At 42.8% G+C, this 144,179-nt stretch overlaps 1 protein-coding gene and 1 long non-coding RNA gene across 9 annotated transcripts; one reads left to right on the forward strand and one right to left on the reverse strand.

Moving 5' to 3' along the window:
- Positions 1 to 759: 759 nt before the first annotated feature.
- On the reverse strand, positions 760 to 18,450 carry LOC132346897 (uncharacterized). Its single transcript, XR_009496879.1, has 2 exons — positions 18,165 to 18,450; positions 760 to 1,031 (listed from the first exon to the last, which is right to left on the reverse strand). It is a non-coding gene; the product is annotated as an uncharacterized lncRNA (long non-coding RNA).
- A 173-nt stretch (positions 18,451 to 18,623) lies between these two features.
- Positions 18,624 to 90,093, forward strand: MKX (mohawk homeobox). Of its 8 annotated transcripts, none has more exons than NM_001192534.1 (7): positions 18,624 to 18,750; positions 21,259 to 21,525; positions 23,165 to 23,324; positions 33,042 to 33,195; positions 33,627 to 33,962; positions 87,419 to 87,452; positions 87,558 to 88,229. In NM_001192534.1, exons 2-7 carry the CDS (start codon positions 21,338 to 21,340, stop codon positions 87,742 to 87,744), a joined length of 1,059 nt encoding a protein of 352 aa, NP_001179463.1. In that variant the 5' UTR covers positions 18,624 to 18,750; positions 21,259 to 21,337; the 3' UTR covers positions 87,745 to 88,229. The 8 variants fall into 8 exon arrangements, with proteins under 8 accessions (NP_001179463.1, XP_005214406.1, XP_005214408.1 ...); XM_005214349.5 differs by lacking the exon at positions 18,624 to 18,750 and adding an exon at positions 18,966 to 19,106 and having other exon boundaries at positions 87,558 to 90,093; XM_005214350.5 differs by lacking the exon at positions 18,624 to 18,750 and adding an exon at positions 19,010 to 19,106 and having other exon boundaries at positions 87,563 to 87,657.
- Positions 90,094 to 144,179: the final 54,086 nt, after the last annotated feature.

The raw sequence follows: 144,179 nt of genomic DNA on the forward strand, positions 1-144,179 counted from the left end.
AAATGATATTTCCCTTCAAGTCTCAGTAAACCCATTTTACAAGAGTAAATTCATTTTAATCATGTGATGTTGACAAATTGAACATCAGGCACCACACCTGGTGGGGGACATTTTCTGGGATGAGTGACCCATCCCGTGTAATGAAAGTGATTTTTACTGTCTGGTTAATCTAATTTTTTCAAAATGTTCATAAAATTGTAGATTGAGCTGTACCTGAATAACACTAAATAGTAAGACAACTGATACTGAATTATTCAACTTAACAACTTCTTGGACCAAAAATGTTGCAGCAATGTAGGGGCACTGATTGAATCACTGAACATCCATGAATAGATAATAATTTTCCAAAAAAAAAAAAAAAGAGAGAGAAAGCAGCCTCCCACTTATATGTCATCATCTTGAAGTAGTTATTAGGTCATCTCTTTCCTTTGACAATGGGCTTCCGAGGTGGTGCAGTGGTAAAGAATCCACCTGCCAATACAAGAGACATAAGAGATGCAGGTTTGATCCCTGGTCAGGAAGATCCCCTGGAGGAGGGCATGGAAACCCACTCCAGTATTCATGCCTGGAGAATCCCATGGACAGAGGAGCCTGGTGGGCTACAGTCCATAGATTCACAAAAAGTCAGACATGACTGGCCAACTGAGCATGTGGTGAGTTCCTCTGATAATATGTATCTAATGGGAAAAAGTACATTTCTATCCTGCATTTCCAGTAAGACTGTATTTCATAGTAACTTCTCCCCACCAAAAAACTTCATGTGATGAGAGATAGCTTTATTTTACAGAAGTATATCCCATGGACGGAGGAGCCTGGTGGGCTGCAGTCCATGGGGTCGCTAAGAGTCAGACATGACTGAGCGACTTCACTTTCACTTTTCACTTTCATGCATTGGAGAAGGAAATGGCAACCCACTCCAGTGTTCTTGCCTGGAGAATCCCAGGGACGGGGAGCCTGGTGGGCTGCAGTCTATGGGGTCACACAGAGTCGGACACGACTGAAGCGACTTAGCAGCAGCAGCAGCATGCTATCTATTAAGAGAAAAAGAAGGATTGAATTAGATTTTTTTAAATAATTTTATTTATTTTGGGCTGTGCTAGGTCTTTGTTGCTGTGAGGGCTTGTCTCTAGTTGCACTGAGCTGGGGCTACTCTGTAGTTGTGGTGAGCGGGCTTTGGTAGTTGCAACTCAGTAGATGTGGTTCCTGGGCCCTAGAGCATGGGCTCAATGGTTATGGCACACAGGCTTAGTTGCTCCTCAACATGTGGGATCTTCCTGGACCAGGGATCAAACCGCTGTCTCCTTCATTGGCAGGCAGATTTTTTATCACTGAGCCACCAAGGAAACCCCTGAATTAGATTTTAATTGTTATCATTCCCTAATGAAATTATTGACCCAGGGCAAGAACCGTCAACTAGTGTTAAAAGCATGAAGTGCCATGGTTTGCAGGGAATCTGACTTTCACAGGGTGCCGAAGTAACACCACAGAGATTTCCTCCCAGCCACACAATAAATGTAAGCGTACATTTTTGGAGGGATCAGATTTTCATCACCTAATGCAGTGGTCACATTTAGCCCCATGAATGGGGAACCATCAGATGTCGTGTCTCCTGATGTGGCACACAACAAAGTGCAAACCATTGGCTGCAGAGTATTCTAGTCAGAGTGTTTAACATGCATCCAGCAGAGTTTTAGACCTGATTTTCACTGTAAGAAAATAGAGGGAATGGGGGAAGTTCACTGACTGCCCCTGAAGGCACCCAGACAAATGAAGGTGAATCATTCTTCTGGGATCCTTGGTCTGGGATCAAGTGTATAATGGAAAAAAAATTAGAGATGATTCTACATTAGAAGAAAACTAAGGGGTGTAACAACTTTATTCAACATGTGGGCCTGAAGTAGACTCAAATTTGGGCAATCTAGGTCTAAAGGGTATTTTGGGTAAAATAGAGGAAATTTACATGTGGATAGACTATTAGACAAACAGAAGTTTTGAATTATAAAGGTAAAGTTCATTAAGCTAGAGAATCAGGATATGAAACAACTTGCAAAGTATTATTTCATCTTAATACATACACACACATGGTACCTGAAAATGTAACCAAAATTATATTAAAGATAATCTCCAGTGGTAGGAATTCAGTGCTTTTATTTTCTTATTATTATCTTATTTTTTGTCTTTCTCAAGGACCATATACAGCTTTTGTAACAATAACACATATTTGTTTATTAAAAAAACAAAAGCACATGCTGAAGCTGGGCATGCCTTGATTCAATGAGCCTAAAGTTTCAGACCTTTCTGGTACCTGGCACTATTACTGCAATAAAATTAAATTCCTTTAAACAGAGAACTTTTAATCCCAGGAAAAAAGTATTGGTGAAGATTTGCTCTTCTCCTTCTTGTTTACTGCTAATAATATATCTTCTGATGGTAAAGGAATTCTATTTTAATGAAAAGAAGACAAACATAGAAGTACGGATGGGAGGAAATTTGTGCAGAGGAAATGGGAAGGGAAGTGGGGAGTGAAAAGAGGAACAGGTGACATCCATTTTCAGGTTCTGTGACGAACAAATGGAAAAAGGCCACCACTCCACCCAGCAGCCACAGACCATTCCTTCTGCAAGCCTTGTCTGTCTTCCCATCTGTGCACAGTCATTTAAAAAAATTTATTATTTTTATTTTGGCTGTGCTGGGTCCTCGTTGCTGTGCACAGGCTTTCTTTAGGTATAGTGCTCGAGGTTCTCACTGCTGTGGCTTCTCTTGTTGTGGGGCACTGGCTCTAGGGCACATGGGCTTCAGTAGTTGTGGCTTGTGGGCCAAGTTGTCCCATGGCACGTGGAATCTTCCCAGACCAGTGATCGAACCTGTGTCCCCTGCATTGGCAGGCAGATTCCTAACCACTGAACCACCTGGGAGTCCTGTGAACAGCCACTTGTCCCTATAAACAATCTCAACATAGTATATGAACTACACACCTACTTAACTGGTTCTCTCTAGACTGTCATTTTCCTGAGAGTAAGTGACGGATCTTTGAAACCTCTGAATCTCAAGAATCTAACACAACATCTGGAACAGAATGGTTGCTTATACATTGACACTTTTGGAGGAAGCGTTCCAAGAAAACATAAACTAATACTTACAACAGTCCAAGAAAATGCCCCAGCCACTAATATTACGTCTGTATATGTCACCAAAATTAAAAAAACACATTTTGAAGTTAATGATGTCCAAAACAGCCAGACAGAAAATTCTTGCCAAGAAGTCTGCATGCATGCATGCATGCTAAGTCACTTCAGTCAAGTCCACCGCTTTGAGACCCCATGAACTGTAGCCTGCCAGACTTCTCTGTCCTTGAGATTCTCCAGGCAGGAATACTGGACTAGGTTTCCGTGCCTGCAGACCTCAGGAAATCCATGCCCCACAAGATCAGCTGATAATCTCAGATATTTCAGTCTTTGCTCTCTAGATTTAAGACCGCAGAGGGCAGCTTCTGCAAGAGGGAACTTTGGGTTCTGAGTGTGGAGCATTCAGACCCCAGGTGTCCTCAAGTGCCTCCTCCATCTGACTGGGAAGGCAGAGTTGAGTCCTACTGAGTAGGTCCAGGCCCTGACAACACTGTGACTTCTTGTGTCCCCAGACATGCTGACTCCTGACTCCATTACTAACCAGCTGTAATACCCTACGCTAAGGGTCCTCACCCATAAAAAGGCTGGCACTTGGACTGTACTTCACTTCAGTTCAGTCGCTCAGTCGTATCCGACTCTTTAGGACCCCATGAATCGCAGCATGCCAGGCCTCCCTATCCATCACCAACTCCCAGAGTTCACTCAGACTCACGTCCATCGAGTCGGTGATGCCATCCAGCCATCTCATCCTCTGTCATCCCCTTCTCCTCCTGCCCTCAATCCCTCCCAGCATCAGAGTCTTTTCCAATGAGTCAACTCTTCGCATGAGGTGGCCAAAGTACTGGAGTTTCAGCTTTAGCATCAGTCCTTCCAAAGAACACCCAGGGCTGATCTCCTTTAGAATGGACTGGTTGGATCTCCTTGCAGTCCAAGGGACTCCCAAGAGTCTTCTCCAACACCACAGTTCAAAAGCATCAATTCTTCGGTGCTCAGCTTTCTTCACAGTCCAACTCTCACATCCATACATGACTACTGGAAAAACCATAGCCTTGACTAGACGGACCTTTGTTGGCAAAGTAATGTCTCTACTTTTGAATATGCTATCTAGGTTGGTCATAACTTTCCTTCCAAGGAGTAAGCATCTTTTAATTTCATGGCTGCAGTCACCATCTGCAGTGATTTCGGAGCCCAAAAAAATAAAGTCTGACACTGTTTCCACTGTTTCCCCATCTATTTCCCATGAAGTGATGGGACCAGATGCCATGATCTTCGTTTTCTGAATGTTGAGTTTTAAGCCAACTTTTTCACTCTCCTCTTTCACTTTCATCAAGGGGCTCTTTAGTTCTTCTTCACTTTCTGCCATAAGGGTGGTGTCATCTGCATATCTGAGGTTATTGATATTTCTCCCAGCAATCTGGATTCCAGCTTGTGCTTTATCCAGTCCAGAGCTTCTCATGATGTACTTTGCATATAAGTTAAATAAGCATGGTGACAATATACAGCCTTGATGTACTCTTTTTCCTATTTGAAACCAGTCTGTTATTCCATGTCCAGTTCTAACTGTTGGTTCCTAACCTGCATATAGATTTCTCAAGAGGCAGGTCAGGTGGTCTGGTATTCCCATCTCTTTCAAAATTTTCCACAGTTTAGTGTGATCCACACAGTCAAAGGCTTTGGAGTAGTCAATGAAGCAGAAATAGATGTTTTTCTAGAACTCTCTTGCTTTTTCGATGATCCAGTGGATGTTGGCAATTTGATCTCTGGTTTCTCTGCCTGTTCTAAAACCAGCTTGAATATCTGCAAGTTCATGGTTCATGTATAGCTGAAGCCTGGCTTGGAGAATTTTGAGCATTACTTGACTAGCATGTGAGATGAGTGCAATTGTGCGGTAATTTGAGCATTCTTTGGCATTGCCTTTCTTTGGGATTGGAATGAAAACTGACCTTTTCCAGTCCTGTGGCCACTGCTGAGTTTTCCAAATTTGCTGGCATATTGATTGCAGCTCTTTCACAGCGTCATCTTTCAGGATTTGAAAGAGTTCAACTGGAATTCCATCACCTCCACTAGCTTTGTTCGTAGAGATGCTTTTTAAGGCCCACTTGACTTCACATTCCAGGATGTCCGGCTCTAGATGAGTGATCACACCATCGTGATTATCTTGGTTGTGAAGATCTTTTTTGTACAGTTCTTCTGTGTATTCTTGCCACCTCTTCTTAATATCTTCTGCTTCTGTTAGGTCCCTATCATTTCTGTCCTTTATCGAGCCCATCTTTGCATGAAATGTTCCCTTGGTATCTCTAATTAGGTTGATGTATTAAATGAAGTGCTACACGTGGAAGCCCCAGAACAATGCCTGCACCCAAGGGCTCTGTTACAGTCAGCTCCCATACCTGTTGCTATTCTATCTCACAGCGAGGATTCCATCGTCCATCCGCTGGGGCCACGAGCCCTTCCACAGTGAACTGGGATGTCCACGACTGCCATTTATGACTGCTCTGTTCTCAGAAGATAGAAACAACAGCCTTGGGCATAAAATACAGGCCTCTCCTTATTTAGCCTTTGCCCATTCCTTGGCAGTGTCATGATTTTCACTGTTTCCTTAGTATCTCCTCAGTCAGTGCTCAGTGGTGTCTGATTCTTTGTAACCCCCTGGACTGTTGCCCACCAGGCTCCTCTGTCCATGGGATTCTCCAGGCAAGAATACCAGAGTGGGTTGCCATGCCCTCTTCCAGGGGATCTTCCCAACCCAGGGATCAAACCCAGGTCTCCTGCATTGCAGGCAGATTCTTTACCATCTGAGCCACCAGGGAAGCCCAGTACCTCTTCAACTTCAGTCTAAACCATAGTAATTTGTTCCCCTTCTCCAGTATGTGATTTCCATGAGAATCTACAGTTATTTAAAAATGAAAACCATAAAACACTCTTCATCTGCCCCCTTCAGGTAAAGATGACATTCACAACAATTGCAAAAGTAACTGCTTTCTAAAATGCATGTGATTAAAAATGTCCCCTTCGTGGTGTGATTTTATTCCTGGAAATGACTGTATTGCCAACAGAAACTCATCACATTTTAAAAACTTGGAAACAGAATTTTCAAATCTATTTTAAAACCTCTCAAAAAGTTTCAGCAAATTATTAAAGTCAATTTTTTGAAAATAAAAATGTAACACTTTACGACAAATTGACAAGAACTGACAGATCTCAAAGAACACTTATAAGCATGACTTCAGCCAAACCATTTATATAATTTGTGGATAGGACTGAAAACAGGTAGCAAATACAGTCAGAAATTCACCTCTTCTGCATGAACCTAGCTTGTCTTGAAGTATCTCTGTTAAAGATGGCATTAAAAACAAGTCTCTAATTAACCTGAACTTGAGTCCCAATCTTTAAATCATTATTAAATCTAGATTTTTAAAAATATATATAAAGCAATTCAAACTATATAGTTTTCACTAAAAATAGCCTATTTATCATATCAATAATTATTTATCCATTAACAGTGACATTTTGATGGGAACAAAAAGTATTTTTGTATCATCGAGAGATAAAACAAAACTATTTCAAAATATTGTTTATATCATTTTTGCCTTTTAGAAAATTTTGTATGTTTTACTATTTACATGATATATTAGCATAATGTCCATATATACAGTGTGTAAATAATTGACTATATATCAGATCCACTTGCTCAAAATATTTTAATGATAGGGTGTATAATTAAAAAGTGTAAGGTTCATTAATCTAGATGAATTTTTCTCAAAACCTGGTTTGAAAAGCATCTGTGTCAGTATCACTCTAGACCCTAAGCTCAGAAAACCTCACTTGGGCATGTATAGTTGAGATCTAGAAACTGCCTTTTTAACAAGCACCCCTACGAAAGGTGGTTCATGGGCTATATATATATATATTAGGTACTGAAGGAAATAAAAAAAGCCTCCTATGGAGACCACAAGTGCCTGTGTGTGGCAGCCATGTGCCATAGGCAATGACCATCATCAGCTGTCTCCTTGCTAGCCTTGTTGAAAGTTGAAGGAAAGACTTTGCAAAACTGACCTCTCCCCAGTGTATAAACTTCTGACCCCCAGTGAAGACATTACTTCCTAAAGGATGATTCTGGAATAATCCACCCTGTTGAAAATCTATGTGGCCCCCAGAAGGGCTTTAAAAATGACTCTGAACTTCCCTAGGGTACAGTAGATGAGAATCCGTCTGCCAATGCAGGGGGCACGGGTTCGATCCCTGGTCTGGGAAGATTCCACATGTTGCGGAAAGTAAGCCCGTGTGCCACAAATACTGAGCCTGAGTGTGGCAGCTACTGAAGCCTGTGTGCCTAGAGCCTGTGCCCTGCAACAAGAGAGCCCACAGCAGTGAGAGTGCATGCACTGCAATGAAGAGTAGCCCCGATCACTGCAACTACAGAAAGCCTGAGAGCAGCAATGGAGACCCAGAGCAACCCAAAATAAATAAATAAATAAATAGTTTTAAAAAATGACTGCTTTCTGCAGTTTTAGAAGTGGTGGCCTGTATTAACCATTGCAGGATCATCAGAGGACAAACTCATGGAAAGACTCCCACAAGTGTGATTTCATTTTGTTGCAGCTGAGGGTCCAAGTTTAAAACTTGAAAAAAAAAAAAAAAAAGTAAAATGTAAGTAAACAAATAACACAAATTTTAAAACATTTCCCCAAACGGTACCACTTTTAGACCGAGGCAAAGGGCCACTGCCCTGAGCCTTTCTTTGAAAGGCCCTGCATCACACGCAATGGCACCCCACTCCAGTACTCTTGCCTGGAGAGTCCCATGGACAGAGGAGCCTGGTGGGCTGCAGTCCATGGGGTCGCTAAGAGTCGGACATGACTGAGCGACTTCACTTTCACTTTTCACTTTCATGCAATGGAGAAGGCAATGGCACCCCACTCCAGTACTCTTGCCTGGAAAATCCCATGGACAGAGGAGCCTGGTGGGCTGCAGTCCATGGGGTCGCTAAGAGTCGGACATGACTGAGCGACTTCACTTTCACTTTTCACTTCATGCATTGGAGAAGGAAATGGCAACCCACTCCAGTGTTCTTGCCTGGAGAATCCCAGGGACGGGGAACCTGGTGGGCTGCAGTCTATGGGGTCGCACAGAGTCGGACACGACTGAAGCGACTTAGCAGCAGCAGCAGCAGCATCACACGCACGCGCGCGCGCCCGCGCGCGCACACACACACACACACGCAGAGGGAAATTAAAGAACATAACGATATCTCTGTCATTTGGGAGTCAGGACTCAACAAGGATACAGTGAAACTTTAAAATTCAACATCTGCTCTTGTGACTAACTCCATTCAGGACCCATGGAAATGGGTTTGCTGTGTGTCCTCAAAATAGAAGGTGTTTACATCGAAACGTTGTAAAGGTTTGGGCTATGCTGCTCAGAACACTGGAGGTGAACACTGCCTCAAGAGCAGGCAGAAAAGACAAATGAATCAACCTGGCAGACCCCACAAAGGCCTTCCCTCATGCAGTATCATTTCCCAGCAGGCCTGGCACTGTTTTCTTGCTTCTTCAATACACGGCTCTGCAGGTTTTGAACGTTTAGCAAATCCTTGCAATAGTTGCCCCTGGCAGCAGAACATTCTACTGTCAATTCATATCACTACCAGGTTGGTAACTCTATAAATCCACACAAGTAATTCATGAAATCGAATACCAATACTTTACCTTGAAAACCAGCTACATTAGCATAGCAAATACTTCTATTTGCTTAAAATAGTTCAAATTTGTTTTCCAAAAATTAAATAAAATAATTAAATAAATAAAATAAAATAAAATAAATTAAAAAAATTTTTAAATTAAATAAAATTTCATCTTTTTATAAAAGTCTTATATTCATTAGTTATAATTTTTCTTTTCTATTTGAATGTATAATTTGAGTATTTTAGCATAAAAAATAGCATATTATAAGTAATATGTATTAAATAAATTTAACTTAAATTTTCCCATATTTATATTAATACACATTCTTGATAAACATATATTCAAATTTTTGGACACTTTTAGTAGAATTACAGTGTATTTGCAACCCTTCAGGACACAAATTATAGAATATTGATTATAACGATACAGTGATTTTTACTGAAATGCAGACAAAAAAATCAATTCAATGAGATAGATAGTAAATTATGAATTATTTTTCTTTCATTTCATCACTCATCTAAACATTTCCAGCCCAACAACAAAACACCCAGACATATGCAATAACAATTACGCTTACTTGTCTTCGATATTTTCCCAACAAAAGCCATAACTTTACTTAGTTTTCCACTTTTTACCATGATGGTATATTTGTCAAAGTAGAAGGATGGAACATATTTTATTTAACTGTGTTTTAGCTGATTTTATAACTTTTAAATATTTAGACATACGGCCTGTGGGCGTTCATTTGTACTCTTGCCGTGGGCTCTGCAAATGTTAGAGGCAGGCCTGACAAAGGAAAACAAGACAAAACAAAACATAACAGAGACAAAACAGCAAGCTGAGGGTTAGGAAGTTGTAAGGACCATCTTAACCAAAGCCTCTTAATCAAAGCTGCTGGGCTTTAACCGCACTCAAGATATGCCACTTTCAACTGTGCTGTGCCCACTCCTATAACAGACAGTGTTCCAGCCTGCTGTGATTGTGCTAAAGCATGCTGTTTTTAATTGCTGAACCACTTCAATACCCAAATGGGAAGGATCCTCTCTGGATTTAGAGAACCCGCAGAAGATGCAGAAGTCACTGACTTTTGAGTGAGCTCACACAGGCAGACTGACGTGACCTACAGCCTTTTCATCGCCATGTCTGAGCCATGGGATGTCATATCCAGGTAACACTGAGAGTCCACATTCTCCCCACCCAGGAGAAAGGCCACGGACAGAAGGGAAAAAGAACACAGTGGCCTCAAATGCCATGCGGTTCAGTGAGGAGCCAGAAGATGTGCAACCACACAGTTAGCTGTGCCTACGATTATCCAGCAAGCGTTCACAGCTCTTTTTCTCTGTCCTGCCTATGGACCTTCAAAGAAGCAATTAGTCTGAGCTGGGCGACTCAGCAAACAAGCTCTGGTGTCTGCCTGATTCCACTCAAATCCTGACTCCACCAGTTACCAACTAGGGATGTAGGGCACTTCTACCCCTCTTCTACAAGATGGATACTAATGGGTACTTTCCCCAAAGGATGGCTGTGAGAATTATATGGGTTGGGTTCCTAGAAGAGTGTGGGAGCATGCGTTACTGTTGTTCAGTCGCAAAGAGTTGTGTCCGACTCTTTGCGACCCCAAGGACTGCAGCACACCAGGTTTCCCTGTCCTTCACTATCTCCTGGAGTTTGATCAAATTCATGTCCATTGAGTCGGTGATGCTATCCAACCATCTCATGTAGTAAGGGCAAAAAAAAATATTCTTAGTTATGCCCCCATTTAAAAGATCTGAAGGAGTAGTATTAGGACATATGTCTTTTCAAGAATTATAGTGTAGTAGATTTACAATATTATATTAGGTTCAGGTATACAACATGATGATTCAATATTTTTATAGATAATGCTCCATCTAAAGTTATTATGTTAGCTATATTCCATGTGCTGTACAATATATCCTTATATCTTATTTATTTTATACATAGTAATTTGTACTTCTTTTAATACTCTACCCTGTCTCACCCCTTTACCTGCCCTCTCCCCACTGGTAACCACTAGCTCATTCTCTGTTTAGTGTTATCTGTGAGTCTATTTCCAATTTGTTATTCATTCCTTTGTTTTATATTTTAGACACCACATATGACATCGGACAGTTTCTCTGTCTGACCTATTTCACTTATTATAATACCCTCCATGTCCATCCAAGTTATTAAAAATGAGGTCATATGTTTTGAGCAGACCACTACTGCAGGTCCAAGAAAAAAAATCTGGGCTATTTGTCTATTGTAAGGCTCCCCTTATCCTAGACTTTAGGTCACTTAAACAGAATAATTAATTGGCCTAACATCTTTTTTCCTTTTCCCTTTCTCCCAGCCCAAGCTCCCTTCTGAGCAGTATTGTGATAGCCTACAACATCAAAGGGGTTCCCTGCTGGCTCAGTGGTAAAGAATCCCCCAGTCCATGCAAGAGATGCCAGTTTGATCCCTAAATCGAGAACATCCCCTGGAGAAGGAAATGGCAACCCACTCTAGTATTCTCGCCTGGGGAAATCTCGTGGACAGAGGAGCCTGGCAGGTTACAGTGCTTGGGGTCCCAAGAGAGCCGGACATGACTTAGCAACTAACAACATCAAAGCCCACTTCACGAAGGTCAGTGAACACCAAAACAAAGAGACAGAGAATTACTCAGGGCCACAAACACAGTCCAAGGTGCAGCTGCCTTCCTGTGGCTCTGTGGCCCAGACATATGGGCCACAGTTATAATTTCTCCCCTGCAACCTCTCTCTCCCTCCCTTCAACACTTTTCCTAAAAGTGTAAAAGTGGAGGAAGGTTCAAAGAGGCCTGGACATGGGAAGGAAGAAAGATGGTGCACTAACCTCTGTATATTTATTTGTTCTTACTGTTTTGGTTATTGCTTCATACAGAAGCCCTAAAATTCTCTCCTGAAACCCAGAGGTTTGGGGCATAAACCTAGAAAAAGTCTGATGTAAGAGGTCAAGATGCTGTTTTTCAATCAGGCTCAAATTTCTGAAATAATGATCTCTTTTTGCATGTTTTTGGGAAGGACTGTCTGTAATATGGTTACAAAATTTTTAGCAGACACACCAAATGGCCCTTCTATCATCTTCAAGGTCCCTCATGTGTTTCCACAGATGATTTGCAGATTACTGGATTCAAGCAATCTTTATATCAGACACTCTAAAACTTTTTAGATGAGGTAGGTATGTCTCCCTGTGTTTTTTTTAACAGGTCTGAAAGCTAGGCAAGGATCATGTCTTTTAAAGTAAATTTAATGCATTTGTTGGCAGGATTTTGCATACAGGTGCCCCATAAATATTGACTGTTGATTACTAAAAAAGAAAACAATGAAAAAACAGTTCAAATTTTGTGGGACTTTTTTGGTAGGGGAGGGCTAAGCCAGAAATAGTCATTCTTATCAACTAATCACTATTTTACATGACTACAAAAAACAAACATCAAAAATCAAATATCAATACCTTAAAAGACGCTTAAAATTTAAAATGTACATGGCCTCAAAACTTTTGTGCAAGTAATTAGACTGATTCTCTAAACACACAGCCTGTTCATAGGAGAAGAGAAGAGAAAGCAATTTGTCACTCCATCTCCATTCCAGTTCTTGTTTGTGGCAGCTTCTAGCCACGCAAAAAGCACACCTCCAAGCTCACTCAAAGTAACTAAGATCATCTTTGCACAGGAGTGCATTACATAGGGTACTGGCTAAGTTCCTTTAGCCAGAACCCTCAAAACATAGCAATTTAAAGAAGAGGAAGTTTGTCTCCCAGTAGAGTCCAGAGCTCAGTAGCCTAGGTGGTAGTGGGGGGAGAAAGGGGCAAGGGGAACAAACATGGTGGTGGTTTAGTCAGTGCTAAGTTGGGTCTGATTCTTAGGACCCCATGGACTGTAGCCAGCCAGGCTTCTCTGTCTATGGGATTCTCCAGGCAAGAATACTGAAGTGGGTTGCCATTTCCTTTTCCAGAGGATCTTCAAACTCTGGTCTCTTGCATTGCAGGCAGATTCCTTACCAACTGAGCTACAAGGGAAGCCAGACCTGGGGTCAAATCTAGTTTGCTGTCTAAGGTAAGAGTAGTTTCCACATCTTTAAATGGCTGGGGGAAAAAAAAAAGAAAGGTAGCATATTTCGTGGCACATGACAACTTTATACAATTCAATCTTCAGTGTCCATTAAATAAACTTTTACAGGAACACTGATCCACAACTCATTCACAGTCTAGTATTATCTACTGCTACTTTTTGCACTACAAATGGCAAAATAGAACAGAGAGGTTATGACCTACAAAGCCTAAGAGCATTTATTATCTGGCCTTTTACAGACATAGTATGCTGAGCCCAGGCCAGGGAGCTCTAACTCAGGTGGTCCATCCAAGGCTCCAGGTTCTTTTCATCTTGCACTGGCTCCCCCATTTTAGAGGTTGTTTTCCGATTGGCAGATTCAGGCCACTCCTACATCCGTGCCCATTCAGGGCACTCCCACACCCGTGCCCCAGCCCTCCTTAACAAAGAGCAATTAAAAAGAAGGGCAAACAAAATTTCTTTTTCAACATGGTAAGCAGAAGTTGCACATATCAGTTTTGTTCACAAGGTTTCCTTTGGTGAACTTATTCAGATATTCTACACAGTTTGCTGTACAGCAGAAACTAACACACCACTGTAAATCAACCATGTAAATCATCCAATAAATTGTTTAAGAAAGATTCTACCCAGAGATGAAAACAAGGAAGCTGAAAGTGAAAGCAGGGAGGGTGGATAGAGGGGGTGGAGTGAACCAAAAACTTGATACAGCCATGGAATACATATTGTAAGTAAATCTTAAAGACCTATTGAGTGCCTTAAGTCCATTTTAGGTTCCAAATATGGAGAGTCATCCTTGCTTATGATGAAAAGTCTTCACGATATTTATTAAAATGGCCACTTTTTGATGTGAAGACAAATTGATTTTTAAGCTAGAACTTCTGCAAGAAATTCTCATATTTCAATGCACATGTTGAAGACAAAATGTTCTCCAGGTTCCCCTCAGGACCCATGCAGTAAAGACAGAAAATATTCTGGAAGCAAGAGAAAAGATTAAGCCTCAGTTAGGGCTCCAGAGTTACTTCCAGTCCTGTCTCAAGCTCTGTGACGTAGAAGAAGACATGAACTCACCCAGATCTAAGCTCTGCTCACTGCTTATTACAAGTATTTTCTGCACTTGTATGTAGGTAATTTTTTTAAATTGCAGTGATAAAATTTTTGCATTTTTGTCCAAGTGAACTTGCCTAGTTTGTGATCCTATCAAAGGTCCTCTTCTTGACTTGCTGTTTTGTGGGGGGGGAGGGGGGGGCTGTTAATTCACATTCTATAAGTATTTATGCAAGAAAAAAGATGAATTTTCTTTTTTCAAATCACTGATGGCAGGGACTAATCACTTTTACAAAAAACATAACATTGCTGGTGGTTGGTTATCACTTGGTATGTTTGAAGAGCTCCAATCAGCTGTATTCTATCCTGGAGAATATGGCTGCCTGAAATTACTCTCTTGTTTCTTAGCAGGACGAAGACAGAAAAAAAAAGCAGCTTCATCCTAGAACAGTACTGAATTAGCCTTTTAAATGAGAACCATAACCAGGCCGCACATATTACTATTCTAATACTTGACATGTTCTGAAATTAGAAACAGAATAATATTGGAAGTTTTGGGAGCCCAAGACGATTTAAAAATTTTGAAGATTAAATTTATTACAGTCTATTGGGTGTAACATCTCTCAAAACCTTGTTAGACCAATCTACATATGGAAAGGAATTCTCCACATATATGAGAATAGTTATTTCAAATTGATGGGGGGAAAGCTCTTTCATAAATTCCATAGGAATAATTGACCATTCAATTGGAGAAGAAAAAAAATCAAATTTGAGTCCTCCCTTACAGCACATGCAAATTCATCCCAAAAGGATTAAGGAGCTGAGTGAAAACCATTTTTTGAAGTATTAGAAGAAAATATAGACTTTTGCGTGCTTGCTAAGTTGCTACAGTTGTGTCTGACTCTTTGCAACCCTATGGACTGTAGCCCACCAGGCTCCTCTGTCCATGGGAGTCTCCAGGCAAGAATACTGGAGTGGGTTGCCATGCCCTCCTCCAGGGGATCTTCGAAACCCAGGGATTGAACCCATGTCTCTTATGTCTCTGGCATTGGTGGGCGGGTTCTTTACCATTAGCACCATCTGGGAAGCCATCTACTGCCCTGTGTTCATGTTTAAACCAAAGGCAAAAACCAAATTAGGTAAAAGGCAGTCTTCTTAATTCACATTGTCAATATATAAAGTATATATTTCATGGGGAAATGTTTTTTAAAGAACCTTTTTATAAATGAATAAGCATCTAACAAGGATATAAGCACATTTCTTCAACTAAGAAATACAAATGGCTTATAAATTAATGAAAAGTCTCTCAAACAATGAGACCTTTTTTGACTCATCATACAAGCAAACGTGATGAAAACCAAACATATGGCAGCATATGAGGAAATGGAAACATTGTAGGGGTATAAGTTGGGAGAAGATTGGGGGTATAAGTTGGGGGGAAATTTATGAGGACCTATCAAAAATTTTAAATCCTGTTTCCCCCAGTCGAGCAATTCTACTTTATTTATTTATTCCTTGAGAAACACATACATGCAGAAAGAGTCCCCTACAAGAATATTTAATGTTTATAATAGTGAAAACTGAAAAGAAAGAAAAGCTCCTAGGAGAATGCATAAGCAGATTATGGTGCATGTCATACCAGTTAAAAAGGTGGAGTTCCATTTATATGGACCCGGTATGAAAGTTCTTTATGAAATCATTGAGTGAGTTAGCAAGTTATAGTTTACTATTGTGTGTGTGTGTGTGTGTGTGTGTGTGTGTATGTACACATATGTAAAGTATGGTCTCATTTATTTCAAAAACTCATAAAACAAAACAATGATCTGCTTATATTTGTGTATGTCACTACATGGAAAAAAAGTTGAAAAGAATGGCCACCTCTTGGCGGTTGCCTCTCAGAAATGTGACTGGGTGGAGCTGGCTGAAGAACTCTCACGTGTACTCTTTTCTTTGATGTTTGAGAGTGCATTTATGGAGAAGGCCCTCTCTGAGGGAGTTTATTCTGTACCGTGTATGCAATTAGAGTTACATTATAAAGAAAGCAAAAATGAGATACGTCAGGGCCATCCGTTCTCCTAGTTTGCTCAGGATGTCTCTGCAGCTGGTTCTCTTGCTGCTTGCTCTGTTGTTTCACTTACGCACTCCAGTGTGTATCTTTACAAGTCAAACTGGCCAAGTGTGAGGAGGACTGGCTATTTGTTTATAAATTTACCACTTTATACTATTTGGCTGGGGAGCAACAGTCATTCCCTGGCTTTGTAATTCATTACATTGCTTATAAGTAATAACTGAAAGAGAGTTTAAAAGCAATATTAGTTTCAAAAACTTTGACCAATAATTGTTCTGAAATGTCAGGTTCCTTGGTAATATACCAAAAGGCTTATAATGAAGGCTTCTTATTTTTTTCTTTATGAGAAAGTTCAAATTACTTACATTTATAATTACACTCAAAGTTCAATAGGATGGATTAAGATTTCTGCCAAATGCTCTTAACATTTTTCTAGTTTTAGCAATAGCAATTGTTACTTGCACATTAAAAAAAAAACTTAGTAGCATAAGGCAAGTTTGTGGAAAACTTAAAATCTGTATTTTACACTTTAGTAAATTCAGGCTAAACCAACATCAGATTAATTAGAATTAAGATTAGGGTTCAAGTTTTGTGACTTGTGGCCTAAGTTTTCGGTTTTTCCCCCATATGTGGCCAGTATCCACAAACTACACACACTTTCTCAAATCTTCTGATAGTTCTTTCTAAAACTGAAAGTTTTACTTTTGAGGATTATAAAACAGTATTTCATATACTGGAGATTGGAATATAGCATAAGAAACTGAATAAAATTCATTTTAGAAAAAGGTAAAATTTAAGATGATAAATGCATCTGTACTGTGGATTAAAAGAAGGAATTTCTCTCTTGCATAGAAGATGACACTTGCAAAAATAAAATTCTGGTCTATTACACAGTATACACTCATTTGTATACTAGAGAGAGATTCTCCACACTATTTCACTTTAAAATGGACCCTCCACTGTTCTTTTTCATTTTTAAAATGGATTCCAATTATTAGGCTACAGTCTAAAGGAATTACCATGTATGTATTTTTCAATGACTTGAGACTGAGGTGTATGTTATTCCTATGACAAATTAAAAACATTTTGCAGAAAAACTTTTTGCTGTGTATATCAGATTTATAATGATCTTACGTGTAAAAATGCCTCAAAAAGTCAAAATCCTCCAAATACATTTTACATTTGAGTAAATACAGTTAAGACTAAACAATGAAATTCACTTGTCCTCTACTAGACTAAATACTACAAGAAACAGTTAGGTAAGCAGTAGAATACTGTGAAACTGCAAGCAACTGCATGCATGCCTGGTGCCTTATCCAGCACAGCTGACCAAAATATATATCAGAGGGGCGTGTTACAGCCGATTCAATTCCATTATATATGGCTGATGACCACCATCAGTCACAGAGTCCTTTGAAGAGAACCAGCCTCTTCTTCCTATGAATTATAAACTGGATCTGCTTTAGTTGTGAAACTTATTCGCTGCAAGTCAGTGGCTCAAATTTTATGGTGTATCCCTGACTTCAAGTCCCCACCGCGAGGTCTGTAGACCCACGACTGCACTGAACCCACCCTACAGAAGTCAAGTGCAGTGCCCAGGGCAAGATGTGAGAGTGCCACAACCGCAAACTGTGCGATAAATGAGAACCAAGGGCATCTCGAAACGGGAACAAATGATAGTATTTGTCTGCCGGATGCACACAAATTTAAACCATCGCCTCTCTCTGCTTTAGACGGTGCCTCTGCCGGGGCACAGTCGCGTATTTCGGGGGATAACATAATGGAAAATTCGGGGGTGACCAGTGCTGGAAACAATGGCTTTAGTGTACGTTTTAACCACTTCCAGCCACATTAAAAGGAAGAAGCTTGGGTGGGCCACCGCGCCAGGCTGGCCAGACACATTTAGGGGAGAAAAGAACAAATGATGTCGTAACTTTCAGGCCTGGGGGAAATCTACTTTCGCTCTTAAAAAAGAAAAAAAAAAAAAAAAAAAAAGATGAAAGGTGTCGCTGCCGCAGTGGGGCCCACGGCGAGAACGCGCGCCGCGCCGTGGGGACCATACAGGTTACCAGAAGCCCCGAACTTCAATAGTACCTAAACCACAGCTTTCGCTCCTCTCATATTTGAGGCGATGGTGGGAAGGCAAGTTTCACCTGTAAGAGAATCTGATAGGAGTCTCTCTCTCCTTGCATTGGGTCCAGGCTCGGGGTCCTTCCGAGTTCCATCGCCTTTGCTCCACGCAGGTCCTGGCCACGCACTCGCCGCCTCTTCCACACCTGGGTCGCCGTGGGTTGCGCACCTGGGCCCGCCTTTACCCCGCCTTGCCTCCCTCTTCTCCAGCGCTGGCCCTGGAAGGTGACTCGTACCTGGCTTGGAGGCAGCCAGGACCACAGAAGCCCAAGGACACGACGAGAAAAGGGCACAAACACCTTCTGCGATCCGCTCTCACGCGTTAGAGGCACAAACCGAGCTCTAGCTAACCTCACTCCAGCTCATCGCGAGGGGGGGGAAAAAAGAAGGGGGGCGCGTCGCAGGGCCCACTTCTGCCTAGCCACCCGTGGCGAAATTTCCGGCGCTCGGGCCAGCGAGGACACAGGATGCGCACCGCAGCCGCTCAGCTCCAGAGCCTGAGCCGGGAGCTACTGCATCTACTCCAATCGCTCCCCGAAAGGAGAAGGAAATCGCCCCTTTTGCTCCCTGCCTGCGATGCCGAGGGATCTGGGAGCCGGGCCCGACTGGGTAGGAATCGCGGGCCAGGGAATCCCCGGCGGCGCCGGCTGCGGCAGCTCCTCTGCGGCGAGGGTTAACAGAGGTCCCTGCGGTGGCTTCCTCTCGCTGGCCCGGGAACGTGTATACCGCGCCCGCAGGATGTTCGCCGGCTGGGCTGGGCAGTCAGGAAACATGAGAAGGCCTCGCTATTCCTGTTCCCGGGCTGCGCGCGCCGGTCCGGGTAAATAAAGCCGCGACGCTGGCGGTGGCGGCGGTGAGCGCGCCGGAGCCCGCGCGGAAAACATGCGGCGGGGATGGGAGTGCGCCTAGCCTCGACGCGGGAGAGCCAGCCGCTCTGCCGCCGGCCGCGGGCCCCACCGCGACAGGTACAGCCTCGGCCGCGCCATCACCGCGCTGAGCCGCGGGAAGGGAGGCTCCCTCCCCTCTTTAGCAGCCCCTTCTCTCTGCGCCCGGCTCTTGGAGCTCCCGGCCCTTCCCCCACCTCCCTCCGAGGTCCTTCGGGGACGCGCCGGGGAGGGGGGTGGCGGGGGGAGGGGTGGCGGCCGAGGCTGGCTGGAGGGTCTGCGAGGACTCGGAAAGCCCACCTGGCTGCGCCCCTTTGCTTAAAATTGTTCGCGGGGGTTGGGCGGGACGGATCCGAAGGGAGGGCTCTCCCCAAGCCACAGTGGAGTGAATCTGGGTAAGTAGGGGAGCTCGGGATCCGAAAGGCGGCGTTGGGGACCGTGCGGGGGCCCCCGGGGAGGGTTAGGAGCTGCAGTTCACACGACCCCGGACGTCGGGGACCCAGCTCTCGGCCCTTTGCCGCGCTGGGATCTGCAGTGGGCCTTCCGTACCGGCTTGGAGCAGCGGGGAGGGTCGGCAAGGCGAACCTCGCGGCGCAATGGCCAGGGAAAACACGCCGTCGCACACAGAACAGGGCTGAGGTGGGGACAAACTGCGGGCCGGGAACGAGTGTGCTTCCCAAACAGAGCAGCCTGGACGCAAATCACTAACGCACAGATTATAAAAGATAAACAAGGCGCGTCCGGATAGGGGAACAAGGGCTGCGAGCGCGGATGTCCGCTTTCCCCGCTGCTCGCTGAGGCTGTCTGAACCCCAGACGTACCTGTGTGCGCGGGAGGGCTCGGCGCTGCCGTACACCCAGCAGCCGGCAGAGGTCTGACTCCACCTCTCTACGAACACTGTCCGCAAGCTGAAGTTTAACCGTTGCGGTCACGACCCTAAACATTGCGCGTGGCCTCTGCTGCGGTGGCCCGAGGGCGGGGCGTGGGCGTTGGCGAGCGTGGGCACCCGGCGTGTGTGCCTGGGGGTGGCTGCCCTCGCCGGGGCGGGACGGGGTGAGGGGACGCGGATCGCGAAGCGGGGGCGGCTCGGAAGCCACGCGAGCTGTCCCCCCCCGCTCCTCCCCAGGCGCGAGACGAGGAGGTGCGGCGGCTAGGGGCGGCTGCGCGCCTTCGGGCAGCCACCCGGCTGCTCCCGGGCGGCGCGGACCGGCCCGCGAGGCTCACGCGCGGCGGGCAGAGGCTCCCGGCGGTCTCGGCCCGGGAGGTGAGCCACGGACTTTTCCCCGCAGGCTCTGTGGAGCGCGGACCGTGACGCCTTTCCCTCGCTCTTTTAACACCTTTTGCAACTTCTGCAATGGTTCCCCGAGACCCCAGAAAGGGGTGGGAGGGAAAGGACTCCGAGCTCGCGGCTCGCGCCCGCGCTGCGGAAGAGGACAGCGCTGACAACCAGCTCTCGAGGGCCGGGACTCGGGCCCCTTTGACCTGCGCGGACTCTGCGCATCCGGAGCGACTGGAGGGGTGGCAGGAGCCTCGGGGGAGGGCCGCTTAACTCCCTGAGGCCACTTAACTTTCTGTCTGTGGAATCTGCTAACTTTCCCTGCCGTCACCCCCACCCCAGGAGCTGTAGCTGGAAAAAAAAAAAAAAAAAAAGGACGCAGAGGTTTCAGCCAAACCACCCAGGATCTAGCAAACAAGCAAATCCCTGAAATCCTGTTATGCACTGGGACTCATTAACTGGGGCTGGCGGATGCGGTCGTTCGTGTTACCCCCAATTTTTCCTTTCTTCCAACCCTTCCTGACGAGCCCGAGTGGGAGCTCTGGGAGGCTTTAGACTCCGGTTGTGATTGAAGAATCACGCACGGCCCCGCGTTGTCCTCCCCCGCTTTCCGGAGTGTGCTTCATCCAGATTAAAACCAACTCTGGAAGGCTTGTTTAGGAATCACTTTCCTTTGTCAGGCGGGTAAACTGTTTCTAGCTGACATTCCTTGCGGGCTGGGAAGCCGGGGCAGAGAGGAGCGTGGGTACCAGTCCCGGGAGTGTTCGGGGGCGGTGACCCGGGTTACCGGGGAGCGGTGTAACCAGGTAGGGGAAGGCGGGAGTCCCCGGGTTCAGGTGCCGCGGCGTCGCTCCTCCCCTGGGCTCCGCAGCCCCGCGCCAAGGCCAGCTTAGGACTCGGGACGCTCCGGAGTATGAGCACTCTCCGCGAGTAATGTGATTCATCTTTATCTCCTAGAACCTGAGCCCTGCGGAGCTCCTGGCGGCCCGATCCCAAGGCGCTGCGGCCGCGCCGCGCGCCCCTGCCTGCCCGCGCCATGAACACGATCGTCTTCAACAAGCTCAGCGGCGCGGTGCTTTTTGAGGACCGCGGGGCTCCGGAGCGGGATCGGGGCGGCCGGCCCTACGGCGGCGTCCTGGACAGTCCCCACGCTCGCCCCGAGGTGGGCATTACGGACGGCCCGCCCCTCAAGGACAACCTGGGCCTGAGACACCGGAGGACCGGGTAAGCTCACTCTCCCGGGGCCTCTGCTGCCGGCTGCTGGGAGAGGTGGGGACAGAGAGACGCGGGCGCGCTGGGGGCAACCCGGGCCTGCGGGTCAGGGGCCCAGAGTTTCCTGGGAGGACAGGTCTCCGCCACCCTGTTTCGCTCATTCTCATTTTAAGATACTAGTTGTTCTAAGTATGGGGGTGGGGTGGGGGATCGATTCGTTAGAACAGCTCAAAAGAGGCTCTCTGGAAACGGAGGACACCTGAAAGCGCCCCTGAGTGCTCCGAAGCCTGGACCTCAGGGATGGGGGTGGGGTGGGGGTGACTGTCCCTCTCCGGACCACGATGCAGTTGCGCGGCTGAGGACGAGGCAGAAAGGCCTGCTTGGGATGCACGAGCACCGGGCAGGGTCAGGCAGTCGGGGCTCCCCGGGTCAGGCCGGCCCCGTGGGCTTCCCCATCTTGTGTCACGACAGGGCCTTGCATCGGCCAAGGTGTTGGGAAGGGCGGCTCTGCGCAGGACGCCCAGGATGCGCTCGCGGCTCGGCGGAGCCCGCCGCGAGCCCGGAGGGTGGGTGCCGCGGGCCTGGGTTTCGGTTTAGCCGGCTGAGGGCTGCGGGTTGAGTGGGAGGCGCGCAAGAGCTCGCAGGCCGCCAGCTGCTCCGGTGCAGAGGCCGTCTGCGGCCCCGCCACGTCCAGGCGACTCCGGGAGCGCCCCGCGGGGTGGGGCGGGGAGGGGGGCGGCGGGCGGCCGTGCTGGCCGGTCCATCTGAGAGATTGCATCAGCTGCTTGTTCTGCAGCGTTGCCTGTTAGTGAAGTAGAGATCGGGTTTCGTCAAAATGTTACTACCAGTCCTCACGGATGGAATTGGATTTCAAAGAGTTTAAAGAGGCAAAAGCCTTGGAGGCTGCGGCGCAGGCGCGCGTGCTCGCGGAGCGGCCAGGACGCGCGGGCGGCGGCGCGGCGACCCCTCCCGGAGCCGCCGAGGAGCGCAGCGCCCAGCACCCCGGCCCGCTCTCCCTCTTTGGAATAAAGCTCTTCCTGAGGTCTTTTTACTTTAGCAGGTGGGACAGACCTGTCCATAAGCTCTTCCTTATGTCGTGAAAAGTCCCCAACAGTGTTTTGGGTTACTTGTTTTTTCCGGTTCAGCATATTTCCTCCACAAACCCTTTCTTGGACAGTTTCTCCTTTACCCAAAGGAACCAAGGATACAGGGAAATTTTGCAGAGGAACCAGGGCAGGGGGCGGCCATCACCTTCTAGCTTTATTCCCACCGTCTAGTGGTGACCTTTGACCACAGACGACGGGAAGCCTCAGCGGCGGGCTTGAATCCCTGAAAGAACGTTCTTGGAGAGTGTACACGGCCCGCGAGGCCAGGGCCCCTGGCGGGGACAGCCCTGCTGCGCAGATCTGACCACCTAACTCTCCAGCCTCTGGCTTCAGGATCTCTCCCCCCCGCCCCCACTCCTTTCGGTATAAAGCTGGTGGCCTTGTCCTGTGACTCCCAGGCCATCCGCGCTCTGGCACCGCCAATGCCTCCTCCATGTCCGCGCTCGCGGGGCAGGAGTCCACGCAGGCTGAGACGCGTGCAGACGCGACCCCCGGGGTCACAGAGGAGGCCGCAGCTCACGGCCCCTCCTCTCCGGCTGTCCCAGGGCCCGACAGAACGGCGGGAAGGTGCGGCACAAGCGGCAGGCCCTGCAGGACATGGCGCGGCCCCTGAAGCAGTGGTTGTACAAGCACCGCGACAACCCGTATCCCACCAAGACCGAGAAGATTCTCCTGGCGCTCGGCTCGCAGATGACGCTCGTGCAGGTAATCCGGGCCACGAGCCCCTGCCCCTCTCTTGGTGAGGCCGGGGCGCAGGCCGCCTTTCTCCTCCCCGCTGCTGGGAAAGGACGGGCCGAAATCGGCCGGTCCGGACGCTCCTCCGGCCTGTGGATGACGCGAGGCGGGCACAGGGCAGAGTTCTGATGCGGGAAGAGCCTCTGAGTTTCCTCTCATCTTATCTCAGTTTGGTCCAGGAGGGATTGTGTGGTGTTCGTTAAGGAGGGCAGTGAAAAGTCAAGGGCAGACTTACAAGGTGTCCGGATTCTATACAAGTATAGATGGCTACGGATGGGACTACCCCCGCGGTGATTTTCAAACTTGTGTACGCATCAGACTCACCAGGAGGACTTGTTAAAACACGCATTGTTGCGCCCCACCCGGAGTTTGTAGTAGTCCTTGGGCGAGGACGATAATTTGCATTCTAACAAGTTCTTGGGGTGATGCTGAAGCTGCTGGCCCGACACCACACTTTGAAAACCAGACAGAAGGACACCCCACATCAGGGCCCCATGTTAAAGGTCAAGTACAGGATAACTTTTAAATTAACCATTCCTGACAGAGCTAGGAGGTGGATTGGAAAGGCAAGAAGTGGGTTTGGGATTTTCTTTTCTTTTTCTTCTTTTTTAATAAATGACACCCAGGGCATTAGCTAGAATCCACACAGTTTTGCCGCTGTTTATCTTTCTACTCAGGCTAAGAAGAGGCAGATTTCAAATGGTAGGGTTACTCGGTCAAATGTAAAGAAATGGTGTGAGTTTGTTGTCAGTCTAGTGAATTACACTGGACAAGTTTTTCCCCTCCATAATCGTATCACAAGCTTGGGTGATAGGTAGAGCACTTATCAGCATTTTGTAGATGATATAATCAAGGCAGGAAGAAGTTGTGTTCCTAGGGGTAGGGAAGGCCTGGAAATAATGTAATTCTATATCAGATGCTCTTTCTATCACACAAGTTTTCTTTCATAAATGTAGTAAAATAAACGTTTATGCACCAAACAAAGCATTTAACTGAGGAAAAAAGGAGGAGGAGGAGGTGCTAAATGAGCCAAGAAATCTCATGCATTATAGTAGTACTGCATCACTGCACGGTGAAATTTTGGTCATTCTGTGAAAGTTATAGTGAGAACCCCCAAATGAAAGGGAATATTTAACTATTAGATAACAAAGATTTCTTTCCAGAGTGTAAGATTGTCCTTTTAGGAATTACTAGAAAGTTTGACAAAGCATGAAAATTGACTTGTATTCAGCCTTATTAAAACTGTAATATGCGTTTTCTGCTTATTTTCAGAGTATGATTGTGGAGAAAAACATCTGTTTTGCTTTATATTAACAGTCAATAGTATTAATAGTGATTTGCTGCAGCACTGGAGGGGAAAATTAATTTAGTGTTCTTGGCTTAATATATGTTTAACATAAAACTATGACTTTTTATTTTAACATAAACTAGTGATGTTCAAAATTAGTTTTTAAATAAATTATTCCAATCAGAAAAACTTGACTTAAGAAAACAAATGCATGTGTTCAGATTTCAGTTTAAACTGGTATGCTATTTATTTTGAAAGTACACTACTTTATAGAGCCGTATGAATATTTCACTCTGATGTCAACAGTAAAGCATTAGATTATTGATTATATAGTTCTATATTTAATACTTGCCATTCTTTCAGACAGAAAGCAAAAAATGTTTATGACATATTTAGGACATTTTTAAACATGAACTGTATTTGTCATTAGCAGAGACATTTAAATTTTTATGTGCAATAATTTTTTGAGCTGCAATAGAAAGTTATTTTTTAATACAAAATCAAATTGTTTTCTACCTGAAATGGTCATTCAAATGCAGTTAACAATTCTTTTTGTGTTAAGATCTTGGTAAAACTATTGCATTTTTCTAATTTACATGAAGTTTTTATTCATGTATGAAAACTTTTGCCATTATTTTTTCTATTACACTATGGTCTTCAGAAAATAAAATGCCATTTTTAAATGGGGCAGAGGTACTTGTTTATAATTCTAATTGATACCCATTTAATGATTTCCAAGTTTTATAGTAAATGAAGTTAATTTCTAGAACATTAAAGTGATAAATGGAAAAATTCAAAATATATAGAATGACCAAGGGACCCTTATATAGCATTCAGTTTGGATCTATTTATTCTCAGTTAGGCACAGTGGAATGTCTATCAAAGAAAAAATATGTATTTATGAATATAAGGAGTTTGTATAAGTCAGACATGTATTAAACATCCAAAGCAAATTTTGACTCTGTGGAAACCAAATAAATTATGTCAATGCCTTTTACTTCTAGGGGAGAAATATCAAGCTGTGATCTGAAGCTTTTTGAGCCCTGGAAATTAGACTTCTGTTTCAGGAGTCAGGTTCTCCCATTGAATCAATTTCTCCTATTCACTTAGCCTTCTTGACAAGAGTGATCATGTTTTATCCATCTTCATCTTCCCATTTCACCCTAGTCCAGTACTTTCCATGTAGTAAACTCTTCATACATGTTTGAATAGGTTTTAATTTGGGAATACTACTGGAATCACCATGTGACTTGCCCAGACATATTTCTGAAAACTGGAGAATGTCTTGAAATCAGAGGAAGATATTCTGGTTTGAAATTTTATCTCATTGTAGGAAATACATGGAGAGCAGCAGAAAATGAATGAATTATCTTTAATGACACATGTTGGTTCTACAGAACAAGCATGCAACTGACCTTATTATTTTTGGTTTATCTAGAAATATGTCATATTTTATGTCTATAGATAAACATGGAATATTTCCTTTATTTCTGGCTTCAGACTGTATTTTTTGTTTATTATAATACTTCTTATCTCTGCTTCTCCTAATTTATATTAAGTTATCAGCATATTTATTCATTAACTACAAGAGTGTCATATTTTTGAAAATTTCTTTTATACTTAATATTTCCCTTTTGGTTGTGTGGTCAAACTCTCAAACTTTTCATAAAAAGTGCTTTTGCCTTATTTTGCTACTCTGAAGGGTATAAAACCTGGTTGGTCATCTTCATTAAGCCTAGAACCAAAAAGCTGAAACTTTAACAGAAGGAATGTTTTAGGATCACATAAGTTACTTTTTCCAATAAATAGAAGCTCTAAAGGACATTAAACAAGACTACATTTTGTTCATCCCTGGAAGATGAAGCAGAGAGAGGTATTTATGCAAACTTCATCTTTTTCTACCCACTAGACTTGGTAACTTGTCTTAATTAGTTATAACTGTTTGCATTATTAATCTGCCATCATCCTAATAAGATATAAGGATTTTTATAAAAAATTAACAGGAAGATGATTTGTGTACGTGTTTTGACTTTAACCAACCAAAACAATTCCATTGTGCTTATTTCCTATGACTGACCATTGTTCAAACATTGTAAAAATACACTCTCTACTCTCAAAATATAAACAACTTTATTGTGGAACAACAAGTATGTGATTGGGGTTTTGTGTTATTTTAGGATGTGGAGCTTACCCAGGCAATAACTGACTCTGAAGAAGTTTTTCAAAGAAGGGCAGATGGGGGCTGTACCTGGTTTCAATATTTCCTATTGGTTATGCAAGTATATTTAAAAAATATTTTTTTCTGGATTATAAGAGTGAAATGATGGGGTTTTTTCAGATAACAATACAGAATGCAATGCAAGTAGAGTTTGAGACTGTACTGAGTGATTGGACGTTAATGCTCCCTTCACTTAACTGAAGTGAAGTAAAGTGAAAGTCGCTCAGTCATGTCCGACTCTTTGCAACCCCATGGCCTGTACAGTCCATGGAATTCTCCAGGCCAGAATACTGGAGTGGGTAGCCTTTCCCTTCTCCAGGGGATCTTTCCAACCCAGCGAGAGAGAACCCAGGACTCCCACGTTGCAGGTGGATTCTTTACCAGTTGAGCCACAAGGGAAGCCCAACAATACTGGAGTGGGTAGCCCATCCCTTCTCCAGCGGATCTTCCTGACCCAGGAATTGAATCAGGGTCTCCTGCATTGCAGGGAGATTCTTTACCAACTGAGCTATCAGGGAAGCCATACACTTATAGTAGACGTTCCAAATTCCTGTCGTATAGCCATGTATCATTTGGTGAAATCTGCTATATTGCAAGATTTTGCCTCTGTGTTGACATAGCCTTTGCTTAATATTGAATGCGTCTGCTGAGATATGTGTGCAGTTATCAACTGCAAGGCTTATGGCTACTGTTAAATTTTCAACAAAATCTCAAATTGGTCCTGCATTCTTCTTTTTTTATTTTGGACATTCTGGGTCTTTGTTGCTGTGCATGGGCTTTCTCTAGTTGCGGTGAGCAGGAGCTATTTTCTATTTGTGGTGCACAGGCTTCTCTTCACAGTGGTTTCTCTTGTTTGAGAGCACAGGCTCTAGCGTACTCTGGCTTCAGTAGTTGCCATGCATGGTCTTAGTTGCCTTGAGGCAAGTGGGATCTTGCTGGACCAGGGATTGAACCCATGTCCCCTGTATTGGCAGGCAGATTTCTTAACCGCTGGACCACCAGGGAAGTCCTCTTCAAACAGGAAAAGGAGTACGTCAAGGCTGTATATTGTCACCCTGCTTATTTAACTTATATGCAAAGTACATCATGAGAAACGCTGGGCTGGAAGAAGCACAAGCTGGAATCAAGATTGCCAGGAGAAATATCAATAACCTCAGATATGCAGATGACACCATCCTTATGACAGAAAGTGAAGAGGAACTAAAAAGCCTCTTGATGAAAGTGAAAGAGGAGAGTGAAAAAGTTGGCTTAAAGCTCAACATTCAGAAAACTAAGGTCATGGCATCTGGTCCCATCACTTCATGGGAAATAGATGGGAAACAGTGGGAACAGTGTCAGACTTTTTTTTTCGGGGCTCCAAAATCACTGCAGATGGTAATTGCAGCCATGAAATTAAAAGACAATTACTCTTGGAAGGAAAGTTATGACCAACCTAGATAGCATATTCAAAAGCAGAGACATTACTTTGCCAACAAAGGTCCGTCTAGTCAAGGCTATGGTTTTTCCAGTGGTCATGTATGGATGTGAAGGTTGGACTGTGAAGAAGGCTGAGCACCGAAGAATTGCTGCTTTTGAACTGTGGTGTTGGAGAAGACTCTTGAGAGTCCCTTGGATTGCAAGGAGATCCAACCAGTCCATTCTAAAGGAGATCAGTCCTGGGTGTTCTTTGGAAGGACTGACGCTAAAGCTGAAACTCCAATATTTTGGCCGCCTCATGCGAAGAGTTGACTCATTGGAAAAGATTGATGCAGGGAGGGATTGGGGGCAGGAGGAGAAGGGGATGACAGAGCTGGATGGCATCACCGACTTGATGGACATGAGTTTGGGTGAACTCCAGGAGTTGGTGATGGACAGGGAGGCCTGGCATGCTTCAATTTATGGGGTTGCAAAGTCAGACACGACTGAGTGACTGAACTGAGAACTAACTACATGATGTAAAAATGAGGTGTTCAGTATTTTAGTAGAGTGACTGCTGCTACTGCTGCTGCTGCTAAGTCACTTCAGTCGTGTCCAACTCTATGCCCATAGACGGCAGCCCACCAGCCTCCTCCGTCCCTGGGATTCTCAAGGCAAGAACACTGGAGTGGGTTGCCATTTCCTTCTCCAATGCATGAAAGTGAAAAGTGAAAGGGAAGTCGCTCAGTTGTATCTGACTCTTAGCGACCCCATGGACTGTAGCCCACCAGGCTTGTCCGTCCATGGGATTTTCCAGGCCAGAGTACTGGAGTGGGGTGCCATCTGAGTATAAGTTAATTCTGTGCATTCAAAGGTAGACAGATACCAGAATATCCCAGTGGGTTTACCATAATGATTGCTCTACCAATATGAATGTAAACACTTCAGTTAGAGTAGAATAAAAATGATTTAGTTTTTCTTCCAGCTTCTAGATATTTGGTTCTGTAAGCTTTCCTTATAAAATACAGTGTTTTTTAAAGCTCTGAATTTGACATTAAAATGCTGTTGCAGCACCTGTCCTTGGTAAGGAGGCTTGTTGCATGTAAAATAGAATTTCAAGAGAATTTAAATGATAACCTGAAGGAATCCATAGAAAGTTAAAGGTGGCAAATTTGAACTGGTGTTTTTACCTTCAGTGAAACAGAGGGCCTTTGCATCAATTAATTGGGAAAAACCTTGCGAAATGATACTTATGTAGATTTGTTCACCACCTATCATCTGCTGTTTGCATAACTTAACACAGGAAGATATTAAACACCCCTGACTATATACAGCCATTAAGGCTGTACTATAAATTTCTGATAATAAAACATTGGCAGAGTAAATGTGTTAGTAGATTGGGTGCCAGTTAGACTTCTGAAATCAGTTTAGAAAGAACCTGTTAGACACCAGCAAACCTTTATGGAAAATCTCCTGGTGTATGATTAATATACTCTGGTAGGAACTATGAATATGTAAAACATAAAGAAAAATGTGACTCCTATATATGAAAAGCTGGTCAATCCCACCATGACATTTAAAGGTTCCTATTTTTATATGTTAGAATTGTAAGTGTGTTGATTTTTTAAAATAAGAAGTCCACTGCATTTTAATAAAAATATGAAGAGTTTCATAAGAATTGGATTTTACACTATGTGGTACAATGTGTTGGTTGTATTAAGAGTTAAGGTCAGTTAAGATTTAAGATTAGCCTCTGAATTATATGGTGTTTAGTAGAGAAAGTAACAAAAAATTTCTGGAGTTGGATTCTTTTAAGCATAAGTGACATGGCATAGGGGAAGTTGCAGGCTGTCCTATGTGTGAGAGGAGCAGAGAAGGACATTAAGCACCCATCCGTGATTGCTGAAGAAGTGGTGGTCAAGGGCAGAAGGTAGGTTGGTACCAATCGTAAAGGAGATGGATTAATACTTGTGTAGGAGAGTGTGGACAGTAAGTCGCAGATTTTAATTTTCAGAGCTGGCAAGGATGTCAGGAACCATGTAATTCTGAAAAGTTGAATGACTTATCTAAACTCACACAGCCTGTTTTTGGCAAAGTCAAAAGAGGAAACCCGGCTCTTTCTGTTACACCACAGTTGGAGGATGACAGGACATGAATGAGGATTTGAAGATGTTAAGTAATTAAATCCTAACAGTGCATCATCACTTGAATTTGATGGCGGTTGTTAAGATCCATTCACGTGGGCAGAAGGAAAGATAAGGAAGTTCAAAAAATAATGTTCTAAATGTTCCAGTTAGTACTGACGAGGACATGGACGAACATTTTGGCCATGACCTGGAGAACAGAGAGAGGTTTGAGAAAACATTGGCCAGGCATTTCATGCCTCCATTGTGCAGGTTCCCCCGTGTGTCACGTTCAGTCTCTTCACTTCCTTCTGTGTGTGTAGGGGACAAAGGTTATTCATTCCTAGCACTTAACACCGTGGCATACAGGACCTTCTCAGTGTGTATTTGTTGAACGAATAGCCCCAGAAGTTTTCTGTTTGTAGAGGTTGGAGGAGATGGAGAATTTGAAGTCGGGCTAAAACCATAGTAATAATAGCACAGTTTGGCAGGAAGAGTGGTCGGTGGAGTCTAAGGCTTCTGAAATGCCATGGTGAGGTATTACACCACTGCTCATAAATTTGAGGACAATCATCATTGCTTAAGATACAAAGACAGGTTAACATTGAACATATGTATATTATATATGAATTGAATATATATATTATGTATGATATGGTTTGTGTGTATACACACTGGGATAGACTACCCTATTTTACCCATGGGGGGAAAAAGAAAAATGAGTTAAATATATTTTTTTTAAGTAGGATTCACCACAGGTTCATTCAATAATTAAGGCTTGAGTAATGTGCAAAAAAAAAAAAAGAGTGTATTTATAGACTAAATGTTAAAAAAAAAGAAATTCCAGAGCAAGTATCACCACACAAACCATTAATATACTGTGGGATCATGTTATAGAAAAAATTGACAGAAAGACATAATCTTCTTCCCACATTTCATCCTTTTAAAGGCAAATATTGGCCTTTCAGGTTTTTAATATCTGTATATTTGGATAAGAACATGATATTTAAAAAGAAATGTCAAGTGTCATTTTAGCCTCTAGAAATTATGTCCAGCTCTTTGTAAAATTGTGTCCAGCTCTTTGCAACCCCATGGACTGTTGTCTGCCAGGCTCCTCTATCCAAGGGATTTTCCAGGCAAGAATACTGGAGTGGGTAACCATTCCCTTCTCAGGGGATCTTTCCGACCCCGGGATCGAACCCAGGTCTCCTGCATTGCAGGCAGATTCTTTACCATCTGAGCCACCAGGGAAGCCCTCCAGAAATCCAGCAGCACCTTAAACAAAAACAATGGGACTAACTGTGTTTTGCAGTATTCATTTCTTTGTCATCACCTATTTAGAAGCACTTAATTTTTAGCTTAAAGCTGGGTGTCATTTGGCTTTTTCTCTCTCTACTTGTCTGATTGCTCTATCTCTGCTTTGCCAGTTGCTACCTCCTTAATTGCTAGAGGTTTCCAGGGTTTGTTCCTTGACTCTCTTTTCATTCTACCTACTGTCACAACCTCAGCTCTCACTTCTGTGCATTTGACCCAGATCTGATCTTCCTTGCCCTTGAATCTCAGATGGCCTTTTTATTTTCTCACTGGCACATTTCACCTGTATGCTCTTCTGGTACCTCAAACTAAATGTTCCCAGACCAAACCCATCATTTCACCCTCAAACAATTCTTTCTTCCTCAGAATGGCACTGTCTTCTCTTCTTACATAAGTTTGATAACTCAAGGGCATCTCTAATTCTTCCCTCTTATTTACCTCCCATCATGTCTCTGTAATTTGATTTCTATTGTTCCAAGTCTGTACTGGAAACACACTTCCCCCCCATTATCCCTGACATATTCCTTCAAAGTCTAGCTTCATGAACTCTTGAGTCACATGAAAGTAACCCCTCCTTCTGTTTCATTGCTGTAACATTTTATTTTAATGCATCTTAAGCCCTTTATCACTTTCTTTCCTATATTAGAATTATTTTTTTGAATTATAGTTGATTTACAATGTATTAATTACTGCTGTACACCAAAGTGATTCCGTTACAGACATATATATGTGTTCTATTTATATATTATAGATATATATGTATTCCGTTATAGACATAAACATATATATTCCTTGATCCTGTTTTTATTTCATTGGTTCACTTGTGTCATTTTCTGGGTTCCACATATAAGTGATATCATATGGTATTTGTCTTTCTTTTTCTGACTTTCTTCACTTAGTTTGATTATCTCTGGGTCCATCCATGTGGTTGCAAATGGCATTTTTTCTTTTTTATGGCTGAGTAATATTCCATTGTGTATATGTACCATATCTTCCTTATCCATTTCTCTGTTGATGGACATTTAAGTTGCTTCCATGTCTTGGCAATGGTGAATAGATTTTAGAGTTATCTGTGTATTCTCCTACCTCTCTTACTAGCCTCAAAATTTTAGGGCAAAGTCCTTTAATATTTTTTTATTCCTAGGATATAGCTAGTGCTCAGTCTGTACAGTAAGGGCTTAGCACATTTGTTGAATGAATGAATGAACAGATATGAATTCCAGTACTGTTATGTCTGAGAATATGTAATAATCAGAGATTATGAGAGAGGCTTAGGTCCTTTCTGGGAAAGTAACTGTATGATGGATAATTTTTTATGTTGTGTTAACTGAGAAATAAAACCTTTTTAGGTGTCAAATTGGTTTGCTAATGCAAGACGTCGGCTTAAGAATACTGTTCGACAGCCAGATTTAAGCTGGGCCTTAAGAATAAAGTTATACAACAAGTATGTTCAAGGGAATGCTGAGCGGCTCAGTGTGAGCAGTGATGACTCCTGTTCTGAAGGTTTGTTAATATTTTTATCTTGCTTTCTTTACTCTGCCTCTGTAAGGAGTCATTCACCACAATTCCTATTTCTAAGGTTGATCCCACAAAACATAATGCTGTCATAATGGTTCTTTTTTATTGCACAGGATAACTTGACTTTTATAATACTATAAATGACCAACCAGATTACGGCTGTTTCCTCTTGTTCATAGATTTATCATGTGTCAGAATAATATTTTCTGTGAAGTTTATTAACATTAAAATACCAAAGGGAGAAATTACTTAGATTCCTGCTTTTCTTTGCCTAAAAATTAATCTTAAATATCAAAGATAACTTTACACACTTTAAATATTCTTCTTATATGTATATTTTAAATCATTAAATATAACAATTGGGTGTCTGGGGAAAAGTACATGTAAGAACTACCTAGTGGTATTTTCCTTCTTAGATGGAGAAAACCCTCCACGAAACCACATGAATGACGGAGGCTATAATAATCCAGTTCACCATCCCGTAATTAAAAGTGAGAGCTCAGTCATAAAGGCTGGAGTACGGCCAGAGTCACGAGCCAGTGAGGACTACGTATCGCCCCCCAAATACAAGAGCAGCTTGTTGAATCGTTACCTTAACGACTCTTTGAGACACGTCATGGTCACAAATGCGGCCATGATGGGAAAGACAAGGCAAAGAAACCATTCGGGATCTTTTAGTTCCAATGAGTTTGAGGAGGAGTTGGTATCTCCCTCGTCATCAGAAACGGAAGGCAACTTTGTCTACCGCACAGGTAAGTCTGTGCTTTTCGTGATAACCTTGTTTAAACAGAATGAAGGCTGCAGCAGAGGGCCTTCTTTCTACAGATGTCAAGACAGAATTTTTATAGCCTGCGCATCAGATTTGCACATGTGGCCCATAATTCGATTTGAAACCTTTCATTTTGTTCTTCATTAGCAGATACGCTTGTTAGCAGATGATGGTCTACAGGGAAGTTTTCATCCTCAATGAAGATCTTCAGTCTTAGCAATAAACCTACTTAGAGGAGATAAATGTTGGCTTTAAGAATAAATTATAATGGAGGAATGTCCCAGATCATAATTAGCCATGCAAATATTTTATATTCTATCTTTTCTCTTAAATTCTTTGATTGCTTATATTGATGGAAAATGAATATAAACTAGCATGGGTGGCGAGATGTTTGTGAAGGAAAAGTGGCTTAAATTGCTTTGGAAATCTTACTTTTATTTCTGAAAAGCACAAGTAGGGCTGATAAATAGCTTTGAAATCTTTACTTTTAGTTCAGAAAAAATGAATCAATTTCTACCTGTCCTCAGCTTTCAGATGGAGTGGCAAGCTTGGTAAAATTTTCTGTCTTGACTTCAATTCCCCCAAAGCTTTGCATGTAAAGAGTGTTTGAGCAAGTTTGCTTCAGGACAAAGGATTGTGTGTGTCCTACATCTGGTACGGGTAGAGTCCATGTCCTGAAAATGCCAGGCAGTGAGATTTAGAAATGTTACCCTGTGAATTAACTTCAGGAAGCATGGAGTTCAGCCGTATTATGTCACAGATAAGAAAGCCCAGACAAAGAACAGACTGCTAGTGACTCTTCTATAGATCAGCAGTGCAGCTGAGCCTGCACCAGAGGTCCGAGGAATGTAATTACTGCTAGACTGCTGTTACTGTTATTATTACACATGTTGTCACCAGTCACTAATTGAATATTTTTGATATACTAGGTTCTATGCTAAATACTATGCATGTACTACTACCCTTAGTCATTATAATATCAAGAACCTTGATATATAAACAATAGAGCTTTATAAAGACATTTAAAGTTGGTCTGCTGAATATATCCTTAAGGTTATTTAGTCATCTGATTTTCAAGTGTCTACAAATATGTACAAGATATACTATGAGGATTCAGAAGATGTCGCAATACATTTTTAATGACTTAATCTCATTTTCTGTTTGTATTTCCAATTCTGACGATTAAAACATCTCCAGACACTCAGAAATACATAGGCTTGTAAGTAATAATTGTGTCTAGAAAGAAGTAAAATATACAATAAAAGATAATTTAGCCAAAAACAAAAAAGTTCAAACTATCTGTTAATACCTAACTGATGTGGCCAGACCAGAACTTGTAATTCAGAATGTTTATTTTCAGAAAAAGGAAAAAAAAAAATCATGTCATTCAAGTACAGATAATTGAAAAAGGAATAAACAGAAAACAAAAAATGGTAAAATAAAGACTGAAAAACAGGTAAATAAATCAAGAGTTGGCTCTTCGAAGTCAGTAGTAAAAGAAATAAGCAAAAATTAACTCAAATTAAAGTTGGAAGTGAGAAAGAGGATATAGCAATCAACATATTTTTGATTAAAATAATATTTTTAAAAATTATTATAAAGTACTATACACAATCGCTTGACAGTATAGGTGTATGCAAATGTATGGATGAAGTGAATTGCTATTATCCACACAAATTGTTATTTCATAGTAAGAAAACTTTTAAATGACTGCTAATGCAGGAAAAATTATGGTTTTTAGTAAACTCAGTTCCCAAATGCTTGATAAAGCCATTGGATTTCTTTTTCAAACTTTAAAGAAATAATTAATTCCTATGCTTTGTATATGTTTCTGGAACATATAAAAACATGGGAAGTATCTCAATTTTTAAAAATGTAAATGTTTTCCTAACCTCAAACCAGATGAAGACAGCATAAAGTCAAAATTTTTATTTGTGGTACTGCTACTGACTATGAAACAATGTGGGAAATATTGATAATCATCTACTGTTAAGTGGAAAATTTTTAATTGAGGATGCCCTGAATATGACAAGTGTGTATGGACAAGACAAGAAAGATAAAAACAATAAAAATTACAGTTGAATGAGGTGGGGTAATTGAGATCTGTTCTTTAAAAATTTTTTTTCTTTTTCTCATAAATTTATGTTGCCCAGTAAAAATAAGGTCATGTGCCTGTGAAATTTCCCCAGCGTGTGTGGGTCTTCTGAAAATGCAAGCTCTTTTAAAAAGTGACAAAATTTAAAATCAGAGAGGGACTAACATCCTGTACAGGCGATGCTTTTCAAAGTGAAATAGCCTGGCCATTTATTTTTATTAAAGCATTCCAGATGCACTTGGTTCGGGTTATGGACTATTCATTTGCCAAATTCTATTTTTAAATAAAAACCTATCTTTTAGTTATGCAAGCAATGAGATCACAGCCTAGACACGTAAGCTTCTGGTTTCTCTTGCATGTGTATAAGCTTTAAAAGAACAGAATAAAATTGTAGAGTTTGTGGATGGAAAATGAAGCAAGAGCTGTTGGTCTAAGACTGGTCTACTAAATTTCATACCAAAACACCAAATGACCGTCTTCTGTGAAAACTGACAATGTTGCTGCAGTTGTCGCTGGGTTAGCAGTCTTGCATGAGTAGTAGAACAGGGAATTTCAATAAATACTTTCTGAGAAACTGCTTTGGTTTTCCCTGGCACACAGGCTTGTTCCGAATTTCTTCAGTTCTTTCTGATTATATCTTTTTTCCTCACCTTAACAGCAAATTTCTAAGACTGCTAAGAGATTGATCACCTTTAAATACAATTTATTGGTTTATCTGTGCTTAGAAATTGTATCCATTTCTTCCACCCATTTTTGTAAGACAGCTGCAATCTCATGATGCATTTCATTAAGTATAAGGAGGCAAAAAGCCAAGAGAAAGAAAGAGTTGGTTTTTGGAAGGGTAATCACTGAATTTCATTTCCCTTGTTAAATTCTAGGAGGGAGAAGTCTGGGAGATCATAAAGCAGTAATCCTAATTGAAGATATTACTAGACACCATCCAAGTAGATACAAACATTTAAGTTTTATGTAGATATTAAATATTTCTCTGTAATCTGCAATCTACCACATCATGTAGAAAGAAAAGATATTTTTTCAAGGGCATAGCAGGCTATCAATAAGTATTCTGACGGGTTCCCTGGTAGCTCTGCTGGTAAAGAACCCGCCTGCCAATGCAGAAGACAAAAGACATGCGGGTTAGATCCCTGGGTTGGAAACGTCCCCTGGAGAAAAAAGTGGCAACCCACTCCAGTATTCTTGCCTGGAAAATTCCATGGACAGAGGAACCTGGTGGGCAGTACAGTTCATGGGGCCGCAAAGAGTCAGACATGACTGAGCGCTCTCTCTCTCTCTCTCTCACACACACACACACATATACATGTATTCTGATAGCAGCAATCATAACATAGAATTGACCAGAATTATTAAGGTTATTCCTTCTAAATAGAATTAAGTAATATGCAAGAAAATCTAGTCAGTCGGTCTCATCTGTTCAATGAAATCATCTAAATTAAAATTACAGTCCTCTTCATCATGTTAGGTTAAGTGTTAGTCACTGCTGCTGCTGCGTCGCTTCAGTCGTGTCTGACTCTCTGCGACCCCAGAGACGGCAGCCCACCAGGCATCCCCTTCCCTGGGTTGCCATTTCCACCTCCAGTGCATGAAAGTGAAAAGTGAAAGTGAAGTCGCTCAGTCGTGTCCGACTCCTAGCGACCCCATGGACTGCAGTTTACCAGGCTCTTCCTCCATGGGATTTGCCAGGCAAGAGTACTAGAGTGGGTTGCCATTGCCTTCTCCGGTTAGCCACTCAGTCGTGTCCAATTCTTTGTAACCCCATGGACTGTAACCAGGCTCCTCTGTCCATGGAATTCTCCAGGCAAGGATACTGGAGCGGGTTGCCATTCCAATGGTAATTTTCAGATATTGGGTGGAGTAACTTCCCATTGCAAACTGTCCTCCAGGTCTCTAGTCCTTAGATGGGTCTGCTCTCAGAGACATCAGGATAAGGGCTGTAGCTTCATGCCCACCTCCATTCCTCTTGACTCAGTAGTTGAGTTTCTCAAAATGGAACCATCTATGAACATCTGTAGCATCTTCCAGAGGGCGTCCTCCATAGAGCCTTTCCTAACTTGGATTCGAGTTTAATTTACCCTCCAAACCAAGCCTGTTAAATCTCCTTCTTCAGTGAAGAAGAGAGGAGTCACTTCTAAGAAGTATGCTTGATGAGGGGAAGGACAGGCACTTCTTGAAATAAAATGTGTGAACCTACCTGCTCTGTTGCTGGCATGCAGACAGGTTCCTATCCTGCTATTCCTTTTCTCAGTTCACAAGTGATCAGCTTATAAATGGCTAGTACATGCTAATGATTACTCTCTGAGCCCCAGTACCTCCCCAGTATGTAATTCATAAATTTACTCTGCTCCCTAAAGCCTGAATGTTTCCACTTCATCTTACTAAACTGCCTGAAATCCCTCTTAATTATACACATCTGGTATAGCAAAAACATACTGGTGGAGAGAACTCTTTTCTGTATTAGTGTGAATTAACCAGATTAGCTTTCCCTCCACTTGATGAAGGTGAATATCCCTGAAGCAATGGAGATTTTGATGGAAAGAAGAAATAAATCATTTATTCCGTAAACCAGAGTCTTTGGGAGGAAATGTCCATTTGAATGGCCTGCAAAATGAGGGAACTAGGGATTTTGGTTACTGGGGAAAGACAAACGAAGCAGCAGAAAGTAAATCTGTGAGGACACAAGGCTAAATGCCATTTCCAAATTTTGTTCTTGGCTAACGATGACCCCAGTAGGTGGGGAGTGGGGGTGGTGGTGGAGATGTTATTTTTTCACTCTCTTCCTGCATACTCGTGTACTTTAGAAATTAAGCTGGTATTTTCCATAGTAAAACATAGGGATGCTCATGAGTTGACTAAACCATTGGATTAACCTGGGATTTAACTGTAATCTATATAGCATCGTTTCTTTGGAGAAATGGCAGTCTCCGTTCTCAACCACTGACTTCACAGTGCACTTCTGAGACACGTAGGAGGTATCCTTCAGGCATTCACGTCACTTATCAAAAACACTCCAGGCTCTCCAGAGTCCTGGGTTTTATGCTGGGCTGCTTGTCGAAAAAATCATAGCTTAAATGAAGCAGAGGGAAAGATTTAAAGAACTGCCTGCCAGATCTTTTTGAACACTGAATGACGACGCTTGATTTGTTTCATCAATTTCAGGTGTTTGGGGGGTAGCTTAAAAAAAGCCTCATGGGAGCTGAGAGAAGGCTTTACTCTTAAGGATGGTGTGGGTTTCTGTGTCCTTGCTATTTTCTCTGGAATTTTGTTGACCAGTAAATCGACTTTGGATACTTTCATCTTCTTTTATTTCCCTTTTTATGCTTGTCACTTCCTTGTTTTTAGTGAAAGATTAAGCTCAGCCCTGTTGGATGATTCCAGACATTCTTTTCCTGGCATGCAAATGACTGTTGATGTGCTCCAGCAGAGAATAATAAAACCCTCTGTCACCAGCCCAGTTAGTGACATTTAAAGGATACTTGAAAGGTTATCCAAATTTTTTTTTCTGTCTTGTGTCTTTTACTACAATAATACCTCACCTATCAGATACCATCTGGAAATGAGGTTTTCCACCGAAGTGAAATTTCCAGATAGAAATTTCAGGACTGATTTTTAAAAAGATAGAATTTTCTGTTCCTCTGGACATACAGGATGAGACACAGCCTGTGGGTTGTGTCTCAGCATCCCCACGTCTTCCCTAAACTCCTCCTCCTGTTGCTTTTTATATGCTTCCACACTAAACTTGCTCCTGACACCTTTGAACAGTGTCTTTCTGATAACCTTTTTATAAAGGGGTCTTTCCTAATTACTTATTCCAGAGCAGTAACCTTTGAAATGAGGCTTACAGAAATTCTGACCTTTGGTGAGGCTTGGGATAGAATTATAAAAATTTAAGCATGATATTATGAACACTGTAGATGTTTAAATATTTATCAGTGATGACAATGGCAAAACACATTCACTTGGATTATTTCTGAAGTAGCACATTAGCTTGACTTTTGAAAGTAAATTTTCTTCTTGCAAAATTTAAATGAAGCTGCTTAAAAGCCCTTAAATATTAAAGGGCTAAGAGATTCGTGGCAGACAAAAATAGAAAAAGAGAACAAGCTTTGGCATAAGCAGTTTGGCATAAGCTCCTTCAGGGGTTAGTTTTTCATTCACTTTTCTTTGTTTGTTATTTGGTATTGTCGACTAAAAAAATACATAGTCACAACCTGAATGTAGTGTTGTTTTATTTGCTGGGAATGTTTAGGACTCGAGCCCATTTCAGTAGCTCTGAGAAAACTGCTCCAAGGAGGCAGGAGGGACGACAGACTACATACACGTTTTCAACAAAGGGAACAGGCCATCTGAACATCAAAAATCAGGCATAAAGTTACGGAGCTTACTATGTATGCGAAGATGCAAGCCTCTGGGCTCACTGAATTCATTGCTTTCATATATGCACCTCATGTATCTGGATCAGTCCTGTTTCCTTCTTCACCATACTTCTTGCATTTCCCCAGCCCCTCAGCAATCACTGTGGTGCCTGGCAGCATCCGCTGGATCGCAGTTTTGGGAGGCCTCATTCACATTTGAAGGCCAGAAATTACTGATGTCTGTGACATTTCTCATTTATTGATATGGCAGGAGATATTTTCATTTCACAGTATCATGTGAGAGCCGGAAAAAGTCTATATGCAGATGTTAAGACTTAGCAACCCCATTCAACAGCCTGGTTTACAAACAAATTGAAAATGCATAGCAGCTTCATTGAGAAAATGTACACCTTTTTTAGGGCTGTGTTGGAGCTGTCTATTTTTTTGTCCTTTTATACGGTCGCAAAGAGTCGGACACGACTGAGCGACTGATCTGATCTGATCTGATATCGTTTTCTCCAAGTGGAGCCTTAGAATGATGGCAACATTGTTTTCAAATTTGTATGACTGTAGAGAGACGGCTTCCTGGAGTGCAGCTGTATGGTCTCTCTCCTTTTGTGCTGATACTCACCGATTTGTGTGTATTAAAAGCCCTCGAATGCCCTGAAATAGTATTTTATTCCTTTTTATTGTCCCCCTAGCACTTAATACAGTGTGTCTCACATATTTGCTCCGGAACTCTTTTCTTAAGTGAATGAGTTAGTGTTTTCATGATTTCATCTGTCTGCCTCTTAAATCACCAAAGACATTGTAACGTACGTATGTACATGTTGATCTGTGTCTGTGAACATGACAAGGGAAAGAAAATGGTCCCAAATATGTTTAAATGGATTTTAAAAATAGGCAAACGCAGAGAAAGTTAAAGCTCGTGGAAAAAACTAAACAGAATGAAGCTTAGAACTACGAGATGTTTAAGAGAGTTGAAACAAAAACTTAGAAAGTATAAAATGAAACCAATTTTCAAGTTAAAAGAGTGACTTTCAGGAAAATGTAAGGATGATAAGTGGAAAAGTTTAGCAGTTTAAAAAAATCCACTGAAGAATAAAAAAGTGTAGCAGACAGGCAAATAGAAAAGGAACTTTTATGGATTTGACTTCATTAAGTAATGGTATCTATTGTTTACTTATCTAGGTCGTCACATTGTGGGTGAGATTTAAGAAACACAGTGCAGATTTAGATCCAGTGATTTAAACTCTTCTGTCCCATTCACTGTCAGGGTTGACATGACTTCTTTGGCTTTTTAAGAATGACTGTTTTTAATCCTAAGGTGAAATTGGAGAAAGTCTATGTAGAAATTTTACATTTTCTCTGTCCTCCACATGTAAGACTATAGATCTCATACATTTTTACCTATTTTCCTGTTAAAAACAAGTTCATCAGCGTTACCTTTTGATTCTGTGGGGGTATCCCCTGTATTTTGGCAGGACTGTCTCCTGGCATTCCGTCTATGGTAATTGATTTTCTGACACTCTGTGCATTTCAGACTTGCAGTGGTCAGTCACACCTGGTGTCGTTTCATAGAAGTGCTGGTTCATGTCACTGCATTTAATACTGTGTCAGTGTTTCCATTAAGAGACTCTTTTCATTCCCTAGGGCTTCTAAATAAGTCATAAAAACTCAAGCCAAACTCAAAGCTGGCATAAAAGGACCTTTTTCCCCCTTCTTCTGTGTATAAGGAATATAAGTGCCTAACTCCTGCTAATTCTAAATTTAGTCAGGTTTGTAAACTCTTTACACACTGACAAGACCAAATAAGATCTGTTGACACCTCTCCAGCCTGGGACTGAGAAGGATGTCAAAAAGTTTTTACTGTCTGTGAAAATAACAAGACATTCTGTTTAATGAACATGGAAGTGGTTTCTTTTTTTTTTTTCTTTCTTTCTTTTTTGGTGAGTCACAGTTAGTTTTTCCCTTCTGCCTCCCGACTTTGTTTCTAAAATTAAACAGGTATTTTTCTATGTCAAAATTTGTCTTGTTGATGTAACAGAATTTTCACTCAGAATAAATACGTGTTTTCTTCTAGCCCAGAATTTGGGTACTTTTAAATTTTGTTCTTGTTTTCTATTAGACATTATATTATCTATAATTGTGGTTTTTGAGGAAGAAAAGTAATAATAATTTTGTTCACTTTGTTCAGTTTTTTTCACATTTGAATTGTTCATGGTTTTCAGTTTAAATGAAGGATGGCATGTTTAAATGGCAGCTGTGTAATGAACCTTTCTTTTCTTCGTTACCCAATTTGTCTTATTTTCATCTTACTAAAGAGGAAAATGGTCAAGGATTTTTATAAATTCAGCAGTGAACCTTAAAGGGTCTTCCAGTTCAATCCCTTAATTTGCAGATTAGGACATCGCTTTGGGTTCTACGCTGAGCACTGAGATGGCTGAGGTTTTGTATGCAGGTGGTCGCGTTGCTTGGAAATGTGATCCTGATGATTGGTACCGTACGTCTATGGCTTTTGGCTATTTCAATTAATTGAATTTTATTTTTAAAATCATGTCTTTAGTGTTGAACTTTTCAGAATTTAGGATAGATGGTTGTGCATTTTTAAAAAACTCATCTTTTTTAATAGCTTAGGTCTCTTATTGCTACCTTCCTTTCCCTGATTCTTTTTTTGTTTTTTTAATTTATTTATTTACTTTTGGCTGTATTGGGTCTTTGTTGCTGTGAGGGCTTTCTTGAGTTGTGGCAAGAGGGGGCTGTTCTTCGTCGAGGTGCACAGGCTTTTCTTTGCAGTGGGTTTTTTTCTGGAGCACAGGCTCTAGGCACACGGGCTTCAATCAGAAACTTGTCTGTTTTAATGGCTGCAGTGGAAAGGTCTTCACACGTGTTGGTAGATAGTAGACTGTAATAGACATCTGGTACCTAGGGTTTATGCTGTGTTGCTCCGAGAAGAGAAATGGTTTGTAGAAGATCTCTAGTGGTCCCTGCTGTGGGGCAGAAGTCTCTTGGTGGGTGGGTGGGTGGGTGTGTGTGGGTGGGTGTGGGTGTGTGTGTGTGTGTGTGTGTGTGTGTGTGTAGCAGTCATAGCAGTAGAATTAAACACAGTTCGGAAAACAAAGAGGCTTTTGAAAATGACCAGTGGTATCCTTCCTCTGTCATGGGTCTACCCTAAAGACCTCGCCTCGTTACCTGAAAGTGGTCTGAAACACATGGGAGAGATACCAACAATCCAGTTGGAGATGGTTTGGGAAGTTAGATTGGACTCAGCTTAGCAGTGACGTCACTCATTGGCTCCTCACAGTGTTGAGTCTTTTTTCCGTCAGGCCAGTAGGACGCTGAAGTGCAAAGATAACACTAAGGTGCTTTGGGGTCAGGTTCACCTGCAGCTTTCCCTCAGGTAAGACACTCCACTATGTGAGTGTGGGAAAAGCTGAATTGCAGTGTAGATATCACCAGGCCCCAGGTTTGGGCAGCACCTTGCTGTGTGGCCGGATGGCCCTGTCAGTTTGTGTGGCATCTTCCACAACCCCTGGGCTGCGATGGGGTTAGAGCAGCCTCTTGCCCACTGACTCAGTGCTTGGATAGAGGGACCACGATGGACATCTTTGACACAAAGACTGTGTTCCTTTTTGAGCACCATTGTATAAAGCAGTTCTGCCTTTGATTGAGCTTCTTTTAAATGAAGAGAATAACATTTTAAAACAGTGATGTTGAGAGGACTCATTTGGTGAGATAAAATTAAAATGGAAAAACAACGCAGATGAAAAGGAAACCTTTTTAAAGTGCTGAAAGTTGGAGACAACCATTCATAAAGTGGAATTTCCAAGAAACAGTTGCTCTCAAGCTCCCACACCATCGCCCCTGCATTTGAAATTGAGAACTGATGGTCCCTCTCTCGAGCCAGATGCAGGTTACGATGGACAGAGCTCTCAGTATGGCAGAGACACTGCAAGGAAGAAGACCCTGTTCTGCCAAGACTGTCATTATGACACTAAAATGTACCCTTTTGCTGAGGCCAAAATTCAGAGTCGCTGCTTCCAGTTTCTGCACTGATTTAGACAGCAGATGCGTAAAAGGCAGAGTGGTATTCAGGATCATTTGTCACATGGCTTTGGGGCAAGAGGGTGGCTGTCTGGCAAGAACAAGAATTCCTTAGATGTTACTGGGTCTTACATTTCTAAACGTAAACTCCCGACCAGAAGTCGCTTGGTGCCAAGTGCCTTTGCTGTGATGTCTTCGCCCAGCACAGAGCTAAATGGCTGCTTGAGAACCACCAGCCTTCCCTGGTTTGCAGCCGAGGCCGAATGTTATCATTGTTTTGCATCTTCCTTAATCGTCTTGGTTGCATTTCGTCTCACTGTATTTTTTCTTCCTTTTCTCCTCTCCGGGGCTGCTAAATGTCTCCAGCTGGATCAAGGAGTTTTTTCACAACTTTGTCAGTAGTGCAATTGGTTTTGTTGTGGTTTTTACTGTGTCTCCTGGGTTCCTTTACTTTAGACCTTTTCAGAAATTATGGCACCAATTCAGATTTACTCATGACCCATGGGACCTCCAATTTATCTAACCTGTGTACTTTTTTCTTCCAGGATTTTTTTTTTCCTTAAAATGTGCTTTAAAAAGTATAAACGTAAATCATCTGGAATAGTCATTCTCAACTATCTTGAAAGGTGTTTGAGTTCTATTTCATGGTTACTATGATTGAAGCAGTAAAACTTTTAGTTTATAGTTAGAATAACTTTTCTCTCATTAGGAAAATATAAAAAAAGCTCAACTTTATGATTTCATGACATATTACCAACCCCCAAATACCATTCCTAATCCCCACCCCCCTACACACACTTGGTGAAACGCTAATAGGAAACTCAGAGAAGAAGCAGAAAGGTAAATGATCTGTGTTTGACCTCACTCTCTCTGGTGCTTTAATTAAAACGATAGTATAAAGCTCCGGGTCGACGCCCAGTGGAAGCATGACCAGTTCAATGTATATTTTGCTGCTGCTAAGTCACTTCAGTCATGTCCGACTCTGTGCGACCCCAAAGACAGCAGCCCACCAGGCTCCCCTGTCCCTGGGATTCTCCAGACAAGAACACTGGAGTGGGTTGCCATTTCCTTCTCCAATGCATGAAAGTGAAAAGTGAAAGTGAAGTCGCTCAGTCATGTCTGACTCTTTGCGACCCCATGGACTGCAGCCTACCAGGCTCCTTCGTCCATGGGATTTTCTAGGCAAGAGTACTGGAGTGGGGTGCCATCGCCTTCTCCGAAATATCTGCTGCTTCATCTGTAGTTTGGAAAATGACTTTACTATGCCCCAAATTTCTCTCCAGCCTCCCTTCTTACCCGACCTGAAATCGGGTAGATTTAGCCAGAGAAAGTTATGGCATCGCCTTAGACATTAGGCTCTCCATATTCACCCAGAACTGCTAGCAATTGATAATGTGCTCCAAGGGCCTTGGTTCCTTTAGCTGTAAAATGAGGGCTTATGACAAGATAATCCATAAGTACCTTTTTGTTGTTGTTGTTTAGTCTCTCAGTCGTGTCCGCCTCTTTGCGGTCCCATGGACTGTAGCCTGCCAGGCTCCTCTGTCCATGGGATTTCCCAGGCAAGAATATTGGAGTGGGTTTCCATTTCCTTCTCCAGGGAATTACCTTATTACCCTTGATCATCTGAGATCCTGTGACATTTTTAGGGAGAGAAGGGAGCCCACAGTTTACTGAAAGTCATAGTTAAATACAGACCGTATTATCTCTGTTAGAAACAGAACCTAGGCTCTGAGCAACAAGGGGAACATCTCGCAGGAGTATTAGGGAGCCCAGCAGGGGTCAGCGCACCGGTGACAGGTAGACCATCTGCCCAGGTGCTGGGCCAGGAGGTAGGCGAGGGACCCTTGTTAAATCTGCAGGGGTTCTATCTGTGTCATTTTAGGAAGACTCCTAATTTTATAAAAGTTTGCTTCCGCAGTTACTTCTACTGCTTGTATTATTTTATTTGTACACTTATATGCTCATAATCAGGCTTCCCTGGGGGCTCAGTCGGTAAAGAATCTGCCTGTAGTGCAGGAGACCCAGGTTTGAAGATCCCTTGGAGAGGGGAATGGCAACCCACTCCAGTATTCTTGCCTGGATAATTTCTTGGACAGAGGAGCCTGGTGGGCTACAGTCTATGGGGTTGCAAAGAGTCAGGACTGAGCGACTAACACTTTCACTTTTATGTTTATAATCTACCTAAAGTGTTTTTATAAATGGTATGAGCTAAAGATCTGATTTTTTTCCCACATTAATAGCCAGTTGTCCTAGCAGGACACCCTGAGTGCATCCACTGCTCCTTACTGATTTGCGGTGCTTCCCTTATGTGTGTGTCTGTTTCTAGACTGTACTGCTGCTGCTGCTAGATCGCTTCAGTTGTGTCCAACTCTGTGCGACCCCAAAGACGGCAGCCCACCAGGCTCCCCTGTCCCTGGGATTCTCCAGGCAAGAACACTGGAGTGGGTTGCCATTTCCTTCTCCAATGCGTGAAAGCGAAAAGTGAAAGTGAAGTCGCTCGGTCGTGTCCGACTCTTAGCGACCCCATGGACTGCAGCCCACCAGGCTCCTCCGTCCATGGGATTTTCCGGGCAAGAGTACTGGAGTCTGGTTCCATCGCCTTCTCCGCTAGACTGTACTGAATACCGTCAAACCTAAAAGCTGCTCCTCTGTCAGTAGCACACTGCTTTCACGACTGTGGCTTTGCTGTACATGTTGACGTCTGGCAGGCTGTGTCTACTTTATGTTCACTTTTTTCAAAGTATTCTCGTCTAGACTATTGAATGTACTTTTCTAGTTGGACTTTGGAAGACGTTTGACAAGTTCTACTTAAAAAAATCCCATTGGAAATTAGGATAGCACAGAATTTAATATCTTTATTGTGTCAGGTCTTCCCACTCAGGCATATGGTTTATTTCTCTATTTATTATGAGCATCTTTCATGACGCTCAACACGTTTTTGTAGTTTTCCTTTACATAGGGTCTGCATATTTCTCATTAAGTTAATTATAGGATCTTTTGTTACTCTTATTGTTTCTATTGTGAATGACTTGTCCGTTACATTTTATAATAGTCATCACTAGATATCCTAAAAATCTGTTGGATTTTGTATATTTTTCTTATATCCAGTTGAATTGTCAAGACACACAAACATATATAACTTTCAGAGAGTAACAGTTTCAGGTTTTTATTTCCTCCCAGCTTTCCCTTTCTTCCATCTTCCAGGTATTGCATCACACTGACCAAGTTTTCTAAAACAGTGTTGAGTAATAGCAGTGATGACAGACACTAAAGGGAATTTTCCTTATATTTTACCTTCAAGTATAATTTTCACAGCAAGCTTCTGATATGATCACTTTGTCATGTTAAGGGATTCTCTTTCCATTCCTAGATTATTTGATAAGGAATCCCCTGCCCATGTAACTAAACAGGTTGCTCCTTTTATAAAATGCTTTTCCACATTTTTTAAGAGCATCATCTAGTTGTCCACCTTTAATCTATTTAAATTTCTTAGAGTTCAAATGGCCTTGAATTCTTAGGAAAAGTTCTGTTCCATCAAGATATGTTGTTCTTTTAAAGAGATTTCTGGATTTAGTTTATTAGCGTTTTACTTAGTAATTTTATATCAAAATTCTCAAGTGGGGTTTGTCTGTAATTTTATCTTTTTCTAACGCTCTCCTTGAACAGTTTTGAGGTTAGAGTCACACTGATATTGTGGAATGAGCTGGAAAGTATTTCATCTTTTTTCTACTCCAAAAAGTTAAAATGAAGCATGGATTAGCTCTTTCTGGTACCTTGAGGGTTTGAAGGAATTCACCTGTGAAATGATCTTGGCCTGGTATTCTTGGTCCTCTCCTTTTCCTCTCACATTTTTCATCTTTCTTCTTTATTTTATGAACAGTTTCCTCAGCTTTTTCCTCCCGGTCACTAACATAACCTTCACCTTTACCACTTCCAGTTTATTAATCAACCTATTGCAGTTCTCATTGTAGTATCTCATTTTTGTTTTCCAAGAACATCTTTTTTTCTTATTACTCCTTCTTCACAGCAGCCATGATCCCACGTTGATCAGAAGTTGCCAGGGTCTCTGCTCTGCCTGTCTCTATGGCCTTCATGCCAGGCACCCTCTTTACAGAGGTTTCCTGCTTTGTGTAAGGACTTCCCTGATGCCTCAGTAGGTAAAGAATCCACTTGCAATGCAGCAGACACAGGAAACGTGGGTTCGATCCCTAGGTCAGGAAGGTCCCCTGGAGAAGGAAATGGCAACCCACTCCAGTATTCTTGCCTGGGAAACTCCATGGACAGAGGAACCTGGCGGGCTACAGGCCATGGGGTCGTGAAAGAATTGACACGACTGAGTGACTAAACAACAATTACCTTGTGTAAAGAACATTTGCAGAAGCTGTGTCCTGGGCCGGATGAACCAGAGGCATATCCCCCCGCCCTGCACCCCCACCCCAGACTCGGGAAGGCAGCATGGCCTAGCTCTTCCCTTAGCTGTCCTTTGACTGGTAACCCTCAGGAGCCCTGACCCACTTACTCTGTGACTTGGAATATCTTCTATGCCCTGCTGGGAGCAGCAGCTCATGCTCCGCCACGGTCTTGCCCTCCACATGGTTTGAGTTGTGGTTCTGTTTGAATTTCCCCACCCACTAGATGCCACATGCATTTCATCTTCCATGAATTTCTCAACTCTTCTGATTTGGCGATGGTACCCTTTATTGTTTTTGAGGACTGCTAGGCATTCATTTGGTTTTAAATTTACAGTCTGTGATTTTAATGGGGTTTTGAGAGAGAAGTAAATCAAGCTTAGTCAGTATACCATCTTAAAGGGAACTCTAGCACAGACTTCCAGTAAATGATTTTATCATAAGAGATGTTTCCTTTGTTTCTGTTTTACTGGGAATTTGCATACATTCAGAATTAGGCATCAATTCTGAAAATCAAAGGAAATTGTGTGCAGAGTGGAATGTGGGAACTCCTGGAAAATTCCTGATGGATTTCATGTACAAAAACATGACATGTTATGATGGGAAAGACTTTCCATCAACTATTTTTTGAAATAAAGCACTAAATACAATGTGGTTTTTTAAAAAGGCCTCTAATTATAACACTATGATATAGTGGTACTTGACGGTCATGCACCTAATAAATACTGCACTTTTGAAATGTGATTAGAACCCAAATCAATACCATTTTACTCTGAAGTCTCTGAAGTGAAGCATGTGGCAGGACATGCTGAAACTAACTTTTCTTTTTGTCCTTCCAGTGGAAAACTTAAGTTCTTTGTTTGAGCGAGTACTGTTGGGAATTTTTAAGTAAAAACAGGAAGCTAAGAATTCCATTCATTTTTGCCAATCTTTCCTTCTAGCAAAGTATCAATGGAGCATTAAATTTGCTTTATATTATTTTTCCCCTCTCATACTTCAGTTACTTTAATGATTTTTAGCTAGTGGTACAAATGTATTTAATTAAAATTATTTATCAAAATAAAGTAATGACATGGGAAGTGAAGTGAAGTGAAGTTGCTCAGTTGTGTCCGACTCTTTGTGACCCTGTGGACTGTGGCCCACCAGGCTCCTCCATCCATGGGATTCTCCAGGCAAGAATACTGGAGTGGGTTGCCATTTCCTTCTCCAGGGGATCTTCCTGACCCAGGGATCGAACCCAGATGTCCCGCATTGCAGGCAGACGCTTTAACCTCTGAGCTACCAGGGAAGCCCCTAAAAATACATTAAAAAAGTACATATTGAAATTTAAATGTTCAAGTTATTTGAATAATGTCTAAATATCTTGTCTTTCCTCTAACATCTTTCTTTCCTTTCTTCTTTCTTTTTTCTCTTATTTCTTCTTCCATCTTTCCTTCCTTCCTCCTGCTATTCTCCCTGTCTCCCTGCTTCCGTCTCTTTTCTTCTCTCTGTTTTAACAGTGAAGTCCCTTGTCTTTGCTCAGGGCTCTGCTGTCCAGATTCTTTCCCGGTTTGTTCAACTGTGGCTCAGTTGATGGATATTTCACCATATTTCTGTCTCTGGGCAGCGGTAGACTGACCACAGAATACTTTTCTATGAGGTTTCTTTCTTCCCTTAAGGATATGCTTGATTGTCCAGCTGTCAGCATGTGGACACTGTGCTGATTAAACACTAATGAGTTCAAAATGGGCCGCTGTTGCCAATATCATTCTGAGAGCAGCACCATCTCTTGCTGGAATGTCTAACGTTCCCAGAGTCCCTTGCTCATGATCTGTTCGGTGTCTGTTTTCCTGGGGGAAGAGGAGTTCTTTCCCTGAACGATGTACTGATGCTTTGGCACATCCACAGAAGTACTAGAATCCTCCCAGTGAGGATGAGGTTAAGAGCACCACGTGGTTTCTCTTCAATGACCCTGCACACCCTCTGCTAGAGATGCTACATGAGCAGGTACAGATCCAAGCAGTTATTTTCAGAAAGTGTTAAGTGAGGCCCCTGAAACTAAGACAGACAGAGAAATGTCAGAAGACTAGCCTGAAATCACAGCACATCCATTGGCAGAAATGGCAGCTTCTGTGTCACGGTTAGGGATGGAGTGTGCTGTTTTTTAGTTAAATAACCATCACAGGTTCAAAAGTGATGACTGTGGTTGTAAATCATATGCTTATATTTTGGTAAGGCGATGGCACCCCCCCCTCCAGTACTCTTGCCTGGAAAATCCCGTGGACGGAGGGGCTTGGTGGGCTGCAGTCCATGGGGTCGCTAAGAGTCGGACACGACTGAGCGACTTCACTTTATTTTTTCACTTTCATGCATTGGAGAAGGAAATGGCAACTCACTCCAGTGTTCTTGCCTGGAGAATCCCAGGGACGGGGGAGCCTGGTGGGCTGCCATCTCTGGGGTCGCACAGAGTCCGACACGACTGACGCGACTTAGCAGCAGCAGCAGCAGCATTGCTGCTTAACAAGCTTAGCAACTTAAAACAAATATTATTATAAATTATTATATAATAAATATTATTATATATTATTTCAGTGGACAGTCTGATGCAGCATGGCTGAATGCTCTGCTCAGAGTCTCACTAGGCTGACATCAAGGTTTTGGTCATACTGGATTCTTACCTGGTGGCTCTGGGGAAGAACCTACTCAAGCTTATTTAGGCAGCTGGCAGAATTCATTTCCCTCTGGCTGTAGGACTGAGGTCCTGCCCCTCACATCTCAGCCTCTAGAAGCTGCACCATTCCTTCTCTCCGGTCCTTGTATTTTCAAACCAGCAACAGTATGCCCAATCCTCCAAAAGCTTGAATTGCTCTGCCTCTGCTCTGTGGCCCCAACCAGGAAAAAGCTCTGAGTTTAAGGGGCTCGTGTGATTACATTGAGCCCACCCTTCATTTAACATCAGCTGATGGGTAATCTTAGTTCCATCTGCAAAGTCACTTTTAATGAATAACATAGCACATTCACAGATGTGACACTAAAGGGGAAAGTTATGGGGGGCAGAATTCTGCTTATCCCAGCAGAGATCACATAGCAGGGGGATTTGAATGAGGTTTTGCCTCTTCAACCTCAAATGTTTGGACAACAAGCGTCATCGTTAGTGTGATCCGTTAATTATAAAGTATAAGAAAGATATTGCTGTAAATGCTTTGGGTATGGATAATCTGTAAACTGAGTAATCAAATCTTGTCTAAGTAAATTAGTTAAAATTTACATAATTATTTACATATAAGCACAAAGAAACACGCATATGTATTCTCTTTATACCTTCGGTTAGTCTTGCTTCCCTGAAGGGTACATACCTCTTATCTATAACATGCAGACAGGCATCAGACAATTGACAGGGTGTGTCTAAGGCTGATGGCTGGAGAGTTCCCTATGGTCTGCACTTACTGAGAATAGCTGCAGTTTACTGAGCACTCACTCTGTGCCTGCATTGTGCTCCACCTGCATGTGTTACTTTAGTCCCTGGAGTGATTCTATGATACATGTGTTACAATCCTTATTTTGAGGATGAGAGAACACAAAACTTGCTGTTGTTAAGTCATTCAGTTGTGTCTGACTCTGTGACCCCACGCCAGGCTTCCCTGTCCTTCACCATCGTAGCTTGCTCAAACTCATGTCCATTGAGTCGGTGATGATGTCCAACCATCTCATCCTCTGTCACTCCCTTCTCCTCTTGCCCTCAATCTCCCCAGCATCGGGGTCTTTTCCAGTGAGTCAGCTCTTAGAATCAGGTGGCCAAAGTATTGGAGCTTTAGCTTCAGCATCAGTCCTTCCAATGAATATTCAAGGTTGGTTCCCTTTAGGATGGACTGGTTGGATCTCCTTGCAGTCCAAGGGACTTTCAAGAATCTTTTCCAACATCACAGTTCAGAAAGCATCAGTTCTTTGGCACTCAGCCTTCTTTATGGTCCAACTCTCACATCCTTACATGACTACTGGAAGCACCATGCCTTAAGCTACAGAGTCCAAAAACAATCACAGAACAAAGTTGATGGGGTAGAGGGAGATGTTACCTTGAAAGGAGCAGAGCATCAGTTGAGAAAATAAGCAGACTGCAACCAGATTCCTTCCTGTAGCATCCTGAGTGGCCCAAAAGAGCCGAGGGCATGAAGTGGGAAGCCCTTGCCTGGAGCCTGGGGTCTAAGCATTTACTTACTGCTCCTGCTGGTGCACTTGACTTAGAGCTTCTATTTTAGGCCACTCTGTATCAATCCACAGAGTATAATAAACTTGTGCCTTGAATTTTTAGATAGATACATTCTAAAAATATTAGATTTAAATTAAATCAGATTTTAAGGCCAGCACAGATACTTGGTATTTTAAAACAATCCGGCAGTGAATCCTTTTGTTGTATGAACAATGTAACTCAACTTCTGTGTTTTATAAATTTAGGTTCTACTAGGGTTTTCTGAAATTTAAAGTTAGACAACACTATCAACTGCCTTTTATTAGTTCTGTCATTGTTTCAGCAGTAGTGCCTGTTAAAATATTGCATCCTGGTCATAAAATACAACTGAAATCACTGGAAAATATAATACTGAGTAGATGAACTGTGACTATCATAGATTAAAAACCACAAAAATGTTGTCTTTGTGTGTGAGTGTGTGCTCTCAGCTTCCTATATTAATAAAGATTGTTACCTTAGAACTAATTTCAATTGTTTTCTCCAAAACTGGGACTCCATAGCATTCCTTAAAAAAAAAACGAAAAACTTTCACTTTTAATCTATAATTAAAACCAAAGTTTTCTTTTAATTTTAAAAGTTTGTCCTTGAACTAAAATAACATGGAACATTTTAAAACATGGCTCCAAGTTACTGTAGATACATTTTATTTAAACCACAGAGACTGCAGTTAGATTTCTCAGTGCCAGACAGACTACAAATTATAACTGTAGCAGAAGTGACTATGAATTTCTGAATGTTGTAGTACCAGCAAGGCTGGTTGTTATTTTGGAGCCGTTCTTCCCTTTGGGCTCCGCTCATGAATGACTTAATCCCTATGTAAGATCGAATGTCATGCTTATTGCCATGCATAGAAAAAAACTGCAAAGCTTCCTTTGCGATTGCACAAATTCGGCATGCACCCACAGAGGAGCAAAGCAGTAGGGAGCAAGAGTCACAAACAGAACTTGTACAGCGAGGCTAGAACACGGTGAAACTCCAAAAGTCAGATGAATGATAAAAATATCCTTTAAAGTCGGATGCCTTTATTTATTATGGCAAGAAGAGGGGGATAATGTCCATGATTGAATTGTAAAAATATTTTCACTAAGGTCATTTTTGTACTTACTATTCTGGTATTTGGTTAGCAGATCTAATGCCACATTAGCTTTAATAATATATTGTGTTGCTCTGTGTACTGTAGAAAGTGCACAGACATCTGTCATTTTATTGGATCCTCGTTACAACTCTGTGAGGTAAAAGTGAGGATAATTATTTGGCTTTTCTCACCAGGTGGGAGGGAGGGGGCCTGCTGGGGCCCAGCTACCTAATGGCAGAGCCAGAAAGAGGACTTGAGTCTTTCACTTCTCCTTCAGACTCTTTCCACTCGATTTTACGGTGTTTTCCATCCTGGTTAAGTGTACTCAGATTAAAAAAAAAAATCATTTATAGAGTTGACCTCTCCAAAACAGTGACTCTTAACTTATTTGGAGCTGTTCCTCCTTTTGTACATGGACTGCTTTGAAAACTGGTTAAAAAGCTTTGGATCCTTCTCCAAAGAAAAGCACAAGCACGTCCCCAGCCTGCACTTCTCTGCAACCAGGAACAGCAACAGGGCTGACTCTGATTCTTTAGGTCCAAAAAGGACACAGTTCCTGCTGTGGAAGAGCAGACCCTTCTGAAGGTTTCTGACGATGCCTGAGGGTTCTATCTTCAAAGCGTGTCGGAAACGTTTACTTTCAACAGTGCGTTCAGTCTGTGGTCATGCTGCCCTCCCACACCTGTGGTCCCTGCTCTTTATCACGTTGATTCTGATGTGCAATGTGGTCCTGTCCTCAGATTCTAGAAGATTCCACCCCCACCGCCCAACTCCCCACCCCCAGAAGGCATGTGCGTGTCCTGGACTGTGTGGAAAATTTGGAGAGAGCTCAGCTGATAGAGGAGAGAAGGCAATGGCACCCCACTCCAGTACTCTTGCCTGGAAAATCCCATGGACGGAGGAGCCTAGTGGGCTGCAGTCCACGGGGTCGCTAAGAATCGGACAGGACTGAGCGACTTCACTTTCACTTTTCACTTTCATGCATTGGAGAAGGAAATGGCAACCCACTCCAGTGTTCTTGCCTGGAGAATCCCAGGGACGGGGGAGCCTGGTGGGCTGCCATCTCTGGGGTCGCACAGAGTCGGACACGACTGAAGTGACTTAGCAGCAGCAGCAGCTGATAGAGAATCTGCCTGCAATGCAGGAAACCCCAGTTCGATTGCTGGGTCAGAAAGATCCCCTGGAGAAGGAATAAGCTACCCACTTATTCTTGGGTTTCTCTAGTGGCTCAGATGGTAAAGAATCCACCTGCAATGAAGGAGACCTGGGTTCGACCCCTAGGTTGGGAAGATCCCCTGGAGGAGGGCGTGGCAACCCACTCCAGTACTGTTGCCTGGAGAATCTCCATGGACAGAGGAGCCTGGCAGGCTATAGTCCATGGGGTCGCAAGGAGTCGGACACGATTGAGTGACTGAGCATACCATAGCACAGGAGGGCCTTACATGAGGGTGGTTCACCCCACTTCCTACAGAGCACTGCTTTCCTTGTTTCTAGGCTCTCCTTAGCCACTGCAAGTGGAACTCACCCCTGCCTTCTCTGGCCCAGCAGGTCCCCAGCAGCACAGCATCTTCCAGACCCATGCCTCCCCCTTCCATCTTTTCCTGCTCACTGCCTAACTCTCAAGTGGCTCCAAAGTCTCCAGGTTCCTTTCACACAGTCTAGCTCTTTCTTGCTTGTGTAATCTAGTTCTTTCTTGCTTTAGCTACAAAACTTCCTCCCAGGCCTGCTGTGTGTACTCAGCCCCTCCCCAGGTGCTAAGCAAATCAGAGGAGCTTGTAGTTCATACCTGTCACCTTCCTGCTAAGACATTTGTGATATGAAATGGCAATTAATTTTCTTATTCTGTGGTGGTGGTTGTTCAGTCGCTAAGTTGTGTCGGACTCTTTGTGACCCCATGGACTGCAGCATGCCAGGCTTCCGTGTCCTCCAGTATCTCCCAGAGTTTGTTCAAGTTCATGTCCTTTGAGTCGGTGATGCTATCTAACCATCTCACTCTCTACCGCTGCCTTCTCCATTTACCTTCTTCTTTTATACCTGTTCATTATTTCAGGGGTCTCAGCGATTTCCTAAAACCCCACTAGGACTGGAATACCATTTGGATATAGCTCTGGGGTTTCTGGTCTGCTTGGGGTTGTGTGAGTTCAGGACTTAACTGGGGCTCCTCTTTGGGGTAGACTTAGTGATCAGATGCAGAGCACTCTCATGCCCAGTGCAGGGTCCTCTCCAGTCGGGAGAGTTGGTGTAGAGGCCATCCCTGGGCTTGGATCCCCTGCTTGTGGACTACTTCGTTCCACTCAGCTGGCCAGACTAGAAACTGAGGATTGGTATCGAAACTTCTGGGAAAAAAAGAAGACAAATCAATTAATCCAACAAAAGCCACTGTGATTCATGCTTGAGTTCTTTAAAGAGAAAATGATACTTGTATTATTAGGAGAAGTGAAAAACATGATATAGGAATAGAAAATGGCATAAATTGTGTAATAAGCTGCATAGCGATTTTAGAAAGGAGTCTTTTTAGATCATTCCTTTTTTTCATTCGATTTAAATCTGAAGCTGTGTTATTCCGAGAGATGAATTCTCTTTGGCAGTGACGAGGTCCCCTCCTTGGTCTGTGATGTCAGAGGATTTCCTGCCATCTTCCTCTGTGTCAGGGTGTCCTGGCCTGTACAGCTTTGTTCTTGCTGTGACTCTGCAGTCCCAAAAGGTTTTTGTCTGACTTTAAAGCAGTGATATGATTGAGCTGGAATTTATCATATTTCTGAAGGAAACTCCAGGATCATGATGTGACTTGGTGAACACAGTTAAGAAACTGACAGAGGTCTGGGGCTGGGGCGAGACCAGAGATGTTGTTATACCTACTGCTGTTCCTAAGTTGCATTGCAGAGGTAGAAATTCTAAAATTGGACACTGTGCCCTATCCACACCTCCTCCTTCCACCAGTGGGGCACCACTCTCTGATCGATTGGAAGAAGGCTGGGAGGAAGCAGGATTGGGATGTTAAACCAAAGAAGCGACTTCAGACACGTTTTGTCTTGTCTCACTGGCTTTCCATGATTCGACTGGCCTCTGCAAGTCCTTCCTGCCTTTGTAGAAAGAATCAGCGAGGGTCAAAAATCACTGGGTTCACCTCTTTATTTTAACCAATGACCACTTGGGACAATTTATTTATAAATTTCCTTCCTGGGAAGGAAGGGATATCATAATATTTGACTGTGTATCAAATAAATACATCACTAAAGACTTAGAGAATCTGATTTTGAGAAAGAACCATCCAGGACAACGATATTAAGTATAAATATGATTGCATGCCAGGTATAAGAAATAATGACGTCAGAGACAGAAAGATAAAGGAAACAATGAGTAACAGGAAAGAAAATCTGGTGGAGAAAGATCTGAGAAAACTTCATAGTGATGTGGAGAAAAGGACATTTGGAAAGGTGATTGGATTAAAAAGGAGAGAGCTGGGGGGAGAAGAGAAAGTCAGAACCTAACAGGGAGATGGGTCAAGTTCTGCCTGCTAAGAACCAGAGGATCCCTAAATACCAGGAGTTACTGGCAAGTTCGGGCTTCCCCGGTGGCTCAGCGGTAAAGAATCGGCCTGCCAATGCAGAAGACATGGGTTGGATCCCTGGGTTGGGAAGATCTCCTGGAGAAGGAAATGGCTACCCATTCCAGTATTCTTGCCTGGGAAATCCCCTGGATAGAGAAGCCTGATGGGCTATAGCCCATGGGGTCACAAAAGAGTCAGACATGACTTAGCGACTCAACAACAGCAACAACAGGCAAATTAGGCCTGAAAGGGCCCTTGAAGAGGTTTGTGGATCTCATCTAGAGGAGCACTGCTGAGTCTTTACACTGGTATTCTTTACTTACCAAGTACTGAGGGATTTAGTTTAAGTGTAAGTTTGTCCACTCTTCTCCCAGGGGCTTATGAGCAACGTGGGCCTTTAAGGGAAGGCATCTTTAAGGGAAAGATAGTGTGCTGAAGTGCGTTGAGTCAGCACCCTCAGCAAACAGCTCCTTCTTAGGCCAGTACCAAGACCAAGATAGACTGGAAAGAAGAAATCTGGTCTTTGTGGCCTAAGTAGTGAATCCTTTCCACTGAGCCAGAGATTTTTTTTCCAGTAGTCATGTATGGATGTAAGAGTTGGACTATAAAGAAAGCTGAGCACTAAAGAATTGATGCTTTTGAACTGTGGTGTTGGAGAAGACTCTTGAGAGTCCCTTGGACTGCAAGGAGATCCAACCAGTTAATTCTAAAGAAAATCAGTCCTGAATATTCACTGGAAGAACTGATGCTGAAGCTGAAGTTCCAATACTTTGGCCACCTGATGTGAAGAACTGACTCATTGGAAAAGACCTTGATGCTGGGAAAGATTGAAGGCAGGAAGAGAAGGGGACGACAGAGGATGAGATGGTTGGATGGCATCACCGACTCGATGGACATGAGTTTGAGCAAGCTCTGGGAGTTGGTGATGGACAGGGAAGCCTGGCATGCCTCAGTACATGGGGTCAAAAAGAGTTGGTCACGACAGAGCAACTGAACTGACTGACTAAGCCAGAGATTAAGAACAGGAAGCAGAATATCTGGTGACCAAGCCAGCCCTAACTTATCTTCACCTGTTTCATTGCAGGGCAGCTCTGGGAATCTCTGCTTTCACAGGAAGTCTATAGCAAACTGTGGACATTTCTGTACTTTTGAAGATTCCTCAGAATTCACTCTCTCACTATGAGATTTAGTGAATAGCTCACGTTTGCATTCTACAGAGTCTCTTAGAACTGTGCTGTTCGTATGCTAGCTACTGGCCACATAAAACTGTGCTGTCCATATGCTAGCTACTGGCCACGTGAGGTGACAGCCCTTGAAATGTGATCAGTCCAAAGTGATATGTGTTAGCATGGATAGGGGGAGGGAGAAAACATGGGAATTATCTCACTGATAATTTTTATATTGTTTCCATGTTGAAATGGTAATATTTTGGCTGTATTGAGTTGAAGAAAATATTTTATTAAAACTATGTTTTCTTTTTCCTTTTCCTTTTTTCAGCATGTCTACCAGACAATTTAAAACTGCTTCTGAGGTTTGCATGTGTGCTGTCACCTGATTGTGCTCTCATCTCATGTGATTCTCTTGGACAGCACTGCCTTAGTGGTGCAGGGGGGCGGGAGACGAGTGGGTGAAAGATGCAGAGATGATCTTAAGGAAGCTCTGCTGTCTTCAGGGTCCTTCATGCATGTGGCCTCGAACCACAGCCGCCTATCAGTCAGTTCACCTTTGTCTTACTATTGTCACCAGATCTCAGAAATCAGTGTGAAGAACAGAACTACTTGGCTGCCCTCCTTAGATTCTGACTTCCCTACAATATAGGGGCTGTCTCATTCACCTCCAGCTCCCAACATAATCTGTGTTGATTTTCTGTGTGCATTCAAGAAATACAGAAATACATAGCTGAACGGTACACAAAAATAATATAGGTTCTGTAGGTTCAGGTATATTAGCGAAGACCTTGTGATGGTCAGTGAACTAAATTGGGGAGAAAGCACGTGAAATTGGGAGCAAATCTTTTTCTACAACACGTGTTAAATATTCAATGGTGGGCATCCGTGTCCCGGTCTCTCCAGCCAACATGTCTTCGAAATGGTTGGTATATGTGCCATACCAGCTGTTAACTTCTTTAATAGTCTATGGTTGGAAGTATTTCTTAAGCTTTAAAAAAATTTCTTTAAATCAGTGAGGAGAGGTAAATAGTTTCCCTCTTCAGGGATAAAATGTAGGAAAACGTTATTTAAAAAATTTATAAATGCTGGCATCATCCACTTTCCGTTTTGTTTTTTTTTTTTAACGTTTTATTTTGTATTGGGGTATAGGCGATTAACAAACAGCATTGTGATAGTTTCAAGTGAACAGCGACAGGTCTCAGCCATACATATACATGTATCTGTTCTCCCCCAAACTCCCCTCCCATCCAGGCTGCCACATAACATTGAGCAGAGTTCCATGTATGGTACAATAGCACTTTCTCATTTTTTTAAGGGCACAAATTTGCCACTGGTTTAACCTGCTTACTTCTGATAGAATAATATAGATCCCAGTGTAATTTAACCTGTACCCATATGACATGAGTCACTGTGATTTCAAACAAAATTTTTTAAAAAATAGGATATAAGCTTCCATTTAGAAAAACACATTTGTTTGTTTGTTTGTTTTCTTTAAATTAATCTCTCTTAAAAACAAATGAATTAACTAGAGGAATATTTAGCATAGGGTAGGAAGAAAGTTCTATTTTTCTTTTTTTGAAATTCAAAACTTAAGATATTTTTGCAGATATAGCCCATATTTAATGCTGCTGCTCCTGCTGCTAAGTCGCTTCAGTCGTGTCCAACTCTGTGTGACCCCATAGACGGCAGCCCACCAGGCTCCCCCGTCCCTGGGATTCTCAAGGCAAGAACACTGGAGTGGGTTGCCACTTCCTTCTCCAGTGCATGAGAGTGAAAAGTGAAAGTGAAGTCGCTCAGTTGTGTCCGACTCTTAGTGACCCCATGGACTGTAGCCCACCAGGCTCCTCCATCCATGGGATTTTCCAGGCAAGAGTACTGGAGTGGGGTGCCATTGCCTTCTCCGATATTTAATGCTACTGGTTGCCAAATGTTGCAGCAGTAATTGTCAGAGAGGGTAGAGAAACACTGGTGTGGAAGCAGGGGAGCTTCCACAACCATGAGATTGGCATGGTTGAATTTTTGTGCTTCTTTTACATCTCTTTATGCATGTTGGGTTCCTGTCTCCTGATCCCCAGTACCACAGCCTCTGGCGTGGTGTGAGTGGCATTGACATATATACACTCACCATGTGTAAAATAGGTGGCTAGTGTAACACAGGGAGCCCAACCAGCCAGCCAGTATTCTGTGATAACCTGGGTTGGGGGTGGGGTGTGGTGGGACAGAAGCTCAAGAGGAAGGGGATATATATATATATATAGTTGTTATTCAATGGCTAAGTCATGTCCGACTTTTTGCGACCCCGTGGACGTCAGGCTCCTCTGTCCTCCACTATCTCCCGGAGTTTATTCAAATTCATGTCCAGGGGGCCAAAGTATTGGAATTTCAGCTTCAGCAACAGTCTGTTTATTCTGTGTATATATTCATAATCTTTTTGCTATCGACCCTCCATTGATAATGTTTTATTAACTTGAAAAGCACTTTATGGAGCAGGGAGATAAGCCTGGGATGTTTGTGAGTAACAGATATTTTGTTCCAATTAGTTATATATACTTTGATTTTCCTTTCGGTTTTCCCCATGTAGTCTTTGAAACAAAATGTAATTACATGTATTGATCTTGCTTTGTATGGTTGCTAGATTTTATGTAATAGAACTTCCTCACTTCAAAACCTTTTTAAAGGGAGTGCCTCAGGTTTTCTTCTGGTGTTTCTGTGAGTCTCAATTTGTATCTCAAATATTTTATTTCATTGGAATGTATCTTAGCTTGAGAAATGGTATAATACAGTGTAGAGAAAACGTCCAACTTAATTTTTTTCCATAGAGCTACCTAGTTATTCTAATATTGTTTATTGATCAATTTCTCCTCCTTCCCTATTTGGAAATACTACATTTTAAGCTGAGTCTATCTTATCTTTCTGTCTCCTATGAAATTTTTTTTTTTCTCATGCTCCCATCACACACTGTCTTAACTACTGAGGCTGTAGAATATGTTTAACACCTGGCTGTGCTCATTCTTCCCCAGTCTTTTTTTTTTTTTTGTAGCTTTTTAAGCTATTGTTGCTGGTTTATTTTTCAATATTAACTTTAGGATCAACTTGTCTCCTCAAAAAAAAAATGTTATTTTTATTGGGATTGTGTTACATTTATGAACTAATTACAGAAAATGGACTTTTATTTAGGATGTAGACTCATGCGTCCAAAAGCTTGGTACGTTTGTTTAGGTCTCCTTTTGTGGTCGTTGTTGTTTTTTAGTTGCTAAGTTGTGTCCTCCTATTTTGCGACCCCAAAGACTATAGCCTGCCAGGCTCCTCTGTCCATGGGATTTCCCAGGCAAGAATACTGGAGTGGGTTGCCATTTCCTCTCTAGGGGATCTTCCCAATCCAGGGATCAAACCTATGTCTTCTGAATTGCAGGGGGATTCTTTACCACTGAGCACCTACCTGCCCTGATCACATGCGTACGTTCTAAGTCGCTTCAGTTGAGTCCTAATAGGTCTTGAACATTTCTTGTTAAATTTAGTCCTAGACATGTTATCTTTTTGTTGTCATGTTGTTGTAATCAGGGTCCTTTCTTCCACAGCTTTTTTAACTGTTGTTTTTACATAAGCAATGTTAACATTGTATGTTAATATTGTACTCTGCCACCACCATGAATTTGCTTATCAGTTTTGGTAGTTTGTTCAGTTAACTTTCTTACATTTTCCAGTAATATAATTCTATTATTTTCAAATAGTAATGATTCTACCTCCTTTCTAAAATTTCTGCCATGAAGTTTTTCTCTGGCTTCTTGCCTAGATTGTACCTGCAGCTCCGTGTTAAGTAATAGTAACGATGGGGCTCGTTCTTGCCTTGTTTCTGACCTTGCTGACCATACTGCTAATGTTTTCCCATCACTTGTGATGCTGGATTTTGGGCTTCCGTGACTGTCCTTTCAGATTATGGTTTTAGACTTCAAAGATCTGGGTTCAGATTTTCTTCTCTACCAGTAATTATGAATAACTAAGAAACATCTGGTAAATCAGATAACTTTTTTGATTTATGTCGTATCTTTAAAATGAGGGAAAGAAAGATCCCAGTGTCTCAAAGCTATTGATGATAACTGTGAAAGCCCTTGATGAGCTGTGTGTGTAAACACGCCTTGTGACTCCGGTTTTCTCCCGCATGAATGTTTCCCTGCTGTAGGACTGCCTTCCCCTCTGTGGCTCTGAGCTGTTTTGTAATTCCATTCACAGCACAGTTCCTACACATACTCCAAGGCTGGAAAGAAAAAGTGCTGTTTGAATGATGAGCAAATTCCTTTGCTGACATTTAACCAAAATGTCTTCCAAACCTGAAGCTTTTTGGAAGGCTAAGAAAATGTTGGTCACCTTCTTGTAAAAAAAAGTGAAATAAAAAATGTTTATGTACCTCAGCACTTCCTGACTGAGCTGGATGTGAGTGAGTGCACTGAGGTGGTGTTATTTTGTGGGGTTTCAGTTCTGGGAAAAACGAAACCAAAAAATATAGGAAAATTTTCAAGATTTTTGGTTGTGAAAGCTTTCCTTTTTTTTTTTTTTTTTTTCTTTTTTTTCCTACTTCAGTTAGCATTGAGAGGGCCATATAAATTTGATTCAACGACAGATCTTCTGCAAGCTAATTCCAGCCAGTGACCCATAACTAAATTCTACCTCTCTGTGAAATACTTTTGCATTTTAGATAATGAACCAAGTGTCTGGAGATGTGTCGGCTGTTCAAACATCACACTGCTCTCTGTAGACTTGCTCTGGTGTACAGTATCTGGCATGTGTAGGGGTTTGTATTCCTTTTCCAAGATGAGTTTCTGTATTAGTTTCTGTGAAGTTATGTCTTTGTCCAATCTGATAAAATTTGCCAATTGACTTTTCCTTTGTAAGAAACCACCCACAAGTAGAGGGCTACATTCTTCGCTGGAAGGGTATCAGCTGTTCCTTCCCTCCGTGCTTGAAATGTACAATGTGTGGTTGTTGGCATGTCTTGCACGTTCTCAGAGAATCTCATAGACAGAGGAGCCCGAGAGGCTACAGTCCATACAATCGCACAGAGTTGGACACGACTGAAGTGACTTAGCACACGTGTTCTCCAACTCCGCTTACCTTCCTTTTTTAGATGGCTCTCAGGGCACCTAGATACTGAGGTGGAAAGTTCCTTTTTCAAGCATCAGCAGCCTTCCTCATCTGGCTTGCTGGTATCTCTGTGGCTCTGGAGAGGGCTCTGGTTTTGTCACATGGCTGGGCTTCGGAAGTCAGCCTCGTACTCCCTCATTTTCCTGGATTCAGTTCTCTGACTACACGTTGAATTTGAAGACTCTCCTTTTCTGTGCATAGAATGATTGTGGGTGCAGTTTTGCACTAAAAGCTAATGAGGAGGCCTTATCTGTTTTCTCTCACAAAGATTAGTCTGAAGGCTGGCAGTCTCCAGCATGTGTTCTGGATTTGTTAGCTGATCTTGAAAGGTAGGCATGTTTGGAAGCATATTCCTTCTTTATTTATATATGCAAAAGCATCTTTTGTGAACCTCAAAGCCAAAGTATCGTGAGAGAAAACAATGGAGAGTGTGCTTTGAGGTCCATCAGTGGATTCAGTCCCTTCAGGAGAAATTTGGAAACCCTGTCTCGTTAGGCGTGAATGGCAGCCACTCCAGGAGTAGCAGTACCATTGTTTACATTATTTCACTTCACAGAGAGCTTTTCAAACCAAAATAGCGCATTAGTATAAAAGCCAAAATAGAGAGCATTAAATGAATCACTCAAGAACTAACCCTGTTACAGATGGAGCCTGAACTGCTAGAAGGAGCTGGTCCAGTGAGTATCCGTGGCTTCCTTAACACACCTAGCAATTCCAAATGAAGGGCCCCATCCCGAGGGTAATTCAGTAATCAGACAAGAGTCAGGGAAGAAAATGTGTTAGTTTCAGCAAGGAAAACACTTCATAATCATGTAAAATAAAGTGAAGGACATAGAAGACGACAGTATGTGTGCAGTGTATCTCTTTTCTCGTTAGATAGACTTGAGAGGACAGAAAGCATCTTCCCTTGCTCACTACTGTATTGTCGGTTGTTGGCAAAATGCGGCGAAGATCTGCTGACTGATGCTTCATTGATTGATCACTGGGGAATTTAATGAATACTTCCACCTCTGAGACAATCTTAGTTTGGAGAGTGTGTATATCTTTTGTTATGTAAATATAACAGCAAGCAAAGTAAATAAGATGGGCCAGCATCAATTCTTAGGTAATCAGGAACAGACTCTCTGCCATGCAAATGGTTTACATTACCCCCAAAGCAAAATTTCACATTTAGTGTAAGAAATAGTGGTAAAACACTGAGCTTTTGCTTTCTACCAATACTGTAAACATTACTCTAACATGTAGTTTCTGGAAATAATTTAGTTAACTCCTATTTTTATATGCATGTTCTGTTCTGGAGACTTTGTTGCAAAAATACTGATGGAAAGTTTTTTTCTTTAAGTGACAGTTTGTTTACAGAAATTCCTTGAAATCTTGATGGTTATTGAAAAGACTGAAATAGATGTTGCCTTGAAATTGCCTGTTGCAGATCAACTCCACACCTCCTGGGGCAAGGCGGCACTTTTTTAGTAAATCACCTGAAATCCGTGAAGGTCATGGACACTGCTCCCTCTGTGAAATGAAATATTTATGTTCCAATCCCAAAAGATATTGTGGAGCATTTTGGTGTTTTAAGTGGAGGGTACATAGTAAATTATTCCAAAATTATGGAGGCCAAATGTCATTCCCTCTAAAAGTTTGTGTAATATCTATTTATCTGTGGGCAGATGACTATTCAGAGTAATCAGAGGCAGACTTTGTCGAGTTAAGTCTAAGTAAACACAGCTGAACATAAGCAACTTGGACTATAAGAGTTTTTTGAGCTTTGCCAATAGCATATGACCTTGGAGAATGCTGCTGGGTTTTTTTTTTTTTTTTTTACAGCAATCTGCTTTCAATGGAAAAAAGAATTCTTTTTGTTTCAAATTAACAAGTGATGATTAGAAGCTTGTTATGTTCTAATTTTTAGATGCAAGACAGATGAACATCACGCACATACCCAACAAAAAGTCATCCTCCTGAGGGAGTTAACTTCCCGCTTAAGGAGCTCAACTTAAACCGTGAGAGTGGAAGCCAATTAAATGGTGTTCCTCTTGAAAAGAAAACCTTTTTTGTTGTTGTTTATTTGTATTTTGGTTTTTGTCTTTGTGCTGTTTCAACAGATTAAAACTGTGGCTCCAAATGCCACTGGAAAATGGACTTTATTGACTTATCCATTCTCTAAGAAGCATCTGTCCTCAATAGCGAAAAAACTTTGCCTTGTCAGTAACTTTCGGTTCTCAGTGGAAATTCTCATTAAGTGCTTTATGCTTTTCACAAGTCCTTTTATTCTTCTGTGTTTTTTTAAATACATTTTTTTTCCCACTTAACCTAATACGTTCTTCTTTTAGCCTAGGATGGAATCCAGTGTTACATTTTTTTTTAAGGGCACTTCGTGGTTAAAGTTCCCATTAAATATTTCATGTTAAAAGGTAGACTCTAAGTGAGAAGTTTGGTAAAAGATGGATTAGTGTAGATTTGCCTTGAAACTCCTAGCTTTTCAGAGTCCTTTGACTGGCAGGTCGCCAGGTGCATAGGCTGCTCTTGTCTGCTCCTTCATTGAAGGAAACTGTTTTTTTCCTTCTCACCCTCCTTCTCAAAGTACATGTAGTGTGGATAGAGGGCATGACTCATGAAGACTGTAAAATAATTCATCTTTCGAGACTTCTGTGTTGGAGATTGTTTTTTAAATTACGTGTTGAATGATATTAACCAGCATTTGGGAGAATATTTAGATATCTGTGCTAAAATGTCATTCTGTAGCTAGATTTATGTAAGACCTGTCCGTATTCATTTATATGTACACCTCTCTTGGGCTTCCCAAGTGGCCCAGTGGTACAGAACCCTCCTGCCAGGGCTGGAGACTCGGGTTTGGCCCCTGGATCAGGAAGATTCCCTGGAGGAGGGCATGGCAACCCACTCCAGTAGTCTTGCCTGGAGAGTCACTTGGACCGAGGAGCCTGGCGGGCTACAGTCCATGGGGTCGCAATAGTCGGACACAACTGAGTGACTGAGCACGCACACACACATACCTCTCTTACCTTATGCTGTTCAGTCTCGATGTTAAAATGAATATTTTGAGGAGGAAACACCACAGTTTTCCTAAATATGTTGCTAAGCAGTGCAGTCATGCTGCTTTCTTTACTGTTCAGGGCGACATCCTATGCACCTGATCACATCCACATGTGAAGGTCCTCAAAGCACCTCATGTTCTCAGCATGTCAACATCACACTCATGACAACCTGTCTCCTCCTGGGTGAAACACGTTCTTCCTCCTTCAATCCCTGGTTCAGAGACCCACCATCCTCCCAGTCATCCAAGGCAGATCCTGCCTCCTGCTCCCAAACCCCCTCTAGCCATTCAGCAAGTTTGCCCCATCAGTTCAGTTACTCAGTCGTGTCCGACTCTTTACGACCCCATGGACTGCAGCATGCCCAGCCTCCCTGTCCATCACCAACTCCTGGAGTTTACTCAAACCCATGTCCATTGAGTCAGTGATGCCATCCAGCCATCTCATCCTCTGTCGTCCCCTTCTCCTCCTGCCTTCAATCTTTTCCAGCATCAGGGTCTTTTCAAATGAGTCAATTCTTCGCATCAGGTGGCCAAAGTATTGGAGTTTCAGCTTCAGCATCAGTTCTTCCAATGAATATTCAGGACTGATTTCCTTTAGGATGGACTGGTTGGATCTCCTTGCAGTCCAAGGGACTCTCAAGAGTCTTCTTCAACACCACAGTTCCACTGTGTGTTCTTAGTCACTTAGTCATGTCAAACTCTTTGTGACCCCATAGACTGTAGTCCCCTCAGGCTCCTCTGTGCATGGGACTCTCCAGGCAAGAATACTGGAGTGAGCTGCCATACCCTCCTCCAGGGGATCTTCCCAACCCAGGATTTGAACTTGGGTCTCCTGCATTGCAGGCACATTCTATACCATCTGAGCCACCAGAGAATCCCAAGAATACTGGAGTGGGTAGCCTATCCCTTCTCCAGGAGATCTTCCTTATTCCCAGGGTTCCTCTTCTGTTTTGATGTTCCCGCCAAGATCCTGCCTGGCTCCTCTGACCCCGTCTTCCCCTAAGGCAAGAGGGAGCATTCTGAAATCCAGATCTGATCCTGTCACTGTTACATATCCTTTGGTCATTCCCCATGCCTTTCCCCAGTGGCTCAGTTGGCAAAGAATCCTGCAATGCAGGAGACCTAGATTTGATCCCTGGTCAGGAAGATCCCCTGGAGAAGGGAATGGCTACCCACTCTAGTATTCTTGCCTGGAGAATCCCTCGGACAGAGGAGCCTGGCGGGTTACAGTCCATGGAGTCCCAAAGAGTCGGACATGACTGAGCAACTAATACTTTCACTTTGATACCTTTCAGGATCAAATTCACATTCCTGCTCTTGGCGTGCAAACCCAGAAACCCTCAGTTCCTGGCCTTTATAGTCTCTCTTGGGTCGTTTCCCACCTGACCCTGCACACACCCCATATTATTCAGCTGCATCAAAGATAGAGCTCCCCGAAGGGCCCCATGAGAGTGTCGTCACCTGTGCTTTCACAGATGCCCCTTTAGCGGGAACGCCATCCCCCATCTTCACCTCGGCCTCTCCTGCCTATCTTTCCCCAGCCTGTGCTTTCCCATCTTTCCTGGGCCTGATGCCCAGGCGATGGTAACACTGGCTGGGCCTGGCATGAATAGAGGAAGAGGCTTGCTGGACATACCTGCCCAGCACCTCTCCTCTGCTGCCCAAAGGGCATTGTCTCAATCAGAGCTGCTTTCAGGAGCACTGTACCCCTGCCCCCACCATCGCTCCTTCAGCACTTCCCACACTGAGCTCTTGTCCTTTACTCGGTAAACAGTGAGCTGCATGGGGATGAGACCCATTTGTAATTTGTGGGATTTCTAGGGCCTCTCATGGTGCTTGATGGTCAGGGTGTATTCAGTAAATGTTTGCTGAACCAACCAGTAAACCCCTAAAGTAGTGAATGAAGACCCCATAAGAACAGCCCAGTCCGCTGAACTTAAAATGAAAGATGTGGCTTCTAGTACCAGCCCTATTGGACTTCCCCCAAGGCTCAGACAATAAAGAATCCGCCTGTGATTCAGGAGACAAGGGTTTGATCCCTAGGTCAGGAAGATCGCCTGGAGGAGGGCATGGCAACCCACTCCAGTGTTCTTGCCTGGAGAGTCCCATGGACAGAGGAGCCTGGTGGGCTATGGTCCATATGATCGCAAAGAGGTGGACATGTATGAAGCAACTGAACACGCATGCACGCACACGCCAGCCCTATTGTGTACTAACAGCTTAGCCTTGGACCTGTCAGTCAGCCTTTCTGTTTCTCAGTTATAAAATGGAGAAAATGATATGTGTGCACAGAAAGGAAATTAGATTAATTGCACATTTATGACTTGCAAAATGCTTGATAAATATTGTTGTCACCACTGTGAATTGTGTTAAGTTGATCTAGACCTTAATTATGCTCCCAAAAGGGATGGGGGGTAAAATGTGTACAAAGTGTAATTTTCCATTTGACATTAAAAAAAATTTTGGGTTTTACTTGGATAAGTTCAGCTTCACTGCAGTGTTGTTATACACTATGGAATTGAGTATTTCACATTCTTCTTTAAAGTGGGAAGAACTTGTTAATGAATGTTGGTCTCTTTGTAAGATATCAGGAGTATTGAAATAATCAATAAATTCTTGCTCCAACCTAAAAATTTAAGGACACTGTGTACAGCTGTTTAGGATGAAGCAATGAAGTTCTTTTAGGTAATGTATGTTTTAAGTTGTTATTTGTCCCTTGTGGAAGTACATCAGTTAGCTCTTCATAAAAAATTTTTAATAGCAGAGATTAAATACCTATCTTTAAAGAATTGGGCATTCCCAAAGCTGTTTGCCCACATCCAAATGTTATATTCTACCTTGAATAAAGACCTTCACATCTAAAACTTTTTCCAAGCCATTAAGAGCAAACTACTCCAGCATACCTATATGATGGCATGGGTAACATGTGTGAACTGCCAGTCTGATAACAGCCACATGCACCAACCCCAGAAATGAATAGCAAAGACCAGTTGCTGACATAATCCTGGAATTTGCCACGGGGTATGCTTATTCTCACTCTCCTAATGTTTTTCATATTATGGCTACTAAGCAACGGAAGTGACCTTCTCCAAGCGGACTGCAAAGCTGAAGTCTCCATGACATGTAGTCTTGCCCTTCAGGGAATTTTCCACACTAGAGTGTCATAGACATAACATGCCTGCCCTTGACCTGGCAGAGACGATTCTAATACAAAGACTACGCTGGACTGTTGTGTTATTCGTTATCTGTTCCATTTCAGGGTAAATCTTCCACGTGCATCCCTGATGGCTGCCACTATAAGAAGCATATTTGCCAATGTGAAATAATTGTAGCTGCTCTTTATTCAGAACTCCTGGCTGCCTGATGTTTTGTAGGGAAACTATTACTAATTTCTACAACAGCCTTCATTGTTCCCTGTTTTGTGTCTATTTTACAGATGAGAAAAAAAAATATCACGCAGAGATATTAACTGACTTGCCCCAAACCACACGCTAATAGGCAGCAGCACTGGCATTAGGACCCCCAGCTCTCTGGTTCCAATCTCCTCTCTTCCCAGCGCACCTACTGTTGGAGGAGTAACATGTGGTTAAGCGAATTCCACCCTCCCCAGGTCACACTGATGAGCAGCCAACAGGTGCACTCAATCTCTCAATGCAAGATAAACCCAATAAAAGGCACGAATCCCATTAAAAGCAGCTGTAGGAATTTGAGTAACTAATTGGTTATTCTCTGTCTTAAAGACGGCTAATGTTAGCATGGAATTTCCATTTGAATAATTTTTCAATTAATCATGAACTGGGACTCCCATTTCTAAAGCCACCTTTTGACAGATGCTTTCAACGCTTGCCCCACACAACTCCCGTTACCTCTTTTTTTCTCCAGTGTAAAAATAATCATCTTTTTTTCCATTTCTGGGCCCACTTTCTGCTTTTCCTAGCCCTGCTAATTATTATAATGATGATGACTATTCATGTGAATAATTCAGTGCATTTTCATCATTACACGTCCTTCGTTTCTTTATGCTTCTCCTATGGGCTCCTATTAGTGTTAATAGCTCAGTCATGTTTGACTCTTTGCAACCCCATGGACTGTAGCCTGCCAGGCTCCTCTGTCCATGGAATTCTCCAGGCAAAAACACTGGAGTGGGTAGCCATTCCCTTCTCTAGGGGATCTTCCTGACCAGAGATTGAATCTAGGTCTCCTGCATTGCAGGCAGATTCTTTACTGTCTGAGCCATCAGGGAAACCCATGAGCTCCTATAAATCAGCACAAATACACGTTCCTGAAAGTATTTTTGGGCATCCTTTTGTCCAAATAAGAATCTATATGTTGTCTAATAAACTGTCTTATAACTTTAATATTTTTAATTTTTAAAAATTAATCTCATGATTTTATTATTTTTCTAAGCAGATCATTCTATATTTTAAGTTGAAGTATAGCTGATTTACAATATTTATATTAGTTTCAGGTCACAGCATAGTGATTCGTATTTTTACAGGTTATCCTCTTATTACATTAACAGTTATTACAAGATAATGGCTATATTCCCTGTGTCTACAGGGATTATATATATGCTGTATATTCCCTGTATTTTATATACAGTAGTTTGCACCTTTCCTTCCCCCACCCCAGGTTGCCCCTCTTTCCTCCCTGTCTCCACTGGTAACCACGAGTTCGTTTTCTGTATCTGTGAGCCTGCTTCTGTCTTGCTGTACACATTTGCTTGTTTTATTTTTTAGATTCCATATATAAGTGATATCGGGCTTCCCTGATAGCTCAGTTGGTAAAGAATCTGCCAGTAATGCAGGAGATCCTGGTTAGATTCCTGGGTTGGGAATATCTGCTTGAGAAGGGATAGGCACCCATTCTAGTATTCTTGGGCTTCCCTTGTGGCTCAGCTGGAAAAGAATCCACCTGCAATGCGGGAGACCTGGGTTCGATCCCTGGGTTGGGAAGATCCCCTGAGAAGGGAATGGCTATCCACTCTAGTATTCTGGCCTAGAGAATTCCATGGACTATATAGGCCATGGAACTGCAAAGAGTCAGACACGACTGAACGACTTTCACTTCACTTTGTAAGTGATACCATTCAGTATTTGTCTTTCTCTATTAGACAGTTTTTATAAACCTCCTAAAGTAGACTGAAAATCAGCTAGATAATATATCCAGTTACTTAGAGTATGAAACATAAGAGAAATACCCTATGGACGGACTCCTGTTCTCCTCTTGTGCTGAGGGCTGTGTAATTAATTGCTGCCCCAGAGCCCAAGGAACAATGGCTCACTTCTTCCTGCGTGTTTGTAATGTCCCCTGTCCAGCTCCCATTGTGGGTGGCCTGGGAAGGATGGATTCTCTTCTGTGTTCAGTAGATGCCTTCAGCTTCCCTGGCTTGGGACCCACATGCAAACCGTATGTGTAGCAGAGCGTGGCTCACTCCTGCTGGCTTTAACTGGGGTGTGTCTAACAGGACAGACCGCTGACATAGTGGAGGATGCAGAGAGCAGTGCTATGGCACGTTTGTAGTTTCAGGAGCCTTCACAGCTCTGCTATTTTTGTAAGTGTTCTGCCCTCAGGTCCAAGACCGGTCCCTTCTGTTTCCCTGTCTAGAAGTGTGGAGAAAGTGACTAGAATCACCACAAGGGAGGGGAGAGGCCACCTGCCTGCAGGAACTTGGGGATCTTGCAAGGAATTACGATTTTCCTGCTGTTAGTACCTAAAGAAGGAGCAAGTTTTTGTCCTTTCATGATGACAATATGTAGTTTGTTTTCTCTTGATTATGAGAGGCAAGCTGTTTATTTAGTCCTTTGATTCAAAGCAATGACTTCAGTCTTCTTCACTGTGCTCACTCATCGCCTATTTCTGGCTGTCTAGAGATTTAATACTTAAGTCACTTTTGGGTATGTATGATATATCTTATCACCAAATGCTGAAGTGTGACTAAGTGGATCTGATTGGTCCTGGAAAGGTAACTTTTGTTTCTCTTCTCTTTTTTTGCACAGCTTTCTGCCTTTCCCTCTCTCTCTTTTATTTTAAAATTAGTTTACACAACTGATTGTTGAAACATATTTCTCTCTAAAAGTCATCAGAAAGTATGTGAAAGGGTAGAAATATAATAGCAGAGGATTGCTTCTAGTCCAAAAATAATATTGAATTCATTGTCCTTTTCTCTAAATCAGTCACTTTTAATGATTAAAACAAATATGTTTTCTCTTTTATTTTTGAGGTGTCTTATTTACTTATAACACAGGACTTCCCTGGTAGCTCAGCTGGTAAAGAATCTGCCTGCAATGCAGGAGACACCAGTTCAATTCCTGGGTCAGGAAGATCTGCTGGAGAAGGGATAGGCTACCCACTCTAGTATTCTTGGGCTTCCCTAAGGGCTCAGCTGGTAAGGAATCCCCTGCAGTGAAGGAGTCCTGGGTTCAATCCCTGGGTTGGGAAGATCCCCTGGAGAAGGGAACTCATTTATAGAACATTGTGAACAGCAGCTGCTGAGCATTTAAATATATTTAAATCATGCGAGCATGCCAGTCTTCTGTGTTTAAATTTCCATGAAATGGCTGTGCAGAAACTTTTCTGTATATTAAGCTCACTCTTCTTTCTGATGATCATCAAGCACTTGGATTTTTTCTTTTTAATCTAAGATCCTAAGAGTGCTCTCTTTACAGTTTCTTTGCTTCATGTTTAACTACTACATTTTTACTATCTTGTGAGAGAAACACCCCCTTGGAGACTGAACTTCTTCAGGCTGTGGTGTGGAGCCTGTATGTCTAATTTGGGTCAGCATTGGCGGGTGGTGGTCCCAGCACAGGAAGAACCCATGTCCTCTGCAGGAAGAAGGAACCCAGCAGATACTGGCTGAGGGTTGTTTCCAGTTTTCACCCTGCCCCTGGATCTCTGGGGGGCTTCGAGGTGACAACCCTTAGTACTTGGATCCTTTTCAGCCCTTTGAGTCAGAGTCTCTGCCATTTCTGCTCTTGTTCAGAAGCAAAGCCATCAGCAGGCTGAGACAGGAGCCCCTCCGACCTCCTTCACAGCTCAGCTCAGCATCCTGACCACTGAGCTCTATTTTAGTGATTTTGGTCCCGAGGGTGACCACATTGTTTGCACGGTGGTTCTGTTCCCTTTGTCCTCGTTCCTCTTTAGATATCATATAGCTCCAGTTACCTCTCGGGGCTGCTGTAAAAATAACAGATTAAAAATAACCAAAAACTGTTTGTAAACCTCATCACCGTGTGTAATAAAACCAAGGTCTGTTCTTTTTGAAGCAGGCCTGAACAAAATATTCTACTAAGGGCAACAGAAACTAAGTTTACTTTACTTTATAAAGGCTTTTTATCCTACCCTAGAAAGAAAAAATCTGCATTACATTGAATAATTACTTTTTGATGACCCCCATCTGGATTACTATTTGTCATTCTATTTTCCCAAAGGAAAATTTAGAAAAATATAAGACTCTCGAAAATAAAAGGCCCTACCATCACAGCAATATAGAAGTGGGTCTACATGTTTATTTTCAAAATAGAAAACACAGATCTTGTAACAGTCTGTCATTACCATAGCTGTTCCAGTTAGAAGAAAAAGGGTGATTTGATTATTTTGAAGAATTGTGCCATGTTTTACAGTGGAAATGGTGGGTTCCTTTATTCTTAAGTTGTATTTGTAATGACTCCTCCTAAATTATACATCACTCCGTAGCAAAAAATATAACACCTGGGGGAAATAACACAAGTCAAGTTTTATATATTGTTTAGTCGCTAAGTTGTGTCCAACTCCTTTGCAACCCCATCTGTCCATGGGCTTTCCCAGGCAAGAATACCAGAGTGGGTTGCCATTTCCTTCTCCAGGGCATCTTCCTGATCCAGGAATTGAACCTGCATCTCCTACCTTGGCAGGTGGATTCTTTACTGCTGAGCCACCAAGGAAGCCCAAAGTTTTATTACTCCTCCTATTAATAAAAAGGCAGGTTTTTTGTTTTTTTGTTTTTTGTTTTTAGTGGTGTTAAGCAAAAATAGACAAAAGCATTTTGAACCTGGAGTCACCCATTTCTGAACGTATTTTCCTAATACAGGTGTTATATCTGCTACTGATACAAAGATAGAGTCGGGAACTTGGAGCATTAATTGCAGCCTTGGCTGTCCCTACTAAGGCCTAGGGCGCTTGGCAACAACGAGGAGCCTGGAATGGCCCCCTCGGTTGGTGATGGGCGGCTGACAGCATCAGCGTCACTTCACTTGGGAAACTGTAGCATCATAGCCCTTCCTACCAGAGAAGGCGATGGCACCCCACTCCAGGACTCTTGCCTGGAAAATCCCATGGACAGAGGAGCCTGGTGGGCTGCCGTCTATGGGGTCTCACAGAGTTGGACACGACTGAAGCGACTTAGCAGCGGCAGCAGCAGCAGCAGCCCTTCCTACAGGCCAGGTTCTGTTTTAAGAGCTGGGCGCTGGCCACCACGTTGAATCCTCACTGCAAGCTCAGGAGGGACAGTTACTGTTTCCCCATTTTTGGGTGAGGCCTTCAGATGCAGTTCACGTAAGTGACTCACGCAAGTCCTGTTCCTAGAGAGCCCACACCTACTTTCCTGTGATCTTAAGACACATCCTATGACTTAGAGAAATTACTGTACAAAATCATGGGCTTGACCTATAAAATGTTTTTGATTTCTCCCCAAACTGATCAACTTGTTAGAGGTAAGCAACTTATCCCCTTCTTTTTTAAAGAAAATTTTTGTATCCTACCTTTGGGTGATAGCAGTGGAATAGGACCTATATACGCCATTGTGTGTGTGCTCAGTCATGTCCAACTCTTTGTGACCCCATGGACTGTAACCCACCAGGGTCCTCTGTCCATGGGATTCTCCAGGCAAGAATAACAGAGAGGGTTGCCGCTTCTTACTCTAGATCTTCCTAATCCCAGGAACCAACCCACATCTCTTGCATCTCTTGCATTGGCAGGCAAATTCTTTACCATTATGCCACCTAAGAAGCCCCTATGCCATTTCACAAATAGATTCCTGGTGATTATGTGGTCTTCTCTTGGTCCAAGGGGGTCATCAGAAGACTTCTAGACTAGGGGAATGCTTGGACCTACAGCCGCACCCACGGCCAGCAAAATCTTCTACCTCATCTTTATGCCTCCTGCCTTCCACACCACCAACAAAAACCTTCCCAATTTTCATTTGAAAGTCCTTCCCCACCCTAGTTTAGACTTTAAATGACTGTCCCTGAAATTAAAGGCAGAAAATCACAGAACCTTTTAAGTGTAGAAATGTGTGAACATAGAACCCTGACATGCCAAGTATAGTTTTAACATTTCAAGTGTATTAGCAACATCCAAATGTACTTGAAATGTAGGAGAAGGACTGGTAGTACAGTTCCTCTATGTCTGAAATATGCTTCTTTTCTATTAATAAATACAGCAGATGAACTGTGAGTAGAGAAACTGTCATTTGCTCCTCTTCTGAAAGAGCCAAGAAGTTGGCAAACATCCTCTCTCTTATTGTGTCATTTCTGGTGTTAATGCATTCAGACAGGTTTAACAGCAAGATCGCCTAGTCTGAAGTGTCATTTCTGGAGATGGTATTAAGGAATTTGAAAAGCATGGCCATAATGTGAGCCAAGTCAAGGATACACTACCGTTCATATATCAAAGCAGAAGTACTTTTTGATGATTTTTCAGAGATACTGACGAGCTTAAAAATACATAGATGGAGCCAGATTTTCCAGCCAATTTCTAGATTATAACAAATACACATTTTTCCATTTAAAAGGCCTTTTTTTTTTTTTTTCCGCTAAAGGAAGTTGTATTAGTACTTTCTAACCTAACGCTATTCAGCTATATATTTACTAAACATCAACCACCTAGAACTGCGGTGTGGCAGCCACACCCATGGCTGTTTTGCATTGTTGGGAAACTTGGTGGATGAATGTCAATGTCATCACCTTGGGACAAAACTAAAGTTTAGCCAAGAATCAGAGTAAGTCTACCCTGTTTTTAGAACTAGTAGCCCAACTTGCATGTAAAAGAGAGCACTTTTATAAACAATTAATGCTCCTTGTAACACACATGCACACACACAAGTTATTCGTGTATAATTAGGAAGTCGTTTTCTGAGATTTTGGCTGAAAACTTCACTTTCATGAATGAAACATTTGGGTGACATCTCCAGTATTCCCCTTGAGAAAATAAAGTAACAAAATCCATTAGACACTTAAAGTCAGTGGATATTCTTTAATGTGGCTCCAGTGTTCTCTGTCTTGGCATGTTACCGTACTTTGGCACAAAATAGCATCAGAAGAGCCATTTTGTCTTTGAAGATGATAGATTCTGCACACTTAATCCATTAATCTAGGCTGATGGGCTTTGCCCAGAGTTAAAATATTCCATCTTACATAATGGTTTTCATATCAAATCTCTGAACAATACTAATTTTTCTGGTGACTACATTCAACCTCTCTGAGAGGTTAATTTTTTACAAGGATTTATGTATCAGTAGTTCTTGGTATATATGCTTAAGCTTTCTTGTAAGTAGTTTCAGAAAATATGAAATCACACGGTCCTCATAACAACCTTGAATCTAATGTGATTAGCCCCACTTTCTAGGTAAGAAAGTCAGAGCACAGAGAAGTCAATCTGATGGCAGACTGTCACACAGAGAATCAGTGGTGGAGCAGAGATCCAACTCCAGCCTCTGGCTCTAGGGTCTGGGCTTTACCCACTGGCCCACACTGCCTCTGTACTTCACACCAGACCACCCTCAGAGTTAGCAATGACGTGCTAAGAATAGAAACGAGAATACTTAACATTTCCAGACCCCCTTTCTGGTTACTTACCAACAGTTTCCTCCCCAGAGACTACATTCTGATCTTCAAAGTGAAATTTCAGACTGAAGGTTTTCAACTTTGGGAAGGTGAAGCCCTTGAGATCACAGAGGAGCGATCTTGGTAATGGGACCACGCAGAGTAATTTAGGATTGAGGACATTTAATATCTTTAGTGGGAAAGATGGAAAGTGGAGCTGAGACATTCTAATTGGGTGGTACTGTGCATATTTGAAATGTTACTTTCAAGTTGCAAATCCCACTTCCTGTGCCTTTAGTCCTCTAGTCCAGACTGATGAGGTCAAAAGAACTGTTTTACCAGAACAAAGGTTCAGCTCATAATGAACAAGGAGGCCCTCTGCATAGTCAGAAAAGTCACAGGAAGGCTCTGTAGCCCCCTAACTGATAAGGACCCCACAACATTTACAGGTTTATCCACAGGCACATGTGCTCCTGGAACAAGGAAGGTGTTCTGCTCTTGTTCATGCAACTATAACCTATCCTGAAAGCTTTCCCCTCTTCACTGTTGGTCTAGTAGAGGGGTGTGGTTTCTAATGTTTTATTTTCTGGGAGGAGATAGAGAGCAGGCTGCATGGACAGAAAGGCAAGTGAAGGTGAGGACCCTGTGGATGCAGGCCATTTGGGCACCGATAGCTGTAGTGTGGGGCCAGCCCACATGAGAGGTAACAGGAAGGAGAAGAATCCTCAGCCAAATGGTGGAAGTCATGGCTAGAGGAAACACTGGCTTAATTTTTGGGAAAGATTTTTCTCTAAACTCAAATAATTTTGGAAGCCACTCATTCTTTAAGGCCCCAGGATAAATAATGTAGCTAGTATATTGCAAAAGGGAAAAAAAAATACCACTTCCATCCATGAAGCTGAGGTGGGTTTCATTTTGTAATTTTCACGATTGCAAAGGGCTTCCCCTGTGGCTCAGCTGGTAAAGAATCTGCCTGCAATGCGGGAGACCTGGGTTCGATCCCTGGGTTGGGAAGATCCCTTGGAGAAGGAAAGGCTACCCACTCCAGTATTCTGGCCTGGAGAATTCCATGGACTGTATAGTCTATGGGGTTGCAAAGAGTCAGACACGACTGAGCGACTTTTCACTTCACTTCACTTCACTATTCCAAAAGGCTCCATAATCCTTCCATGAGCAATAGCCTTGATAGTCACGGAGTTTTCATGGCAATCTTTTCCTGTCATGCTGAACTTTTAAAGTGCAACTCACTTTTGGTCTGTGACGCTGGAAAAAAAAGCAGCTGAATCATCAACAGATAAATGTTACAGGTTGTTGGATAGGTTTTTTTCCCTTCCTTTTTGGGCAAAATCACTCAGGATGATTTATCTTTACTCATTCAAAAGCTCTCACTACCCTTAAAGAGAGGATAACCACAAACATTTCCTCTAAAAGTGATGCAGTAACAGCTGTCTGGCAGTTACTTAGCAGTTATTCCCTCCTGGTGATGCAAGGGGGATCATAGAACAGAGGCCCCCGGGGCCAAAGGCTGGTCCAGTCCCTGGCCTGTGGAGGTGAAGGGCGGGGCAAGTGAGCAAAGCTTCTTCTGTATTTACAGCCACTCCCCATGGTTTGGCATTACCTGAGCTCTGCTTCCAGTCAGATCAGGAGTGGCATTAGAGTCTCCTAGGAACGCAAACCCTACTGTGAATTACACATGCGAGGGAGCTAGATGGTTGTTGTTGTTCAGTTCCTCAGTCATGTCTGATTCTTTGCAACCCCATGGACTGCAGCATGCCAAGCTTCCCTGTCCTTCACTGTCTCCTGGAGTTTGCTTAAACTCATGTCCATTGAGTCGGTAATGCTATCCAACCAGTGATGCTATCTGCTCCCTCTTCTCTTCCTGTCCTCAATCTTCGCCAGCATCAGAGTCTTTTTCAATGAGTTGGCTCTTCGAAAATCAGGTGGCCAAAGTATTGGAGCTTCAGCTTCAGCATCAGTCCTTCCAGTGAATAGTCAGCATTGATTTTTTTTTAGAATTGACTGGTTTGATCTCTTGCAGCCCAAGGGACTCTCAAGAGTCTTCTCCAACATTGCAGTTCAAAAGCATCAATTCTTTGGCACTCAGCCTTCTTTATGGTCCAACTCTCACATCCATACATAACTACTGGAAAAACCATGGCTTTGACTAGACGGACCTTTGTCAGCAAAGTGATTGCATGTTCCTTATGAGAATCATCCTGAAACCATCCCCCTCACACACCAGTCCGTGGAAAAAATTGTTATCCATGAAACCATTCCCTGGAGCCAAAAGGTTGGGGACCACTGTTGCTAGGGAGTGTAACTCTAACTTAAAGTGCAAAGATGGGGCTTCCTGGTAGCTCAATGATAAAGAATCTTCCTGCCAATGCAGGAAACATGGCAGGAGCTTCCACATGCCTTAGGGCAACTGAACCCCTTCACCACTCCCAAGGCCCCGTGCCCTAGAGCCCGTGCTTTGCCACTAGAGAAGCCACCGAAGCGAGGAGCGGGAGCACTTCTACTGGAGAGTAGTCCCCCTTGTTGCAACTGGAGTAAACCCTATGCAGCAATGAAGACCCAGCCCAGCCAATAAATAAATGAATAAAATTATTCAAGTGCAAGGATGAGCTCAACAGAGCTTTAGGTTTCCTATTCCGTGATTTGGATCATTTTTTTTAAATATTACAGATTAAATAATAAGGAAGGAGATAAGCCTTTTTGAGGTCTTCCCTGTAGCTCAAATGGTAAAGAGTTTGCCTGCAATTCAGGAGACCTGGGTTTGAACCCTGGGTCAGGAAGATCCTCTGGAGAAGGAAATGTCAACTCACTCCAGTAGTCTTGCCTAGAGAATCCCATGGACAGAGGAGACTGGTGGACTACAGTCCATGGGATGGCAACAAGTCAGACATGACTGAGCAACTAACGCTACACCAAGTGTTGTTGTTTTTTTTTTTTTGGCGGGGGATATCTTTATGGTCTAAAATACTAGGAAAAAGTACAGAAAAGATGTTGCTGCCGCTGCTGCTGGTAAGTCGCTTCAGTCGTGTCTGACTCTGTGTGACCCCATAAACGGCAGCCCACCAGGCTCCGCCGTCCCTGGGATTCTCCAGGCAAGAACACTGGAGTGGGTTGCCATTTCCTTCACCAATGCATGAAAGTGAAAAGTGAAAGTGAAGTCGCTCAGTTGTGTCTGACTCTTCACGACCCCATGGACTGTAGCCTACAAGGCTCCTCCGTCCAAGGGATTTTCCAGGCAAGAGTACGGGAGTGGGTTGCCATTTCCTTCTCCGGAAAAGATGTTGATAGGTTTTTAATAGGCTTTCTATGTAAACAATGCTTTTGACCTTGCCATAGTCTTTGAAGGTGGCTTTATCAACCAAGATCGCTTCAATGATGAAATGCTAGTAATTGTTAATGGTAGCCCCTTCTTATAACATTCAAGATTCTCAATATCCAAGTTTAAACTGAGTGGAGCTAGATTTTGAATTTTTTCAAGCTGTTTCTTTTTCATAGGTTCAAAAAGAAAAAACAAATGTTGCCACATCAGGGTAGGCCAGGTGATAGAGTATTATCTTCTTTGTTAGCAAAAGGTAAGGAAAAGGTAGACGTTCAGTGGAAAAGCAAGTTCTAAAACATGTACAAAATGACTCTCTTTTTAAAAAAATGTATATAAACTTACTTTGGGAGGCCATTCATCCAAATATTAATTCGAGTTATCCCTAAACTGCCCTCGATTTTCTCTTTTCCACTTTTTCCTGTATTTTCTGCAGCAAACCTGCATGACTTTCTTATTAGAGAGCAACAACAAATGCTACTTTTATTTTTTTTAAATGTTTATTTGTTAAGATTTTTTTTTGATGGGAACCATTTTTTTTAAATTTTATTTTATTTTTAAACTTTACATAATTGTATTAGTTTTGCCACCATTTTTAAAGTCTTTATTGAATTTGTTACAATATTGCTTCTGTTTTATGTTTTGTTTTTCTTTTTTGGCCGGAGGCATGTGGGATCTTAGCTCACCTACCTGGGATCGAACCCATACCCTCTGCCTTGGAAAGCAAAGTCTTAACCATTGGACCTCTAGGGAAGTCCCGAAATTCTGTTTTTAAAAGTAAATAAATGTAGAGTTACAGTGGAATCAGTCAGCCAGGTGTGTGAACCCAGCCCAGACCTAGTGCCTAGGGAAGTAGGGACAGACAGAACAAGGGGAATGGGGATCTGTCTATTATGAGATCCTGAAAATTTGGAGCAATCAGTATTTCGGAATCTTAGTGAGGCTTCATATCTGGCCAATTCCCCAAGAGTCTCAGTCTTTATGTCCGCTGCGCCAAGTATGTAAGTAACTCCAGAGATGATCCGGGTAGTGTGCCAGGGGCCCTCAGGATGCTGAGGTGAGAAGCACTGGGCCTGGGTATCCACCCCTGCTGTCTCCAGCAGCGGCCCCCAAACCGACCAAGGGTGAGAGGGTACAGATGTCAAGCATCTGGAGCTCTCTCTCCCCCTTCATTTAGGAAAACACACAATGGATGGATGACTCAGATCACTTAATTAGAGATACTCAGGTTCTTAGACATAATTTTATTTACCTTTCTGTGGTGTGAGTAGTCTTTGGGGAAACATTCCAAGACATTCCTAACTTTAGGACTTAACTGATTAAATTTGAAAACCATCTCAGCACAAAAGCTTTGGCCCTATTTTTGTCTCTTTTTATGACCAGAAATGTTACTTCAGGAATATATATTTCAGAGTTAATATTTCTGAACCATGTTTCTCAAACTTGAATGGACATCTGCCCACAGGGCTTTGCGCTCACAGGACTCTGAGGTGTAGTAGGACTGAATTTCCTTTATAATTGTTTCTCTACTTAACTTTATAAGGAAACACATGTCCAAACTGAGGATAGCCCCATTTTAAGTTTCAACATGGTTTGGGTTTTACAGCATCCAAGATTTTCCTAACTACGCAAGCCTTTTTTTTTTTTTTTTTCTTTTTCATTCCTTTTCTTTTTTGGTCTTAAAACATGCTCTTTTGGCTGGTTCAGTAAGTTGTTCCTGCCAACCAGTTGCTTTTATGGTAATTGACAGCGTAGCTGATTTTTGGAACCTGAGGATCTAAAAAGGCATTTTAGCTCAGACGTGGGAGAGGCTGAGCCAAGCTACTTGCAGAGTAGGAGATAGGCTGAGCTGAATGTAGGACATGCATAGACCTCGGGTCTGTGCATGGTAATTAGCGTCAGGGAAACGCCTGCTCTGGCTCAGACTGCCCTCTTTTCAGCAGCGTTCAGAGCCCTTCCTTCTCCTGTCAGATCCTTCCTTGAGCTACTGGGTGCCACTCCTGGAGGAGAGCCAACGAGACCGCCCATCTGCTGCAGTGGCGTTGAGTTGGAAGTGGGGAGGGGGGGAAGTGTTCAGAAACCCACCCTTCCTTAAATCCTGATGATCGGCTGAAAAGACACAAAGCCATTGAACCAAATGACTGCCAGCCGGTTTATACTTCAAAGGAAAAGAGCATGTGAAAAAAAAAAAATCACATTTAACACAATTATTTCATAGAATGAGCAGGTTGTGCATTTTCTGAACTCCCCTCAGATAATCTGGGGCATTTCCCCAGATTTCATCTCAGCGCAAGGAATAGGGGGGAAAAAAGTCTCCCCAAACTGCCAGATCTTTATAGTCCTTCGCTTTCCTACAAAAGCATGAATGTTTCAGAGTAAAAGGGCCCCTGTTTGCTGTCTTCCCCTGGCTGCTTCCTCTGGGAACTGCGCCTCTGAGGGGGCGGGGGTGGGGGGTGTCTCTCAGATGCATAATACCCAGTAGTAGGAAAAGCACACCCTTCTAACACCAGTGTATGTTCTGAACCAAAACCTGGGCACAGAGACCCCCCCACCCCCACCCCCAAAAGCAGTCACAGTCAGCTTTTCCTTCTCGGTTTGAGATCTTTGACATTGAAATTTGTTACATGCTGTTTTAACACTGGACTGATACAGAAGCAGACTGTTTCTTTTCATTCCTTTTTTTATGAAACCTTTTCTTCTGTGGTTGGGAAAGGAACCTGAACCCATACCTAATGACACTAAGTGCCCATCTGCCCTAGAAATAAAACACAGGAATCCTCTTTGTTGCAAGGACATTGTGAAAATTCCTGAAACTAATGAAGAACTCCCAAATGGGGATGGGGTCTCTGTGCTTACACTTTGAAGTGTATTTTCATAAGCACCAAACTGTAAAACACATAGGCCCCAAGAGTAAGCAGAGTTTTACAGTTTCACAGTTGGCTGTGGTCAAGGTGTTTGTTGGTGGAATGCTTCCAGCAAGCAGTCATGAAGTTAGGGAGTGCTTGCAGTGTCTAGCTGGCAAGGGGGCCAAGGAAGCTCTCCGTGGACCTTCACAGGGATGTCTGTGTCTTCCTTGCATGTGCAGTCGGCAGCCACCTGCTTCCTTCCTGTCCTCTGCTCTGTAACCACTCACTGTTCACAGTCCAGGTGGGGAATCTGATTCTGAACATTCAAGAGAGTTCCATCCCTGAGCCAGAACGTGAGTCACATGGTCTTCTCTAAATTAGGTTGTGTTATTTCCCTAACGTTGTTTAGGGAATCATGGACCTTACTCTGCTTTTGCCAAGACTTTCCATTGAATAAATATCTCCAACACCTATTGTTTCTCTTTGGCAACAGAATGGTTGCAATTTGTAGACAAAAGTGAGCAAAGGCTAACCCCCTTTTTTATTCTCTCTCTCTCTGTGTAAAATGTCCAATGTTGTTAGCTTTTCTTGTCCTAAACAAAGGTATTGACTTATTCTCTGTTGTCTCTGTCGTCATTGAGCAAAGATTTGCAGATAATAGCACCAAACAAAGAAAGACTTAATAGACAGCAGAGACTTGCTGCCCACACGCAGAGTTTTTTTTGTTGTTGTTCAGTCGCTAAGTCATGTCCAACTCTTTGCGACCCCATGGACTGCAGCACGCCAGGCTTCCCTGTCCTTCACCATCTCCCGGAGCTTGCTTAAACTCATGTCCATTGAGTTGGTGATGTCATCCAACCATCTCATCCTCTGTGGGCTCCTTCTCCTCCTTTTCCAGTGAATCAGCTCTTCACATCAGGTGGCCAAAGTTACTAACACCGAATAAGTTAGACCCAAAGTGCCTAGAATCATACAAGGAACATAGGACATAGTAAGCTAGGATCATCACAGTTCTGTGAATTCAAAGTTGTCATTGTTTTTCTTCTATTTACATGAGTAATATTCTAATTCCAAAATTATCAAGCACCAGAGGTGGAGCTAACCGTCCAAGCTGACCTTGCAGGGGCCAGAAGGTCCAGAAGGTGATCAACTGCTCACGGATCCACTTATTTTTCCAAAGATGCCTTAAAAGAAAACCAAAGGGACTAACACTTATTGTTCCATTTGGGGCCAGACACATGTAGCCTTGGGCTTCCCTGGTGGCTCAGACAGTAAGGAATCCACCAGGGTAATATCCCTGGGTTGGGAAAACCCCCTGGAGGAGGGCATGGCAACCCACTCCAGTATTCTTGCCTGGAGAATCCCATGGACAGAGGAGCTTAGCGGCTACAGCCCATGGGGTCACAAAGAGGCAGACAGGACTTAGGGATTAAGCACAGCACAGCAGCACACGTAGTCTCATTTATTTATTTATTAAATTCATTTAACGACTTTGTCATTTATTCACTAAGTGCTTTTGTTTCGCTTGATGTCTTCCTTTTTTTTTTTTTTTTTGGTGCGGGGGTGAGGTGGGCCTTGAGTAAAAGGTTGTGCAAAGAGCTCATGGCGACCATTATTGTCTCAGGTCTTCACTGCACGGCCTGACTCAGGATGTGTGAACACACTTCACTGACTCTTTTCTGAAGGCATCAAAGTTTAGCTACTATGTCGAAGTGGCCATATTGCTGTTTTCTCTTCCCTCTCGTCCCTGGAAGTGCCGCCATGGCTGGACTATATTATTATCATGTTCATGCTCTTCCCCCCAGGTCTCTCCTGGTTCCACAACCCTCTGGGAGCCCAGGGCTGGACATTGGGGTGCATGGCCTAACTAGCCTTGAGAATTGCAGAGAAAAAAAATTGGCCTTCAGAAATACTGGGTTAGGAGAGAAGAAGAAAAGGAGAGGACTGGGAGCAGGAGAAAGCTTTCCAGAAACCATGGAGTTCAGAGACAGCTGTGAGCAAATGCCATGTTTCTTGTGCTTCTCATGTGTGGCACAGCGCCTCCTGCAGCTTCTTGGTGGTAGTGGTGGTTGTTGATGGCAGTGACTTAACTACTGTATTTTGGGGCCTCTAAGGAGATCAGTCCTGGGTGTTCTTTGGAAAGAATGATGCTAAAGCTGAAACTCCAGTACTTTGGCCACCTCATGCAAAGAGCTGACTCATTGGAAAAGACTCTGATGGTGGGAGGGATTGGGGGCAGGAGGAAAAGGGGACGACAGAGGATGAGATGGCTGGTTGGCATCACTGACTCGATGGACGTGAGTTTGAGTGAACTCCGGGGATGGACAGGGAGGCCTGGTGTGCTGCGATTCACGGGTCGCAAAGAGTCAGACATGACTGAGCAACTGAACTGAACTGAACTGAAGGCTGATGGGGAGTCCCAACCCCATTCTTTGTTCTTCCCCCACTTCTTTACCCTCTGGAATCTTTCCCTCCAGCATGTCTGTTTTTGTGTTCCCAATATCTCGTTCTTTTGGCCAAAGGAGTTCCCCTAGAGAGGCTTAATCCAGACCAGAAACCCATTTCATCCTCCTTCGTAATAATGTGGTTTTGATAGACATGCATGTTCTGAGTGAAGGAGCCAATCTAAACCAAAGGTGAAAATGCATGAGCAGAGGCCACACCCTACGCTTCATTCCCTGCAATGGACGGTGCAGGGCTTATGTGGACCTTACACACCAGAGCTGCTTGTTCTGATACACCAGGAATTCCAGGTTGCTGTCAGCACTGGGTCATGTTCATCTGCTGACTTGCCAGAGGGGACTATTTGCCAGTCTTTCTCCTGAGATGAGGTTTGATTTCCAGGAAACCATAGACTGTTGAGCTACAGGCACTCCAAAGATCATCCAGGAGCCCCTATTTTATAGTTCAGGCTCTCCTGGTGGCTTAGTGGTAAAAAATCCTCCTGCCAGTGCAGGGGAAGAGAGTTTGATGCTTGATCCGGAAAGATCCCACATGCTGTGGAGCAGCTAAGCCTATATGCTACAAGTATTGTGCCTGCACTCTAGAGTCTGGGAGCTGCAACTCCTGAGCCTATGCACTGCAGCTACCGATGCCTGAGTGTGCTGGAGCCTGTGCTCTGCAACCAAAGAAGCCACCCCTATCAGAAGCCCGTGCACCGCAACTACAGAGAGCCCCCATTCACCCCAACTAGAGAAAAAGCCCAAGCAGCAACAAAGATCCAACACAGCCAGAAATAAGTAAATACTGGGTGTTTGTTTGTTTGTTTGTTTGTTTTTGGAAAAAAGAAAACAAAAAAAGAAAAGTAATCCAATCTTTGCTTTTCTTTACAGACACTCTGGAAAATGGATCTAATAAGGGTGACAGGTGAGTGGTATGTTTTTATATGCCATCCATGCTTTTCAGTGATGATCTTTTCTACGTACGCTGCTGTGAGTTTGATCATTTTCTTTCTGTTCTGCTTAAATCCAGTGCAGCTACTAGAAAGGGACCGAGCAAGGATGACACATACTGGAAGGAGATCAACGCAGCCATGGCCTTAACCAATCTCGCGCAGGGAAAGGACAAGCCGCAGGGGACCACCAGCTGCATCATCCAGAAGTCGTCCCACATTGCGGAAGTGAAGACGGTCAAAGTGCCCCTGGTTCCGCAGTTTTAAGAGTTTGTCACTTTTCAGATGGATGGCCGTTCTTCGCTTCAGTGTTTTTTCATAAACCCTCATCCTAAGAGCTGGAGCAGGAGTGACAGTGACTCCCTCTCAAACCTCTTCTTATTTTTAATCATCCTAAATGTATCATTTAGTTGCTTCTGTAAAAGACATATAAATTATAAAACTCCACTTTAATCAAAAATATTAACTTATTTTATGTTACTCCAAGTATGCGTAAAATGTCTGTGTTGCCGTTACAGTAAGTGCCTTGCTTCTTGAAAATAAGTTACAACGTGGGCACAGCAGAGCAGCAGTGCCTCAAAACGATAGCACCACAATGCTTACTAAACTGTGAGCTTTATTCTGGATGGACCTGCCACCGGTGCCAGGACTGGAACCAAAACTGCTGAACACCTTGAAATGTGTTCACTAGTTCCCATGTTAAAGCTTGGAAATCTCTTCAGCCCAGATGAAATGTTCCTTTTAAAAAAAAAAATCTGCAATATTTAAAATTGTTCAATGTGCTTTGCAGAGTGACAGTGAGAATTTTATGCATGTATCCTGCCTGGATATCTGGTAGGTTACAAACTTCCAAAAGGAAAGGCTTGGGAATCACATAATGTGTACATTCAAGGAAAATGGCAATGAATGCGATCAGAAAAATAAGTCTTTAAGCACTGCTGGAAGACACCATGATGCTCTTTAGAATTGATTTGGATTTTTTTCTCAAGTTTTGCCAAAGTTTTCAAAAACTTCATTATCTCAGTAACTCGAAATTTTCCTGTGTAAAACTCAATTTATAATTTAGTTTTAAAACATAATCCCATTTGCATTAGAGTCAGTGTTTTTTGTGATGGAAACTGTTTTTCATACGGAATAGCTCTTTTTCACATGGAAAAACCTTTTATTTGGTTCATTTCAAATCACAATTGCTGATGGGCAACTTACACTGCATTGAGAACAAGGCAATAAAGGAAATGGATCTCTGTGGGTATACATATACACACAACATTGATTTTTAAATTTAAGACATATGGAAAACAAACATTGAACAGTCTCTGAATTTTGCCAAGTAGGACATTAAAATGAAATCATGCATTAAAATAAAGTACATTTTGTTTCTAAATTAGGCTATCATTGAGTGAGAATAATCAATATCAAGAAAGAAGATCTTTTTCAGTCAAACGTTAGTATTCTCATCAGCCTGGGGAGGCTTGAAGTTTGAATAAACAGAAGAGATGCCAAATATAACAGAGTATTTGTGCTCAGAGAAGTAAAAGAGCCTTGACTCTTATGTTGGGATGTTTTTTCTGGGTATGTAATCTATTTTATAATTTTTTTTAAAAACTGGAAAGCATTTTTTTGAGTGTGAATGACAGCCAGCAGTGCAGCCGCATGGTGATATTTTTCTTTATTTTGCAAAATACGTTTAAAACCAAAGGCTGCTCTAGTTGATATATGGACAGTATCAGTCTTGATATAAATTGTAGGACACTTTTTCATGTAACATAACATTTGGGGGTTGGGTTTATTTAGTGTAATGAAAATAATTTGATATAAAAATATTTTGTATATATATATATTTTTACTTTGTTTTCTAAGTTGCTGTTTGCAGTAAGAGTAAGTGCAAAGCAAGATATGTAAGTTATGACTGTATGATCAGATGAAGTATGAGTTCTTTTGGTTTATAAGATCCTTAAATAGTTATAGATCCATGATAAAAACTTTGGAATCTTTATAAAACAAGTTTGCCAAAATGTGATCATGTCAGTGAAAACTAAGGACAAGTACTTCACTCTTTTTCATACTATTATAAGTTATTCTGGTATTAAATATTTTAATAAAATTGTTTTTGTTTTTACATATTTCAGTTAGATAAATGAATGCTGGTTGCTTTTTTATTTAAATTAGTCATAATTGATTTTTACCACCTTTTCAAAAAGAATCAGCAAATTTGTTCTATGTTATAAATTACAGATGACAAATCAATAAGGACAGCTCTTCACGTGATTTTTTGTTTTTAAACACCAAAGCTTGGAGTCTGGTCTATAAATACATCAAGACAATTATATAATTAGCACATCCTAGGCAGTATCTCCAGTTGCAATTACTTTTACTTTTTTTTTTCTTATGCTGCTTTAATATTTTCTGGAAATTAAAGTCCTCCCCCCAATCCTTTAAAAAAATTCTTCAACAATGCTGAGTCAGCAGCTGAGACCCTAACTCATAATTTATGTTGTAGAGAAATAGAATTACCTCTATTCTTTGTTTTGCCATATGTAATCATTTTAATAAAATTAATAACTGCCAGGAGTTCTTGACAGATTTAAAATAAAAGTTAATTTCTAGACCTCACAATGATCATAAGAATGTTGTTTTCCTTTGAGAGCTGACCAGGTGGAAAGAGAAGCAGAACAAAAGGGTCCATTATGTGCCATAATTCTCCTAAGGTTGGTCAGGGATGTGATGTGGGAGCTTCACATTTGGATCAGCGTTGAATTTCATCACCTGAGACCACCTGAGATCACCACCAACCCACCTTTTAAGAGCTGAGGAAAAGAATGTATGATGCTCACTGTTAAAATACAGAACTTTAAAATGAACGTTTTCATTAAATACCTTCCTCCAGTAGCTAATTCAATACGCATTATTATTGCGAGCTGTGAGTTAGAGAGAACCTTGGCTTTGAGGCTACACAGATGTGTGCCTGCATCCATCCCAGCTCTGCCACTCACTACTGATGGGTCCAGACCCAGTCCCGCAAAGTGAGAGCAATGAGTTATAACCCGTAGAGTGTGCTGCAAGGTTTAAAGATAATATATGATATACAAAGTGCCTGCCACAGGGGGTGCCTGTGTGCTGAGTCGCTTAGTCGTGTCCGACTCTTGGCGACCTGATGGGTCTGCAGCCCACCAGGCTCCTATGTCCATGGGATTCTCTAGGCAAGAATACTGGAGTGGGTTGCCATGCCCTCCTCCACGGGATCTTCCCAACCCAGGGACTGAACCCAGGTCTCATGCCTCCTTCATTGGCAGGTGAGTTCTTCACAACTACCACCACCCGGGAAGCCCCCTACCACATTGTTTGGCAGTTAATAGGTGCTCAGTAACTGGAAGGTATTATCATATAATTTTAATTCCTCTCTATGGAGCTTATGTGCAAGGAAGTAGAAATATAAGTGGAATACGAGATGTAGATAGTTTAATAAAAACCTTGGGAAAGAAAAGCTCTCTGACATGGAAGATTGCGTGAAATAGTTAAAGTAGGTATCAAAACTAGGCCTTCAAGAAAGATCATTTTATTACCATCACTTTGAACTTCCTGGAGAAAAGCTTAAAGTAGAACCAAGGTAGAAAGAACAGATGTGCCCATAGAAAACGCAGCGTGTGCTATGGCTTCCTTCATTCCGTCAACAGGAATTGCTTTCCCCTCTGTTTGTCCTGCTTGATCCTGTTCAAGATGACCAAGAACTCAAACTGCTGTCTGTACTCTCTGCTCACTCCAAGTAGCGATGTTTAACAAACAGTGGCAACAGCCATGGTCTGCTTTAAAACTCATCCAGCTCAAAGGCATAACATCAGGCAAATAAACACAGAGAATAAAAGCAAGCTGCCCAGGCGCTTCTGTCTGCACCACTTAAGTCAGATGCCTTGGAAGGCAGTGTGGGGTGGTGGTAAGAATCTAGGCTGCCACAGCCTGGCTTCGCCTTTTCACTCCTCAGTGTCTTTTGGGAATAAACATAAGCCTTCTGTACCCAGTGTTTACATCTATAAAACCTGATCTATAAAATCTACCTACCCCAAAGGTCTGTTATGAGGATTGAGTAAGACAGTGGATAAGAAAGTGCTTTGCAAACTGCATGGTACTGTACAAATGTTAATGATTATTAATGTGTTCCAGATGACTCTGAAAGGCCTAATATCCCATAATTTCTGGCAGAATAAATTGTGGTTTCCATGAAGCATATAGGAACCCTAGATTTTGAAAAGACTTGCTATGATCCACCATCTTCGGGCCTTTTTGAGCACAAAGTATCTTTTGGTCCTGAACTTCTTTGTGACAGTCACGATCTGAATTAGATCACTGATTGTCACACCGCAGGGACAGAGTCCTGACTTCACCAATTCCTAGTTTTGAGACCCATCCTGGAGATGGACTAAAATTTGCCTTGGGAGGTGTGTGCATTGGCCATAATAAGGTGAGAAAAATGGATTTCTGAGTTAGGAAAGACAAGCTGATGTGTTCTTACATCTTCACACAAATGCCTCCATGGAAATTCATCCCATCCCATTTAAAGATTATCTCAATAAGTATTCTGAAAGAAATTTCAGCTCAAATTTACAGTTTCTGGAAATTCACTCTGCAGTGAGCCTGATTCATTACTTTTGAACAAAATTTTTAATTCATATTTTAAAACATCATAGATGTAACTTATGCTAGTTGTAGACACATTTAAGCTATACAGAGGGACATAAGCATAAAAGCCCCACACCCTATCCCATGTCCCCAAGATAACCATGGTTCAAAACCGTCTTGTGTGTGCTTCCAGACACTCTGTGTACATGTACTTTTTCATCTTGTACTTTTTGTACTTCTTCATCTTGTACTTCTTACTATTAATATATTCCTACTGCTTTGCAAAATTTCTTCCACTCCATCCTGTGTGTATACATATACAGTGCATGGGTACATGCTCAGTTGCTTCAGCTGTGTCCGACTCTTTGTGACCCCATGGACTATAGCCTGTCAGGCTCCTCTGTCCATGGGATTCTCCAGGCAAGAATACTGGAGTGGGTTGCCATGCCTTCCTCCATGGGATCTTCCCAACCCAGGGACTGAACCCAGGTCTCATGCCTCCTTCATTGGCAGGTGAGTTCTTCATAACTACCAAGGGGATCTTCTTGACCCAATGATTGAACCTGCATCTCCTGCGAGTCCTTCACTGCAGGTGGATTCTTCACCTGCTGATCCTCTGGGGAAGCCCATATATATATATATATATATACAGTGTATATGTGTATATACCATGTGTAGATTTCCTTATTTTAAATGAATGCATAGAATTTGGGTTTGGGGTTATTAAGTTAATCCAACAAATACCCCTAAACACTTTTGAGTTATTTCCAGTTTTTAGTTATTATAAACTAGTGCTATTCAAAGTGCTGTTTCACAGTGAGATGAGGGGCTTTCACCAAATACAAATCAATATACTGCTTTCTTAAGAAAGTCTTTCTACGAAAAAAAATTGTCACCTGGACTCATGGTGCTCTTAAAAGTGAGACTGATCTACATTCTGGCCTCTGATCTCCTGGCAGACAAATAACAAGCCACCTATAGACTACCATCATTATGCAGACCATATTTGAGTAGCTCTGTATTTGTGTATATATGTCTTCAGCCACTTAAGTGTGCTAAGTTGCTCAGTCATGCCTGACTCTTTGAGACCCTGTAGTCTATAGCCCACCAGGCTCCTCTGTCCGTGGGATTTTCCAGGCAAGAATACTGGAGTGGGTTGCCATTTCCTCCTCCAGTGGATCTTCCTGACTGAAGGATTGAACCTACGTGTCCTATATCTCCTGCACTGGTAAGTGGATTCTTTAACACTGAGCCACCTAAGAAGCCCTCAGCCACTTATACATCTGTCAGATAGATAACTAGATGTGGAATTAATGTCAAACAATAGGTACATTAAATTTTTGATGTTCATTGCTAAATTACCATTTTAAAGTTTTACCATTTTACACTTCTAACAATAGGGCATGAGTGTCCGTTTTCCTCCTCTTAGTCAAAACATTGAATATTACTACGCTTTTCAATACTTGAAAATGTCATAAGTAAAAATTATATCATTGTTTTAATGATGAGAAACATTATGCATAAGCTTATTGGCCATTAGTATTTCTATTCAGTGAACTGCCTACCTGTCTGTCTGTTTTCCCTTTCTTTCTTTCTCTTGTCTGTTTGTTAGTGATGTGTATGAGCTCTTTGTGTATTTATAACTTCATTACCATAACAGGAAGAGATGGCTGGACAGCATCATCAATGCAAGGAACATGAACTTGGGCAAACTCTGGGAGATGGGATAGACAGGGAGGCCTGAGGTGCTGCTCTCCGTGGGGTCGCAAAGAGCTGGACATGATTGGGCAACTCAACAACAACAACAACCTTGTCTATAATATAGGTTGCAAATAGTTCCCCAGTTTTTAATATATTTTTATTTCTGTTATAATATTGAAAGTACTTCCCTACTGGCTCAAATGGTAAAGCGTCTGCCTACAGTGCGGGAGACCTGGGTTCAATCCCTGGGTTGGGAAGATCTCCTGGAGAAGGAAATGGCAACCCACTCCAGTACTCTTGTCTGGAAAATCCCATGGACAGAGGCGCCTGGTAGGCTATAGTCCATGGGGTTACAAAGAGTCAGATACAACCGAGCGACTTCACTTTCACTTTATAATATTAAAAAAATTTAGAACCTTAAACATCACACGTGCATACACCTACAGTGTGTAAGCGGGAACTACATACATTTGGTCATCATAGATGCAATTCGGCTCTAGAGCCAGACTGTTGAGGTTCAAGTTCTATCTCTTCTGCTTAGTAGCTCTACAATCTTAGACAAGACACTTAACCTCAGCTTCCTTATCTGTAAAATTTGAATCATAATGATACCTACTTCCTAGCATTGTGAGGGTTAAATTCGTTATATACACAACAGCACGTATAACAATAGTACCTGGTACATAGTTAGTGCCTAGATTATAAAAAGATTCATCTAACTTTTCTGCTCTTAGTTCTTTGGTTTATTTTTGTATATTTAATCTTACATCTCTTGGCAATTTATTTTGACACTCAAAATGAGCTAGGCATTTCTAAAAATTAAATATGTGTATATCTAATGAACTATGGATAAAATCTATATGAGGAAAACCACAAAACTCTGATGAACAAAATCAAAGATCATAGAAGAAGTAAAAAATTTGTTCCATGTTAATGATTGGAAAGACTCAATATTGTCAAGATGTCAGTGCTTCCCAATTTGATCTATAGATTCAATACAATCCCCAGAAAAATCCTACCAAGTTCTGTTGTGGATATTGACAAATTGATTCTAAAGTTTATATATAGAAGCAAGACTCAGAATAGCCAACACAGCATTGAAGAAGAATTTAGTGGGAGGACTGACACTACCTGACCTCAAGACTTGTCATCCAGCTCCAGTCATCAAGGCAGTGTAGTGTTGCTGAAAGTAAACAAATTCAACAGAGCAACAGAATAGAGAGCCCAGAAATAGACTCACACAAATACAGTCAGCTGATACTTGATAAAGTAGCAAAGGCAATGTAGTGGGGAAAAAACAGTTTTTTTAACAATTTGTGCTGGAACAACTGGACATCCACATATAACGGGAAAGAAAAAGAATCTAAACAGAACTTTCATGCATTCACCAAAATTAATTCTAAATGGATCATTGATCTAAATGTGAAATGTAAAACTATAAAACTCCTAGAAGACAACATAAGAGAAAACCTTGACGACCTTGGGTATGGCGATGACTTTTTAGATACATCAACAAAGACATGAAACATAAGAAAAAAAAAGTGCTTAACTGTACTTCATTAAAATTTAAAACTTCTGAAAGACAATGCCAAGAGAATGAGAAGACAAGCCACAGACTGGGAGAAAATATTTGCAAACAACACATGTGATAAAAGACTCTTGTCCAAAGAACACAAAGAACTCTTAAGTTCAATAAGAAAACAACCTGATTTCAAAATAGTCTAAAGACCTTAACAGACACCTCACCAAAGAAGATATACAGATGGCAAATGAGCATATGAAAAGATGTCTCACATCATATGCAATTAAGACCAAAATGAGATACCACTACACACCTATCAGAATGGCCAAAACCAGAACAGTGACATCACCAAATGCTGGTGTGTATGTGGAGCAACAGGAATTCTTATCCATAGCTGGTGGGAATGCAAAATGGTGCAGCCACTCTGGAAGACAGTTTGGTGGTTCCTTATAAAACAAAACATATTCTTACCATATGAATCAGTTATTGTGCTCCTTGATATCTATCCAAAAGGGTTGAAATCTGATCCACACAAAAACCTGCACATGGATGGCTATAGCAATATTATTCACAATCACCCAAACTTGGGGAGAAGGCAATGGCTCCCCACTCCAGTACTCTTGCTTGGAAAATCCCATGGACAGAGGAGCCTGGTAGGCTGCAGTCCATGGGGTCACAAAGAGTTGGACACAACTGAGAGACTTCACTTTCACTTTTCACTTTCATGCATTGGAGAAGGAAATGGCAACCAACTCCAGTGTTCTTCCTGGAGAATCCCAGGGATGGGGGAGCCTGGTGGGCTGCCGTCTATGGGGTCACACAGAGTCAGACATAACTGAAGTGACTTAACAGCAGCAGCAGCACCCAAACTTGGAAGCAACCAAGAGGTTTTTTAGTAATTGGATAGATAGATATCAGGCTTCCTGGTAGCTCAGTTGGTAAAGAATCTGCCTGCAATGCAGGAAACCCCGGTTCAATTCCAGGGTTGGGAAGTTCTCCTGGAGAAGGGATAGGCTACCCACTCCAGTATTCTTGGACTTCCTTGGTAGCTCAGATGGTAAAGGATCCACCTGCAATGTGGGAGATGTGGGTTTGATCCCTGGGTTGGGCCCTGTAGGAGGGCATGGTACCCACTCCAGTATTCTTGCCTGGGGAATCCCCATGGACAGAGGAGCCTGGTGGGCTACAGTCCATGGGGTCACAAAGAGTCAGACACAACTGAGCAACTAAGCACACAGATAAATATCATGTGGTACAGACAATGGAACATGGTTCAGCACTGAAAAAAAATGAACTATCAAGCCATGAAAAAACCTGGGAGGAAATTTAAATGCATATCACTAAGTGAAAGAAGTCAATCTGAAAAGGCAATATACTGTATTATTCCTACTGTATGACATTCTACAAAAGGCAAAACTATGGAGATAGGAAAAAAGATTAGAGATTGCCATGGGTTGGGAGACAAGGAAGAATGAACTGGCAGGGCACAGATGAAGTTTTAGGGCAGTGAATATACTCTGCAAGTTGCTGCTGTGCTGTGCTCAGTCGTGTCCCACTCTGTGGGCCCATGGACTGTAGCCTGCCAGGCTCCTCTGTCCATGGGATTTCCCAAATAAGAACCCTGGAGTGGGTTGCCATTTCCTTTTCCAGTCTAGTCCATTTTTTCATAGTAGACAATAAGTCTTGAAGTTATGAAACTAAATGCTCCATGGGATTTACCTCTTTTCCTGTGACCTGCCTAAGACCCAAGCCCTGGTCTTCCAAAGTAAGAGATTACTCATTGGCTATTTTAGGATTTTGTTTCACTCACTTTTAGGTAATCTATATCCTGCTTGAGATGTAGAGAGGTCTATGCATTAGTTCTTACATCACCCCTTAGAATGATCCCCGTGTCTCTATACACATCACACAGTCTTCATGTTCCCTGGTCGTGTCGAAGCCATGTTTCATCAAAGATGAAGCTTTGCTCTCTGTTTTTCTTCCTGTTGGAACTTGTGGGAAACTCTGGGAAAGGGAGTCAAGTAAACATAACTTTGTTCTGTCATCTTCTAACAGAGGTCTCAGGGGGGATTACAGTCTTAGTATTTTTCTTTATTGTAGTCTGAAAAATTCTGGTTCTGATATTTTGTTTTTACTTTCTTTTCTGTACCTTTGCTAGATTTGCTGAACTCTCCGGCACTAACCCCCTTTCTGCCTGATAAGTATCATGTTACCTAGAAATGACTTCTTCCTTCAAACAGCCTGAGTCTTGCCTTGTGTGTCACCGACCCCCTGAGGTCAATAATGAATGGAGTGGCCGCGAAGAAGTGATAACCTCTATTTCCTGTTCACTTTCTCACAGGCGGTTAAGCTTTAAATGTGTGCTGTAAAATCTCTTCAACCAACAGGCCCAACCATTTATCACTAGAGTCTTAACTACCTCTGCATTTTTGGATATCTTAACTCCCCAAAGGACTGTCAATTTAACCATAACTACCTAACAACTGCCAAGCCTCACTTTATGAGCTGCTGTTGAGAGTTTAGCTATTTAAGGCTGATTTTTAAAAATTTTTATTGGCACCTCATGGTGTTTGCTTGATTTACAGTGTTGTAAATAACCACAAATTAGGAACATTTCTTTAAGGTGTAGGCAAAGATTAAAATGGATATCAAATTGTCTTTCCTCCATGTTTATTAACTCCTTGGCGGGTCAGTCTTCCAAGTCTGACCAATTCTAAAAGGTCATATGTGGTCAGTCTTGATGGAGCCCTCTTTGGGTTCCTAAGGCAGAACTCTTTTCTTCCTTAGCCTGATTCGTAAGCAGCTGCTACTCCACCAGCCTTGGTGTCTTTTCTTAAAGCAAAGCCTTTGATGACATACGTGACTTCACACATTTTACTGAGGACCTTCTGTTTTTGCAAAGGTATCCAAAGTGGGGAAAATGCAATGGTTAAAAAAAGAGACTTTGAACATTCAGTTCAGTTCAGTTGCTCAGTCGTGTCCGACTTTTTGCGACCCCATGAACTGCAGCACACCAGGCCTCCCTATCCATCATCAACTGCCAGAGTCTACCCAAACCCATGTCCATTGAGTTGGTGATGCCAACCAACCATCTCATCCTCTGTCGTACCCTTTTCCTCCTGCCCTCAATCTTTCCCAGCATCAGGGTCTTCTTAAATGAGTCAGCTCTTTGCATCAGATGGCCAAAGTATTGGAGTTTCAGCTTTAGTATCAGTCCTTCCAATGAACACCCAGGACTGATCTCCTTTAGGATGGACTGGTTGGATCTTCTTGCAGTCCAAGGGACTCTCAAGAGTCTTTTCCAACACCACAATTCAAAAGCATCAATTCTTTGGCACTCAGCTTTCTTTGTAGTCCAACTCTCACATCCATACATGATTATTGGAAAAACCATAGCCTTGACTAGATGGACCTTTGTTGACAAAGTAATGTCTCTGCTTTTTAATATGCTCTTTAGGTTGGTCATAACTTTCCTTCCAAAAAGTAAGCGTCTTTTAATTTCATGGCTGCAATCACCAACTGCAGTGATTTTGGAGCCCCAAAAAATAAAGTCAGCCACTGTTTCCATTGTTTCCCCATCTTTTTGTCATGAAGTGATGGGACCAGATGCCATGATCTTAGTTTTCTGAATGTTGAGCTTTAAGCCAACTTTTTCAGTCTCCTCTTTCACTCTCATCAAGAGGCTCTTTAGTTCTTCTTCACTTTCTGCCATAAGGCTGGTGTCATCTACATATCTGAGGTTATTGATATTTCTCTCAGCAATCTTGATTCCAGTTTGTGCTTCTTCCAGCCCAGCATTTCTCATGATGTACTCTGCATATAAGTTAAATAAGCAGGGTGACAATATACAGCCTTGACATTTAGCCACAAAAAAGAGTGAAATTACTGACACATGCTACAATATGGATGAACTTTGAAGACAGTGAGTAACATGAGCCAAACACTAAAGGACAAATATTGTATGACTACCCCAATGGCACCCCACTCTAGTACTCTTGCCTGGAAAATCCCATGGACGGAGAAGCCTGGTGGGCTGCAATCCATGAGGTCGCGAAGAGTCGGGCACGACTGAGTGACTTCACTTTCACTTTTCACTTTCATGCATTGGAGAAGGAAATGGCACCCCTCTCCAGTATTCTTGCCTGGAGAATCCCAGGGACAGAGGAGCCTAGTGGGCTGCTGTCTATGGGGTCGCACAGAGTTGGACATGACTGAAGCGACTTAGCAGCAGCAGCAGCAGCCCTTGAGGTACCTAGAATAAGTGAATTCATAGAGATCGAAAGTGGATTTTATAGATTAACCAGCAAGCTCCAGGAGTTGGTAATGGACAGGGAAGCCTGGCGTGCTTCAGTCTATGGGGTTGAAAAGAGTCTGACGCGACTGAGCGACTAAACTGAACTGAACTGAATTGAATTGAGGGGCTGCAGAGGGAGCCGGCAATGAGGATTTACTGCTTCTTTGGGAGGCAATGAAGTTTTGGAAATAGATAGTTGTGATAGTTGTGCAACAACTTAACTGTGCATTTTAAAATACTCTCCATGGTTCGTAAAAAGACTTACCTAAAATTGAAATGTCAGGATGTCATTTCAGGACTTCCACTTCCTCCAGCCCTTCTGAGGGAACCATGAAGGTCCTGCCCGGGACCCCTTCTCCTCACTCAGAAAGAAAGACCCTTGGACTACGTCTTAGTAGCTCTCTCACCGTCACCCTCCCAACCCTCTCCATTCCTGGTTCTCCCTCCTGGAGGAGCCCCACTTGGCTCCTCTCTCCCACCCTTGCCCACTGCAAAGTCCCTCTGCTCACTTCTGAAGCTGAGTGACACTCCCTGCAGGAGTCCCACCCGCTCCCCCTCCCCACCCTCCCCACACACAACCCCCCCCCCCACCAGCCCCCCGGCCATGGGAAAGTGGCTGTGACAATTCCAACCAGCTGAGATTTAATAAAACACATTTCCCCAGTTCTATGCTGGCTCTGAGAACTCTGGGCAGAGACCACCGTGGCTCCTGTCCCTCTGCAGCACCTCAAGAGAGACAGGAGGGCACTCGGAGCAGTCACTTCCTGAGTTTTTGGCCTTTTTTGACTGTGAAGAACCATAATTTCAGCCCTGCCGGCCACTTGGGAACCAGGCCACGCTGGGGCCTGTGTTCCAAATCACCAAGTAGGCTGGTAACCATTTGTCTTCTGCCTCCAGGCTTAATCCTTCAGGTCAGGGGGGCCAGTTTGCTGTGGTTTTACTGCCAGGAGCAAGAGGCAGGTCCAGGCCATGGACGGGCAGGGCCTCAAGAGCAGCTGTGGGGCACAGACCAGCCAAGACAGAGAAAGCCCTAAACAGTGCTCAAAGAAGAAGACCTCTCTTCTTTCTAAACCATGATTGAGGCAGGGGCAACTGCTGCAGCAGAAGCCCAGGCCAGGGGTCAGCTCTGCCAGAGCAGGAAAAACAGGAAACCGTCTCACCACTGCAGCGATAGGACAGAGGTCGGCCGGGAGGTCGGCCGGGTGGGAGACCTGTGCAGAAGCCATGGCACAAAACTAGGGGGGCGGGGGGAGGGAACCCTTATTAATTCAAGAAGTGAGTCATTGAGTGAGCGGAGGTTTAGCGAATTTGCTTTCGGATAATGGGAGTGTCTAGCCCAGCGATTCCCCCTTAGAACCAATGCTGGTTCTTTTAAGTTGATTTTCAGATTTCTCAAAAAAGTCGAATGTGTCACATAACCACAGCAGGAGAGAAGTAGTATGCCAAATGCATTGATTAAATAGTAAATTCTTGTACTCAGTTGTGACAAAGAGGTTCTGGGGAACACAGGAAGTGGAGTTTTATTGCATATATCTGCTTAAATTAGTTAAGAATCATCAGAGGAACTTTTGCATGAGCAGGTGGAGGTGGTAAGAAGTGGCAGAGCTTCTGAGGCAGCATGGCCGCCAGAGCCACAAATGTGCAGGAGCATAAGGGGGCTGCCTATTAGCCTAAGAAAAACATCATTAGGAAGGAAATCTGCTACTGAGAGCTCCACCGTCGTATATCATGCACCCCCAAAGCCAAATACATTGGAAAGTTTTGTTTATCCACTGTCTGGAATTTTCCATACTTTTTGCCATTGGCCAATGGAGAAACAGCCTCAGCTTCAAGCTGGCTCATTAAGACCTTTCAGAAAGGAGCCAGTGGATTTTAGCATTTCACCCCAGAGGGAAGGTTCCTGATCACGTTAAACCAGAGTGGAGCTGACTGCTTCCTGTGCTGTTCGCTCAGATCAAAGCCCAACAAACGGCACTAAAGAACCTGGGATTACATTTCACTCCCTTTTCCGCCACTGTTGTCCCCAAACAGCCTACACAGGCTCGCTGCTTCTCTGCCTGGACCCCATGCTTCTGTTTCACATTCTCACTTCTCTTTAGTTGTTTGCCCATCCCCCTCCTCCTTTCCCTCCTTTTTCCTTGGTGTTTCTGTCTCAGAGTAGAAGTCAGTGCTCTAGTGATCAAAGCAAATAGAACACACACAATACACAAAACCCCAGCAGCTCAAGTGTGAGACCTTCTTTCTGAAAACTCCAACTTATACTGTCTTTGGGGACCTCATAGAATGAAGATGACAGGATTGTTGTTGTGTTTTAATACGGTTTTACTGTTGAATCCACAAGGGTTGGATTCCACCCCCGTTGGTGGGTGGAGTCTCACTGGAAAGATGGAGAGATTCCTGGGCCAACTTCTTTGGGAAAGAAGCTTGAGCCTCAGAAAGGAAATTGGAACCAAGAACACGAACCCAGTTAGGTGTAAAAGAGGGTTTGGCTTTTCTTGGTCTGGACATCACAGGGTCTGAGATCCAGGGGACACTCCTAAATTGTGGTTGTTAAGTGTGGCGTTTTCAAACTGACTCCTAGGAAAGAAAGTCAAAAAGCAAGGCCAGATGTTGGGACACATTCTGGGTCCCCCACCTGGCTGTGACCTTGGGCCACAACTCTACTTCACAAAGCAAGCATACAGCCTCCCCTTTCAGTGTTTTCTACGTTTATTTCCCTTTGGTAATCCCCATCCATGATCAGAGGATTCTTAAGGAGTCAAGGAAAGAATCTCATTGCAAATTTTAGGTCCAAGTGTCTTAAGGATTCAGTGAATCCCTGAGGTTGCATGACCCTATGGATGATGCTCTGTGGCAGGGACTCAGGGTATCTCCCCAAAATGGGAGTCCCCTGCTGATACTAAATTTATTACAGAAGTTAGGATTTCTTTTGCTTTCTCCTTCCAGTTCACTTAATGATCTCCTTTCTTCCCCAAATATTTCCAGCCAGCTACTAACTTTTGCTCAATGGAGTAAACTCTTAAGAAACAATGTCTTATTCTAGCCAGCAACCACGCCCCACAGAATCTGCAATTAGGGTATTCCACCACTAGGTGGAGTAGTGCTTAAAATTTCCTGGAAACCAGTAGCTTTAAAACCCTGGTCCTGACCAGCTGTGTCAAAACGGAGTGAGATCTTTTTACTTAAACAAACAAACAAACAAACAAAAATCATAGATTCTCAGGCCCTGTCCCAGATCCACTCAATAAAATCTCTGCGAACAGGATTCATGACTTTCTGTTTAACTGTTCTCAGGTGAAATCAGATTCACAGTTCCTGGTACAAACTGTGAAACATTTTTTTAGAACCCAACTTTTTTTTTTTTAATTTCACCAAGGGTCCCTCCGATTTATAATACATTTCCATTTTGCATTTACCAAAATATATTAGTAGAACTTGTTGCTAAGTCTACAAAGATAGCTTCTAAAACTATTTTCTCAGAATAATTTTTCTTCCTTTTCTCTTCATTTTGACAAATATTTTAAGCTGTGAGGGTGTGTTAAGTTGCTTCAGTCGTGTTTGACTCTTTGTGACCCAATGGACCATAGCCCGTTAGGCTCCTCTGTCCATGGAATTCTCCAGGCAAAAATACTGGAGTGGGTTGTCATGCCCTCTTCCAGGGGATCTTCCAGACCCAGGGATCAAACCCACATCTCTTACTTCCCCTGCATTGGCAAAGTGGGTTCTTTACCACTAGCACCACCTAGGAAGCCCCATCTTCAACATTACCAACTTGATATTCTAAGAGGGGAATTCGGATCTTTCCATTCATCTTGTATCTCATAGCGTTCTTCCTTATCCCATTTAGCTTTTTCAGAAAATCTCAGCTTGATGACCGATTTTGGTCCTATTCATAGATTTCACATTTTCTTAAATTTTGAGTCTTGGCTCCTTTTTTCTGCAATAAATCTTTTATAGAATTAGGTTCCCTCTACCCTTTGGACTGCTGTGTTTTTCTTCTTATTAGAGAATTCCTTCCTAAGACCTGTGTGAGTCAGAATTCAATCAGGAAGACATAAACATCCTGGATATTTCAAACCGGCAAGTTACAGAGGGAGAATCGGCAGGTGGTGATAGAGGAGGTGCGAGGTCAGACAGGAACGCTGAGGTGCCGCCCAGGGTGGAGGATAAAAGCGGAAGTGCTGGTGGAGAATGGAACCGGCTGCCTGGGGAAGCCAGAGCCTCGGCCGCCTGACGTTTGCGGGGGTACGCGGGGCTTGGGATGGGGGGTAGTGCTGGCACAGGCAGGGGAGAGGAGCCAGTGTGCTGGGAGCCTGAGCCCCTACCAGGGGCCTCAGCTTGCCTCCTCCCTCCTCCCCCCGCCGCCTCTCATCAGCCTCTCCAGGGACCAAGATAGCCCCGGAGGCAGAGCAGTGGATCCTGGAGCTCGGCCTCCCGGTTCCTGCCTCCCGGTTTCCTTTCTCGTCTTCTGAACAATGAGGGTTCTATATGGAGCCAGTATTTGTGCCATAAGGATTCCTCTCGGAAGGCGCCGTGCTTCCTACGCTGGCCGCTCACCTGTGGGGATGAGGCGAGGACTGACCCTCCAGGCAGAGGCTCTGGGGGCCTCGGTGAGGCCACCCCCACCCCCACCCCCATTCCCAGGGCCTGGTCCGGAGTCTCGCCCCCTCAGAGGTCTGCAGCTTTTCTTCCTCGGGCTCAGCCTCCCTGGGGCCGCAGCCCTGGACCTGGACAACCTCTTCCTGCTCAGCCTCTGCCTGATGCTGTGGCCAGAGAAACCTGAGTATGCGCGGGCCCGAGACGGTCTGCCCTGCCCTGGCCTGGCTCCTCCCCGAGAGAGCACGTAGACAGAGACCCTTATCCCCGCTGTAGAGACATCCCCCTCCCCGCGCCGTCTTTTTCGACAGGGGTCCTGGGCTGGGGGGCCAAAAAAGACTCCGGCTGGGGCTTCCCTTCTCTGTTTGGGTCATCTCTCCTCCCCCTTGGACTGAGAGGATATTCGTGGACTTCGTGATCCTCTCTGTGTACTTCTTGCAAGACCCTGTGGAACATCTGCTTAAACTGTATGTTTCTGGAGCACAGTCACTGAACACATATCATAAGAATGCTTGTTGATGTAGATAATTTTGAGGTTCCAACTGACAATATACCATTCTTTTATATACTGCAATGTCTGAACAAGTAGCAAATAATAACTGAAGATTCTCTGTCTCTGCTTGGACATGATTCCATACTATGACCATGACCGTTTTTATTACAGTGTGCCTTGTGGTGACCTAGTCAAAGTTCTGCAGGTCAGGAGATGCATCTAGAGTCAGAAGAGCAACTTGAAGCACGTTGGAAGGACCAGCAGAAGCATCATCTGCGCGCACAGGAGTCCTTCATGGGACTGCTGGGCTCTTCAGAAGCTCTGGCTCACAGTGACCAAGCTGGACAGGCAAGTCTGTCTCCCTGAGTAAACACAGCCAAGTCAGGAACTGCCAAACTTGGTCTCTATCAAAAAAGTCCCCAGAGAGCCTGAAACTCATTTTGAGCTGTTTCAGGGAGAACACGGTCGAGGAACACGACTGGCCCCGGACGGCACCTTTAAAATAACAACGTTCCATTAGCTGTGAACACTAAGGAAAACATTTCTCCCAAATGTTTTTAACCAACCTCCAACAGAGCGTTGCCTTATGCAGCCGCCCTGGCTGAAACACTGCTTTCGTTCTGTGAGGAGCTGTAGGGCCTCCTGCAGACTCGAAGGGCATGGCCCTTTGCAGCTGTTTTAGGAGCAAAACTGAGTGGGAATTCTCTGCGCCATTTGTAATATTCTCTGGCTCTGTTTCACAGAAACGTGTACCAGAATAAAAGCAATGGTAAGATGAATGTGGGTTTACTATTGAAATTCCAGTCTTCAAAAACATAATTATGAGCACTTACTAGATACAGGCACTGTTATAGGTGCTGGCAATATGAAGGTAAGATTTCTCATGAAATCTATTCTCATGATGCTCACATTCTAATGCGGAGAGAAAAATAGTAAACAAGAAAACATACACATGAACAAAATAATTCCAGCTTGTGCTGGATTATGTGAAGGACTGCATCAGGTATAGAAGAGCATGAGGAGTTGGGGCGGGACTACACTTAACAGAGTAGTCAGAAATGTTTAGTTCAAGCATTTCACTGAGTAGAGTATTTAATTATGTGAAAATTAAATAAAATTCAGAATTTAGCATCCATAAAGTTTTATTGGCACATAGCCATGTTTATGTATTGTCTATTGCATTGGAAAAGACTCTGATGCTGGGAGGGATTGGGGGCAGGAGGAGAAGGGGATGACCAGAGGATGAGATGGCTCTGGGAGTTGGTGATAGACAGGGAGGCCTGGCGTGCTGCGATTCATGGGGTCGCAAAGAGTCGGACACGACTGAGCGACTGAACTGAACTGATTGCTACCTTGTGCTCTGGGGCTTCCCTGGTGGCTCGGTAGTAAAGAACCCACCTGCCAATGCAGGAGATGTGGCTTCAATCCCTGGGTCTGGAAGATCTCCTGGAGAAAGAAATGACAACCCACTCCAGCATTCTTGCCTGGGAAATCCCATGGACAAAGGAATCTGGTGGGCTACAGTCCATGGGGGTCACAAAAGAGTCAGACACGACTTCTTGACTAAACAACTTGCATTATAACACCAAAGTGGAATCATTATAATAGAGTCAGTATGGCCTGCAATGCCATTTGCACTTTATTTTTACATTTACTTTGTGCTTCTTTACAAAAATAGTTTTCCAATGTGGTCTAGATTTAAGGAAATAAAAAGGAAATGTAAGGAATGCAGATGTGCTCAGTCGTGTTTGATACTTTGCGGCCCCATGGGTTGTAGCCCTCCAGGTTCTTGTGTCCATGGAATTTTCCAGGCAAGAATACTGGAGTGGGTAGCCATTTCCTGCCCCAGGGGATCTTCCCAACCCAGTGATCGAACCTGCGTCTCTTGCACCTCCTACGTTGGCAAGCAGATTCTTTACCACTAGCACCACCTGGGAAACCCAAAGAATCAGTTCAGTTCAGTTGCTCAGTCATGTCCGACTCTTTGTGACCCAATGGACTGCAGCACAAGGGACTCTCAAGAATCTTCTCCAACACCACAGTTCAAAAGCATCAATTCTTCAGCACTCAGCTCTCCTTATAGTACAACTCTCACATCCATCCATGACTACTGGAAAAACCATAGCTTTGACTGGACGGACCTTTGTTGGCAAAGTAATGTCTCTGCTTTTTAATATGCTGTCTAGGTTGGTCATGGGAGAAGGCAGTGGCACCCCACTCCAGTACTCTCACCTGGAAAATCCCATGGATGGATTGGGATGGAAAATCCCCTGGTAGGCTGCAGTCCATGGGGTCACTAGGAGTCGGACACGACTGAGCGACTTCACTTTCACTTCTCACTTTCATGCATTGGAGAAGGAAATGGCAATCCACTCCAGTATTCTTGCCTGGAGAATCCCAGGGACGGGGGAGCCTGGTGGGCTGCCGTCTATGGGGTCGCACAGAGTCGGACATGACTGAAGCGACTTTGCAGCAGCAGCAGCAGGTTGGTCATAGCTTTTCTTCCAAGGAGCAAGTGTCTTTTAATTTCCTGGCTGCAGTCACCATCTGCAGTGAGTTTGGAGCCCAAGAAAATAAAGTCCATCACTGTTTCCATTGTTTCCCCATCTATTTGCCATGAAGTGATGGGACCGGATGCCATGATCTTAGTTTTCTGAATGTTGAGTTTTAAGCCAATTTTTTCACTCTCCTCTTTCACTTTCATCAAGAAGCTCTTTAGTTCTTCTTCGCTTTCTGCCAAAAAGGTGGTGTCGTCTGCATATCTGAGATTACTGATGCCCAAAGAATGAAGATACTTAATTGTTAAAATTGAGAGTGTTGTGACTTTTAGTGTTAGGATTAGCACAAAAATTGGGAAAATATTCTCCCAGTATTAAAAAACTATTGTATAGTTCAACAAAGAAATTTTTCACATCCTTACCAAACAAGTAAAGACCTGGCATGCTTCCATGTTGCTTAACTTTTTTCTTAATCAAAATAAACAAAATTATCAACTGACATTCATGATGTGAGTAATTCCTTTGCTGAATCAGACAGTAATCAAGCATTATTCCTAGCCTGATTTTATTAACACTATTTCTGGAAATAGTATAAATATAGAGAGTGGAGGACTGACATCAGGGAATATAGTAGGGTACGAATCTCCGGAAATCCATTTCTCTACCTTCACAACAATTGTCCTGTGAGGATCTGTCTGATGTGTCTGTTTTACAACTCTTGAGTCTATTCAAAACTTGCAGCTTCCAGGGGAAATCTTGGTCTGTAAACTGAGGTTAATTTTAGTTGATAATAGCTATTAGTAGGGTAATGGCTACCAAGGTCCCAGACCCAGCCCCACGGCAGGCAACCATGCCAACAAAAGTAATTCCTGGGAACCAGAGTAGCCAAGAAGCCAAGAAGGACCTTGCAAATATTGGGGATCTGTGTTCTGATCTCTGATTGCTGTTTCTGATCATAAAGTTGCAGATGCAGAAGTGGGCCACCATGTTGCAAGACACATCCATTGACTGCAGTGAGTTCCAGTGAATTTAAAGAAACAGTCTCTACTCTTCATTTTCTCCTTTTTTCCCTTTTTGGAGCATAACATTTAAGGATTAGGACATTTAAAAGCAACCACATACCCCAGGCAATTTATAAAGTCATTACACATGCCCAAGGGAAAGACACAGACTCAGAAAAAAACAAAACTGAGATCTGAGGGTTATGCCTCATGCTGTTCCCAGGCAGAGATGCCCTATGAGAATTTTTGAAGCAAACCCTGGGGAAGGGGATGAATCTGATTTCCAGAGTTACCACACTGTAAGATTTAAATGTTCAGTTTTAAATAAAAAATTACAAGGCATGTAAGGAAATAGGAAAATATGGCCCAAAGGAAAAAAATAGATCAAAAGAAAATACCTGTGAGGAAGATCAGATGGCAGCTTACCAGAAAGATTTTAAAACAACTGTCTTAAAAATCATCAAAGAGCTAAAGAATGATATAGATAAATTCAAGAAATGGATGTATGAACAAAATGTAAATATACAAATATAGAAAAAAAGTTTTGGAATTGAAAATTGCAATAACTGAAATGAAAAATTCACTAGAAGGACTCAAAAGTGGATTTGAGCAGGCAGCAAAAATAACAGTGAATTTAAAGAAAAAAAAAAAACAAAACCTAAAATATCAAATCTGAGAAACGCAAAACCAAAAGAATGAAGAAAAGTGAACAGAGCCCAAGGAACCTGTAGCACTTATCAAGAAGATCAACATATGCATTGTGAGAGTCTCATAAGTAGAAGACAGAGAAATGGTCAGAGAGATTATTGAAGAAGTAATGGCCAAAACCTTACTGAATATGATACAATATGTGAATCTACAAACCCAGGAAGCTTGATGAATTTCAAGTATGATAAACTTAAAGAGACCCTCCAAGAGACACATTATAATCAAACTGTCAAAAGACAAAGAGATAATCTTGAAGATTCAAGAGACAATTAACGTGTTCCTTATCAGCAGATATGTTGTCAGAAACCCTGGAGGACAGAAGGCAGTGGGATGATATATTCAAAGTGCTGAAAGAAATGACTTTCAACCGAGAATCTTACATCCAGCATAAACTGTCCTTCAGAACATGAGGGAGAATTTAATATATTCCTAGATAAACAAAAATGGAAGGAATTTATTACTGCTAGACTTGCCTTAGAAGAAATACTAAAAAGAGTCCTTCATGTTGAAATGAAGGCATGCTAGACAGTATCTAGGAGTCACATGAAGAAATAAAGCTCTCTAGTGAAGAGAAATTTATGGGCAATCATAAAAGCTAGTTTTATTGTAATCTTGGTTTGTAACGCCACTTTTTAATTTCTATATAATTCATTTAAAATGTATTAAGCTGTGTTTCTGGACACCAATGTAAAAAAGATGTAATTTGTGACATCAATAACTGAAAGGAGATAGGGACAGAATTATATTGGGACAGAGTTTTTGTATGCTATTGAAGTTAACATCAAATTAGAGTATTATAACCTTAGGGTGTTAAATGCAATGCCCAGGGTGACCACAAAGAAAATATCTGTAGAATATATACTAAAGAAAATGAGGATGGAATTTGAGTATTTCATTGCCTCCCCCCCCTGCCCCGCAAAAAAATCAAACACAAAAGAAGACAGAAATGAAGGAAATGAGCAACAAAAAGCTATAAGGTATATAGAAAACAAATGACAAAATGGCAGAAGTCCTTCTTATCAGTGATAACTTAATGTGTAAATGGATTAATCTGTCCAATCAAAAGCACAGATTGGCAGAATGGGTTTTAAAAATGATCCAATTAAAATAAATAAATTTATATTAAAAAAATGATCCAACTATATCCTATATCCTACAAAGACTCACTTTAGATCCAAAAACACAAATAGCTTAAAAAGTGAAAAGATGAAAGAAGGTATTCCATGAAAATAGTAACTAAAAGAGAGCTGGGATGACTATAGAAATCAGACAAAGTAGAATTTAAATCAAAAAAGTTTACAAGAGTCAAAGAAAGAACCTATATATTGTAAGAGACAAAGAAGGAAACTATATATTAACAACAAAATGACATAAAAACTATAAACAAAGGTGCATAATAATTCATCCAACAACAGTAGTATGCACAAATTGTCCTCAAGTGCCCATGGGACATTCTTCAATGTTAGATAGGCCATAAGTTAGTCTCAATAGATTTAAGAAGATAAATATATAGAGTTTCTTCTCCAACCACCATTAGATGAAATTAGAAATCACTAACAAAGAAAAACTGGAAAATTTACAAATATGCAGAAATCAAACAACATACTCTTAAACAACTAATGGGTCAAAGATCAAATCACCAGGGAAATGAGAAAATATCTAGAGATGAATGAAAATGAAAGCACAACGTATCAAAACTTATTCAATATAGCAAAAGCAAGGCTGAGTAAAATATATATATTAACTTACATTTAAAAAGAAGATTCCAAATCAACAACCTAACTTTATATGTAAAGCAACTAGAAAAAAACAAACTAAACTCAAAGCTAGTGGAAGAAAGGAGAGATAGAGATAAATAGAGACCAGGGAAAGATAGAGAAAATTAATAGAATCAACAGGTTTTTTTTTAATTGAAAAGATCAACAAGATTGACATTGACTAGAGCAAATTTAGACAAAACTAGACAAAATTTAACTAGAGCACCACAAACAAAAAGGATAAGGCTAAAAATACTAAAATCAGATATTAAAGTGAGGATAATACTACTGATTTACAGAAATAATAAGAATTATTAAAAAAAGCACTAAAATAATCGTATGCCAACAAGTTGGATAACCTAGATGAAATGAATGATTTCTTAAAAACACAAAACCTGACAAGACTAATTCATAACCAATTAAAAATCTGCATAGACCTATAACATATCAGTATGGAAATAGAACCAGTAATCAAAAATTCCCAACAACAAGAGCAAAAACACCCTGCACCTGATGGCTTCACTGATGAATTATACCAAACATTTAAAAAAAGAACAGTCCTTCTCAAATGCTTCCCAAAAACTGAAGAGGAAGAAACGCTTCCTAACTCATTCTATGAGGTCAGAATTACTCTGATACCCAACCCAGACAAAGACACTACAAACAAAACAAAACTACAGACCTATATCCCTGATGAATACAACACAGCGATCCTCAAACATATACTAGCAAACCAAACCCAAAAGCATATTAAAAAATTATGCACTATGACCAAGTGGGATTTTTTCCTGGGATCTCAGGGCACTTAAACATTCAATAATTAATCAATGTGATATGCCACATTGACAGAATGAAGGGGAAAACCCACATTATTATCTCCATTCATGCAGAAACAAAATTGAAAAAGTGAAACCCTTTATTGATAAAAACACTCAAAAACTAGGAATGGAAGGAAACTAATCAACACAGCTTTTGCTTGAAAATAAATCAAAATCGAGTTTCTCTCACTTCCACTGTTACCATCCCTGTACAAACCTCCATCCTGTCTCATCCACAGACACAATAGCTGATCTCCTTGCTTCATTCCTGGTCTGTTTTCAAAATGGAAGTCAAAATGATCCTGGTAACATTTAAATCACATTTAACATTTAAATCATGTTAAAATTTTAACATTGTTAAATGTTAACTTTTTAACATTTAAATCATGTCCCTTCTTTCCACAAACTCCTCTCACAGCTTCCCATCTCACATGAGGAAAAAGCTCAAGTCTTCATTATAACCTCCATGGCCCCTGAGACCTCTCTTAAAACATCTTGGGCAGCTCTTGGCCTCAATCCACAGCTCCAGCTGCTCTGTCAGGCACCTTCCTGCCTTACAGCCTTCCCCTAGGGATTCCGTCCGCTGAAACTCTCCCCTGCTCACGTGCTCCAGGTCTATCCTCAAGTGTCACCTCAGTGAGAACTCCACTGGCTACCCCATCTAAAACATCAACCACCTCCAACCATCCTGACATCCTTATCCCTGTCTCAGTTTTAAGTCTTAGCTTGCACTACTAGGGCTTCCCAGGTGGCACTGGTGGTAAAGAATTCTCCTGCCAAAGCAGGAGACTCAAGAGACCCAGGTTCAATCCCTGGGTTAGGGAGAGCCCCTGGAGAAGGAAATGGCAACCCACTTCAGTATTCTTGCCTGGAGAATCCCGTGGACAGAGGAGCCTGGTGGGTATTATAACCAACAGGAAAGCAGGATTTGGGGCGTCTGTTTTGCTTTCTGTCTTTGTATTGCTATGTCCTCAACACTTGAGCAGCGCCTGGCACCCAGTGCTCAGAAACTATTTGCTGCATGAATGCATGAATATAATACTTGGCAACTGCCATTTCAGTGGGTGCTTGTGTGTCTGGAGGCAGAGGATGGGCGTGTGAATGAGCAAGGACCCAGCGTGGCGCATTTCCACTGTCGTTTGGGTTTGTGATTCAGGGTAACAACATTGGTAGGGACCATCCTGCAGTTGTTTTGAAAGGAATAATCATTTCCAAACTCAAACTTTCTTCAGAGGCTGCAAGTGAGGACAAAGATGAGATGATATTGGTAGTTTTCAAGATGGATATTTTTAAATACATTTTTACCTTTATTGGAATGAGAGGAAGGGGTCGCAAAGTGTTGGACACGACTTAGGGACTAAATAGCAACAAGTCTGCAGTGGAGAGAAGGCCCGTGAGCAAGAAACAGCAGAACCCTTATGTGAGGCAAAAAGACAGGGCGAGGCCAAGAGAAAAGTGAGTGAACAGGGCCAAGAGTGATACAACCTTTGGCTTTTGTGGCATAACCCAAATATGACTGAAACCCACTTGGCGTAGCCTCAGCACATACATTTTGATTCAAAGAACCACACTCTGCTGAAATATATAAATGAAATCAGCTCCAACTTTTACTTAGGGAAAAATTGCCAAGAAATGTAGAGAGAACTACACTTTGAATGCACAGAAATCATGCTGGGTCCTTTCTCTGCCTCTGTCACTCTCAATATTCACCCCCGAATCGCAGTTGACTCCAGAAACCTCCTTGTCCCTCCATCTCAGCTCCCGGTCCAGCCCTCTCCGTGGCCAAGTCCTGCTCCTCTCTCTCCTTCCCTGTCCCTCCTCCCTTTCATCTCCAGTGGTCCTTCTCATGAATAATCTGGTCCTTTCCAACGTAAACCCCACGTTTTGGCTCATCCAGTTGTGTGTCTGTCCACCCGTTGCCTCCATTTCACATCGCACACTCTGAGCTGACGAAGCCAGAACCTCGGGAGAGGCAGGAGGGCTTCCGGAAAGGTTGTGACCACAAAACATTAATGATGTTCTTCCCCATCACAGTAGAATAAAGTCTCTATTCCCTCCCTGGATTTCAAGTATCTTAAAATATCTGATTTCAAAAGGGGGAGGAGGAAGAGTTCCTTGGAAAGACAGAAATACTAGGGAGAAGAGAAATCCCTTTCTTTGACTGGGAGTTTCAGCCAAGTGAGCTTAAAAGCCAGGATTCTTCTTAACCGTCCATGCCACAAGATGTAAACGAATCTATTTACTCAGCAAAATATTTCCTTATTACATTTTGAGTAATTTCCCATTGAAAACAAACAGTGCATGTCAAAAAGCTCCAAAGTCCCTCAGGCCCTGGAGGTTAGAACGGCCAGTCGTCTTGCCTTTTCTTTCAAGGGAGAAAGTCAGGCAAGTTTATTTTTACTTTTGTCTTTCTATTTTGACATTCAGAATGCCACTGCTCAATTGAGCTTTGAAAAAGACAAACAAAAGCAGCAACTACCTTAGTTTAGAATGACTACAGGACTTTTGAGCTGAGCAGAATCTTCGTGGGCACTTCATCTGATTGTGTTTTGTTTTACTGCTTGGGTAACATGAGTAGTCACAGGGACCAGCTTTGACACCGAGCACCCAGTTTTCCAGAAATCTTCATTAATTAACCACTGAAAAAGAAATATAATCGTTTTCCTGTCCTTTTTCTCCTGATTATCAACACAATTCACTGGACAATCTACTCTTTCTCTGCTAATACAAAATGCCATTTTTGTCATCTGTGAAATTTTCACATTTAATCCTACTCTGTTATACTGATCTGTCCTTTCTGGCAGCAGAGCCTCACTCTTTTAATTTCTGCAAATTTATGATTAATATTAATAGCTTACATGATAAGTAAGGTATTGTCTTTTATATTTATTATTCTGGATGAAATTTAGGATCATCTGACTGATCTTGTTAAAGATGATTAGGGTTTATGTATTAAATTGTTATTGTTGTTCAGTCATTAAGTCATGTCTGACTCTTTCCAACCTCATGGACTGTAGCCCAGCAGGCTCCTCTGTCCTCTAGTATCTTCTGGAGTCCGCTCACATTCATGTCCATTAAGTTGGTGATGCTATCTAACCATCTCATCCTCTGCTGCCTCCTTCTCCTCCTGCCTTCAGTCTTTTCCTAGCATTAGGGTCTTTTCCAATGAGTTGGCTCTTCACATCAAATGGCCATAGTATTGGAGCTTCAGCTTCAGCAATGGTCCTTCCAATGCATTAAATTGTTGTTCACTTGCTAAGTTGTGTCCAACTCTTTTCGACTCCATGCACTACAGCACGCCAGGCTCCCCTTGTCTTTCACTGTCTCCCAGAGTTTGCTCAAATTCATGGCCAATGAGTATTAAATTAGGGAGCACTTAACATCATTATAGTTTTTTTTTTTAATTCCTCTTTTAAAATTTATCACACGTTTTTAAACATTCAAATTGAGTTGTCTTAAACCTTCCCCTGACTTCCCTGGTGGCTCAGATGGTAAAAGCGTCTGCCTACAACGTGGGAAACCCGGGTTCGATCCTTGGGTTGGGAAGATGCCCTGGAGAAGGAAATGGCAACCCACTCCAGTACTCTTGCCTGGAAAATCCTATGGACAGAGGAGCCTGGTAGGCTACAGTCCATGGGGTCGCAAAGAGTCGGACACAACTGAGCGACTTCACTACTAAACCTTCCCCTAGATAGAGTAGAAAACCCAGGATAGGTGGACCCTAGGGATAGGTTGGGATATTGGTTAAAAGTTCTCCGGGTGACATGCAGAGTCTACAGAACTAGTAGCCTGGGCTCCTCAGCTGACTGGCTGACTCACTTGGGTCCTGCTGAAACCCAGTTGCTTGGGCTTCAAGAACACAGGGCTCTTGCAAGGAAGGATGAGAGCAGTCTTTTTATTTGGGCTGGGCAGTTTCCTCAGAGAAAAAGAACCAACTCATCCTCTGCTAGATGGTTCATGCTGGCTGTTAGTTTTCTGAGATCTACGTGAAGGAAGAGGACCAAGGTCTCACCACTGAGGACATCAACTTTCATCCGATCCTCTGTGTTCAGTATGGCACCTCACACTCACTGTTCTGCTGTGTTGGGTGTGCCTGTCAGACTGACCCTTTCCAAAGAGAAAGCTTTCAGACCTCCCTTGAAAATGGAGAGATGGTGACAGTGTGGGCTCAAGGGAAAGGATCCAGGGGTCTAACTGCTCACTATGAGGACTTTCAACCAACTGTCCTGATCTCAGCTGCTTGCTGTGCTCCTGTTTCCCTGAGCTTCTCTGGAGCTGTGTGTGGAAACTACCTCAGTTCCTGTTGGTTTCTCTGCCTATAGACTTAGATTTCAACTTTCTCTCTACTTTGTTAAGTCAGTCACCATTTTCCTGCTTCCAAAATGTTGACATTGTTTGCTATTGTTCTCTATCCTTCTCTTCTTGTCTTTGTGGATTTAAACCTTTTCAATATTCTTTTATAGCCATTTCAGGAGAATCTCTGGAGAGAGTAGAACTCGAATTTCCAATACACTGTTGTGTGCTTCCATTATTTTTTTAAACTTTTTCTATCCTTTATTCTGAGATATGTCTTTTGAAAACAACATATAGTTGCATTTTTAAATGCATTTTGAGTCTGTTCTTTTTTTTTCTGAGGTATGATTTGCATAACTAGCTGAAGGCTGCTCATTGACAGCACTTCCAGAGGCTGGAGAAAAAGTCTTTCCCTGAAGGGGGGCCTGGGCAGTGCCTCCTTGTGTCTGCCGTATCCTCCTTGTCAGTAAACTCCCAAGGAAAATAGCATCCTAACTTCTATCACCGTAGATTGTGCTTAGTTGCTCAGTCGTGTCCAACTCTTTTCGACCCTTTGGACTGTAACTGGCCAGGCTCCTCTGTCCATGGGATTCTCCAGGGAAGAACACTGGAGTGGATTGTCATTTTCCTCCTCCAGGGGATCTTCCCAACCAAGGGATCAAACACACGTCTTCCTGTGTCTCCTGCATTGCAGGCAGATACCTTACCTGCTGAGCCATCGGGAAGCCCAAATTAGTTTTGTTTAATTTTGAATTTCATTTAAATTGAACATCAAAGCATGCAGTCATTTCATTCTGGTTAATTTTGTTCGACAATATGTCTGTGAGATTCATCATGTTCCTACATGTAGCAAAAGTCATTATTTTTATTGCTATATAGTTTTCCATTTCGGAGAAGGCAATGGCAACCCACTCCAGTACTCTTGCCTGGAAAATCCCGTGGACAGCGGAGCCTGGTAGGCTGCAATCCATGGGCTCACTAAGAGTCAGACACGACTGAGCGACTTACCTTTCACTTTTCACTTTCATGCATTGGAGAAGGAAATGGCAACCCACTCCAGTGTTCTTACCTGGAGAATCCCAGGGAAGGCAGAGCCTGGTGGGCTGCTGTCTCTGGAGTCGCACAGAGTCGGATACGGCTGAAGTGACTTAGCAGCAGCAGCAGCAATATTCCATTTAAAGCCATAATACAACTTATTTATCCATTATTCATTTATGGAAAGGTGGGTTGCTTTCATTTATACTTATTATAAAAAAGTTACTGTTAATATTCTTATATATGTCTAGTTCATGCCTTATATGTATCCTATTATATATATATACACATATATATATGCCGTAAAAACTGATTTTTCTTGGTATGCACCCAAAGAGAACTGTTGGATCATAGGATAACCCCATGTTTATCTTTAATAGATATTGCCATACAGCTTTCTTAAATGGTATGTACTGTCACTTTATTTCATTTCCATTATATCTTTGCTTTCTATGTCATTGATTTCCCCTTTAGCTTTAGCTTTCCTTCCATTTACTTATTAATAGGATTTAATTTGCCTTTTATTTTGTAATTTCCTAAGACAGAGACTTCAATCATTGATTTTCAACTTTCTTTTTTCTTATGTACTCGTTTAAAACTATCTTTTTGGTCAGAAATTACATTCCACAGGTTTTGATATGCCAAATTTTTATCATTATTGAGTTCAAAATATCTCATAACTATTACAGTGATTTCTTTATTGATACATATATTACTGAAGTTGGAGATTTTCTACTAACTTTTCTGTTCTTGATTTCAAGTTTAGTTTTACTGTGGTCAAAAAACATTTCCTGTATATCCCTTAGTACTTTGAAATTTTTTTACTTACTTTGTGATCCAGCATATGATCTATTTTGGTAAATGTTCCATGTAAACTTGAAAAGACTGCATTGCAGTTGAGTGTGATGTTCTATATAGTATTTGTCAATTAGGTTCAGATCATACCAATTTTTTCTCTATGTATTACTATGAATTATGATCATTTACTGAGAAAGATGTATTAAATCTCTAATTGTATTGTGGATTATCAATTTCTACTTTTAGTTCAATCAGATCAGTCACTCAGTCCTGTCCGACTCTTTGCGACCCCATGAATCTCAGCACGCCAGGCCTCCCTGTCCATCACCAACTCCCGGAGTTCACTCAGACTCACGTCCATCGAGTCGGTGATGCCATCCAGACATCTCATCCTCTGTCGTCCCCTTCTCCTCCTGCCCACAATCCCTCCCAGCATCAGTCTTTTCCAATGAGTCAACTCTTCACATGAGGCGGCCAAAGTACTGGAGTTTCAGCTTTAGCATCATTCCTTCCAAAGAAATCCCAGGGCTGATCTCCTTCACAATGGACTGGTTGGATCTCCTTGCAGTCCAAGGGACTCTCAAGAGTCTTCTCCAACACCAAAGTTCAAAAGCATCAATTCTTCGGCGCTCAGCCTTCTTCACAGTCCAACTCTCACATCCAAACATGACCACAGGAAAAACCATAGCCTTGACTAGACGGACCTTTGTTGGCAAAGTAATGTCTCTGCTTTTGAATATGCTATCTAGGTTGGTCATAACTTTCCTTCCAAGGAGTAAGCGTCTTTTAATTTCATGGCTGCAGTCACCATCTGCAGTGATTTTGGAGCCCAGAAAAATAAAGTCTGACACTGTTTCCACTGTTTCCCCATCTATTTCCCATGAAGTGATGGGACCAGATGCCATGATCTTCGTTTTCTGAATGTTGAGCTTTAAGCCAACTTTTTCACTCTCCTCTTTGACTTTCATCAAGAGGCTTTTTAGTTCCTCTTCACTTTCTTCCATAAGGGTGGTGTCATCTGCATATCTGAGGTTATTGATATTTCTCCCAGCAATCTTGATTCCAGCTTGTGTTTCTTCCAGTCCAGTGTTTCTCATGATGTACTCTGCATAGAAGTTAAATAAACAGGGTGACACTATACAGCCTTGATGTACTCCTTTTCCTATTTGGAACTAGTCTTGTTCCATGTCCAGTTCTAACTGTTGCTTCCTGACCTGCATACAAATTTCTCAAGAGGCAGATCAGGTGGTCTGGTATTCCCATCTCTTTCAGACTTTTCCACAGTTTACTGTTATCCACACAGTCAAAGGCTTTGGCATAGACAATAAAGCAGAAATAGATGCCTTTCTGGAACTCTCTTGCTTTTTCCATGATCCAGCAGATGTTGGCAATTTGATCTCTGGTTCCTCTGCCTTTTCTAAAACCAGCTTGAACATTAGGAAGTTCATGGTTCACATATTGCTGAAGCCTGGCTTGGAGAATTTTGAGCATTACTTTACTAGCGTGTGAGATGAGTGCAATTGTGCGGTAGTTTGAGCATTCTTTGGCATTGCCTTTCTTTGGGATTGGAATGAAAACTGACCTTTTCCAGTCCTGTGGCCACTGCTGAGTTTTCCAAATTTGCTGGCATATTGAGTGCAGCACTTTCACAGCATCATCTTTCAGGATTTGGAATAGCTCAACTGGAATTCCATCACCTCCGCTAGCTTTGTTCGTAGTGATGCTTTCTAAGGCCCACTTGACTTCACATTCCAGGATGTCTGGCTCTAGGTCAGTGATCACACCATCGTGATTATCTGGGTCGTGAAGATCTTTTTTGTACAGTTCTTCTGTGTATTCTTGCCATCTCTTCTTAATATCTTCTGCTTCTGTTAGGTCCCTACCATTTCTGTCCTTTATCGAGCCCATCTTTGCATGAAATGTTCCTTTGGTATCTCTGATTTTCTTGAAGAGATCCCTAGTCTTTCCCATTCTGTTGTTTTCCTCTATTTCTTTGCATTGATCGCTGAAGAAGGCTTTCTTATCTCTTCTTGCTATTCTTTGGAACTCTGCATTCAGATGTTTATATCTTTCCTTTTCTCCTTTGCTTTTCGCTTCTCTTCTTTTCACAGCTATTTGTAAGGCCTCCCCAGACAGCCATTTTGCTTTTTTGCATTTCTTTTCCATGGGGATGGTCTTGATCCCTGTCTCCTGTACAATGTCATGAACCTCATTCCATAGTTCATCAGGCACTCTATCTATCAGATCTAGGCCCTTAAATCTATTTCTCACTTCCACTGTATAATCATAAGGGATTTGATTTAGGTCATACCTGAATGTATGTTCATACCTGAATGTATGTACTTGGATGCAATCTCAAAAACGACAGAATGATCTCTGTTTGTTTCCAAGGCAAACCATTCAATATCACAGTAATCCAAGTCTATGCCCCAACCAGTAACGCTGAAGAAGCTGATGTTGAACGGTTCTATGAAGACCTACAAGACCTTTTAGAACTAACACCCAAAAAAGATATCCTTTTCATTATAGGGGACTGGAATGCAAAAGTAGGAAGTCAAGAAACACCTGGAGTAACAGGCAAATTTGGCCTTGGAATACGGAATGAAGCAGGGCAAAGACTAATAGAGTTTTGCCAAGAAAATGCACTGGTCATAACAAACACCCTCTTCCAACAACACAAGAGAAGACTCTATACATGGACATCACCAGATGGTCAACACCGAAATCAGATTGATTATATTCTTCGCAGCCAAAGATGGAGAAGCTCTATACAGTCAGCAAAAACAAGACCAGGAACTGACTGTGGCTCAGACCATGAACTCCTTATTGCCAAATTCAGACTGAAATTGAAGAAAGTAGGGAAAACCACTAGGCCATTCAGGTATGACCTAAATCAAATCCTTAGTTCTATCAACTTTTGCTTTATATCTTTTGTAACTATTAGGTACAACCAAGGTTTAAATTATTATGTCTTCTTGATAAATTGACTCTTTATGGATTTTCCTCTGTCTCTTTTAACATCTCTTGCCTTAAATCTTATCATTTGCTATTAATACAACTATATCAGCTACCTTTTGGTTAGTGTTTATATGGAATATCATTTTTCTCTTCCTATTTTTCTATCTTCCTGTGTCCTCATAAATAAAGTAAGTCTCTTGTAAATGGTCTTCTGTTTAAAACGTGTCTCTTGTAAACAGCATAGTGTCCATTTCTTTTTAGAAAACCAAATTGACAATTGGTTTTAGAAAGAAAATCGCTGGTAATTCCCAGAAGACCTTAAACCTGGAATTCCAATTCATCTAGTTCTGTTTCCACAACTCTCCTATGTCTTTGGTATGTAATTTTGGAAATTTTCAGGACTTTTCTAGATAATATAGTGAGAACATTGAGTGACTATGACCTACCGTATTCTGCCATAAAGTGCAAGTCTCTTGAGTCCTTGTCATTTAATGGCACATTTAACTACTCACATAGCTATTTTATTTGCTTTAACTTCTTGTATTTCCTTTAATGCTTTGTGGCTATTTTTCATTTTACTTTTTGATAGATTTATCTTTTCAACTCTAATACTGTAGACACTATGTATACAGATATCACATGGCTTCTTGAGATTTCAAAACAAAACCACTGACCCTTGCTACCACATTCAATGAGAAATCTACCATCCTTTCCATGATCTGGGCAAATTTATAGGGACTTGTATTTTCATGGCAAATTTGCTTCTGATTGTCTGTGTCTTCTACCCTCAACATCTCTTGAGCATTTCCCATGGCTGTGGGATACCACAGCTTTGTCCTGGCCCAGATGTTTCTCTGTTCACGTTCTCTTTATTCCTCCTCAACCTCTCCACCCCTTCAAATCTTATACTAACGCTTTTAATTACTTCCGAACCTTCTGCAAAGCCTTTACTGAAGACTTGAGGTGATGAAGAGATTATGACTTATAGCAGTGCATGTGTGCATGCTAAGTCACTTCAGTTGTGTCTAACTCTTTGTGACTCTGTGGACTGTAGCCCACCAGGCTCCTCTGTCCATGGGATTCTCCAGACGAGAATACCAGAGTGGGTTGCCATGCCCTTCTCCAGGGGATCTTCCAGAGCCAGGGATTGAACCTGGGTCTCTCATGTCTCCTTCATTGGCAGGCGGGTTCTTTCCCACTAGTGCCATCTGGGAAGCACAATAATGACTAATATCAAATGAGGCAAATTTGTCTTTAAAACTTCTTTGGTTATCCTGACATTATAGATTCTTTGTGAACCACCTTCCACCACAGGTGATTGTTTCCTCACCATGTAAATCTGACTTATATCCTTCTCATTGTACAGTCACATTTCACAGATAATATTTTAGCTCTCCATTCCTAGTCAAGCCTACCCACCTTTGTAAATCCCCAAACTCACTAACTTGCTATGCTAGATGTAAAACAGAAACAATATTGTAACAAATTCAATAAAGACTTTAAAAGTGGTCCACATTAGAAAAATTAAAAAAAACATGTTATGTTAGAAAAGGGGCGTGCATTTTATGGATCTTGTGCTTACCAGCACCAAAGTATTTACATGTTTTTTTTTTTTTCTTTTAAGATTTTTTTTGATGTGGACCATTTAAAAAATCTTTATTGAATTTGTTACAATATTGCTTCTGTTTTATGTTTTGTTTTTTTGTCCATAAGGCATGTGGGATCTTAGTTCCCTGATGAGGGTTCGAACCTGCACCCCCTGCATTGGAAGGCAAAGTCTTAACCACTGGACCATCAGGGAAGTCCCCACATGTGTTTTTAACTTCAGTCTTTGCCTCGAATTGTCTATATATGTTGAAAGGACCAATATAAAGACGTTTTTTTTCCTTTTGACATAACTTACACTATGATTTTTTACCTCTCTCTATTCCTACATTTGGTCTTGAAAGTTGCCTTTCAATAATATTTGAGCCAAAATTCTTGATCACAATCAAGCACTGCCCCTCCCGCCAGTAAAATAAGACACTTAATAGCCTTTTATTTCATATCCCCCAGATCTAGATTGCTGTTGAAATAATCTAAGCTTTTGGATCCAGGTTACTAATAATGTTAATTTTTTACATTATGTTTGTTACTGTCCCAGTAACTTTTATCAATCTGCCCAGGAGCTGCATCTACAAATATTAGGATCAGTTTTCCTTCCCTTTACTGCTCTTTTCTGTCATATTTGCTTTTGCAAAAACCACTTAAACACTGATGTAGAGTTTTCTGTTACGTATTTGGTTATTTGAATGGGAATTTGGGATCTAAGCAAAATTATCTGCTTGCTTAAATGCAGGGGAGGTTATCTGCAACTTGAATTAGAAATCCCTTTGTTTACTTTTACTGATGCAAGGTCTCCTATTAAAACTCATTCCTTAGATGATATCATGTCCAGTTTTTAAAGTTAAATCCATACTCCCTTCCCTAATCCTACCTAATCCTTCAACTTTCTCCTGCACAATGACCCTCCCATCATACTTCTAGGCCACCATTTTGATACTTGCCTAGTAAGAATTTACTCAAAGAATACAAATTTATTTTCATATTCACCCCAATCTGTTTTTATTTTAAAATGCCTACTGCATTTTCACTGCATAACACAGATGTTGTTCCTAAAATTCTGTTTAAAATTGATTTTTTTGGTAAATTAAATGCACTAGCAGAGCTGTTATTTAAAGGAAGCTTTCAGTGAATCATTTTGCAAAGTAAAGAATTTTTATGCAATGTGAATAAACTCCCATTCCAACTCATTTCCACTTCTCTTCCCACTAACAACAATAACAAAAAATCTGTTTTATAAATTTGGAGTTCTGAATAGTAAATAGGGTTTACCATATTTCATTTAGAAACCAAATATAAACATTTACAGATTCTGCACTAAGGCTCTCTCATATCCGTATAAATTATTATACATTCTCTCTGTTTGAGAAGTTACTATTTCTTTTCACTGCTTTCACTTTCTCTTTTTTCTTCTCTCCACAATTCCCCCCTGTCCACCCCCACGGTGCAGATGCTTAATAGTAACTGAAAGGAGAGACAAGAAAGATTAAAGGGAAATAATGTTTTTCTTTGTAAATATTAAAAGCCTCTTAATTTTTCTTCCTGGGCTCAAAACTCCATCAGTTTTCTTCTGTGATTATTACCGGCTTTCAGAGGTAAAACAAATGTGCTAAACAGCGTGGACTCGCTGGCAGAATTTTGCATTTGCTGCTTTCTTGAGCAATGAAGCCAGCAGCCTAGGATAATCAATTCATTTGCTCGAGTTTAACTTTTTTTTGGCAAAAACTACCACTGCAATGTGAACGTCTGTTCCCATTTCAGGAATTTCTTTGCATGTACCTTTCTCAGTCGTGCACTCTTGATGTAGTTAGTAATGATGACTGTAATGGGGACGGAGTTTCCAAAAATGAGAAAACCTTGCAGTGAAAGATAAGCTTTTGCAGTTGTCCAACAAACACAGTCAAGTGCTGTTGCCGAGTGCTGGTGCTCACTAACTTTTGATGATTAAGGGAGAGAGCTCAATGGGCTTCATGCTGAAGTAATTAGCGGAATTTTTGATTATATTCTGACAAGTTCAATACAGAGTTGTTTGGTTACTTTCTACAGTCGCAACACACATGGAAAACACATGTGGTGAGGACTGGAGTTCCTACTACTTTAGAGGTATTGATAAAAACTTTTTTTTTTTAATGTAATTCACAAGCTTGTAACGTTCCTCAAACTTACAGGATGTGAACTTGCCTACCAGTCCAAGAGTGAAGTCTTTGCTGAGCACCCCAGTGCCACCATGCTGTCTGTACCACGCCAAGGTAGTGCCACCCTGCCCTGGCCCTGATCGTGGCCTCAACCCAGGCCACTGCTGGGACCTGGCTCAGTACAGGTTAGCTCTGCCTTCCAGAGATGGAAAACCCCAAGCCAGGCCTATGCTCACTCTCGTCGTCCCTTCCAGCTCCTCCAAGGCTTCTGTACTCCTGGAACCCGAGCACCAGGCTGCCAGCAGAATCCAGTTTTAAATCTTGAAGTGTGTTAGTTGCTCAGTCATGTCTGACTCTTTGCGACTTCATAGACTGTAACTGGCCAGGCTCCTTTGTCCATGGAATTCTCCAATACTGGAGTGGGTTGCCATTTCCTTGAAATCTTAGAAGGCAATATATAAATGACCAATGAACACAGTATTCTTGCCTGGAAAATCCCAAGGACAGAGGAGCCTGGTGAGCTACAGTCCATGGGGTCACAAAGAGTCGGACTCGACTGAGCGACTAACACTTTCACTTTCAATGAACACAGAGTAAATACAATCACCAAGTCCTTGGAAGTCCTCTTACACAATATTTCTCATTCATTCTGAATTCATCCATCATCATGATTGAACTCTTAACCCTGGCCACCATCACTTCTACCTTGGATGAAGGCAATAAACTCCTAAAATATCATTGTTTTCTTCAAAACATTCTTCCATTGCAGCCAAAGTAATATTTCTACAATGCAAATGTGATTGTGGTTTCTTCCCTCCTCAAAGGCCTTCACCAGCTCCTTGGACCTTCAGGATTGAATTCAATTTCTTTGGCATGGCTTGGATGAGGTGACTACATCATTTTAGGGTCCAAATCAGTCACTACCGAGAGTGAAGGAGGGGAGAAGGTGGCTGTGATGTAGAGCAGCAAGTGTAGGTAGATACCATCCCAGGGCAAGTGGGGCTATCTGGTCACCCGGAGCACACGGGATCTTCCTGAGCTGATCCAAACCAATCTCCCCTCCCTCACCCCACTCATTTCCCATTTTCCCACATGCTGTTCTCACTGCCTGGAATTCTGTTCTCCTTACCACCCTTGCCTTCACCTGGTGTTCCTTCAGGATTCTGCTGAGGCTCTTCTAGGAAAACTTCCTCCACCTTTGAAGACCAATGCTCCCTTTCAGATCCTTCCCTTCCCCTGTGCTAATTCCAGCCCTAGCAGAGATCACACCCTATTGTTTCTTTGTTTTTCTCTCTTATAGATTGTTCAGCTCCTTAGGAGTAGAGATCCTGGTATTGGTTGGCCCTCAGTATGTATGGCGTGGACTGAATCTTTATGTTCTCCCCAAATTCCTATGTTGAAATCCTAATTCTGAAGTAGATGGTATTAGGAGATAGGGACTTTGGGAAGTGACTAGGCCATAAGAATGGATCCCTCAGGAATGGGATTTGTACCGGTAGAATAGGAACCTCTTTCAGTGACTCAGATGATAAAGAATCTGCCTGCAATTCAGGAGACCTGGGTTCGATCCCTGGGTCAGGAAGATCCCCTGGAGAAGGGAATGGCCCCCACTCTAGTGTTCTTGCCTGGAGAATTCCATGGATAGAGCAGCTTGGCATGCTATAGTCCTTGGGGTTGCAAAGAGTCAGACATGACTGAGTGACTAATACTAACACACGCAGTCCTTCCATCATGTGAAGCAACAGGGAGAAGAGCAAGAATCAAGGTCCTCACCAGACACCAAATTTACTGGCACCTTGATATTGGACTTCCAGCCTCCAAAACTTGAGAAATGCCACCTAGTCTGTGATATTCTGTTACAGCAGCCTGAACAGATTAAGGCAACATATAAAATGAGTAACTTTATAAACTCCAAGGGCCTCTGGAATGGAGGAGCTAGTGGTCTGGATAGATTTTGGGGCCACAGTGTTCACGCTGTGCTCTGGGTGGTGCTGGAAGCCTGAGGAAGACGCAGGCAGCCAGTGGAGTCTGAGGAGGCTCTGGGTGTGTGCACAGCACACCCCTGGCCTGGACTCACTTTGCCCTGAAGTTCTGGCACAAAATAAACCATTATCGTCTTTAGTAACTGACAAGAAAATTGTAATTTAAAATATAATGATGAGAAGAAGAGAGCAGTGCCTGGCATCGAGCTGAGTGAGGCTTCTGGGTGCTGATCATACAGACGTGTTCAGCATGAGAAAGTGCTTTGACCTGAGACACACTTCTCTGCACGCATGTTGTAAGAAGTTTTAAAGCAGGATAAATACTTTCTCTCTAAATCCTGTTTCCAAACCGAATCGCTTGGGAATCATAGGATGTTAACTGTAACAAACCCAGCCTCCATCCTGCCCCCTTAGCCATAGCAGGGCTCTGGAAAGTCTTCCCTGGACTTAAAAGGTATTTGACTCCCACCACCGCAGCATAAAGATTTGGCTATCCGAGCCCCACAACCCAGCAAATCAAAATGAACCAGCTTGCTAACTGCTTGGGTGCAAGTTCAATGTTTCTAAGATATGCTTTCATTTTTGTTAATTGTGCATGTGTTTCCAATGAAAATTCCAAATGTGCGTTCGAACCCCTCCACCCTTTTGGGGGACGTTCACAAACAACCTCCGGGATACCCTGCGTGTGCGCGTTAACATTCCATTTGAAACACACGCTGCCCAGACATGCATATTTATGGCTGGAACTCTGTCTTTAGTCTCCTCGCGTCTCCTCACCCCCACGCTCCCACCATCCTCTCCCAGCCCCGTGCCCCCATTTCCATTTTTGCTTTCCTGGAAGAAGACTTCTCCAGGGACGCCTGGGATTTTTTTTACTGGCGCGTCCCCATGGTCCTAAAATGACCCCGTCTGCAGACATCCAGTGGCCGCCCGGCTTCATTACGGATGTATATTCTGTCTGGTTATGCTGGACTCTGTCCCTTCTAAAGGGGGCCCCTCCTGGAGCCGCACAAAAGACCCCCGCGCAGATGGAAGGGTCCATGCGGGCGGGTTTTGAGGGACAAACGGAGGGCCTGACGCCCCCCAGTGCAGCCGGAGGCGGCCTCGCTGCGGACAGAGGGCGCAGCCCCCTCCCCTCCTCCACCCCGTCCCCTCCCCTCCGCCTTCCCCCACCCTAAAGGGCTAGCCGGTACTCATTTCCTGACAGAAAACTTGAATTGTGAAACAGAAAGCCAGCTTTAAAGAAACTGACCCCACATTTTATTATTTTTCCAGCGAAAGCGGTGCCCGCCCCAGCCTGGCGTGGCTATGGAGGATGCAGATCGCGCCGCGCGCAGCCCTGGGTCCGACCGCCGGCGGCGCGCTCACCGCTGCGCAGGGGCGGCGAGCGCCCGGACTTCACAGGAAATCATTCCTCCGGGGTCTGCGACTGGGAGAGGGAGAGAGACTGTAAGCAGGAAAAAAGTTTGGTTTTAATATGTGAAATTGGTTCCCCTGGGGGAAACTTTAATTCTTGTCAAATGTTTAAGGAGAACGCACAAGGGAAACTTTCCACGTTTGCAGATGCTTTTCGCGGCGCTCCAACCCCCAGGCTCAGTGCAAAGGAGATTCTGCAGGGAAAGAGCGCGGGTTGGTCCGGGAACGGGAATGTCGCCCAGCAAGGCGACAAAGGGCCTGTGCAGCCTCGTGGGGTGTTAGGGGGAGGGGACCGAGGTAGGAACAAGACAAGCAAGTAGGGGGTGAGGGGTGGGGGCCGTCCAGGGGTGAAGCAGCCCCTTCCCAAGATGGCCAAGGCTGAGCAAACGCTTCTCATCAACTTGCGCTTTTCTTCTGGCTGCGTAGATTCTGCAGGTCTAGGGGGTTTGTGTGTCAGAAGATCTAGAAGCCCCCCTCAGAAGAGGGTGTTAGCTGACAGTGCCCTCCGCTGATCCCACTGGGCTACATACACGGAGCTATGGTTAGAGTCGTCAGAAACCCAGGTCCCAGCGCTAGTTCTGAAATCTAATATCTCCCTGGTAGCTCAGATGGTCAAGAATCTGCCTGCAATGCAGGAGACCAGAGTTCGATCCCAGGGTTGGGAAGATCCCCTGGAGATGGAAATGGCAACCCACTCTAGTATTCTTGCCTGGGGAATCCCATGGACAGAGGAGCCTGGCGGGGCTACAGCCCATAGGGTCACAAAGAGTAAGACATGGCTGAGCGACTTTCACTTGGGACAGAACAGTCAGGAATTCTGATTCTAACTGGTTAGTTTGAGGCACTTCTGAGCGGTAGCTGGAGTTTCAAAGAGGAAGGGGAAGAGCTGGCCACTTTAGAAATGCGCTAGAAATCCTGCAGGCATTTCTTCTGCAAAAATAAATCACCCTGCAGGCTGGTAAATATTCTGCAGATAAACAAAGTCTGGGACAAGCCCAGAATTTAAATTGAGATGAGCTGTGAAGTGAGATCTTATTAGATCACCTTCCCAAGACAACGAGGGAGCCCTCAACCACAGGGGCATTCAGAAGAATTTGGGTGGACAGGACTCTGGGCACCGTCCCCAGGGACAGCTGGCCTCTCTCAGGCTCAAGTTGTCCATGTCACCTCCCACATCATTGCCCTGACCCTCTGGAGCAAGGTAAGAGCTTGTCCTCCCCATAACCCTCTTCTCACACAGCCATTTTTATATGTTTAAAAACTGTCTTCCTAGTTGACCCAGTGACTTCTCAAGAGCAGAACTATGCTGTGTGGCTCACCTCTGAATCCCCAGTACCACCTCAGACTGGTGCACAGAATATGCTTAACAACTCTTTGCTGAATGAATGAACCCTCTTGCTTGTTGGTAATGAAGGAGCATGTTGGGAAGGGAGGTAAGAAAAAAAAAAAGAGATGGGATTTTTCACCTCTGGCTGGTCTAAGTTGGTTTAGCACAGTTTAGGCAAGAGCTTTGAAGGGAAAAATCCCTTGAGGCCATTTCCAATACTGGCTAAAATAAGCCTGGCTGAGGACCCATGGAGGGGTCCCACTGTGTAACCAGAGCGCCTGTCTGCCATGCTGGGGGTGGGGGTAGGTTTGGGGAGTTGTTGGCACAGCAAGAGTTGCCAGACATAGAAACAAGCAGATTGAGAAGAGGTCACCTCTATGGAATAAGCAGCAGATCCCATGAGATGTGACGACCCTGGTCCTTGGTGTTGCCACAAATTCTCCAGCCCCATGCCTTTGGGTTGAGGCACAGAGGATTGCTGTTAAAATGCAGGCGTTATCTCAGAGGACAAGCTAACAGGAGCTCAGGGAACAAATTACGCAAATTCTTTCATGGTACATGAAAGGTATCTTGGTCCTTGGAACAAGGAAGCAAGGGGATCCCAAAGGGAAACCAAGAAGGATGCCAGCAGCAAAGGCAGTGAAGCAAATAAGTTCATGTGGTTACTTAGAATAGAAATTTTCTGCCCACACGACCAACACAGTTTTCTATTCTAGATTTAGTTCCAGTTTTATAGCATCTGCAGGTTGATAGATGGGGAAACTGAGTGGACACGCTGTGCAATGATTTCCGCAAAATATGTGACAAAACATCCAACAATATTTTTGTAGAAAATGTGGTGAAATACAAGCTGTATGTCCTCTGATTCCAGGAGCACCAAGGAAGCTTTTAGTTACAGTACTGAATTATACAGAAGTATGGACATGGCACCCCACTCCAGTGTTCTTGCCTGGAGAATCCCAGGGACAGCGGAGCCTGGTGGGCTGCCGCCTATGGGGTCGCACAGAGTCGGACACGACTGAAGCGACTTAGCAGCAGCAGCATGGGCTTCCCAGGTGGTTCTAGTGGTAAAGAACCTGCCTGCCAATGCAGGAGACACAGGAGACACAGATTCTATCCCTGGGTTGGGAAGAGCCTCTGCAGTAAGAAATGGCAACCCACTCTAGTATTCTTGCCTGGAGAATCCCATGGACAGAGGAGCCTGGTGGGCTACAGTCCATGGGTCACACAGAGACAGACATGACTGAAGAGACTTAGCACGCATGCACGCTCCAAGCATTACAACAGACCATTTTGATAAGAATGCACATCTTAGGAAATAGGGAACAGAGAACAAAACACTAAAACAAAGCCCGAGTGGTCAGGAGGTTTTGTGCATGGACTTTGTGGGGGTGGATGTTTCACCTTGTGGACAAGGGTGGGTTTGAAATAAAGGACAGCAAAAGTGGAAGTTCCATAGCCCATGGTGGGAACTGCTTAGTGGAAAGGTGGTCTAACATCTTAGAAGTTCCTCTCAGACTTTTGATTCTGGGTCACTTTTTTTTTTTTTAATCCTTTTCCTTGCCTCAGTCTTGGCAAGGACACACATCATTAGGTCGCTGAGTTTTCCTTGTGAATCACTCATAGAACAAGCAGTTACTCTGCCATGTCATAAAATATTTTTCCACTTAAGGATACAAAAGAATTTGTTGTGAACACAGAGAATCCTGACACGCTGTCCTCTTTCCAGCAGTCCCAGAAATTGTCTAAAAGAAGAAGAGAGCCTGAGGAGGGAGGAGAGAAAGGGGTGGCTCCACACTCTTAAGGCACAGGGCTCCTCTAGGCAGGTCTTATTCAATTCGACTGGCTGGTCTCATGAAACATTCTGTTTTGTACCTTCTGGGGCTGTTGAAGCGGCAGAGCAGAGATTTATCACAACAGTTGTTCAATCCAGCCCAACTGGTTTGGCACCCGGAGGAGCTATGTTTTTCAGAACAGCTTTTCGACATTCCTACATGAGCTGAGATGCATGAAAATTTCAGTTTTGAAACAACCAGATGTTTTTGTCAGGAAAGAAATAGATGACCTAAAGGAGGCCAGGAGGATAAACTCAGGGCTTGGGGAAGAAAATGGGACCGCAGGGAGCTCATGTCTTTCTCACAGCTCCTACCAGCCACTCACCATGATTAGCCTACTTGTACCAAAGCCAGACCCCACTCAGCATTTCCCTTCCCACTGGGGCTGCAGAGCTGCCCAACGCGAGGCTAGGAGCTGAAGTCTCAGCCCACCATCTTCCACTGCAGACACGGAGAGCGGGCGGGGAGGTGGCTGGGAGCAGACCTCTCAAGGCAGAATCAGCCCACATTGAGTCAGATACAGAGTGGGCTGCAGAATGCAGAGAAATAACACTGAGCTTAAAAACAGGGGCTCTGGGTAGTCAGCCACTGTTTTGGTTGTTCACTTGAGCCCCAGGTTCATTTTCTATGAAACGAGGAGGGGCTGGGAACAGATAACTTTCTGTTCCCTGGATTCAGTAAATGTCCATTTCCTCTCTTCCTTCACAACAGGTGATACATTGAAATTGATCTTGAGGAAATAACTTCTCCAAGATCAGTTATCAGATAAAAGAAAAGGTTTTATTTCAACAAAAGCATTATTTCCTAATTTGAAGAGCAAATCACTTAAGTACATTTATGAATCAAGCCTATAGTGTGGTGACCAACCACAGTCATAGGTTTTTCAAAATTGTCAGGATTTCAAATATTCTGACCTGCTGTCTCACCATGGGTTCTGATTTTCAGTCAAGGAACCATGGTCAGGTATTTCACAATACTGGTGGGAAAATGGAGAAAGACAGAAGAGCCTAGAGTTCATGTTTCATGTGACTGTTTTAAATAATTTACTGATTTATTTATTTTTGACTATGCTGGGTCTTCATTGCTGGGTGGGCTTTTTTCCTAGTTTTGGCTAGTGAAACTAGTTGCCATGTGTGGGCTTCTCATTGCAGTGGCTTCTCCTGTTCAGAACACAGGTTCTAGGATGCCTGGACTTCAATAGTTGGGGGGCACAGGCTCAGGAGTTATGGTTCCTGGGCTCTAGAGCACAGGCTCAACAGTTATGGTGCACTGGCTCAGTTGCTCCGTGGCATGTGGGATCTTCCAGGACCAGGGGTCGAACCCCTGTCTCCTGCATTGGCAGGCAGACTCTTTACCACCGAGCCACCAGGGAAGACCCCATATCCTTTCCAATACATTGTTTTTTTGGATTCTTGAGCCAGAGAAGCCAAGGAGAGACACACCTCCTCCTCCTGCTTCCTGGTCTCCAGCTGTGAGTCCTCTTCAATGTGCCTAAGACACTGAGCTACACCAGGTGTCCATCTGTTGCTACAGCCAAGAGCCAAGAGCTCTGGGCATCCTAACGGATGCTCCTTGGTGGTCTGGCACCTGCTACCATTTCCACTGTAGTTACCTCTCTCCTCTGTTTTTACAAAATCCCGCTTGGTTATAAAGGGAAAGGGTCTTGATTTGGTCAGAGCTTCGAGGGTGCCTTGCTTCCTCTGCACTCACCGTATGCCACACTGGTTTGACTTCCAGAGCCACACATTCTACCCCAGCATCGCTCTTTGCTGATGAGACACCGATCCCCAGGCAGCTCCCTGTGCTTTCCAAGTGCTACTAGCACCTGGGTGATTTGTTTCACATTACTCTTGTAAAGTTGCTGCCTCTCCTAGGGCCGCGTCAGCGTGCCTCCCTCTTCTTCGGAGGGAGCCAAGAGAAACTATTAAAAATGTGTTTGAAATTACACATTCCCCACTCTCCTTGACAGAGGAGCTTTGCAGAGCTCGTTAAGAGAGCTGGAGAAAATTCCACAGCACATTTCTGGGTTTATGGTTATTATTTTGCATGTGCTGCTGAGCTAATAGAATGTGACTTTGGACATCCATGATCCAAGGGAAAATGGCTGCCTAAGTCCGGAGGCTTTCCTACCAGAGCAGCAGAGTGGGCTACCATTTTGGCTATTCACCTCTGTTTGCTCTGCTTGCAGATTTCTTGAAAGAGATGAGAGCCAAGGAGACGAAGACAAAGAGGAAAGGAATAAATTTGGGCAGATTTGGAAATGAGTCCTCTTGCTTCCTTTCCTTAGTGTCCCCCCTCCCTCCTCGCTTTTTTTCAGAATGTTGGATGGCCTGATTTAGGATTATTTTACAGTCTTTCTCTGACTCCTTGAAACTGAGCTCCACCAGAGCTGGACCCAGACTTGTAAATAATCTTCTGGAGAAGCCTGGCTAAGTGGAAGCAGCCTGTTCAGTTCAATTTTCTCCTCCAGTTACCACCGATGACCTCCAGACATCACAGTTTCTTACATAATCCTCCAGAAAGCGAAGCCACCTCGCCATTGCCTCTGTTGGAAAGAATGTGATGCTTGACCTTCTCCCTTGCTGGTGTGCGAGGCTGACAATGTGCGAATCCACCCGGCTCAGATCAGGAACCACCACATCAAAACTCCAGATACAGACCTCAAGATTTTATATCTTCTCCAGGAGATTTGAGTGCCTGGTAAATGTATTGCTAAACAGACACATTAGAACTGAAGTTCTCTACCACTTCATTGAAACCGATCTTTTGCTATAAAAACAATGGGGTCCAGTAAGGTTTCCATCAAGCAAAATGTGAAAAAAACACCATCTGACCTCAGGCCATGTAAATAACTTTAACAAGCAAAAGCTAAACCATGAGTCCATCTAACAAGAAACATATATTGAGAAATCTAGCATGTGGGAGAACTTCAGCAGAATTTTGAAAAGTCAGCAAAAATGGGAACTGAACACTCAGAAGTACCTGATTACCAGTGTCTTGTATGTTCTGGAATGGATTTCCTTGGTGGCTCAGCAGTAAAGAATACGCCTGTCAGTGCAGGAGATGTGGGTTTGATCCCTGGGTTGGGAAAATCTCTCAGAGAAGGATATGGCAACCCACTCCAGTATTCTTGCCTGGGAAATCCCATAGACAGAGGAGCCTGGTGGGCTGTAGTCTATAGGGTCCCTAAGAGTTGGACACGGCTTAGCAACTAAAGAACAACAACAATACATTCTGGAAGACATGCAATTCAATGAATATTACTTCATCTCAAATGAACCAGAAGTGCAGAGAGCCTGGGCCATTCCTTTCTCCCTACCTTCCTGCTTTCTAGGTTCTTGAATTGAGATCCCATTGTTAACTAGCCAGCCAGCCCCTAAAAGATTAACTCCATAGTTTTCATTCATTCCCTCAGTCTGAAGAAACTGGCAGAGAAAAAATATATTCGTATCTTATTAGATAAAAATATCTCTTGATAAAAATAAATGCTGAATTCTTAACAAGACATTATATAACCAACACCGAAAGCATTCTTTATTCTGCAAAATGTTAAGCACAATTTCAGGTCAAAGAGTTAAGAAACAATTTCCAAAAAACAATTCTAAAACTACATCCATCTGTCTAAAAAGACCGTTTCCACAACCCTGTTGTAAGCTTTTTCATTCCCCTGAATATGTTTTTCTTCCCATCTTAACTTTTACCTAAAGTGAGGACTGAGATTGACTTAGAGGAATATCTCAGAAAATTTTTTCATGAGAGTACTTTTTTTTGTTGATTTCTAAGCATCCCTACCCTCAAAGAAGGACTTCCTTTTGTTGTTGTTGTTTGTGATAATTACTGCCTGCAAAGATCTGATCCTTGTGAAAATGTGTGTTTTTTGGATTAACATCAACTTTGCATTCAATCAGTTGTTCAAAGTTCACAGGCTTTCAACAGTCGTCTTCATCTTTCCATTGTAGCCACAGAGGTGTACGCGCACAACAGGAGACCTCTGCTGCTGCTGCTGCTGCTAAGTCGTTTCAGTCCTATCCGACTCTGTGCGACCCCATAGACGGCAGCCCACCAGGCTCCCCGTCCCTGGGATTCTCCAGGCAAGAACACTGGAGTGGGTTGCCATTTCCTTCTCCAATGCATGAAAGTGAAAAGTGAAAGTGAAGTCGCTCAGTTGTGTCCGACTCTTAGCGACCGCATGGACTGCAGCCTACCAGGCCCCTCCATCCATGGGATTTTCCAGGCAAGAGTACTGGAGTGGGGTGCCATTGCCTTCTCCAGACAGGAGACCTTAGGTCTCCTAAAAGATTCATGTGCTCCTTGTATTTAGGAGGCACGTGGAGAACTTACTTTCCTGAGAGTTTGGAACCATCTGTTCATGCCATACAGCACATTCCAGGTGCTGGATTCCAACACACTGTCCTCTGGAGGGTGGCAGTTGGCTAAAGAGGAGCTCATGCATCAGTCTAACTGCTGGAACTTGAACTCTTGGTCCAGAAAAATAGTGTTTTCTAACTGGGCATAACTGAAGTCTTTCTCTGAGACAGGAATTCCTTTTCTCAAAGTGTACAAGTAGTCAAGGCATGGAGGTGTTAAAGACAACAACCCCAAATAGAGCCACTTAGGCTAAACTTCACATCACTGAATCAGACTTATTTACAGTTTTGACCACCCTCCCCACCCCCCCCCCCCCGAGAAATGGAATCTTAAACTAGTCCAATCAGGAATCACATGATGAGCACTAGGCCTGGTAGCCTCTTCCCCTAAAGGAATGTGACCTTGTCAAAACCAGCCCACTGTTTTGCCTCTCTCTTCCCACTCCCTTCTGGCTATAAGAGTCTTTAACCTTGAATGCACATGCAAAACAGAAACAGACTCACAGACAAAGAAAATGAACTCGTGGTTGCCAAAGGAGAAAGGGAAGTGAGGAGGGACGAATTAGTGGTATGGGATTAAGAGACACAAACTGCTAGGTATAAAATAGATAAGCAACTAGAATATGTACCGGATCCATACAGAAGCATACCCACTATCTTCTAATAACCTACCATGGAATATAATCTGCAAAAATATTGAATCACGATGCTGTGTACCTGAAACTAACACAATATTGAAAATCAACTGCGTGCATGCGTGCTAAGTCACTTCAGTCATGTCCAACTCTTTGTGACCCTATGGACCGTAGCCCGCCAGGCTCCTCTGTCCATGGGATTCTCTAGGCATGAATACTGGAGTGGGTTGCTATGCCCTCCTCCAAGGGATCTTCCCAACCCAGAGATTGAACCCTCATCTCTTACGTCTCCTGCATTGGCAATTGGCAGGCAGGTTCTTTACCACTGAGCCACCTGGAAAGCCCTGAAAATCAACTATATTTCAGTTTTTTTAAAAAAATCTTTCATTTCTATCTGCTAGATGGATGCTGCCTGATTCATTGAATCATTGAACAAAGGCAATGAGATCTCGAAAATTTACTCCACTGAGTTCTGTTTTTCTGCAGAGGGCAGGATTGGGTCACTTCAGTGCTTCATTCACCTTGAAGTTGAGACAGCTGAAAAGATGAACCACCCTACAAAAGCAGAGCCCTAACGACAAGCAGTGGAACAACTGATTTTCCTAGCGAAGAGCATTTAAAACCTCAGGCAGCTCTTAAGTCCCTAGCCTGTACTTAACTTGGCTTTCAGTGCTTTGGGAAAGGTGAAAAGGGACAGCGAAACTTATCGTGCTCCAGATGGCTCTTTCCACCACCATCTTCAGAAGCTGATTTAAATGAAGAGGAAATGCACAGAAGAAGTCTCCTTTGACCTGCACAGAATTTAAGGAGAAACAAAAACGTACCTGGCAGAGCCTGGCTGACGTCTTATTTGCCTATATCATCCTTTTGAGAAGTGAGTGACTCAGGCACACAGTCTACCTGCCCATGACAGATGCCGGGGCCCCTGTGCCGCAGCACTCTGACTTTGTGTGTGCGTGTGTGTGTGTGTGTATGCGTGCATGTCTGACATGCATGGGGAAGCTACCATGTAGTGTTGAGCTGACTTTGGAAGGAGGAGGAGCAGCTTCGCTCCAATCACACACACATGAAATTGTCACCATCTGACAAGTAGAAAAGATAAAAACATGTAGGACTAGGCATTTGAAATACCTGTGTTGGAAATATAAACAACCGGGGGGATGCAAATGTGGGTTGAAAAAAATCAGTGTATTTGTTGAGGAGAATTTCTTAATGCTTTTCAAAAAAACAGAAAGAAAAACAGAAAAGAAGGAAAGGAAAGGGAGAAAGTCAGTGAATTCAAGTGTAAAAAGCCTTGTGCAGCGAACTCCACTGGGCTCCGCGGAGTGGCCACTGCCCCCCACCACACACACACACACGATTTCCTTCTCTCATGTGTAATCTGCTTAGAGTCAAGCGAATGACTAAGTTAACACCAGGTTATCAAGCGGAAAAATCCCCTGGTGCTTCAGATTATATTGCTCTTCCAGGGAAGCACTCCCTGGGCCCCTCCATAAGGCCAGCCTCCTGTCACAATCCATCCTGCACCCCGAGATTTCCCTTCACAGCCTTGCCACGGAACCAAGGTGGGGGAGTGAGCATCTGACGGTTTGTCTCCTCTCCATGGAGGTTGGTAGGTGTTGATTCTTGCTGTTGATCCTCAGCCACCAGCAAGTACCTGAGACGTCCACTCATTCGTGTGCTCAGTTATTCATCAACAGATGTTTCCTGCGCTCCTTCTCCTTACAGGACACGGGCAGGCACTAGGGATGCGGGCGGCAGAAGCGAGGCCAGTGTTGTTGCTCAGTCGCTCAGTTGTGTCTGACTCTATGCAACCTACTACGGACTGTAGCACACCAGGCTTCCCTGTCCTTCACCATCTTCTGGAACAGGCTCAAACTCTTGTCCATCGAGTTGGTGATGCCATCCAACCATCTCATCCTCTGTCATTCCCTTCTCCTCCTCCCTTCAATCTTTCCCAGCATCAGGGTCTTTTCCAGTGAGTCGGCTCTTCATATTTGGTGGCCAGAGTATTGGAGCTTCAGCTTCAGCATCAGTCCTTCCAATGAATATTCAAGACTGATTTCCTTTAAGATTCACTGGTTTGATCTCCTTGCAGTCCAAGGGACTCTCAAGAGTCTTCTCCAACACCACAGTTCAAAAGCATCAATTCTTCGGTGCTCAGCTTTCTTTATAGTTCAACTCTCACATCCACACATGACTACTGCAAAGACTGTGGCAAAGTAATGTCTCTGCTTTTTAATATGCTGTCTGGGTTTGTCATAGCTTTTCTTTCAAGGAACAAGTGTCTTTTAATTTCATGGCTACAGTCACCATCTGCAGTGATTTTTTCGTTGTTCCCTGTGGTTAAAGCAACCTTTTAGGAACCCAGACACCCAAACTTGGTGACTCTGGCACATGCCATCTCCTCTGAGGCTTAACAGTAAAACTTTGGACAGAGGATATGGGGGAGAAAGAGGAGGCCAGGGTGGCTTCTCTAGTTCCCACAAGGCTGGATTTACCAATGAAATTTAGCTATCTTCTTCAGCAAGGAAATTTATTTCAACCCTGTTCACCTGGCAGGGTTGGGGGCAGCCATAGCAAGAGTCACAGACGATCACTTTTCAGAAAATAAAAGCACTCAAACACCTAGGAGTGAGGGAGGGTGGCCCCTGGGAAAGCAGCCTGTTCCCTGGAAGCTGAGACTGTTATGTGTCATGCCGTCGGGTTTGTGGGAACAGTGGAGCCATCCAGAGGTAGATGTCCCACATCCTGGGGCTGGGCACTCTGTCCCTCCTGGGGGGGGGAGGGGGCGGTGCAGCCTGGAAGGTTCTCAGGTAATGACAGGATTGGCTGCCTATGGAGCTTTTAAGAGGAGAAATATGGAAAGTTTGAAAAGAAACGTCTTCATGGCTCCCACTAACGTCCTGCTCTTCTGACGGAATTCCATGTGCTCACAGCTCAGTGGAGGGAGCCCTTGGTGACCAGCATCAGTTTGCAAGGATGTCATGGAGGAGGGCTTGAAGAATGAGTGCGATTCAGGTGGGTGCTGTGGTTGGAACTGCTTGTGTCTCCTCAAAATTCATGTGTTATAATGCTGACCCCTAAAGGGACTGGCATTAGTTGGGGGAGCTTTGAGAGATGCTTAAATCATGAGGGTGGAGCCCTTATGAGTGGGGTCAGTGCTTTTATAAAGGGGGCTCCAGGGAGGTCCCCAGCCCATTCCATCACGTGAGGACACAAGTCTGCAATAGCGCTGGTGCCCTGACCTCAGCCTTCCAGCTTCCAGAACTGAAATTTCTTCCAGTCTCCAGAAATAAGATTCTGTTGTTTAATTAGTTAATTAAAATGAAATTTAAAATTATAAAGTTTGAAATATTTAATCAATTGAGCTATTTGGTTTTTCCCTCAAAATGCTCTGATAAAAAAATTCCAACCCCCTGAGAGCCCCCCAGGGTGCTGCACTTTCCAGTGTGAGAGGTGACGTTCTAGGGCCGTTAGTGCCCCCCTCCCCCCACCCCATGCCCCAAGAATCAGGTCAGCACACTGCCTTAGGGAGGAAGGTAGGAAAGGAGGGGCTGAGAACCCTGCCCGGGTTCCACGATACGCCTGGAATTTTAGACGGTGCTCAAGTCCTTTGGGCTTCCCAGGTGACACTAATGGTAAAGAACCCACCTGCCAATGCAGGAGACGTAAGAGATGCAGGATCAGTCCCTGGGTGAGGAAGATCCCCTGGAGGAGGGCATGGCAACCCACTCCAGTATTCTTGCCTAGAGAATTCCATGGACAGAGGAGCCTGGTCGGCTGCAGTCCACATGATCGCAGAGAGTCAGACAAGACAGAAGCGACTTAGCATGCATGCACGCAAGTCCTTTACTGTAGCAGTCCCCAACATTTTTGGCACCTGGAACTGATTTTGTGGAAAACAATTTTTCCATGGATGGGGTGGGGATGGTTTCAGGATGAGTCAAACACATTAGGGTTCCAGACCCTGTGAGAATCTCATGCCAGCGCTGATCTAACAGGAGACAGAGCTCAGGTGGTAATTCGAGTGATGGGGAGCGGCTGCAAATACAAATGAAGCTTCACTTGCTTGCCCACCACCCACCTCCTGTGAGGTGCCCAGTTGGGCACCGCTGCTTCACTGCACCCCCTCCTCTGGGGTGAACCCCTATTTTTCCTGCAATCCTTGAGACCTAGGCTGACTCCAAGTCCAACAGCTATTGCTCCAGCCCTCAGATCAACCTCTCTTCTTGCTAACTTTTGAAGAAAAGCCATGACCTGTGCATTCACAGAAGAAAAACAGAGGCCTGCCTCATCCTATGTTGGCTTAGAAGCATTGTTCATGAAGTCTGCATGCATCTTCCTATTTTGCAAAACCATCACACTCCCAGGCAAACCAGCCATCAGTGGTTGTCTTTTTAAAATTTCAAATTGTTAAGTATTCTTGTTTTCCTGAAATGTCTTGAAAAAGTTATTTCCACACTGACACTCTGCTTGCCAGCTTTTATTTAGAAGCACATTTTTAATATATTCGATTCTCTGAAAGAGAAAAAGGCCAGGAGAGTAAATAAAGCAGAAGCTGAGGTTACTACCCATCAGTCAATCCCTGAGCCCAGATTAAGCCCAAGCCAGGAAAACACACGTTTGAAGGCAGTGGCACCAGCCAGACCTTCTTTCAAAAGGGACCCTTGTTGCCCTTGAGGGTTTAGAACTGAAAAGAAAAGCTTTTCAAAGCCATCAGAAAGTGAAAATTAATCTAAGTGCATCCATGTAGCACAGGAGTGTCAGAATTCATAATTAGGGGTCATAAATCTTTTTGCAATGGAACAAAAATAAATAAGCACGCAAGAGCACAGATCGAAAGGCAGCGGGCGTCCACACACTCCCAGTGTCAGCTTTAATTTATTTCTCTACTTGGAAAGGGGAAACATTGAAAGCTGGCTGCCAGTCTGAAGGGAGCCTCCTCAAACTCTTCTTCTGGCCCAGACAAAGGTTTGAATGTTGTGGGGAGACATGCAAAGAATAACACAGGAAGTGTTTGACTTTTTACATTGAAAAAGAGCACTTTGGGAGGTGAGGGGTTGGGAGAGAGAAATTGAGAAAGAGAAGAAAACTTTTTGCTAGGAATCTCTTTTGTATAATTTAAAATGCTCAGCACGTTAAAACCAGATACCAACAAACAAACAAAAAAAGGAAAGTCTGGTTTAAGTATGCTGTTGGACGTACCTGGAGGGGGCTTTGGAAAGGCATTCACAGACCATTTTAACAGCATTGAGAGCTCTGCCAAGACAACAGAGATCTGTACATAAATATGTACATATGTATTTACACAATGCAGAGTGCACATAATCATTTCCTTTGTGAGGGGAAACGATGTCATTACAGCATTAAAATTGGAAGGGATCGATAGTAATGGAATTTCCTGAGACTCCACGTGAAGAAAGGTCTAGGAAAACAGTACCTGTGGAGCTAATTACTTGTCATCAGACTCAGCAGCATGAAAACACACTCGTTCCCTCCCTTCTGCTGTCACTCACTCGAAGGCATCAAAATGGAAAGCTTCACGTGAGCAAAGTAAAAGAGCCACTCCAGGAAGATTCCAGAAGTTCTCTGGGAAGAGGTCTCCTGCAGCGTCCTTCCAAAATGAGAGCTATGCTAACAAGTGTATGAGCTGAGTCAATACCACACAGGAAGCTTCCAGACTCCTGGGTCACCCCTGAGCTTTTGTGTCTCAGTCAGTCAGTCAGTTCAGTTGCTCAGTCGTGTCCAACTCTTTGCGACCCCGTGAACCACAGCATGCCAGGCCTCCCTGTCCATCACCAACTCCTGCAGTCCACCCAAACCCACGTCCATTGCGTCAGGATGCCATCCAACCATCTCATCCTCTGTGGTCCCCTTCTCCTCCTGCCCTCAATCTTTCCCAGCATCAGGGTCTTTTCAAATGAGTCAGCTCTCTGCATCAGGTGGCCAAAGTATTGGAGTTTCAGCTTCAACATCAGTCCCTCCAATGAACACCCAGGACTGATCACATTTAGGATGGACTGGTTGGATCTCCTTGCAGTCCAAGAGACTCTCAAGAATCTTCTCCAACACCACGGTTCAAAAGCATCAATTCTTCGGTGCTCAGCTTTCTTTATAGTCCAACTCTCACATCCATACATAGTGGAAAAACCATAGCCTTGACTAGACGGACCTTTGTTGGCAAAGTAATGTCTCTGCTTTTTAATATGCTGTCTAGGTTGATCATAACTTTCCTTTCAAGGAGCAAATGTCTTTTAATTTCATGGCTGCAATCACCATCCACAGTGATTTTGGAGCCCAGAAAAATAAAGTCAGACACTGTTTCCACTGTTTCCTCATCTATCTGCCATGAAGTGATGGGACCAGATGCCATGATCTTAGTTTTCTGAATGTTGAGCTTTAAGCCAACTTTTTCACTCTCCTCTTTCACTTTCGTCAAGAGGCTCTTTAGTTCCTCTTCACTTTCTTCCATAAGGGTGGTGTCATCTGCATATCTGAGGTTATTGATATTTCTCCCGGCAATCTTAATCCCAGTGTGTGCTTCCTCCAGCCCAGCATTTCTCATGATGTACTCTGCATATAAGTTAAATAAGCAGAGTGACAATATACAGCCTTGACGTACTCCTTTTCCTATTTGGAACCAGTCTATTGTTCCATGTCCAGTTCTAACTGTTGCTTCCTGACCTATATACAGGTTTCTCAGTTCTCACTTATCTATAAAATAAGGAGACCCTTCTGTCCTTGTGAATCATTTTAATGTTTATGATAAAATGAGTTAAGAGACTGAAAGCACTTTTAAAGTATGAAGTGCCTTAAACATACAAGAAATGTATTGCTCCCAGATTGAAAGTACAGGGCAGAGAGTACAGTTCAGTACCATGTGGGTGAGAAGGCATCACTAGTCTCTCATGGTGGCCAGTGTGGGGTGGAAGGTAGTTCCAGGGTGACTCTGCGCTAGACTTGCATGCAGGCAGCTGGACTGGCAGGTTGGGAGCTCTTGGACAGCCATGGGCTTGCTTGAGAAATCCTGCCTCTTCCATGTAGGAGACACAGAGGAAGCCTGACTTGCTAAAATCACAGCCTCACTTTTTTAACGCATCTGTCTTCCATCGTCAAGAAGAACTGAGGAGTTAACTAGCTTTGGGAATTATTCTTTGGAGAGGAAAATACCTGATCTTACACTAGATTTCATCATTTCAGGAGACAAAGCCCACCAGTTTATCTAAAACCTACCCAGAGAATGCCAGTGCCATAAAGAACAGGGCACTTGTAAAATTCCTTGGCCATGCTAAGTTGTGGCTCTCATGAAGAGTCTCTCAAGATCCAAAAGTCAGTTGAAAGGACTCTCTTGAACTCTCCTGACACATCTCGTGGAGAAGGAAGTGGGCATCTGCAAGCAATATGGGCTGAGGTTTTGGCCAGTCTTCCCTATTTCACCACCCTTCCCCTACACTCAATCTCTCCCTAAACTAGCTTTTAAGCATCCTTCTGCTTAAAAGTCTTATTTTATCTGAGAATCCAACTCTTCAATGTTTGGAAGATATTGTGGAATAAAAATCTGCTATTCCGGTAATCATTAACCAACCTGGGGGCATAATAACATTAACAAATTCACTTCTTTCTGCCAATGTCCACCCCTTTGGGCTGGTCTCCATGGTCTTTTACTTCCATCCCCCTCTGTTCAGCAGGTTCCCTTCTTATTGGCCTCCCTCAGTCCTCTTATACCCTTTATTGCTTACCACAAAACCTTAGGGGGCATTGAACAATAGACATTTATCCTTTGCTCAAGTTCTCTGGGTCCACCAGGCAGCTTTGCTGATCTGGGCAGGAATGGCTGATTTCAGCTGGGGAAAGAAGTGGAAACAGTGGCAGCTTTTATTTTCTTGGGCTCCAGAATCACTGAGGACAGTGAATGAAGCAACAAAATTAACAGATGCTTGCTTCTTGGAAGAAAAGCTACTGCAAACCCAGAAAGCATATTAAAAAGCAGAGACATCACTTCGGCACCCTGGTGGGTTCACATATGCACCCACTCTGTTAATGTGCTATTTGTCCCTTAGGTGAAAGTGAAAGTGTTAGTTGCTCAGTCATATCCAACTCTTTTCGACTCCATGGACTGTAGCCCATCAAGCCTCCTCTGTGCATGGGATTCTCCAAGCAAGAATACTGGAGTGAGTTGCCATGCCCTCCTCCAGGGGATCTTCCCGACCCAAGGATCAAACTCAGGTCTCTCAGATTGCAGGCAGATTCTTTACCATTTGAGCTACCTGGGAAGCCCCCATCCCTTAGGTGGCTAGATCCAATTCAAAAGCCT

This window comes from Bos taurus, chromosome 13 (assembly GCF_002263795.3).
Source record: "Bos taurus isolate L1 Dominette 01449 registration number 42190680 breed Hereford chromosome 13, ARS-UCD2.0, whole genome shotgun sequence".
Classification (NCBI taxonomy): Eukaryota; Metazoa; Chordata; class Mammalia; order Artiodactyla; family Bovidae; genus Bos; species Bos taurus.

What these genes read in the sequence shown, in the direction of transcription:
- MKX (NM_001192534.1), top strand. Translation starts at nt 21,338, where the DNA reads ATGAACACGATCGTCTTCAACAAGCTCAGCGGCGCGGTGCTTTTTGAG. An exon ending in CAACTTTGTCTACCGCACAG is followed by an intron (nt 33,963 to 87,418) that starts GTAAGTCTGTGC and finishes TTTTCTTTACAG; the next exon opens with ACACTCTGGAAAATGGATCT. An exon ending in GGATCTAATAAGGGTGACAG is followed by an intron (nt 87,453 to 87,557) that starts GTGAGTGGTATG and finishes GCTTAAATCCAG; the next exon opens with TGCAGCTACTAGAAAGGGAC.